Raw genomic sequence first — 119,740 nt, forward strand, 5'->3', positions numbered from 1 at the left:
GATAGAATGGAGCCTATCTAAGTTGGTTTCACCAAGCTCCCCTCCCAAATTGGCGTCATTTAGAGTTCTGTAACCATACAAAAAAAAAACAGAATTAACAGAAAGAAAGAATCAATAAATAGTATGTGAAAAGAGCTTACATGCTTATAATATCAGAGCCATTGCAGAGAATGCCCTGCCAAGATTCACCACATGGGTCTCCAGCAGCAGCAACCCAACGAGAGAGGCCAGGTGAACCAAGCGCAGCGAATAAGCCGTTCACTGCAGCAACTGATTCAAAAATTACAGCAATGCCTGATTAGTTCTCAAGCAATATATACAGATCTCACTTATGGGATTAAAATTGAAATCTACTGAGACCAAAAAAAAAAAAGTAAATCTACCATCATCAGGGTTTGTAGCAGCAAAGGAGATGGAAGGAGACAAAACCAGCAAAGACAAGAGCAGAGGAAGAAGAAGATGAGGATGAAGACAGTAGTGCTTAGATCTCTTCATTGTTCCAAGTCAGAATGAAGTAAACAACAAGCTTTAACCGAACAAGACGATGTCTAGGGATCTGTAAACAAGCAGACATCAAAGAACCATCAAGAAAGCGACAAGATCCATATAACCAATCGAAGGAGAAGTTAATCAATCTCGAGAAAGAGAGAAGAGAAAGTGAAACTTACTGGAAAGGTAGAGGAATCGCCATCAACGAATGGTTGGTTTGTAAAAAAACTAAAAGGGAAAGTTGCCTCTTTTTCATTAATTACTTAAACCCAATCCAGAAAAAAAAAATGCAAACTTTTTTTTTATTACTGAAACTAGGGGTGGGCATTTTATCCGTGAAATTTGATTCGATTCGTTATCCGTTGCTATTCGATCCGAAAATTCCGAATATCCGTAAGCTTTCGAAGCAAAGCAAATACTAAAATTCAATATCCGTTAATATCGAAGCAAATCACAAATATTAAAATTTTGGGAATCGAATATCCGATCCGATCCGTCAATATATAAATACATGTATATTTTGAATATATTTAAAATTTTAAATGTATAAAATTATTATTCTAACATATGATTTGACAGATTCTATTCACATTATTACTTATATAAAAGTATTACATAAAAGGAAAAAAACATTTATGACAATTATAATTTTTTTCTTAAGTTTTTTGTTATTATAATTGTTAATTAAGTTTAAAATTTTACAAAATATGTAGATTCACTATATCTTTTAATTTTTATCTTTTATATCATGCAAAAAAAAAATTCCAAAAAAAATTTTGTATCAAATTTTTAAGATTATTTGTATTAATCAAAACAAATGAGATATCCGTAAGTATCCGCAAATATCCGCAAATATCTATTTATTTTCCGGATATCCGTTTTTCCGAATATCCGTATTTTTCCGAATCAAAGCAAATCGGAAAATTAGATATCCGTAACATTCGAAGCAAATCGCAAATACCTTCAAAAACCCGGATATCCGATCCGTGCCCAGGCCTAACTGAAACAACCAAGAAACTCTGGTCATGGTTTTATATATGAATTAAAATTTGACCCAATGATACCGTTGCTTCAGATCAGTACAACATCCATTTTTAACATTAAAAAAATCAAATGTAAACTCTATTGATTAATCAATGATTTAACGCCATGATGTGTACAACTGTATCAACTTGCGTTCTTTGGTCTTTTTTTGTTTAAGAATGTAAATCCGACCAGAGACTTGTTTTCAAACTTTGTCCAATTTTTAGGACAGTAAAAGAGAATAATTGGTTTTTTTGTCACTCACCGGTATGCTGACTGTCACGCGCTTTGTCAAGGCGCGTGCGGATGGAGAATAGAAGGGAGGGTGGTGAAAAGTGGCAACGGTGTGAAAGACAAAAGTGGCCGCAAGGAAGAAAAGGTTTAGTTGGAATTGGATTCTCTCTCACAACTGTTTTCTTGCTGGCGAGTGTGGCACGTGCCCGTCACTTTCAGATGACGTCACTCATTTACACTACACTTCTTGAGCAGCATCTCGATGTTCATCTGGAAATGTAAATAATAGTAAGACTCAATGTAAATACACTAATACGAGGTTACTACTGTCTAATACTGATCGTTGAGAGTGCCACGTTTCTTACCGATTCGAAGTCGTAGATGAACTTGTTTGTGTTTCTGACAAAATGAGAGTAAACAGCGCAAAAATACGGAAGAAATTTATCAGACTTTCGTGAGAATAAATTACAAGATGCATAAATTTATATAGTGAATGAATCAGTCTAGTTTTTAAATTAATACAGAACTAGATTTTGACCCGCGCTTTTGAAGCGCGGGATATTTTACGATGAAAATTTTTACTAATAATTTAACAAATATTTTGGTAATTTTTAAAGAGTGCGTATTTAAAATATTTTTGTATTTAAATCAGTATTTTTAAATTCAACCCGATTGTGATTATACTGGTTAATCCGAAGATCTGACAATTCAATTTATGTTTTTAAAATATTCATATTAAAAAAATTACTAAAACCCGAGACTAACCGATTGAACTGATGGATGACCGATATGTAATCTAATTGGATTTAAATTGTAATAGTTTCATAATTTGTAATCTTATAATCGAAATTTTAAAGTTCACTATTTTGCAATTTATGAAATTATGACGTTTCTACAAAATTTTAAAGAGAAAATGATAGATATAAAATAACTAAGATTAGTTATTGTATTATTTGGAAATATTGATAGTAGTATAAAAAATATATTGTTTGGAAACATTGATAGTAGTATAAAGAAATAAGTATATTGTTTGGAAACATTGATAGTATTATAAAGAAATAAGTATATTGTTTGGAAACATGGATAGTAGTATAAAGAAAGGAATATTAGTGATTTAATGTTTAACTATAAAGTATAAAGATGTATTTAATTTAAAAACTTACAAAATAAATGTTAGGTCCAACAAAATGTTTCTGTTTTAATAAGATAGATAATATAATACATAAATGTTAATTTCATATTCTTTTTGACCTTTCTAGATTTGTTTTGATCTTCTCGTTATTTCCTTATCTTCATATTTTTCATATTCTTCATAGGTAAATTTCACGATCTCATAAAAGTTTTTAAATAAAATCCTCCTCAAATTGTCACAACTAGAGTCAGAACCGTTGCCAAGGTTGTCATGGCCAGTGGTCATGCAGAGTGGCTTGTACACCTTGGCATCATAGTTCAACCCCCCTCTCTGCTTCCTATAGTGAAGTTTTTCCCTCTACAAAAATTTAAGGACTATCGGACCAGTCCATTGTGACCCAAAAGTTGATAAAAACAAAAAAAAAAGTCACAACCGTTAAGATTTTTGGTGCCATGAACTTCAAAAACCATAATATCTGAAACTATTTAATTGTTATACAGTAAAATATAAAATATGATTAGTTTTGTAGAATAACTTTCTGAAATAAAATTTTCCAAAAATGTTTTGAAATAGTTTTTGTATGTTTATTTTGATAAATAAAACTGCAACATCAAATTATATTTGTAGCATGAAAAAAATACTTATCCTAAATTTTATATCATAACTTTTACTTTGTAAATTTTTATAATAAATAGTGATAGTTTGATAGACTAAAAGAAAATAATTCCAACGATGATTTTGGAACCATAAAAATAACCAGTTTTTATAAGTTATTTGGAATATATTAAGACCTTAAAAGAATTTTTTTTTTCAACTCAGAATGCAAAATATAAAAGAAACAATCGTCTTTTATTGGTCATATAGATGTAGAGTTATCAGTGTGGTTTACAAATTCAGTATGAATTTTTGTATGTTGATGAAAAAAAAGAGTAGTATGTTTTATATTACAATGTTAATTTTATAAAAACAAAAAATAACATACAAAAATTGAATAAAAGAAAGAGAATAATCATTTTTTCTTTTAAATATGGATATTACTGCAATTAACTGATTCTCAACTTTAGATTGGGATTATAGCAAATAAGTTCATCTAAAACAGAAAACTTTTACAGAAAAATAGTTGATAAAGGCGATAAAAACGATTCGGAAGGTGTCGATCTTTAACCTAATGATTCTGCCGTCTCTGACGGTGGAGACAAATGGCGTGATGTTGGGCATATTGGGTGGGAAGGAGGAGTGTGTTTCTGAGTAGGGCGGCGGAAGATCGAGAGATTCAGGGTTCAGAAACTAGAGTTTTGTAGTAATAATTTCAAAATGTTTTTATCAGTAGATCATATAAAATAATATTTTGGAAATATGCCCTTTAGATTAGATATGAAAATATGCCCTAAGCCAATGTTTAAGAAACTTTGGCAGTAGAATGGCTCTGGTCACCACAGAAAAAAAGTTTTCCTCCTGTTACTTTGATCGGAAAATCTTTCTCAAAACTGCTGCTGTCAGTGGCCACCGCAGCGAATAACAGGTTTGTTTTCAATAACCTGAAGTAAAAGTAGCAAATGGTCCTATGGTCTAGTGGTCAGGACATTGGACTCTGAATCCAGTAACCCGAGTTCAAATCTCGGTAGGACCTTTTTTTTAATAAAGAGTCCGCAAACCGGTTTTCATTTGAGCCGATCTGTTTACTTTAATCGAAACCCCAAATTCCGGTTCGATTCAGCCAATATCGTAGTAAAGCCGAGTTTAGTCACCAAAGTCCGCACTTTTGTTCCGACAAAACCAACAAAGAAGAGTTAAACTGGGAAAGACTCTTCCTTTGAGAAAGTGCAAAAAGCCCATGGCATCTCTATTCTGCTCTACCACCACCACCACCATCATCTTCTCCTCCAAGTTTCCTCCACCGATCAGAACGCATACTCAATTCCCCAAACCAAACCGTTTAAAGACTCAGAAACAGAGTATTACAGAGCGAAGAAGCTTGATCGTTGGATCAATCATAGAAGACAGAGAAGCAATCGATGTGAAGAAGAGTGATCCACAACAAGAAGAACCTAAAGAAGTAGATAGAGACTCCGATCGGCTGATGAGTCGAGGGATCAACGCAGCCATAGTTCTCGCCGCCGGCACCGTTGCAGTCACCAAGCTTCTCTCCATCGATCATGACTATTGGCATGTAAGCTTAGTGTCAAAGCTTTCTCCTTTCTGTGATTGTATTATATAACGATCGTTACTGTTCTTGTTTAGGGCTGGACTCTGTACGAGATACTTAGGTACGCACCTGAACACAACTGGGTAGCGTATGAACAAATCCTCAAAACAAATCCTGTTTTAGCGAAGATGGCCATCAGTGGAGTTGTCTATTCTCTAGGAGATTGGATTGCACAAGTAAAATTAAAAATAAATAAAAACTACTCAGTTTTTGAGTTCTGTCTTAACCAATTTTGACTATATACAGTGTTACGAAGGAAAGCCTCTGTTTGAGTTTGATCGAACTCGTGTACTTAGATCAGGTCTTGTTGGTTTCACTCTCCATGGTTCACTCTCTCATTATTACTACCAATTCTGCGAGGTAAAACAATTTAAAAAAAAGAGAGTCTATTCCTTTCCCTGTTATGATCGGTTGTAATCACATGTCTTTTTTTTTGTTTGACAAGGCTCTGTTTCCTTTTCAAGATTGGTGGGTTGTCCCTGCAAAAGTGGCATTTGATCAAACCGTATGGTCAGCTATTTGGAACACTATCTACTATACTGTTTTAGGGTTATTGCGTTTCCAGTCCCCCGATAAGGTTTTCAGCGAGATCAAGACCACTTTTTGGCCAATGATCACTGTAATAATCTCCTACTTTTCTTTTTGTTTTCTTAAATAATCATATAAGAGTTAATGTTTTAGTTGGTCTGTTTGATTTTGTGCAGGCCGGGTGGAAGCTTTGGCCATTGGCTCACTTGGTTACGTATGGTGTGATTCCTGTAGACCAAAGGCTTCTTTGGGTGGATTGTATTGAACTCATTTGGGTCACTATACTGTCCACGTGAGTCTTCCTTCATCTCTTTAATCTTTTCTCCAATCTATTTGAATATAATTGCATGTATTGTCATGAAGAGGAGATCAGTTTTTTTTTTTTTTGCTAATTGTGATTTTGAATTCTTGAAGTTACTCAAATGAAAAAGCAGAGGCGCAAACAACAGGGGAAACAAACTCCACTACTGAGGTTGTAAATGTTTCTTTTTGTTTCAAGAATCTGTCTTCATAATTCAATCTTGAGCATTTTGGACGTTTGTCCTGAGTGTTTTTTTTTCTAAGCTTTTTTTTTGTACTTTTTTTTTGTACTTGACAGGACTAGGACATATCTGCATGGCGGCATCTAGTTTATGAAGAACATCAAGCATATTTTTTTTCTCTTATATATATAGAAATTTAAAACATGTATATATACATTTGATTTGATTCCAAGAGAGAATCGAATCTATTGTGCAATACATCACCAGCCAATAAACACACAGATTGAACGGCACACAGTGCTGAGGCATAAGAACTAGAAGGTACAGTTTTCTCAGAAACAATATTAGACGCTAATCTCAAGTCTTGGAATTTTCTTCAGAGAATAGCTGAAGCTGAACAAGTGAGTTTACGCGTATGTAACATCTTCTAGTCCCAACCAGTTTTGGTATCATCTGCATCGGTTTCTGTATAGTGTATTCACTTTACCGTAGGTCTCATTTTCTTGACCTGATGATGATCTAACTGTGAAATTTCTTTAGAGATGTGGTTCTGATCTTTGGCCATCATCTGATTCCACTGCATTTGTGGCTGAAGGGAAGCCCTGTTCATCGTAATCAGACTTAGACTCTATTTTCCCATCAAGAAACGAAGACACCACTGCACAACAATCATCATCATCTTCCTATGTTTATATGATAGGGATGTCATGTGGTAGTGGTGGGTCACTTTCAACGTTATATCATATAGCCTACAATGTGCCTTAAATCGTATTCTCAAACTATATATTACAGATTGCAACACGAATGTAGCACGCCAAATGATCCACTAAATTCTCATTCTTGAGCTATGTTTTCTAGTTGAGTTTTTTTTTTTTTTAAGTTCCGATTGTGTCAATGCTTTGATCATATGCCGTATCGATTTAGTTTACAAGTGACAGTGATTACTTAATACTTAATTTTCATGTTAACTTTTAGTAGCACTTTATAAACTCGCTAAATTATGCGCCTGTAAAGATGTAATGTAGTTTTTTTAGTGAGACACTATCACTAAACAAGTTTGGTATGTAGTAGAGAAAGTTGTTTCTTGTTTGTACCTTTTATCATCTCAGGTTCTAATATATTGCTCCCCCAAAATGTAAAGTCACATCTTTAAACCGGTCCAAAATAAACCGGTCACTTGGCAATTTATGTATCTCAGTATCTGCATAACATATTAAACTCATCCTGATATGATATCCAATTATCCACAGTCATTGCAATTCAAAAAGAAATACAATGTCGTCCACCGATAGTCCGATACTAATAGTAACAAAAATCCAAAATTCCATCTAACAAAAAATGTGACAAAGTTATCACGAGAGGCTTTGGAAGTCTTATTGGGCCTAAAGCAATTAACTGCCGTAGCTAGGGTGAAAAATAAAATAAAATAAAAATGCTGAATACTTTAAGGCCCAAATATTTCCTCAATAAGCTGAGAATGAGATATTCTTTTGTTTCATCCTCACGCGGTCATTCCTCGAGTATGTGAATTACGCCACGTGGAAGAAATTTCTCGTTACACCATCACTCCCATCACCTTCGTTTTCAGTTCCCAAATCCCGATAATGACTTCAGCCATATCCAGCCGCCGCATTAACCGGCCATCTAGCAATACCAACGTTCCGGTTTTGTTCATAGAAAACCTGGTCAAAAACTTATCAAAATTGCAATTTAATTAGTTAAAAACTCTACCAATTTGCAAGTTCGATTTGAACAAAAAGATTTCGATTTGTAAAAATCAAATTCTTCCATCATAAACTCATATTTTATATTTAAAAATTTTTTTTTTGGTTTGAGCTCTATCTCTCAACCTGAAAAAGAAAACTGCAGTAAATACAGTGTAAAAATAAAAGATTGGGTATGTGGAACAGTTTTCATCTGGGAATGGTAGACGTTCCATCTTCCCTCTACTTCAAGAGAGAGAAAAGGAGAGTCGCGGTGGTTCCCTGACGGTGGTGAGCAGGTTCAGCTTCCGGAACATGGAGGCTTACACAGCTCCTTTGTCGTCGGCCTTGACTCCGGGAGTGAAGGCTTATCGAGCTTCGACTTGCCGGCTTTTGGTTTTCAGTGGTTACGGTTGATGGGTTTTCAGATCGGGAAATGCGGTCTTCGAACTCCAGAGAATCGGTGAGATCTCGGCTGCCGATTGATGCTCACCGAGAATGGAGTTTCGTTAAAGACGATAAAAGGTTTGTGTGATGGCTGGTGTCTCCGCGGATGAGATCTCGAACAGATCGATGAATCTCTCCGATGCAAGGAGAATCAGCGAATGAAAAAGGTGAGGTGTAGCTTCGGTTCAGGTGAGGCTGTGAGTCGGCGGCAGGTTTCCGGTAGTCTTATCCATTTCAATGGCGGTGGAAAACTGAAGCGGTGGGATGATCGCGTTTAGTTCAAGGAGTTTGGGCTTGGCCCATTAGTTCTCCTTTTCTCAATTCGAGTTTTAATGCACTGTCTTGTATGTTTGTTTTTGGACTTTTAGTCCTTTCCAATAAATTCATTTAGATGGGAAAAAAAAAAATTGGGTATGTGATTTAAGTCCTTTTGTGGGCCCACTGACAAGCCCAGAAATCGCACGGATTCTGTAATATACTTGCCATCACTAAAGTTACCACATGGACAAAAACAAAAAAAACACAAATTCCCAGAAAATCTATATATTAAAAGGAAAAAAGAAGATTAGTTACGATTTTTTTTTTTGATCAACTGTTACGATTTTTAATTATATTGTTGTTTTTCTTCTGATTGGGATAGAGTAGAACTCATAACCAAGTTGGTACATTTCCACGTAATTGACATTTTTTACACGTGATGACTACCGTAGTAGTACCGTCCAATAACGTGATACTTTTATTTTTGTTTTATGTTCAATTAGTGATATTCCGTCGCTACGCACCGAGTTCGTATGTTATACTTTTACATAAATATATAAATTATTATATGGTCTTAACAAATAAAATATGTTAAATATGAAAATAAAAATATATTAAAAATGATATTTTCTGATCTTTATTGATAGTGGTGACTTTGTTTGAAGTTGTTTAGTTCAAAGTAGAATATGATAAGTGGTTGTTACTAATCGATTTAATAAAAATAGAATAAAAAGCCGATAGTCATAAACAAAGTTGATGTTTTATATAGAAAATATATTTATATTATTAATTATTAAAATAACTATATATGAACTATAAAACTTTTACTAATATATTTAGTTCAAATAATAGAAAGATGTAATACTGTTCAAATTTTATAAAAAAAATGGGTGAAGTGTTAATTTTTGATAAAATAATTGGTGAATATCTAATATATATTTTTAAAATTACCATGTTGACTTTTAAAATATAGAGTGCGAGTTGTATGTGTTACTTTAGTTTTAAGGTCTCTCAAAAAGATGTATCTTAAAATAAGAAACATAAAATTATTTTCTATATTAGTTTTGTTATAATAGAAGATTTTGTGTGTGTTCATAACGAAATTCTTGTTTGTCCACCCTTATTTAGAAATATCAACTAATCTTAATATGAATCTAAATATGTTTTTAGCTAAAAACTATAAATGGTTTCTAAACTCCTCTATTTAATGGACAACTTCTATTTTAACCGGAATGGAACAATTTCACCAAATCTTCCTAGTAAAAAATCAATTTGTTAATTAGTAAATGAGATGTTAGCATCTATAACGATCATGATAAAGACAATTTCTAACTATTTGTGATATTCGGGCTTGCTGACTTGATGCATTTAGTAATGGTTTTGACAATAAATGGTTAGTGTGGTGCAAGTGATTAATGGTGAGGATGGTGTGTGGTTTACATCAATTTTAAATAACTTTAGCAACCAGGCAACATTTCTAAATTTCTCTCAGATCGGAAGTAATGATTCTTTTTTTGTTTAGTTAAGTTTTAAGAGTATACTAATCATGTTCACGGTTTTTAAAATGTAAACACGGATAGCATGCATCAGGGAAGTTATTAGTTTCCTTGCATAGTGTAACATGGGAAGATACCATAGAGTTTATGTGCCAATACCAATAGACCAAATGTTAGTCTTTTGGACTTGAATCGTCATCAGTTACAAAACATTATTAGAGTGGGATGAGTGGAATTTCTAGATTGATTATATGGCGGTTACGTCGATTTCATTAAAGAAGGGGAATCGTAGAGGCTCTATTTTCCATCGTCAACATCAAATATAAAGAAATCCTATAAAACAATATTTTGACACCCGACCAGGACACTGAATCAGACGATTTACCGGGTCTCTGAATTATTGGATCAACCGTGGGTGAACCGCGGTTTAGTAAATGAATTAGTTTTATTATAAGATAATATATTAGCTATGAAAATAAATATATAAAAAATAAAGTTAATATTTTAAATGTTTTCAAACATAAAGTAATAGTATGGATATGTATCTATTTTATGTTTAATTTTTTTTGAAAATAATTAACTTCAGTTTCCATTTTTGTATTTTTATTTGACATACAAAATATTAAGAAATAGTTTAAAAGTATTTTTAAAAAATATGTAACATAAGAGTTATGAAATCTAAAGAAAATCAAGATACAAAATTCATAATAAATTAAACTTTCAATATAAAATTAAAACATCATTGTAATAAATTGTCAATAACAAAAATAAACTAACACCTAATAACAATTAATACCAAAAACACATTAAATAAAGTTGAGAAAAAAATTTAATTATTAAAAGGAAAATACCACATGACATTTTTCCCCCAAGGAGAAAAAAAACTCAACTTTATTAGTTAAGATAATGTGATATTAACGCATAATTATTTTCCCAACTATTTCCAGACACCTAATTGATTAATTAATTGGCTCACTGAGTTTTTTCTTTCATTTCTTCAAGTGTCAAGTTCGCAACATCTATAGGATGGGAAAACATATATTTACATGGCATTTGATTAACATAACTTTTATCATATAGTCTAATCACATAAAATATAATTTGCAGAATCTTTATCATGTAGTCTAATTATAATAACTTGAATTATAGTATTATATTACAAACACTACAAAAAACGTGATGATAACTACACAATTGATACAACATTTAGAAATTGGTATGTTTGTGGAATACTTATAACAGGTTAACTACCGAATACAGCTGCTGTTAAATAATAAATTAACAATATTCAAATTATATATAATTACAAAAGTATTAAAATCATATACTATAATAAATATGAAAGTTATATTTATAAAACTATATTATTATTTTTTTTAAAGTTACAAAGGCTTTTTTTTCTTTTAAAGTTTATAACATAAATTATAATATAATATATAAACATTTAGTATTTCTATTATTTCAATTTAAATTTTTATTAATTATTTTATTTATACTTTTATCTTCAAAGTTAAAAATTATCCTCCTGCAACTGCAAACGCTGACTGAAACCAACTTTTGATTATAAGAGGTTCAGAACGGTTTAAAGTGATTTATATTGTTTTCCGTGATTATTTCAAACCATGACAACCGCTACCAACCACAAAAATCACGTTTACGGGTGATTGCGGAGAAACTAGTCATGCTCTTAATTTATATAGCTATAATATAATTTAATCTATAAAATTATTTACATAGTTTATATATATATATATATATATATATATATATATATATATATATATATATCTATTTTTTCTACGATGCCACAAGCAATTAGAAAGTTCTTTTTTTGGTCAAACTTTAAAAAACACCCACATATTAAAAATATTTAAGAAAATATATTTATACTTTTTTGCTTGATTAATATTTATTTATAAATAGGTATATATCCTTATTTTTTACCTTTATAATAGAAAATATTATTTCTTGATAACGACATATACATATATATGAATTATCTTATGTTCCAAAAATATGTTTTTATTTTGAAAATTTTATTAGACTAAATTATAATAAATTATCTAACAACATATATAAGAGTTATCTTATTTAAAAAATATGTATTTATATTGAAAATTTTATTATATCAGTCATGTAATGGAACATATAAATCTAATATTATGAACATAAAATTAGTTTTTAATTATATAATAAAATTACAGAACAATAAATTTAATGCTTAACTTTTAGTGTGAGAATTTAAAGACGAAAAATCACTTTACAAATAATAGTATACTAGAGCTTCATCTGCACACCCGTGCGAGGTTAGTTTTGACTTTTTTATAAATTGTTTGATGATATTTTAAAAATATAGGTTATTTAAATATTTTTTGTTTCATAAAATTTTATCCAAACCCGGAAGAATTCAAATCTAACACTATTCAAAAAAATTTAATACCCGAACATAGTTTAATTTTAAAATCCAAAAATCAAATACTCGTAAAAATCAAATTATTATGGTTAATGCGTATAATAAATGTTATCGAATTATTATAGTAAATATAATTAATGAAATAGTTTGGAAGAGTGAAAAAATAAATGTAAAATATGTAATAAACATTTAAATGAAAACAATAAATGAATTAGTTAGAATTAGTCGAAAAAATAATAAGAATCTGTAAAAATACACATTAAAAGGAGGCAAATATTATTTTATACTTTAGATTTAATAGAATAGATATAAACCCATATGTATCTATGGGGGAGAGTATACCTAGTAGATATTTTCTCTGTGTTTTTCCTTAAACGGCATGGTATTATGATAGCAAATCAAAATATATGGCATAAGCAGAAATGTAGAACATAGTATTAGCAAAAAAAAAACAGCGGGTAAAAAGTTAGGCAGCCAATGTACCTTTCTAGTAATCTACTAATCGAACATCAAAGAGTCGATCTGGGAATAAAACAGCAAACCGCGTGAGGATCATTAGATTTGGACGAGGAAAATCGTCAAACTTTGAGATAGTATTTGATTAGCTGTTTACCCTTAATTTCAGAGTCTTCTCTTACTTATTTTATCTTACTAATTCTAAAATCTTTTTATTATTTTTATATTCATTTTCTTAAATTGGAAAAAAAAAGATAAAACCGAGAAGAAAGAATTTTTTGAAGATAATCGAATTCTCTTTCTCACCTTATATATAACCTCGTCTCTGTTTCGTATTCCGACACCCTAACTGTTTTTTTCCCATTGTTTTTCAAGAATTCTTTTGAGAAAGTTTTCAGTTTTCCGGCAAAATTGCTCTCCTCATCAAACACCAAGAAGAAAAAACTTTGTTTGACAAGTTGGGTCATTACATTGTTTTCTGGTTTCGTCTTTTCTTTTTTTGTTCGATCACAGAAACAAACAAACAACGGAAAATCAGTTCTCTCCACAGAAAAAAAATAAAATAAAAATAAAGACTTTTCTTTCTTCTGCAAGTAACTGAGCAGATTTCGTTTTTTTCTTCCATTTCTGTTAAATAAAAAAATAAAAAAAAATTATTGTCCATAACTTCCGTTGCCCTTAAATTCAGCTGTCCTAACGTCAAAGCTCAGACACTCGCTTGCGTGTCTCCCTCTTAAACTCCCCATTCCTCTCTTGTTCTTTTCCTCTGTTTCTCTCTGTTTCTGCCCTGTTTCTCTTCTTTTCTTCTCTGTTTCTGGGACATTTCAAACAAGGATCAAGAAACCCAATCTCCCTCTCTCTCTCTCTAGAAAGGAATCATGGTGTTTGGAAAAGGGTCAATGAAAAAATCGAACCTTGACAAGTTCCTTCATTGCACAACACCTGTAGTGCCACCTCAATCTCTCCCCAAGGTTAGAAACGTTCTTTCTCTCTCTCTCTCTCTTCTCTTTAATGACAGTTTTGTTATGATGCAATTCTTAATTTTTTTTTTCTTTGCAGACCGAGATTAGGAGTTTGAATCGGATTTGGCATCAACCAGAGAGAGAAAACATTGAGTATTTCAGATTGAGTGATCTATGGGATTGCTACAATGAATGGAGTGCTTATGGAGCTGGTGTTCCCATTCGTCTCACTAATGGTGAATCTCTGGTTCAATACTATGTTCCTTATCTCTCTGCTATCCAGATCTTCACATCTCGTTCTTCCTTGATCCGCTTAAGGTACATCTAGATCATGAACCCATTTTCTTGTTGAGATTTGAATTTGATCTAATTAAGTGAGTCCTTTTTTGTTCTTAATTAGGGAAGAGTCTGAAGATGGAGAAAGCTCGTTTAGTGATTCATACAGTGAAGAGAGTGAGAGTGATAAGCTTTCAAGAAGTGCTGCTTCTGATGAAGGGCTTGAGCATGACGCCATTCTACATCCCAATGATCGTTTGGGCTATCTTTATCTGCAATACTTTGAGAGATCAGCTCCTTATGCTCGCGTTCCTCTCATGGATAAGGTAACTTTCAATGATCTTATCATTCAAGACTTGAGTATGACATTAGTTAAATTTTTCTTTCAGATCAATGAACTGGCTCAGAGGTATCCTGGACTAATGTCACTGAGAAGCGTAGATCTTTCACCGGCAAGTTGGATGGCTGTAGCATGGTACCCTATTTATCATATACCAATGGGAAGAACCATCAAAGATTTGTCTACTTGTTTCCTCACTTATCACACTCTTTCATCTTCTTTCCAAGGTACTAACTCATCTTCTCAATAGTCTTTCGATGTGTTATATCCAGCAGAGATGTAACTGTTATGGTCTTGATATACAGATATGGAGCCAGAAGAAAATGGTGGGGAAAAGGAGATGATTCGTAAGGAAGGAGAAGGGGTAACTTTGCTTCCTTTCGGGTTAGCGACTTACAAGATGCAAGGCAATGTTTGGCTCTCGGAAGATGATCAAGGTCAAGATCAAGAGCGAGTTCTATCTCTTCTAAGTGTTGCTGATTCTTGGCTAAAGCAGCTAAGAGTCCAACACCATGACTTCAACTACTTCTCAAGAATGGCTCACCGTGGCTAAACAAATCGGTCACTATACCGATGATTTTCAACCGTAGATGTTTTTTTAATATCTCATTTTGTTTTTCTTGCTTCTCTCAAGTGATTAGGAGGTTACTTTTTTTTTCTCTGGCCGCAAGAATCATGTGTTGTCAAGTGGTTGGAGCAGCAGTGCCAATGGCTGTGGAGAAGAGAGGCTCAAACCGCTCGATGAGCTTAATTCAATTAAAGCGGTTCTTGCGTTTTGGGTGTAAAATATCTTTTGAGTCCTATCTATGGGAAGATTTGGTTTATTATAAAGTGTTGATGTGTTGAAAAGAGTGTTTCTTGTTTCTTGATAACATTGATTCTGAGGATCTTGTTCTTGTACCTCAGTAACAGTAAATATAACGATCTAATCATCTTTGTAATGTCTTCTTCATCCACCATGTGTTTTATTGATCAATAGATGATATAATTTGATGTAACAATATCAACTTTGATATCCATACAAGCAATTAGTATTTTAGGAAACATACCTAATCTACAGATTGACTATTATATACACCATGCCGTACGTTTGTAAGTTCAAGTTGTGTATAATACCAGTTCATCATCTGATATTATAAACAGTTGGACTAGTTTATACATAGCTAAATTCAATTTAACTGAATAGTCTATGTCCAAATACATTTCAGATAAAGTATCATGTTAAGATTGTTTTTAGTTTTAAAATTGTTCTTTTAGTCTTTCAACATAAATATTGGTATAAAAACGTAATTTAACTCCAATATGTCAAAATTTAGAGGTACAATGGAAACTTATCAAACTTTTCTGTGTGGATATGTCAAAACAATGTTTATTTTATTTTAAGACATGGAAATATAGATTGTTGATTTATTAGATAATAGATAATATCAGTTTTAGAAATATCAAATTAAATGTATTTAGAAAATGAAGACATGTTATACTATGGAAAAAGTGAGACCTTTTGGAGACAAAAATGTCAAACATGTGAAAGAAAAATGAAAATTGTGGCCTTTAAGATTGTAAAATTGACTTGATGAAGTGAGTGTTTGGTCCCTCCACCGAATTTTCTAGACCTTGTAACTCTTTTTTTTCCTTCTTTTTATTTAGATGGAACAAATCATTCCTACCAATTGGAAATTGAAATTTGTCGAGTAATTTGGCCCCTTTCTTTCCGGTATTAAATACTTATTAAGCTTTAACCTATATTAGATTTTGATCCGCGTTTTGAAAATGCAGAATTATTTTTGACTCAAAAAGTAATGTAACAATTTATACATTGTATATCATTTCTTGTTAAACTTGTGTACATGATTTATTTAAATTATTTTTATATATGTGCTAATTTTTTGGATTTTGAAAAAGAAATAAATAATAATTTGTATTACACACTAAATTTTTATCCACTATTAAAAACTATATGAGAAATAATCATCATAACTGTTATTTTAGTTTTACTATGTTTTTGATACCCGACCTGGATCCGTGATCAAACCAATAAATCTTGTTCAGAGTTATTTTTTAAATCTATTATAATATGGAAATTTTCAATTCCATATATTGTTATGTTGCATAATTGATTGATTAGTTACATCATTATAGAATTTGTTAATTCGTAAATTAGAAATAGTTAATAATGCGCCAAATTGATTGATACAATTAATTTTTACGTGCCATGTTAATAGGGAAGTAGAATCAAGTTGTGCATCAAACTTGCCATGTTAATAGGAAATATTTGCTTGCTCAATTTAAATAATTTTCAAAATATTTGTTTTAAACATTAAATGGTAATGGCATACTTGTAATATTAAAAAATTAAATAGTAATTCTAAAACGTAATTTAGTTTTAATAATATATATATTAGTAAAAGATAAGTAAGAATAGAAATACTACTAAATTTTGCAAGTTATATACACTAGAATATCACTGTATCTATAAATAATTTTACTCTCAGTTAATGAAGATTTTTCATTTAATTAATACATTTTTATAATTGTAATTTTACCACCAAAAACGGCATCAATGACAAATGATAATAAGAATCGCATGCTATCAGGATTAATAAAAAAAATCATACAATAGTGGTTTACTTTATATTTTAAAATCTCCAACCAACGAGACTAATAGTAAATTCATGCAAATGTGGTTTACTTATTTTTTACCTAAAATTTGAACATATTATTGAAAAAAAATATTCATACATATATATTAATTTGGTTACTATTTATGAAATTTTATCAAATTTTGATTTATCTAATCTTTCTAAACAAACAAAATAAATAAATTATTCTTGTATGCCACAATATATTACAACCAAAAGAATTTATTTGTTTAGTTATTATTTTCCTTAATTCAATTTTACTAGATGTTTAAACAAACAAAATAAATAAATTCAAAATACAAATTATAATATCTTCCAAATTTTATTCATAAGAATATTTAATATCGCTACAAGATATAGGAAACTGAATCATATTATTCATTGACAAAAAAAAATTCTTAACTTACTTATCAATCTACAAATAATTATGAACTAGATTTTGACTCGTGCTTTGGAAAGCACTGAATTCTTTTTTCCAGTTCGGTTCAAGTTCGGTTTTGATTTTTCAGTATCTAGGTTTAAGAGATATAAAATTCGATCGATTGTGTATTGGATTTGAGCTTAAATACTCTGATCTGGTTAGTTTATTTATTTTATATGTTGTGTCGATTATCGGTTCAGTTTCAGTTTAGTTTGGTATGTTATACAAATATATAAGTCGATATAATATATATGTTCATTGTTGTAAGATTTTTTTTTTGTTTTTTATGTTAGTTTGGTTATAGTCGATTAATGTCTTAAAATTCTAAATATAAATAAATACTTTTATATATGTGTTTTTAATTTGGAAAATATAAAAATGATGGATAAAATTATTTTTATTCATAAATAGCCATAAATTTAGTTTATTTAATATTGGTCCCATAACAAATTTGATTATACACTTATATTTTTTATATAGTTCTTGTCGTCGGAGTAGTAATAGGATAATCAATACAATTAAAGTCGATTATAACAAGGAATATTCTAAAGATATACATCATTGGAGATATATGGAGCTACAAAATCTATTGTATTTGTTTTTTTAGATCTATTTTGTTACAACAACAAAATATTTTTGATAATCTTGTTATTATGTCAAAAGAATCTATTGTAGTTTTACATATAAAAGTTTGTTCAAAACATATTATTTCGATAAACCAAATACAAACAAAGTTAAAAAATATACGATAGTTAGTTTATAGTTTTTTTAAAATAATGTATACCGTCGAGTAAAAAAGTAATTTAAATTATATTTAGTGGATATAGAATAAAATGAACATCATATAAATGTCGAAGGGCTTACAGGGAAAAGAAAAAAAAATGTAAATGTTAGCTTAGTTTGTGGTGAAAATAATAAAAAAATTGATTGATCAAGTCGTATATTTGTTTTGTTAAATGTCTGCTAATTGTATTGATAATAAAATTAGTAAATTCGATTTGTTAAACTTCCAGAAATCGTGGAACATAACAAATATTTTCTTAAAAATATTTAATAATTAATAGATAATGACATTCATTTGTAAATATTTTCAAAGTTTAAGGGGAAATCTGAAACAGGCTGCTGTTTTAATTGTATTGATACAATGGAGTTTTACTTTATATTTTTAAATCTCTAACCAACCGAACTAATAAAAAATTCATGCAAAGGAGGTTTTACTTTTTTCTAAACCTAAAACGATAACTAAAATGAAATAAATAGAGTAATAAATAGGACAACATAAGAAACTGATCCTTTGGAGCTACTCAAATATGCAGAAAGTGAATGCCAAGCATGGTTTAATGCAAATGAGATGACAAGCCCCATTTCACAAGAGCGTAGCGTAGATGAATCCTAAGTCATAAGCTAAATATATATATGGTGGATGATTTATGGACCTCTACAGCCCATTTTAATTGTTGCGGTTGGGTTTGGATAAATAACTTGGGAAAGACTCAATTAATGGGGATGCGAAATTTAAGGAGGCGAGAATCTGTTTTACATTCTGAAGTGGAAGTTCTGCAATGGGCATTGGAGATCATGCTTCAACATTCGTCATGTCGAAAATTTGGGACGGACTGTAAATATCTAATCTCGATGATAAATGAGCCTTACGCTTGGCCAAATTTTGCAACAGAACTAGAGACAATAAAGACATTATTGCTTTGTTTTCTAAACTTCAAAATATCTCATTTTCCAAAAGCGCAAAATGGAATAATAGACTCTTTACATAGGACTGCAAGATCTTTTTATAAAAAATTGTGCTACATTGATTATTATGTTCCGATCTGGTTAGCCAAATTACTTCAAATCTGAGTAATAGAATAGTCGTTCGTTGTAAAAAAACAACATAAGAAAATTAAATTTATATGCATACATGTGTGTGCATACGAAAGTTAATGTTCTTTGTTATATACTACAACTTTAAAAATGACAAAATATGTTCTAAAAACGACAAAATATAGAATTAATCACTTTTGTATATAAATTATAGAATTAACTGTTGATAATACATTTTACAGAACACAGAACCAATACCAAATGTCACAAGACCAACCACACCTAGGTTTCATAACTTTCATTTTACCTTTATTATCATAGCTGATTTGAATTGTTGGACCAATTAAAAACCTTATCATGTTTGGCTATTGATCTAAGTTTTAGGCAACACTCACGAGGAGATATGGTTTATTTAAGAAGATAGGTTTACATTACGTCTCACTCTGATCTGATAACATCAACTATAAACCACTAACCATACTACATCAACTGAAAGGAGCCAGAGCCGGTCCTAGAAATATGGAGGTTAGAAGGAAAAAAAAATTATGTGGCTGCCTAGATTCGAACTCATGACCTCATCATGCAAGGAGTAGTGCGTTACCAAGTGTGCTAAAGAGACTTTTAACAAAATTGTGGCCGAATATCTAGTTAATAATTGACGGCCAGAAGCACGTGCTTGACCCGCTTGTGGTCAAGGCCGGCTCTGAAAGGAGTAATAGTCAAACCCCTAAGATATTAAATAAATTTAATAAAAGAGTTCAACAACCAACAAGCCACGAAAATTTGATACTATCAAAGTCAGATACAGTATGCGGTTTCATATATATCCACTAGTTAGTATTTTTTTTCTGTTTATGCCCTCACATTCGTGTTATACATAGACGTTATCTATCAATATTATGAAAACAGAAGTACAAAATATAATAATCTTAATTTTTAAACTTATTTATAATAATATACTACTGAAATTATTAATTAATTTAACTTTTATCATTCTTTGTCTTTTTCTGTTTAATTAATGTATTTCCAAAATCGAATTCTAACTAAAAAATATGACACAATAATTAATAAACCTAACTTATACTAGTATTTATTGTCTTTTCCTATTTTAATATATATGTGTTTAGAAATAACTAATGAACTTAGCTTTAAATAGTTAATGTACAATATTATTTTTAAATTTATGCAATTGTATTTTTATTATTTATTATTAATAACTAAAAATAAGACACATAAACAATCATCATTTATAGGATTCCTAAGGAAGTGAGTGGTGTTTTTTCTTGGATTCTTTGGATGCTGTGGAAGAATAAAAATGCTTTCAAGTTTGAAGGAAAAGAGTTTGAGCCTGTGGAGACGGTTACAAAGTGTAGAGAGGATTCACAACGTTGGTTTGATGTTATCTCAACGTCAAAGGATCAAGCTGCAGTCATAACGAAATGGTCAGGCGGTGGGACCGTGTGGGAAGCACCTGCGATAGGAAGAGTCAAGTGTAATGTCGGTGTAGCTTGGGATCAGAAAACAAAACTGGCGGGTGCAGGTTGGATTGTGAGGGAGAATGATGGCGGTACCATTCTTCATAGCCGTAGAGCGTTTAATGGAGTTTCATCTATCCTGGAGGCAAAAAGATTGAGCATGATTTGGGCTATTGAAAGTATGATCTCTCACAAATTGCACAAGGTTTCTTTTGCAGTGGAGTCTACGGAGTTGGTGGGAGCTGTAAATCGACCGAGAGCTTGGCCTGCTTTTCGAGGTTCTGGTGTGGAGTTGTGTGTTTTGCTGAGTAGAATTACAGAATGGGAAGTAGAGGCAGCTCAGAGAAGCTCAAACAGAGCGGCTTTTTTTATAGCAAGGAGTGTAACAAAGAAGAAGAGGCTTCAATCCTATGTTGCTCAAGGTAGTCCTGAATGGTTGAGAATTTTAATCGTAGAGGAAGCTTCAAGAGTTAGACGAGGCTAGTTGCGTCAGCCTATGAGTGCTGTGGAGTATCTTTTGTGGAGTGGAGCTGGTGGATTTTAGGACGCTGTGTCTCGGGAGAAGAAGGTTGGGGTTTCTTGTGTCTGAAGTCGTTGGGTTTGTAGTTTGAATTTGTTCTGTTTCTGCTATGTTCTTGCTCTGTTTCTGAAACTTTTCTCTATGAGTTAAAAAAAAACAATCATCATTTATAACCGGGGTTTCTAGTTCTGGTGGTAAAAGGCTCACTGTTGTGAGTATCGCCACCTGGGTTCGAATTCCGGGACATTGGAGAATTAACATTTTGGCATCGCCAGAGACAGAGGACCGACACGTGGCAATACGTGACTAGTCTGGACCACTTCTGTGGAAAAAGGATACCCATGTATAATTCAAAAAAATATTTTATATAATATATAATTATATTATGTTACATATATTTTCATATAAATAATACACCAATATAAGTTCATTACGATAAATATTTAAAAATATAAAATATAAAAGTACCATATATATTAAATAATATATACAGAAACTTTACTATACATTATCATAAAATTTTGATCCATAAAAGAAATTAAATACATTTGTGCGGATGTACGGATCATATTCTAAAAAGTATGGATGATAAAGTTGATGATTTACAAAATAAAATAAAATTGCAAAATATAAAATATAAATTATTTTGTTTAGAAATGTCATATTAAACCATTATTTAATCGTATAAATTTTAATATATATTTTCACTTATACAAATAAATACTTATTTCAAATTCAGATCATATTCCTAGTTATTTTTAGCTGATTAAAATATAAAAAATTTTACTTTTTGAAAATCTTGCTAATCAAGTTTAAATACATATCAAGTTTAAATCCATATATTCAGTATCTTCATAATTTTTAGTATAAAAGTAGTATTTAGAAAGTTAACTAAGAAGAAATTAAACTTGATTTATAAAATCGGCCAATGCAGTTACGTACAATCGGCCAATGTAAGTTATGAGCTTTCATAACTTGATTTATAAAATATTTTCACAATACATACACCTTCTCTATTTTGAAAACTATGAATAAAACTATACAAATTGAATATTCTATTAAATGAATTGCTTAATATTTTATTTTCTTACATATGTTATAACTAATGTATCAATTTTTAATATCATACTAACTTATATTTGTCTATTTTCTACTTTTAATTCAGGAAATTTATTTGCTAGATATTTTATACATAAATCTAATTATACAAATGTTGGATTTATTTATATGATGTTCAATAAAAATCGGTTATATAATTGACTGTAAAACACAAAATTTTGATGTAACTAAATACATTGTTATTTCTCAAAATATTATATTAATACATATATTAATTAAAAATCATGTATAATATTTAGTACAAATAAAGATTAAAAAATGAAAAGCGACATCCGCTCATGTTCTAGTTTGTATTATTTCTTCGTATCTTTTTGGAAAATGTAACCGATCATGTTCTCGTCTCATCATCATATAATGATCACAAACCTAATAATGGATTTGTTGTTCAACTTTAATTTTGTTGGTTTTGCTTTTGGTAGCATTTTCTGGGGTCCATCTTGATTCTGGACATGAAGTCGGCATATATTTAAGAGCAAAACTAAAGAAATTAGGATTATAGATCAAAAAGTTGAAATTTTCAGCATATCTCCTTTGTTTCACGTGAAAAATATAAAACATACAACTTGCCAACTTGGCATGAAATGCTCAAATACAGCTGTTAATTATTATTCATGTAAATTTAATATTTCCGGTTTAATTAGCCGAATCATTTTAGGTTTTATATCTCGTTGACAAAAGAAAAATCAATCTGATTTTCAACTAGATTTTACGCATGCTCTTTTGGTTTAAAAATTTGTAACACAAGAAGTATATCTGAACTGAACCAAGATTATAATAATCAGGCGTTTCTTATCGTATAAACATACCATAGTAGCAGTGTTTAGACCAGGCCTGTTCATATATTACCAAGCATCTCCATATTCAAAGCAGACAGGATCAAACTGTCACGTATTTTTGTTCTCTATTTTGCGGTTTATGCCTGGAAATCAATCAACCCCTCGTTAATTCTCACTCATGCCTGAAAGTACTCTATCTAGAACCGATCTATTAAGCTACAAAATCTTATTAAAGACATTATCTATGTATCCGTCTTGATTCTCTTAATATATATTAACTGGATCAGTGAGTGTATTGATAATTCAATTTAAACTTTATCATCATTGACAGAGGTTAAAGACATTCTGATACTTTTAAGAATAAAATAAAAATTATTTAAAGGTATATCCATGACCGATACTGAGGACAGCTTAATGACATATTAGGCTTGATTCCTAAAATATCAATGACCCCTTTCCGCCAATGGGCATAGCAGTCTGCAACATGTTTCGGTAAAGTTCATTTTCCATGAGACGAAGGTTTGGTTTAGATATGCTGAGACTTGTGATGGACTGATGGGCTCAATACAGCCTAGTGGTCCATTTTTAGTACCAAGTGGCCAAGCGGATTTTCTTTGACTTGCCCCTAATTATTAGTAGAGTCCGGTCCCTGTGGCTCTATAGATACGCAAGTCCTCAACCGCCAAAAAGTCAGCTATCTTCTGATGGATTTGATCCTGATTCTGGCAGACATAATGTCCTAAAGCCAATTATGTATACGTAATACGTTTAATCATCTTAGTACGTAAGCCCTATCACAACTATCGACTGGGAACATGTTCATGCATTACTACAACTACTAGGAAGACCAATGCCATTGTGACCTCAGAGGCCTCGGTCGCCCAATTGGACATGTACCGTATTGATAAGTAGATGACTGTAATTTCAATGAAAAAGCAAAGTTGATCTGCGATTTCAGAGACAGTCACTATATGGAACCCGGGTCTTATTCGGTTCAATCTAACCCTGGTTACATCGACACAACACAATTCGACTGTATAAAGAACTTAATACCGCTGATTGGGATCCTCTTCCTGCCTTTCCACGAGTACTATCACCCTAAGAGGATCTCCGGAGAAGACTACAACAGATCCATCCATAAAACATGTCTCTAGCAAAACTGCCAAAACATTGGCACTAACAAAATAGTTCCCGAAGACTAGCTCATACTGTAATTTACTTGCAAGTGAAACATTTGACCTATTTCCCAAAATTTTAAAAATAATTTACATATAAATATGCCTCGAAATTGTAAAAGGATTATTTAATCAATTTTTAATTGTCTATTGCTTCCAAAATCTCAAGACCAGTCATGGTTATGGAAGATTTTTAGAGCACTCTTACCGTGCAATATCTGATGCTGATAAATATTTAAGATATTTTCAAATATTTATTGTATTAGTTATTTAGATAATTATTTTTATTTTTTATATATATAGACATTTAGACTTAATTCTGTATTCAATTTATCATTTGATTAATAAAAGATAAAGAGTCTTTTTTTTTATTTTTTGTTTTCGGCTAAACATAAGTTTTTTTATCGAATCTAAGAAGATTTTGATCTTAGGTATTTTTAAACTAAATGATATCATTTCATTATTGTGGCTTCTGATGCATCAGTTGGTATCAGAGTCATATTTATTGTAGCTCTGATACCAACTGATGTATTGAAATCTATGATAAAACAAAGATTTTATTTTGTTTAAAGATTGAAAGTTATTCATGTCTATTAGTGAGTAGTTACCATTTGGATTCATGGGCTAGGGTGATTAGGGTGATTAAGTGAAGATCTAGGGTGTTTAGTGTTAGATCTATTGTTTCCTTGCTTGTCTACTTCTCTTAATGCTAGATTAAAGTTAACCTCTTTAATCTAGAGCTCTAGACATTTCCCACCCACAAGGTGTTTGATGAAATGTCTGGCCCAAGTAGAACTTGCTTTAAACTTGCCTTACACAAAGACTGTGTTAAGGGAGTTTAGATAGTTAATAGACTCATCCCTAATGATTGCTTAGATCTTTTAGGCTCAAAGACCTTTGATGTCTAGTTGATTAAAGCAAATGAGCATTGTTCTTGACCATAGAGCTTGCTTATTTCAGTGTTCTAAACTTAAGGAAGTCTTTTGATTGAAAGTTTGCCACCCTTAGATTGGATCTTAATCACTTGAAATCAAATGTTAGATTAAAGTTGGCTGTCTAAGATCAATATTTTCTTAAATTCGTTGAAAACACCAATGTTTTAACAAAAAAATAATAATAAAAAGAAAATTCTTAACTTTGATTAATCAAATGATAAATTGAATACGAACTCTAAACGGTTAGATAGAAGAAAATAAAACCCTAAAATAATAAATATATTATCTAAATAACTAATCAAATAAATAATAAATATTTGAAAAAAGCCTAAATATTTTTCTGCCTCAATATCTCAACTATGGGTACTTAAAGATTTTATAATAAGTTTTAGTCTAAATCGATTTTGTAATTAAACTTCAATTTTTGTTTCAACTTCAAATCATTAGATGAGTAACATCTGTATTTAAAGTATCTTAAGAGTTTCTAAGAACATCTTATTAAGATGCATGCTGCTTATTTCTTTTTCTTCAACTTTTTCAGTTATTATTATTATTGAAATTCCGACGGAAGTGCTCTTAAAGCCAGGCTCTTCTGCAGCCTGTATAAGAGCTAGTCTTCATTTTTTTGAGAACATCTTTCCGAAAAAAACAAGTGCGTACGTAAGCCAAAGAAATTGTGAGAGTTTAGCAAGAAACTAGTTGGTTGATTTAAACATGCAAGAGATTTAATATATTTACCTGGGATTTATTGTATCACAATCGTTAACAAACAACTCCAGAAACTCTGTGAGGGGTTATTAGTCGCTTACACTGTCTAAAGAAACTTTGGAGTGGATTTCATGACATATAACCAGGAAGACAAAATCTCCTTCAGAAGGAAAGCTAAGGAATGAAAGAAACAACAAATAATCAGCAATACACGAACAATAATAATTTAAACAGCTGAATAAAAGCACACAGAAACTCACAAAGAAGACTGAAGGGTTCTCGCTACTGAAGAAAAACATAAACTGTTAAAAGTTGAGCCTGCAAAGAGAAAAAAAAAGACAAAAAGAAAAACAAAAGGAACTGTTAGTTGTTACTCTCAAGTAGCTTTCTCTTCCTCGCTCAATGCAACAAGACTTTATTCAAGATGGCCTCTACAGGCTGGTGTGCATTCTCCACGGCTTTAGAGACAGCTTGCCACTTCTCACCATGCTTCGGCTCATAATCTACACATTTAGCAAGGACCTCCTTCTGGCTCTCTTCAGTGCCATGTTGAAGTTCAAATTTGTAATACAACGCCCAGTGATCGCCAATGTCTTGGTTGAGGGTCACAGCCCGTTTTAACCACGCTCTAGCTTTCTCCACCTTCTTGTCTTGCCAGAAGAGCTTGGCGACAGCTACAGTGACATGCGGGTCACGAGCACACTTCTTCAGAGCATCAATACTCTTTTTTTTCCTGCGAGGACGTATCGCCATCTGAATGTCCGCGGCCAAGAGGATACCACTGCCGGGACATTCTTGAAGAGCCTTTGACAACAAGTGCTCTGCTTCTCCCCTGTTGTCATGCCTCAGTTCAGTACGAATAGCTGCTAACCATAGCTCATCCGCATGTGGATTCTTCTTCCTTGAAGTAATGAGAATATCTCGAGCTTTGTTAAGCTCATTCACTCTTTCTTCAAGATTAGCGTATGAGATCCACAACGGTATGCAGTTAGGACAGTGCTTCAAACCATATTCATAAACTTTCCTGGCACGATCCAGATTATTGAACCGTTCCTCGAGCTGCACAAGCATCAACCAAAGCTTGAAGAACGTTGGGAACTGCTTCAACCCTTCATCAAGCAATCTCCTCTCCTCCTCTACGTTGCCAAGCTCTCTCTCAACAATGGCTGACTTCATCCAGACCCTCTCACTCCCTCCTCTTTCCCTTGCTTTTGCAAGAAGCATCCTCGCCCGCTCCAGCTCCTTGTTCTCATACTCCAGCTTGAAAGCAGCAAGCCAGATTTCCTCAGAGTTGGGAATCACACCACAAGCCTCTTGTAGAATAGCACGTGCTGCTGTAACGTCTCCAGCAAGAAACTTCTCTCTAGCACCCATGAGCCACAAAATCTCAGCCTTAGGCACATATGTCACTGCCTTGCGCAACAAGGCATCAAGAGACTCTTTACTCCCATGGCTCTTCTCAAGAAGAGCAGCTTTAAGCCATATACTTTTCTTGGTCAACAAGAAAGTAAGAGAATGTGCATATATAGCTCTTGCTGTTTCAACGCAACCACACTTCTTGCTCATCTCCGCATCAGCAAGCCAAGTTCTCTTCATATCATCCTCATCGACTCCAATACCTATAAAGTTCTTGATAATTGCCTTGCACGTTACGACATACCCGCCTCTCTCACAAGCCCTAGCGGCATTCATCCAATATTCTCTGTCAATAACAACACCTCCTCTCTGAAGAGTCTTTATACACAGATCAATAGTGTTCCACACCATAGCGGTGTGCCCATCAGTTTCCTCGAGCATAGCAAGGGTGATCCAAACAACCGGTTCCTTGGGCGGTGGAAGCGCTCCCTGCTCCCCACCCAAGAGAGGGACGTGGATAATCACAGTGGAGAAAAGACAAACACCAAGATCGGATAATAGGAGCGAGTCGTGGAACACACGGCTAGGGTTTCGCATACGCAGCGAGTAGCAAAGGAGATGTTGAGGAACGTTGGTATGTTGGTGAACAATTTGTTCGAAGGCGGAGATGGTGGTTGTGTTAGGGTTTACATCGATCGAGAGAGTCTTTCCATTGGGGATCGAGAGAAACACCATCGTTAGTTAGTCAAAGTCGATATTAGTCAAGGAAAATAAGAGATACAGATCACAAATTATATAGGGATGAAATAGTCGGTTTAAATTAAAAGCCGGTAGGGTAATGGGCTTGAAAATCGGCTTTTATGGACCTGTTCTTAACAGCTGGCCAAAAAAAAATTGTTTACATAATAGCTTCTCTTGAAAATGGTTTTCATCTGCAAACCATTAGAATATGGAGATAAACATTTGCTGGCCATTGAAGTCTACAAAAACTGTGGGGACTTGAATATACATGCCAAAGTAAGGGGCAAGGAGAGGACAGCAGAGAACACACAACCAAAGACTAGAAATAATTAGAATGATTAACACTTGATGTGTTTCCAGAAGCAAAAGCAATCTGCTCGCTTCTATGTTCTTAGATGTTCGAATGAATCAATCATCTCTTTATGTTTCCAACAAAACATTATGTTGCTAGTTACCCTTCTCATGAAGAATGAATGTATGCATTAATAACAACAATAAAATAATTTTCAAGGTTATTAGTTACTCATCACCAACTTTGGCTGAAGCTCTGAATGCATTGGACTTTAGAACTTAATATTTTATTTTTTTTTGGTTTTTATTTAGCGGTTTAAGTGATAAAACTTGTCAACAATTTTTCGAATTATAAAAAAAACCTTTGAATTAATTTATTTTTATATTTTAAAGCATCAATTTACTAATCGTGAATGTCACTATTAAATCCCTCAATTGAAAGATATCAAAATCGGTTATAAGACAAAAAATTCATATTGAAGGTAAATATCATTGGGTCATAACCTCTCCGTAAATCTTGAAGTCAAACCAAATCCTATTATTGGTAGTTTGTAAATGGTACAAACTACCAATAATAGTTATATGTGAACTTATTTAAATAACAACATCTATTATAGTTTTAAAAATTTTAACTAGGTGCAACGGACCTGTATCAATTCTCAAATCGCTAAATGTACAAATTTTGAATGTACCAAATTGATCATTCTACTAGATATTACTATAATTACTTGATTTCACTCAAGTTAACCTTTTCGCAGCATTTCTCCATCATTGCTTAATAGTCTCAGATATATAAAGTTAAAAAGGGATGATGCTTGGGAGAACCTCTTATAATAGTCTAAATCAGGGATGATAGTTGGGAGAATCTCTTATAATAGTTTGAATCAGGATAGTGACCAATTTCCAAACCAAGGATCACAATGTCAAATGAAACTTTGATGCATCCATCATTGTCAAAATCATCTCCATGGCTTGATCTTGCAAGTACATACTTCTCACCATTCTCATCAACACGTGCAACCACTAGAGAGACTGAATGAAAATAACACAAACGAGAACCAGGGGAAGTAGGTCCACGGTATATATGTTAGGAAAATAAACAAATTAACATTAGATTACATAATACATATTGTTATTAATAAACAATTCATTGGAAGTAGGTCCACAGTATATCTTCACCCACCTTGAAAAAACATTCTTGGACAATATCGATCTCGGAGTCTGGTTTTAGTTCCACCATGAGCTGTATAATATGACAAGGGAGTCCAAGCAGTAAATCACCCACTGCCAATCGAGCATCTTGGTTAACCAAGCTGAGAATTTCTTCAGTGTAGTCTAACATATTTCCTTCTTTTTTCTTTGTTTTAGCCACATACACAAAATAAATCAATCTTGTTAATCAAAACAAAAACCTTAAATACAGACATATTAGCAAGAGAGCTATTTTGATTAATGAAGTAAACCAAGACAATTTCAGTTCCAGTAGGAATAAGGAAGTTGTTTTTGAGTTTGGCATGATGTGATGCAATGTAGAACAGAGAAGGAGACGATTCAAAACATAGGCATATGCAGGGACAAAAATAAAGTGGACCAGGCAGCTAGATGATATTTATAAGAAATGCTATATCACATTATATATGCCAGTGGTTACAGTATTTATAAGAGACTTTTACTTCAATAGAATCTATACATTAGTTAAGTGTGTGTATCCTTAACATGTAGATAACATTAAGCATAAAAAGACTGAAAGAAGTTTATGTGATTAGTAACGACTTGCTACAATAATATATTCATAGTAACTAACTTAACATGAGCCCCCGTATGTATATTAGTTACACATTATCACTTTACATTATTACTAAACTATGAATTTATGCCTGGGTTATTTCACATATTTTATGTGAACTTAAATGTTGATATGGTTTTATTTGAGTTAAAAATGTAAAAGTATTATTTTATTTTTTTGCTTAATTTCTTATCCTTGATCCAAGTTTAAGCTATAAAAATTATGTATGTTCACTGGACCTATGTGACCTTTTACCATAAGTGAATGTTTCATTGCAACATTTGACGCAAATGACAACATGAATACTAAAATTATCTAAACATTTACGTGGGATCAGAGCCGTGCTTACTATGTAACTGAAGAGGCATAGGCCCCCAAATATAGTTATTAACTTTAGAGCTTCAAAATTTCAAATCTGCAGTATATCAGAGTGGTTTCAGCATTAAGGTTTTTTATGTTTAGCCACCCAAGTTCGGTTTTTTATGTTTAGCCACCCAAGTTCGAACATTTGCATTTACTTTTTTAGAAAGACAACTTATATAGAAAGAAAATATAGATTCTAAACAAAAAAAAAGTAAATCAGAAACTGAAAAAGAAGATCTGAATTCCAAATCAAAAAAGAATCTGACATATTTTTGGATCTAAAATTAAACTCTGTGAAATTTTTTCAAAAGACAGAAAACATCTGATTTTCTTTCAATGGCTACACAATGATAAATCTTCTTCTCCTTTGTTATTAACTTATTATACAGTGATACTAGGGGCAGAGCCCCGCGCAAGCGCGGGGATATTAAAAATACTTGAATTGATGTAGTTAAAAATGTTGATGGAGGTGGAGTGCAGGAGAAGAAGAGTGAAACGATGTATAAGAAGAAGAAGAGTGAAGAGATTTCTAAATTATTATCAGTGCATATGTGTAATATCCGAAATTCTTTTAACTGGAAATGGAATTGAAAAATGTGAACACCAAATACTACATGTTTAGTTGTGCTATTGTGTATCATATAAATAGTATGTTTTTCATTTGTCAAACGACTGTCAATATTACATCAACACTTTGAAGCTATTAAAATTTGGAAACTGTTATCCTCAGATGAGGTACATTGCCGAAATGGTTTCTTGAAAAAACCTGGAAAAAGTGGGAATATTACAGTGTCTGAAGTAGTAAATGAAAAAGACAGAAGCAGAGTTGGGTGTTTTGGTTGCTTTCAAACTCTCACTGATATTTCTGCAGACATAATGGCACCGGAAAGGTTCGATATCAAACTCAATAATTATTTGCATGTTTGTTAAACTTATCTTGTATGGCCTGCATATAGCATGATCATTGTAAAACATTGATGAAATGATATGTAAGAACTTGGCAATTTAGGATATGTAAGAATGTTGCTATAAGCGTTCATTTTCATTTTTTAGTTAAATGAACAAAGGAAAGAAATATAAAAGAACAATTGTGTTGTTTCCTAAAACAGAGATGTTTGATATGATTAGAAACATATGCACATAAAATCAATATTTCTAAATTAAATCACAAAAACTTATTTGAAAACAACACAACTGTTTTTTTTTTTGTGATTGCTAATCATATCGACAATGCTAGATTAACCTTGCTGGTTCCATTTTCTGGTAGTTGTTGCAGCACGATCATAAAGCCTGGAAGATCTGAACACCTGGTCTTGAAGGATACTCGAAACTGGTATGAAAAAGTTCAATACTCCTAATACATTTACAGAGCGCTTGCGTCACTTGGGTCAATCTTCAATTCTCTGTTTGTAACCTCGAAGATGGATGCAGCAGCTGCATTGGTAACTTTGCCGGAATCAGGAGACAATGAAATCAACTGAGAAATAGTTATAGGTGCCATGGTGAAGACAAAGAAAACCTGTTTCGAAACAAAACAGATTACACTTTAGAAGGGTTTAAGACATGAATATATATGGAGTGTTTAACAGTGATCCACGGAACAATCAGTGACGTTTGGTAATTTGGTTCTATCAGTGAGATAAGGCATTGCCTGACAAGAATAAAACAAAAACCACACATTCAAGATTCCAAGTCTTAAGAGAGGTCAAAGGAAAGAATAGTATGAGTTTATATACAAGTACCCAAGTGATGATGGATTCACATTCACCACGACCTAGCTTCTCAACAGGTTTTTCCCAAGTAAAATCTCTAATAACACTACTCCAAAAGCAACATCGGTATTTTCTGTCAATTGGCCTATATTCATTTATATAAAATATAAGCATAAAGTTACGGTAATGAGGAAGACATGCATATGCTTTATCTTAAGAACATCACAAAGTTAATATTTTACCGTCGAGAAGATACTTTGGTGCAACATAGCCAACTGTTCCCGAGAGTTTAAGGTTCTTCTTCTTTGGTCCATTCACAACAGCAAGCCCAAAGTCTGAAATCTACATTTTTCATAAAGATGCAGAGCTTTAAGATCAATAACAAAAGGAAAATGATACGTTAAAAGATGGATTTGTTTACCTTAGCGTTGAAATTACAATCCAATAATATGTTGGACGATTTCAAGTCTGTGAATGATTGCTAGATGACAATGTTTATGTAAGTATTCTAGTCCCTAGTTGGATACACACAGAAACAACACAGAATACTTGTTTAGTAATCAAGAACTGTTGTGTAAACACACAAGAAAGCATAGCCTGCTCTCACCTCGCTATATCAAGAGCAATCTTCATCCTCATAGGCCATGTCATTGTCAACGCTGAACCCCGAGAAGATCCTGAGACGAAGTATACATGAACATAAAATCTAAACTCTTCAGCTCATAAGAATATGTTAATATGTTTTTCCTACCGTGCAAGTGAGATTCCAGAGAGACATTTGGCATCAGCTCATAGAAGGTGAACCTTGCCGTATCATTCCTGTTATAACCCAATAAGGAGATTATATTCGGGTGCTGAATCTTGCTCAATATCTCAAACTCACACTGCAATTTCTCCAAGCACAAAAACAAACTTAAGCATAGCAAAATCAACTACTACTACGGCAGAGTTTTCAAGAAAAGAAAGATTGTAGTATTGCACCTTAAACTCTTTCGCTGCTTCATCATTGCCACAGTCTAGCTTCTTAACGGCAGATTGAACGTTGTTCTCTAGATCTCAAGCGAAGGTTCATCCAACTCTCCACCATGTCCTATTTATAGATCTCATGCGAAGTAAACGGAGAAGGCGAAAGCGTTACTGAGTGAATAACAATTAAGACAGAATTCAAAGAATACATTGCACGACAGGGGAGGTAAAGAGATGAGAGGAGAAACAATAGATTTGCAGATTAAGAAAAAAGGTGACGGCGAGTTTGATCGAAGGATAGCAATGAAGCCCTAATTAAATACGCAGAGTTTCACTTATTTAAAAACCAAGACTTTAATTTCTTTACTGATCTATCGAACCAGAGACAGAGAATCAGACCAAACTCCGATTCAATAGACCAAACGAAAACCAACAATAAATGGGTCCCACATGCATTTAAAAGAATCCAACGTGTACACTCTGAAAAGAGAAAAAAGTGAGGCATTATATATACTAGAGTCGGCCCGCCCTACGGGCGGGATGTATATTTAATAATAATTGAAACAGTTATAGTATATATTATATATGCTTTTGCTTTATATAAAATATACATATTAATTTGATTTATATATGTTATTGTAACAGCAGACAAAATAAGTCATGCTTTATGAACATTAGGCTTGTATTTTTTTTTGTATTGAAAATGGACAGTTATATATATATATATAATATTCCGATTTGCTTATAATTATGTAGTAATAGAGTATTATAGAGTCAACTGTAGGAAGAAAATGTTATGGGTTTGCAACCAAGTTTTGTATTTTTCGTCCGGGAGTTTGTTCAAATTTTTAATCTAATTGTCTTTGCATTTTATTTGAATATATATATATATATATATGTATATATATAAATATATGTATATATATAAATGATTATAAAAATAAGGTAGTATAGAAATTTGAAACCATTTTGTTACCTTTTTAAAAATTTGAAATGTTAGAATTTATAATCTGTTGCGGATTTTATTATTTGAACTATTTTTTCAACTTAAGATTTGAAAGTAGGACTATAATTACTGCGGTGTTTTTATGTATGTTAAGATGTAGATGGTTTATTATTTTATAGATCATGTACGTTATATAGGGGTGGTTGTATAGTGTTTTAAGAGTTCATAACATATAGAATACTATATATATAGTTTTGGTGAGGTTTCCGTGGGTTTATTGGTTGAATGTTATTGGTTATGCGTATAGATATTGGTTGGTTAAATTAGGATATTTTGATTTTTAGTTTCAATCTAATAATTTTATTTTTTGTTCAGTTTATAATAATATTAGCTTCCACTATTTATATTTTGTTAATTTTATCAGAATTCATATGATTCATCTTACCATTTTAAAAGATTGTCATGAATATGTAATTGTTTTACCTTTAAAAAAAAGTTGATTCTGCCTTTATTATGATAATAAGCAGAATGAAATTTCTATAATACACAAATTATGAATTAATTTTTGTTCTTAAACTTTTGTTTCTTAAATTCACTGGTATTTTCTTCTTCTGTCTGGCATATGCTGACTCCTCTTCCCCTTCGATGCGTGCCTGCTAAAGATTTAATATAGATAGTTACTATTTACAAATAGTGTATTTGAAATAATTTTTAGTAAGATAAAATGTCTATATTTTCTCCTAACAGAAGTTTTAACTGTTTACACAAATTGGATAGCTAAAGTTAAAATTTTAAATTTTAAATTTTATTTTAAAAATTATATTATTAAAAATAGTCTAACTAATGAATTTTTCGAGATTCGTGAAGATTCTAAAGTATTTTGGTACAACTTTTTATTAAAAATACAAATTTAAAATCAGATGATCTTGTTTTAATATTTTCACTAAATCAATACTTTTCTAATTCATTCAAATCATCTACAAACTCACTAACATCACATATTCAGAAAGACTATAGTGAATACACTCTTCTCTTGATCAAAACTAAAAGACAAATAAGTTATGTTTGCCCATCCAAAATGGTTAAATACAAATCATGAGAAAAAGTAAATTTACTGAAAATTGACCAAAAGAACAAAGTGCTATTGTCCACCACACCAATCTGTGGGAAAACATGTACAGATAAAAATAAGACAAAAACCAAACTAAATGACAAACTTTTAAGATAAACTACCACAGGAAAATTTACATCTAAAACATATTAATCAAGACATGGCTGTAAATTTAAAACACGACCTCTTGTCGGAGACTGGACTTTCCTTTTAAGCTTCTTTGCCAGAGAATAAAATTCCTCACTGATGCTTACACTATTCTTCTGGTGAAATCCGAAAAGACAGCAGCTATAAATTCAACACATTCGTGACTTTCTCATCTTTTCTCGTTTTTAGTTTTTCTTCATCTGCCATATACATCTATTTTTCTCACATCGGACCTGTTTTATCAATACTCAATCAACCTTTTTGCATTCTAAATATAAAAATACGCATATATATGGCGTAACCAGAATGCGTATGTGAAAATCATATTATATACAATAGTTGAAGATGTCCCATGAAACAAAAAGAGCTAGCCCATGATAAGAGAAAAAGATCATACCCAATGATCTTACATATAAACACCATATTTGAAAGTTTAGCATAAGAGATCAGAGAAACGATATAATTATAATCTAGAAAGCTACACCTAACCAATAACCAATTGGTATGAAATAATAACTACTAAAAGATAAACATGTTAGTTAGAATGTGCCTCAAATCTTTTTACTTTTTATCTCAACTTCTCTACTTGATCATAAAGGATGTAGTGCAGATAGTTGCAAAGCAAGAGATTCAGAAGTATTTCCTGCACTCATAAAATGACACATTGAATAACCAAAACAAAAGCTGAGTCAAGAATTTCAAGACGTATCTGACCGAACGCATCATGACGTTGTTGCAGAATGGCGCAAGGACGGATTGAGTACTGCAAATAGAAGTAAAATCGATCAATTAATTAACTGTTGAGTTGATATAATAGACTGAAACAAATCATCAATGAGTTACTCACCCACGAATCTCATCAAGATAACCATGCTTCTCATAACTCAAAGAATAGTAAAAATACAAACTTGAAGCGATCACATCAAGGGTTCTCTTGTTTAAGCTGTTGAGGCGACCAATTGCTAGCGGCCTACAGGAGAAAAAGCAAAACACTTTAGAACTAAGGACATCAAGATTAATAAACAAAGTACGTCAACGAAACCCCACTGAAATAAAGAAGTTACCTCTTACTACTTCTGATCAGTCCGGAAAGGAAAGACAATGAAGTAGTAATAAATCTCGATCTCAGTAGGCAAGTGCTTTAAAGAACAACGGCAAGCCAGCCTCAGCGAGGAGAATCGATGAGTTTGCCATTCTACTGGAAAAAAAAATTCAAGTGCTATTAGGATTTGTGATAATTGAAGCTATTAGAATCGATGATGTTCAAGGCTTATCTTTTTATAACTGAAGCTCCACCGCCTTGAAGAGAGGTAAATGCATTTAATGAGTGATCATGGTTGGAGTGGGGCTAAGGAATAAAGAAGGTCGTCAATGACGTTAAATCAATGAATCTCTTAATGGTCGTAAGGAGAAGAATCTGAGACACAACGACACGAACAAAGCTCACTAAAGAGATTCCTCACGAAATCCGGAAACTCCATGGTCAGTCCACCTAAATACAGAAAGAAAAAGAGGATGAAATGAACCCTAGAAATCTGAAGATCACCATGGTTGAAGAAAGAGCTCGACAATCGTGATTAGCTTTAGTCAATTCAGAAACCCAAAATAGAACATGAAGGCCCAGTTATGAAGAATAAGTAGAGATAAACGTCAAAGCCCAATGGAAAATAAGTAAAAAGCAAACAAAAGATTAAATGATACGACGCGTTTTCAACGCGTGACACGTGTCGTTTTCTCAGAACCGAATTTCTTAGGTGGATGCTGATGTGTCAGCAGGAGAGATCCAACCTTTCTTTATATATATAGATGATTTGGTCGACAAAAAGAACATATTATACAGTGATTCTTCTTCTTCTCCTTCGTTAGTATAGTCTTTGTAGATCATGGTTTTATTTTCATTACTTTACCTCTTTCAGAACTATACAAACTACACTAAAGGGCTCCATTTTTAAAATATGCCTCAGGCCCTCAGGTCTCTATATGCACGGAACTGCATGGATAAAACCCATATTTTCTTTCACTATATCCTCAGATTGTCATTCTGCATCAACTAAGAGGACGTATTATTGTGCATATATTGCATTTTTTTTTGAATGAATATTAAATTTATTCCATTCAAAAGCGTTTTTACAATGAGATGCAGCTTGAGATCAACTGTCTAGTTGGCTAAACACTAAGATTACATGTGAGTTTTATCATCCTGTTTGACAAGCAAACCATAACGTCATTGCCGTCTCGTAACCCCTTCCTCTCCATAGCTTGAATCGATGAGATCCTATCACGTATCAGCTTGTCAATCATATGTTGAAGTCGGCTAGCAGGTTTGTGAGTTTCCCCGTGCTTTCTGCCATTTCTCTCTCGCCAAACCGAGTAAGCCACAGCTTGGAAAAGATACCTAATAATGAACAGAGTTGTAACGACCCGGTTTTCTTAACCGGTTGGTTTGATCTTCTTTTTAATTAATTTGGTCTCAACCAAACCATTTGTTTAAAAAGAAACCAAGCCATCGATTTTCCTTTTAACCCTAACCGTGTGTATGTGTATACATATATAATTGTTTCCCCAAAGCTCAGCCTCCATTTCCTTTTAGATCGTGGAAGAGAATAAGCTTCACCACCATGTCCATCTTCTCTACTTCTTCATGATCAATCCCCATCTCTTCGTCCTTCTTGTATCCGTGTGTTGACTACGGAGGAAACGAGACGCACCGTTCACCACAATCACCACCTCCACTTCGTCATCTTATTGCTACACCCTCTGCTTTATTCTCCAAGCTAGCGCATCATCTCACCATAAGCCACCGGTAGTCAGCTTTTGTTCATGGCCGTATCACCTCCGATGGTCACCAGCACTTGCGCTTGTGAACTAACGGCTCAACGTCTTCAGTCATCTCAGTCCACCGGAGAGACATGCCGTGATCATTAACGTTATCATCACATGCACCATCTCTTGTTAGAGATCGTACCGGAGAAGCCACCATTGTTGGGATCGTCTTTGTTGTGAAACGTCACCAAAACGAGAAGAGAAAGTGAAACCGGAGCCACCACGTATCACCACCACCACACTGCCATGAGCCTAGAGTTACCGGAGTTTGATCTAGTCACCATCATCACCCGTGATCCATGTCGTGCCGTACATGATTGCCATGATCGCAAGTCACCGGAGAGCCTCGTACTTGCTGCCGTAGTCATCACAAATCACCGGCATCGTCTTCTCGCCACTCACCTCCGGTCACCAGCTCTATTTTGTCTCCCACCAGCCATGCTTCCCCCATTATGTTTTCTATGTCAGCACGTCATATTATCATCACCACCGGTTATGGAGTTAAGTTGTGAGCCACCCGAGTCTAAGATCCATCATTTCTACTCAAGCCGTGAAGGTTAAAGTGTCTTCATCATCTGTTTCTTGTATTGCAAGCAACCATTATGAATAAACCATAACGTGACATGCCATGCACAGGAATTTAGGTGTGAATTATTTGGTAAATAATTCAGCTAAAGCCTAGACTGAGAGACATATTCGTTTGGGTATTTCCGGATCAATAGTCGATATTGGCTAAGGTGAGGGTTATTCTCGTAATTTCTCGTACACGGCATATGATTTCGAATAAACATAATTTAGTTCTAATATGTATTCGTCTTTGTGAATTGAGTCAATCTGATGTCTGATTGGAGTCTGCTTGATAGTTTAGGTTCTTTGTTTAAACCGGATATAAAGGTCTAGATGGTTCAACTTTGATTGTTTCATTTTAGAACTGATATATTATAAAATTATTAATATAATATTTATTTATTATGATTGTGTATGGGATTTTTCCGGGTACAGAGAGTTCTATCTGTAGGCCGGGTTTTGTGTTGGTTACGGTCAGCTTTAGTCGACCGGTTGATCATAGCTGTTGGTCGATAAATCGTCTCCGGGCGTGTGTTGCCGAGCATATATTCGGTGGGTTTGGGCCTGTTAGTGGGCCGGTCGCTAGGGCCATTGTTTGATCTTTGGGTACTTTAGGTGCCGTGTTTGTTATGTATTAGTTTTAAATTATATTTATTCGGAGTGCTATGTCCAAGTCAATGAACTTCGGGTTTAGCATCCCATACCTCACTGAGTGACTCTCCTGTTGCTCACCCCTCTTTCTTCCCCATTTCAGGTGAGACAGACGAGTATATGATATTTGGACGGATTGGTGCTACTGGGATTTTATTTCGGATTTTATTTTGGGCTTTGGGTGAGTGCAATTGGGTATATGGGCTTTTATTATATGAAATATTGTTATTGGCACTGTTCTCCCGATAGGAGGTGACGGGTGTTACAATTTGGTATCAGAGCCAGTTTCTGTCCCGGTTCTGTCCCGGGATGGCGATTAGGGGATTCAGTTTTCAATGTTTTCAAAAAATATATATAATAAATAGTAATTATAAAAAGAGTTTTTTTTTAGAAATTTTTTTAGCACCATTCTGTCTAGTGATTACTAATTCAATTGTCTCATTTTATGCCGATGAGTAAAATCATCGTCATTCACCCTTCGGATAGAAGAGTTCTAGCCAGATGTTCAGCAGATGAATGATGTCAGTTTGTCAGTTTGCTCAGAGGTTTAGCGGTTTCTTCAATCATTATTTCGAGGTTTTTCGAGAGTGGATATGTGACGTTTCAGCCACCACCTATTTTCATGCCATCGCTCCACGAGTTTCTGATGTAGTGTGTTATGTGATTTGAGGTATGAGCCATTGGTTGGCATGTGGTTTTTGTGTACGAGTATGTTGGTTTATTTTTTTTGGATGTACACTTTGTTTGAAACTCGTGGTGATCGCTTTTGGACTGGGGGTGCGCCGGTTGCGTTGTGTTGATATTGGAGTTACACTTGGCATGTTTGCCAATTTTTGGTTGTGTGATCATTTCAGAGATGTGTCAGTTTAGACAGTTGGCATAGGACGTTCGGAGCTATTTATATGCATTGAGTTTTACTTGTTGTGCTTGGAGATATCGAGTTATTCAGAGAGGCGTCAGAGATGTAGTTTGAGCTTTTATGATGTCATTCTTGAGATGGACTGGTTGTCGAGATATCAAGTAGTGTGGATTTTATGGCCGTCATACTACATGTGGAGGAGTTATTGGACAGAGGAGCAGATGAATTTTGGCGACCATTTCGATGGCTAATAATGCTGGACAACATGAGTTGCAGGATCTTCTTGTTATTGCAGAGTATGAAAATGTATTTGAGGCTTTTAGAAGGGCCACCAACAGCCGGAGGAGACGCTCTTAAGAATGAGCTGGAACTAGGGACAACACCAAATTCACGAGCTGCATACCGTCTAGCACCAGAAAATATTGTTGAGTTAAAAAAAAAGAACAGTTAGAAGAACTATCAGATAAGGGGTTCGCCATACGTATTACTTCACAAAAAGAAGCACCAGTATTATTTTGCCGAAGAAAGATGAGAGTTTCACGGCTTGTATCGTCTACTGAGATTTGAAGAAGGTAACCATCAAAATAAGTACACTTCCGCAAATCGAAGAGTTGTTGGGATAGTTGCAGCTTTATGGGTTTTCTAAGATTGACTTGGTATCAGGTTGATATAGCTGAGGAGCATGTACGGAGGCGGTTTTTCATACATATTATGGATATTATGAATTCGTGGTGATTTCAATTGGATTCCCGAATGCACTGTTAGAATTCATGAATCTTATGAATGATATCTTTTTGACCACTTGGATAAGCGCGCGATTGTATTCATCGACTACATCCTGATTTATTCTTAGAACAGAGAGGAGCATGCAGAGCATTTATGGATTTTGTTAGAAAAACTTGGAGAGAATTAGTTGGTTGCTAGTAGTTTCTGGCAAAAAAAAAATTGGATTTTTTGGGTCATGTGTTTCAGAAGTTGGAGTTTCGGTATATTCAGAAAAGATTACTACAAGTTCATAGTGGCTGACACCTAAGAGGTACTGAGATCTGAAGTGTTATCATCAATGGCAAAAAGAAGGATAGATCTACATTTTGTTGCCATGTCATATAAAAACAGAACATCAAATATTTATGGAATTATATCACCCAATTTACTTCTTCCATAATGGAAATGGGATAATGTTACGTGGGTTTCCTTATAGGACTATGGAAGGAAAGTTTCATGAAGAATAATGTATGAGCGATCATGGACCGTTTTACTAAGTTAAACTCGAGAGGCATCTTCAGGACTTGTGCTTAGCTTGTAAAAAAAAAAAAAAAAAAAAAAACAAAACCAAAATATATGAGACCATATCTTATTTTGGAACGGATTGACGCAGTGCTTATTGTTTGGGCTTATCAATAGAGTTGTAAGACTTCTATGACATGCTCCATGTATCATTTTTTAAAAAAAAAGTCATGCAGAGCCAAAGCTCATTTTGCAGCAGCAGCCAATGGACTTTGGCAAAAATTTTGTCTGCACACAGTCAACCATTGGAAACTATGGATCAGCAAATTAAAAAGGTTCAAAGAATGATGACCATGTCGGTCAAAATTTGTTGGTCAAGGAAGATTAAGAGTTCTTTTAGTATGGTAATGGACAGTCGACTCAGCATTTGAATTCGGGGACGAATTCCTTGTTAGTGGGGAAAAATTGTAACGACCCGGTTTTCTTAACCGGTTGGTTTGATCTTCTTTTTAATTAATTTGGTCTCAACCAAACCATTTGTTTAAAAAGAAACCAAGCCATCGATTTTCCTTTTAACCCTAACCGTGTGTATGTGTATACATATATAATTGTTTCCCCAAAGCTCAGCCTCCATTTCCTTTTAGATCGTGGAAGAGAATAAGCTTCACCACCATGTCCATCTTCTCTACTTCTTCATGATCAATCCCCATCTCTTCGTCCTTCTTGTATCCGTGTGTTGACTACGGAGGAAACGAGACGCACCGTTCACCACAATCACCACCTCCACTTCGTCATCTTATTGCTACACCCTCTGCTTTATTCTCCAAGCTAGCGCATCATCTCACCATAAGCCACCGGTAGTCAGCTTTTGTTCATGGCCGTATCACCTCCGATGGTCACCAGCACTTGCGCTTGTGAACTAACGGCTCAACGTCTTCAGTCATCTCAGTCCACCGGAGAGACATGCCGTGATCATTAACGTTATCATCACATGCACCATCTCTTGTTAGAGATCGTACCCGAGAAGCCACCATTGTTGGGATCGTCTTTGTTGTGAAACGTCACCAAAACGAGAAGAGAAAGTGAAACCGGAGCCACCACGTATCACCACCACCACACTGCCATGAGCCTAGAGTCACCGGAGTTTGATCTAGTCACCATCATCACCCGTGATCCATGCCGTGCCGTACATGATTGCCATGATCGCAAGTCACCGGAGAGCCTCGTACTTGCTGCCGTAGTCATCACAAATCACCGGCATCGTCTTCTCGCCACTCACCTCCGGTCACCAGCTCTATTTTGTCTCCCACCAGCCATGCTTCCCCCATTATGTTTTCTATGTCAGCACGTCATATTATCATCACCACCGGTTATGGAGTTAAGTTGTGAGCCACCCGAGTCTAAGATCCATCATTTCTACTCAAGCCGTGAAGGTTAAAGTGTCTTCATCATCTGTTTCTTGTATTGCAAGCAACCATTATGAATAAACCATAACGTGACATGTCATGCACAGGAATTTAGGTGCTGAATTATTTGGTAAATAATTCAGCTAAAGCCTAGACTGAGAGACATATTCGTTTGGGTATTTCCGGATCAATAGTCGAAATTGGCTAAGGTGAGGGTTATTCTCGTAATTTCTCGTACACGGCATATGATTTCGAATAAACATAATTTAGTTCTAATATGTATTCGTCTTTGTGAATTGAGTCAATCTGATGTCTGATTGGAATCTGCTTGATAATTTAGGTTCTTTGTTTAAATCGGATATAAAGGTCTAGATGGTTCAACTTTGATTGTTTCATTTTAGAACTGATATATTATAAAATTATTAATATAATATTTATTTATTATGATTGTGTATGGGATTTTTCCGGGTACAGAGAGTTCTATCTGTAGGCCGGGTTTTGTGTTGGTTACGGTCAGCTTTAGTCGACCGGTTGATCATAGCTGTTGGTCGATAAATCGTCTCCGGGCGTGTGTTGCCGAGCATATATTCGGTGGGTTTGGGCCTGTTAGTGGGCCGGTCGCTAGGACCATTGTTTGATCTTTGGGTACTTTAGGTGCAGTGTTTGTTATGTATTAGTTTTAAATTATATTTATTCAGAGTGCTATTTCCAAGTCAATGAACTTCGGGTTTAGCATCCCATACCTCACTGAGTGACTCCCCTGTTGCTCACCCCTCTTTCTTCCCCATTTCAGGTGAGACAGACGAGTATATGATATTTGGACGGATTGGTGCTACTGGGATTTTATTTCGGATTTTATTTTGGGCTTTGGGTGAGTGCAATTGGGTATATGGGCTTTTATTATATGAAATATTGTTATTGGCACGCTGTTCTCCCGATAGGAGGTGACGGGTGTTACAAGAGTGGTCTTGTCCCAACTTCCATCAACTAGAAGAGAAATCAGAAGATTCCAGTCACTGGTATATCTCGTACCCATAATATTTTTTGCGAGTCCTTTCCAAATTTCTTCAGAGTAGGGACACTCAAAAAATAAGTGGTTTCGAGTTTCCATTGGGTGATTGCATAGAATACACGATGTGTCTACCTGAGCATACCATTGCATTTAGTGTTGAACAGAAATTTAAATATCGAGTTTGATATGAAATAAAAAATATCGAACACAGATATTGATACACGGCAAAAAATCTGATCAATTATATATTATTTGAGAGCATTATAACATTTGAGTTATGATATATGTCATCATTAGAATGATTTTTAGAATCTTTAGAGAAATAAAATTTGTTTTAAAGACCACAAGTTAAATAGCACTTTTCAAAAATACACTCAATCAAAAATATACTAACATTTTGGTTTAGGATGGCTTTATTGATTATTATTTAGGGTTTGGTATTAATAGGTTGCAATTAGGTTCATAATTGTTTTATAAATATTTATAAAAATTAGCTTAGTGTTATTTTATCACAAATTTAAGAAATTTATGAAAATACTCATCATTAATGGTAAATCTAAAAAAGATGTATCAAACTTGTTGTAGAATTGAAAATTTCCCTTAGAGAAATGGGTTGGTAGTGAATCACTAATGATCTGTAGTTTATTTTTTTGTTATAAGAAAATAAAAATAATTATGAAACCATATGAATTAGAAAGTCTTATTTAATAGATATTCAGATTAATATATATATATATATATATATATATATATATATATATATCAAACAATTACAAATTACAATAACTATTAAAAACCTACATTGAAAATTATTTTATTAATGATTTAAAATTTGTTAAGACATATACTATCTTTTTATTAAACTATATAAGTATAAAATTAAGTATAAAATTAATTATTAATATTCTTCATTCTTTTCTTATAATTAAAGCTAGGTATTACCTAATATGATTAAAATATATATGACAATTAATGATTTTGGATAATAAAGATTTAATAATAATTTATATATTATTTATTTTTTAATTTTATATTATTAAAATAAATTAAACAATCACGTTAACCATAGAATAAAATTTAGATTTTTATGTAGATGTTATATTTTGAACTTGTAAAACGACTATAAATAACTAATACCATTAAAATTCCTACATAGAAAATTTTATGATCAATATTTTAATTTTTAAAAATAAAAATACAAATAACTACAAAACTATATAAATTGAGACTCATTTAATAGATATTCAGATTAATATATATATATATATATATTTATTAAAACAATTATAAATTACTATAACTATTAAACTTCCTACATTGAAAATTATGTTATCAATTATTTCAAATTTGTTTATAAAACATACATATAATCATGAGAAATTGTTTAAAATACAACAAGTTAAATACCACTTTTGAAAAATACTATTTTTCAAAAAATATACTAACGTTTGGGTTTAAACTTTAGTGATTACTATTTAGGGTTTAGTATTAAGGCGTTGGAGTTAGGTTTATATATGTTTTATAAATATACAAAAAAATAGCTTAATGTTATTTTATCAAAAAATTTAAGGTATTTATGAAAATAGTTATTCATTAATGGTAAATATGAAAAATGGTATCAAATTTGTGGTAGAATTAAATTTTTTTATCTATAATCATAAGATAGCCAAACTAAAAATATAGTATATTTATATAAATTTAAAATATATAAATTGATTGTTTAGACTTATTTATCATAAAATGACTGTAATAAACTAGAGTGACTATTTGATTTGTGTTTGCGCTAATTATATATGTAATAATTACTAATTTCTCAACTATTCAGTATATATTTATTGTTTTAAATATATAGAAATGCAAAAATAATATTACATAAAATAATTTGTATATATAATATTCATCCCGCGGATCAGATCTTAATTTGTCACTTTAATATTTCACATGTATTATGAAAATAATTAAAATTTATTAATAGTCTTATTAATTACACCTATTCAACTAATAATATTTGAGATAAGTAAAATTATTTATAAAATTAATGGTGTTTGTAACTGATATTAAGATAAATGTTACATTGAAATTTTAAAATGACAAGAAAAAATGTTAAAATGATACTATTTAGAAATATTGTAATGTTTCTCAACCAGAAACGGCCAGTACATCGGTACGATTAATATAATATCGGTTTCAAAAAACCAAACAAGTCTACACTAAACCGGAATAAACGAACAACACTAACTAATCCGGTTACTGGATATTAAATAAAATCCAGACCGTGAAAAAGTTACCGTTTTATTTAATAGAATAACAGATAAATGAAGGATGTTACAAAAAAAGATAAACAGATAAATGAGGGAGGGCCAATCAATCCACATCCGTTTCTAAGTTGCATATTCGTCGGTTAGGAGTTGAACCGCTCGGTTTAGTCTCTATTCAGAATAGCTTGTCAGGTAGCTCCGGAGAAGATAAAACCGCCACGGATTTAAACTGTAGTAAAAATAAATGTGTAAAGTAACAAAAATCTACAAGTACCAACTTGATTTTATTTTGAACGTTTACCTTCTCTTGCTTGTACTTCACACGTATAGAGGTTAAGGAGCACCCTTTGGTGTTAAGCTGCAGATCTTGCAAGGCGTGAACAGATGCTTTGAGGTCTGAGGCTTTGAACGTTGTGTAATGCTCAAGAGTTGGATTCTGGACAAAAAAAATGAAAGAAAAAAAACTGTGAGGTTCAAGATTCAAGATTTGTCATAACAAAAACAAAGAGAGAACAGACCCAAGGATGGCTTGATTGGTTCAGTGTCCACTTAGCAAGAAAAACAGCAGAAGCAGCGATGACCGAAGGAAGGAACTTCAAGAACTCATAGTCTAATAAAGTCAGTTCCATGAGATAGTTCGCCAGAAACTCCATCTCGACACTTGGTTTCTGCAGATCAGAAGCAAGAGCTGCTCGCAGAAACCTCCTGCAAAAAAAAAAAATGGAAATTAGAATCACCAAAAAGACTAATAAAACATCTGAAGTGTTTTCACAGTTACCTGAGGAATGTTTTTGAAGTGGGTGTGTAAATCTGGAAGCTAAAGTGCTTTAGTACTTGGCTCTCCATCTCCAAGACCTGATCCTTTGTGTAAGTGCTATCAGTTATGAAGCAGAACTCCTCAATGCCTGGCGCAAAGATCTCCTCGTATTTTCTTTAAAACATTTCAAGAAACAACACCAAACTCTCTTTTAGATGTTGCCTACGTGACCAGCATTTTTTTTTTTTTTGAAGGGGGAAGAGATTATAAACTTACGAAGCAATTAACATACAAGTGACGCCGAGCAGTTGAAGCCTCTCTTTTTCAATGTAGTTCCCATGGAGAAACCAATCTATGAGATACACTGTGAGGTAGAGAGTGTCCGGTACAAGTTTGTATTCCTCAGAGACCTGAAATTTTTTCGGAACAAAACTTTAAAACTTAGCAACAAGTTTACCAGAAAATTTTTACCAAAATAAATAAATAAAAAAAAGTTTAAAAGAAAAGATCTAAAAAGACTAACCTCTACAAGCCAATCAACTAGTATTCCTCTCATTGTCTGAGTCACATCTCTTTGTGTCCTTTTCATATAATCAGGAAATGGTCTGCGTTGAAGCTGCTAGGCGTAGACAAAAGTCTTTAAGAATCAGATGCCTCAAAATGCAACTTTTGTAAGATATTTTTGTTTACCTCTGCAACACGCATGTTGTGGTAGATTTCAGGTGCGTAAAGACTACAGAGTAGAGGATCTTCGTGATCTGAATCAATGTCAATGACTTTCAGAGTACTTGCCACAGTGGATACAGCAGAACATGTCACCTTCTCTATCTGCTTGATGTTCTCTAACTAAATGGACAGTAACATAATATTGTCATCATTATTTGATATAAAATATGATTAAAGAAGCAAGCAGTATTGTGTGTGTTTAACCTTTGGTGGATTCTCGTTTGTGATATCCTTAAGAACAGCTCGCTTCTTAGGTGCATTGGCGTTCTTCTCATCCAAGGCTGCTCTCTTTGTGTTTGCTCTAACGACATGTCCTAGACTCTGTGTTGTAGCAGCCACTTCTGAGGATGTTATCAGCTTAGTGTAAGCACGAGTGAGAGGGCGATCATGGAGCGGTATGGTGTTGCCAGAAACATCATTCTCCTTGCTCATGATTGAAACGCTTTGAGACGATCCAGTTCCAACCTCCTTCTCAGTACCACATCATCATCATCATCACTGGAACTGTTAGATTTAAAGTCAATGTCAATGGTACGATGGTAAAAAAAAAACTTACCGTGTAAGGCAGAACTTAGAGATCAATGTTTAGCTTAAGCACATACAAACTAGTATTTATGCAGATGAGAAGAGGTTTATAACCAGCTTAAATACAGACGTGTCTATATAGAGATTTAAGCATGGACAGGATTTTTTTTATAGAAAGAGCAAATGTTTTTATTTAAGTACTTCCAATTAATCTCGTTGATTAATTTGATGATTCCATGAAATAAGGGAGAGAGAATGATCTTACAAAAATAGATTACAGTTTAAGACAGAACTTAGAGATCAATGTCCAACTAAACCACATTCAAAATAGTATCTACGCACACACGAAAAGAGATTTATATACAGCTTAAACATGGACAGTCTTTGTTTTTAGAAAGACAGTGTTTCTACTTATGTACTTCCAATCAAACTCGTTGACTAGTTTGATGATTCCATGAAATATGGGAGAAAGAATGATCTAACAAACATATTCCATAAGTTATTTCTATTTACAAATTAAGAATACATTGAATTTCTGACTTCTTCAAAACAGATAGCATAAATTACCTAGTCAAAGAATTCAATAGTTTCACAAAAAAAAAATTCAAAGATTTCAATCAATAATTATTTTTTTTGAAAAATAAAATTGATGATAAACATAAAATCAATAAGTTTTACATTATAAACTAAAATCATCATCTAACTGAAACCAAAAAAAATAACTTATAAAACATTGTTTAGTAAAAACAGTGGAAATATAGTTTAGTTTATAAAAATTCAATTCAGAGAAACTGTAGTCCCAGAAAAAAAGAAGTTAATATAATTATTCTTTTTAAATAAAGTTTTATCTAATTATGAGACACTGATAATTTATTGTTAATAGACCTTTTCTTCACTGCAAGTATTGCTCCAGAGAAATTGGATCTCCAAACCAAAGAGGTTACATTTAAGTTTCAAACTTTTTCATTTAGATTCAAAGGTCAAATTTACAACTTAATTTGTTTCTTTTGAACCTTAAGTTATTTTGATTTTCTTTTTGAAAAAAGTAATAAACTATTTCTTCTAAGAAACAAATAGATCTATGATTTAGAGCTTCAAGATCTCCAAAACTAAACATTCAAAGGAAACCGTATGGATCCATTCATAAAAGAGAAGACCACTCACAACCAATGCAAATGTTTATCAAAAAGCTATAAGAACTAGAGAATTTTTCAAGAACACAATCTGTACAGACCGAACAACAAACAATGCAGCTAGCTTAGCGTATCAATAACAACACATCTCAGAAAAAGAAAAAAAAAACTAAACCGGTGAAGATGGAGACAAGAGTACGCAGAGAACTTACTACGCTCCAGACAATTCTTCAAAGAAAAAAAAACCTTTCAAAAATGAGCTTTTGGGAGAGGAGCAAAAAGGTAGCCTAAGACAGATCGAGAGAGTAAATGTATAGTCAATTCGCTTCTGTGCAAAGGGACTGTCTGTGGAAGAGAGCGGGATAGAGAAAGAGTTTAAAGATAATACTATTTCTTTCTTCTTTTTTATTATAATTAAATATTCATTTGTAATAGAAACTTTGTTTTAGAGGGAAGAAGAAAAATGTTTGTTTATGTGCTTCGAACGAAACTCGTTTGACTAGTTTGACTCCACGTTATATGGGAGAAAGAAACAACAGATCTAAACATATTGTTTTTAAAATGAAATTTCGATCAAGTGACTAGTGATGTTATACATTTCAGGTTCAATTTTCATTTATCCATTAACCTATTATAACTAATGAGGAATTACTTTTGTAATGTTTTCTTATAAATTTTTTGTAGTAAAATTTTATCTAAATCCCCCACTAAAGTAGAATATAGACCACTCTAATATGTTTGACAAAAAAGAAGAAGTAAAAAGATCGATAGTGGAATAGCTTACGTTTTCCAATGAATGCGCTGTTACTCATTTTTAAACTAAGGTGTCACTGTTAGACAGCGTGGCTATTCATCCAGAGGTAGGTAAAAGTGACTAGAATACATCATTTTATCTTAAAAGTGAAAAGATAAGTGATTAAAATAGTCCACTTGGAGTGTTGAATCTTCTAACAATGATGGTTTATTGTTGACAGTTTTCAATAAGAAGTTAATAACTAATAAGCAATGGTTCATATTAATTTACTATCACTAATTTAATTAACAAAACCGTTTTATATACTTTTATTGTTAGTTATTTCCAAAAAATACTGCATGTTCAAAATTTGAAGAGAGATTCAACCACTTACATATTAAATAGTAAAGTTTAAGCTTTTGAAAATTTGTAGGCTTGTGAAATATAAAAAACCAAACTAGTTTGGATATTTTATTTGTTAATTTTGATTCGATTCGTTATTTGTTTTGATTGGATTCAAACAAAATCCGGATATTCGTAGTCTCTAAAGCAAAAGAAATACTAAAAATCAATATCTATTAAAACCGAAGCAAATCATAAATACTAAAAAATTAGAGATGGATATCCGATCGGCTTCAACTTTTATACAATAGATGTATATCTATGATTAAATATAGAGTTTTAAATTTATAATATTATATAATTATTATTTAATAGTTTACTAAAATCTATTTTAAAAGTTACTTATAAAATATTAAATTAAAAAAAGAATATAAAATCTTTATAAGAAACTAAAATTTTCTAAAAAAAAATTTACAAGAAAAATTAGTAATTTTTAAAATTTATAAAACATATAGTTTCTTTAATTTTACTTTATATTTTTATTATATTAAAAGATATTTCTAAAATATAATTTGGTATTATTAATTCTAGATTTATTTGTATTGAACAAAGTGGATGAAGTATCTGTAAATATTCGTGTATTGAACAAAGTGGATGAAGTATCCGTAATATTAAAAAAAAATCGGATGCAAATCTGAATAACCGAATATCCATGTTTTTACGAACCAAATCAGATATCTGTGAAGTAAGAAGTAAATTACAAATACTAAAAAAATATGCTACTATTCCCAAACCTAGAACTAGTGATATAAACTAATCTGTTTACGTTTATAATTAACTAGTTTTTTACGTTTCTACGTTTTTTTATTATCCTTGGAAGCTTAAACTCATTTGGACACCATGCATATGCTAGTTGATTGGTAGGGATTAAAGAATCTGTTTTGTACTTCTAATTCTATTGGATTTGCTTCCTTTTAAAAGCGTATTTCGAGTTTGTCGTGGTCTATGTATCGGGACACTCTACGTACTACTGCTCAAAAGATAAACATTATGTGATCAATATTTTTGTTTCTCATGATGTAATACAGAACTACTTATAGCTAACATTGTCAACGGTTACTTTGACAAATGTACATGAGAAACTTGAAATTTGCTTGTTATGGGAGAGATTTCTCCAAACGTTCTACAAAAGGAAATTTCCTACCCATGGGTTTAACTATTCACATGCAAATCATGTCTATTAACTTTGCATTTCATCTGAGAAAAGATAGTCCTCCAAACGAGATAAATCCCAACAAATAAAAATTACATTTCTTTGACTATCCTTACACTCAAGAAGTGAATAGTAAGACAAACATGTGGCAACTGATGAGAATATTAAAAAATAGAAGACACCACACTAGATCAAGAACTTCATGTTCCTCCAAAGTACCAAACATCCATCACTATATCAAGAGTAGTACATGATAAATTGTTCGACCCCGGGTTAGGAGGATGGTCAAAGGGGCTTGGGCTCTAGGAACCAATTTTTTTTGTATAAATAATACTGAAAAGGCTCAACTTTTGTAAAAAAAGTTAAAGATAATGGTCCAACATTTTTAGGTTACCATAGATATATGCCATGTTCGGTAATACGCTACGCGTTACGCGTGCGGTCGGTGTTCGCCTAGCGAATTGAAAAAAAATCAGAAATTAATCGGAGATTAGTCGGGAATTTATTTTAGAATCAATTTGCTGGAAACCAAAAAAAAGTTATGAAATTAGCTAAGTGCACATGATGTGACAATTTTACTGTAGCAATGGAAGCACCATTATGTGGGATTTGAGGCATTTACTTAATTATGGATAAAGCTATGTGTACCGGATGCAAATTCCCTTTGATTTAACCTGTTTTACTATATATTATTATTTGTGCTAAAAACATTATTATGTGTCGTAGTCCAGCGGGTAGGTGCACTTGGGTAGGCTATAGATCACAAGTTCGATTTTTGGTGTACACGTTTTGGCTATTTTTTTCCCTTTTTCATTAATGAGCGCGGAAAGATATTAATGTCCTAATCTTCTTCCATTGTTCCTGTCGAACACAAACCCTACAATTTCGAGTCTGACATTTTTCGCAATTCTTGACCGTTTTAACTCGTTTCTCTTAGTTTAACTCATTTATAATAGATTTCGAACTTAATACATGATTTTAAACTTGTAAATCAGGAAAAAAATGATGTTGGTTTGAAATCCAATTTTTATCGATTTTGTACTAAACGCTACGGTTGCTTGCCGATTAGCATTTAAACGCAGTCGTTCAAATCGGCCGCATTTTAGAACCTGGGATATATGTAAAAAAAAATATTTTAACCATTTTGCCAAGGACCCAAAATTTTCTTGAGCCGGCCCTGGCTCGACCACAACAACCCTAAGATCAGAGTAGTAAACCTTGGTGTGGGATATTGATATGTACATTTGATATGGTTATTAGTTCTTATATCATACTTTATAGTCAAAATGACATTCTTCATCATGGTCAAATTAGTGTTTCTGTGGAAAAAATGTGATTGTAATACGTATGAATTTTATTTTCATGCATGCTTATACTTAGGGGATGTAAAAAAGTAATGAGTTGGGGGCACATAGTACTTTTCATCATGTTTAATTTCTGAGGAACATCTATTTGAAAGTGCCGTGTACTAGAACTATCAATGTCAACTTCTATACTTAAACCTATGAGTAAATATTGATGTGTAGATAATTTAAAAAGTAATGTTATTACTGGAACTTAGACATACCTTCATAAAGATGTAGTGATTCAGGTCGGGCAAAATCCAGGAAGTTGAGCCACTATAGTTTTGTATGAACATGGTTTTGTCCAGTAAGGCAAGGAGTAGCTCTATGCCGCCACATTGTGGTGGCTAGATGTAGATGCCTATTCCCATCCACATCTTGCTCGTTAGCAATATACAGTAGCGAAGCCAGGGCTTAGGGTATGGGGCACATGCACACACAATTATATCCAAAATTTTACATGGTTAAATATCAAAGTTACATTAGCACTGATAGTAATAAGAAGTTTTTTTTTTTTTGGTCAAAGATAGTAATAAGAAGTTTATGTACCCTTTATTTCTCAGGTTTCGTCCCTTACCTAAAGCATTTTTATCTTTTTACAATCAATAGTGCACATATTACTTCAATGGTCTAGATTCGCCCCTGACAATATAGTTTGTTTATTTATTATGTCGGAAGTACTTTTATATTTCAATTTTAATGTGAAGAATGTTTTTACCTTTTTTTGTTAATGCGCATGTGCTTTTTAATCAATCCGAGATTGAAATAGTGATCATGGAAATGGGTAAAAATCAAAGCAAACATGTATTGTGGTCTTCAGATGGCTGTGCTTGCAAGATATTTTCTTGCTTTCGACTGATAATCTCAGTTTGACACTCCCCCTTTAGGGCTGTATCATTTTTAAGCATATCATTCACAAAGGCTACATGGATTGGGAGCTAATCGACTTTGGATCAAATAAAAGACAGTGCTCCTAACTAGTTCAATAGTACTCCATGTAGCAGCAAGATGAAGAATAAAATATCCTCTGGTGGCGTTCTTCTCAATCTATGGATTCATACAAATATATACACCGATGTAGAGAAGATCCGTGAATCTAGGATTGGTGAAGAATGATATATATGGTGTTCTGACATCTTGTATATATATTTTCCAATTGATTTTCAATTCTTTATCGAGTCTTTCTTATTTTTTCGAATCATTTCAGATCTGGATTAGATTGTGGAGCTTCGGAAGGGTGCATGAAGAAAAATGTATGAAAATTACAATTTTCCTGTGGAGAAACCGAACGGAGCAGCATGATGGGTGATTCTGAACGGAGCAGCCGCTCAACTGCTCGCGATATTTAAGGAAACCACAATATTATTTCGAGATTGCCCTAGTTTCCCTATATTTTTTTTTCTCACAGCCTCTAGTGACCTTCATATATCTTCTTTTTCTCTTTCTCTTTATTTTCTGAGCTGGTTTTCAAAGAGAAAAGAAGACTTTAGAGCTTTTCATTTGTTGCAATGTCATACCTTGTATAGAGAGAAGCATCTCTTTCTCGCCTTAGAGAAGAACGCCATGAACCATATTTCTATTTCTTTTATAATTGTAGTGATGTTTTTGCTTCATAACTGAGTAGCCAGCTTACTTAGTCTAAGGTGTTAGGGTGTTAGATCCGTGAAATAGACATAAATAAGTTATAAATCAATTGTTTTCAATAATCATAATTTTTAATGTTTATTCTAAACTGATCACTTAGTATATAAATTTAGGCTTAATCTATTCATCAAAAGTGTTATATTTTTTTGAATGAATGAACATTGCATCTATAACCAACGTAAGTAGATATTTTGTGAACAAATCGGACTTTATCTTAATGTTTTTCATCGCGTCTCAGTCCAAACGACAATTTAGGTACTAAAATCGATTGACAAAAAGTGAAGTTCCACGACCGTGGGCTATTCTATCCATGTGTACCAAGTTCTAGACTCACTTAAATAATTATTTGACTTACATCTGTTTGACACCCGATTAAATTAAATCACTCTAGGCTAGCATTCTTAATCATCTAAAACCCCCCAAACCATACTTGTTACTTGATTTTTACATTTTTTAGTTTTTAATCATTGATTGTTTTATCTTGATATCGATCTCGTATAAATAAAGTGTAAATCGGTTCTTTGGAATTGAATATAAAATATTACAATAGCCAATATTAACTTGACAGTAGATTAAGATCCAAATTTAATGTATCAAAGAACTCCATCACACCTCCAACTTGAAAGGAAACTTGTGAACAGAGTGAGCGTGATGAACTCAATAATGCAAAGAAGTAGAACAATCCAAGAAACATTGTCGAGAACTATGGATCAGTCCAAGAACATTCAATTCTTTCGCCTTTCATTCATTTTGTCCTAATTACATCCTTTTCCATAAATTGGTTACACACAAAAATTTTAAAAATATTTTGAAAGGATATATCTTTTGCCGGATTTTTTTTTCCAGCTTTTTAAATTATCTGCCTAAGAACATATTCAACCAATCTGTAGTCTCTTTGCGTACAAAAAGCGGTCGTAGAATGCAATCATTAATACGACGAGTTTTAGAATCTGTGTCAAAAGCTTAGCGTGTGTTCCAGATTGATCTGCGATGTCTTTAACCGACAGTAAAATAACATAAAAACATGACATCATATTATTTATCCATGTCTAGATGTTCAGTGATGAAGAAAAGATACAATGGAAGAAGCAAATAGCTACAAATTACAGAGAGAATGAGTACACAGAGGGGGGGGGGGGGGGGGGGCAAGACACAGATCTCACATACTCACAGTGTAGTCTCATTGCAAGAACTTGTCAATGCTAGATGTGAGTGTGGATCTAGGCACTGCACCAATGATAGCATCTTTCTTCTCGCCATTGACAAAGATCATGATCGTTGGGATGCTTCTGACATTGTACTTGCTTGGGGTTGAAGGAGAGTCGTCCGTGTTCAGTTTGTAGAACTTGACCTTCCCGGTGTACTCTCTTGCTAGCTCGTTCACGAGTGGGTCAATCATTTTGCAAGGTCCACACCATGGAGCCCAAAAGTCAACCAATACAGGCCCGTCCGCCTTGAGAACTAGAGAGTCCCATGTGGTGTCGTTGACTATTGTAACTACTATTGTTGATCATCAATAAACAAAAAACAAGATTGAGTATCGTTAATCTGACTAAACCGATTTTTTTTAATATTCATCCCGGACCTGCGATCTAACCGGTAAACCCGTTACCGGTTTATAAATCAAGTTCGAATTAAGTGAGTAAACAGATAGATAAAAACCAAATCGAACAAGAAGAGTAGAGAGTGAGGACATACTATCTGTAGTAGTTTCTTGAGCTTCACAGACGACACCTCTTCTTCGTGGTCGAGGAACCTTAGAGGTCAACGAAGCTGGAGACTGGGAAAGACGGATTCTCAATCCTGCTGAGTCGGGTGACACGGTGAAGATTCGCCGAGCAGAGAGTGAAGCGGATGGTGAGGATGCGATTCTTGCCTCCGAACGGAGGGAGACGGGAGGACGAGAGGTACAAGTGAAAGCAGCCATGGCTATGAGTGAGAGATGGAGAGAGAAGCGACGAGAGATCTTCCTAATCCCTAGCGTAAAATAATATCTAGACTAGATAACGAAACTGTGGAAGAGAAAGTGTGGTAGCAGAAACTGAAACTGATTTTATTTTTATTTGTTTTTAACAAATAAATGCTTTTTTGCTTTCTTTAGGTGAAATATAATTTAATTAAAAAATATTGTAGGCAAATAAAATATGCTTTTATTTTTTTGATTCGTTGAGATTGAGCAGTAGATGGATTAATAACAATATGTAAGCCCATAAAGCTGTGAAAAGTTAAGCCCATGTTTCTAAAAAACTTATTTAGAGCTTAGTAAAAGAGAAAATATATTGAAGAATATATTTAAGCCCATAAAGACAATATATATTAGAAATAATTAGAAATAATAACTCTGGAAGAGACCTGCTAAGGAACCACCTAGGGAAAGTTATAGGCAATGGGGAGTCCACTAAGATCTGGAATGATTCCTGGATATCAACTAGAGAGGACCTACGACCGTATGGACCTATCAAGGAAGATGCCAGCGACCTTCGAGTATCAGACTTGCTAACGTCAGAGCTTAAATGGAACAAAGAAAGAATCATGTCCCTCTTACCTGAGCTTACTGATCAGATCCAATGCATAAAGCCGAGCTTGCTGGGAGCAGATGACTCTTTCATCTGGCGCTCATCACCCAATGGAGAATACAAACAAAAAGCGGCTACAACTCTGCCTTCATCCCAACGCCTACACACATCAGTACACAAGCTAACGATGAGTTCAAATGGTTTAAAGATGTATGGTCTGGGCATTTCTCCTCTAAGGTAAAGATGTTTATGTGGTCAAGTATCTGAAACGCACTACCTATAGGAGAGAATCTACAAAGAAGAGGAGTCACAGCAGACGTCGCCTTCCCTCACTGCAATGGTCAAGAGACGATTACCCACATTTTCTTCTCATGCCCTTTTGCTTTGGAGGTTTGGGAACGGATTCCAAATCAACATCAGTTCACATAGCTGAATTGGAATCTGTAACGCTGGCCCTAACCCGCTTCAGAAACATCGTCTGCCTCCCACCGACAGGAATCACAGGTCCCATACTCCCATGGATATGCTGGACGCTTTGTTGGCCCGTAACCAACTCATCTTTGAGAATCGAAGAACACCACCTGCAGAAATTGCCACAAAAGGGTTGGTCTTGTCGAGAGAATGGAACATAGCTCAAGCTAAGGTAATCAAACCACAGATTACCTCCGCCAGGCCTGTCGGTCACCAGAGCAAGAACAATCAACGCCTCCGCCCTAATGGTTCGACGATCTGCTTCACGGACGCCTCTTGGGATCAAAGAACTCTGCGCACAGGACTTGCATGGATCTTCAAGGACAATCAGGGTATCATATACTACAAGGAATCACAGACACATGATTTTGTCTCCTCCCCTCTGATGGCAGAAGCACTAGCCATCAGATCGGCTCTTCAATCGACAGCAACACTTGGGATCTCTTCTATCGAAGTGCGCTCCGACAGTCTAACGTTTATCCAAGCTATCAACAACAAACAGCTCCAGAAGGAAATCTATGGCATCCTTGCGGATATCGATCATCTCCTTTCTTTGTTTGTATCGTCGTTTCTTTGTTTCATCCCTCGATCACAAAACGAGGAAGCTGATGGGTTGGCCAAGGCCTCCATCAGAAACTACTCCTTTGTTTAAAAGCCCACGAACTGCTTTGGGCCGGGCTTCCTCTCTTTTATTAATGAAAGTATGTGTGTTCAAAAAAAAAAATAATAATAACTCTATATATTATACGTGCCGTTCGAAAAAAAAGCTTTATACGTAAGCAAAAAAATGAAAAAATAAAGGAAAGAAGAATTTGGATTGTCAAATGATATGTAATTTGCCGTTAATATTAAGTTCGATCAACTAATTAGTAATTAATAAATTGAAGATTATAGTATTTTTTAGGGCTAGGTATTCGTATCTTCAAGTCAGGTTTTGAATCAATTTCTTTCGTATCTGGATCTCCCATGTTCTAAACATTTAGATCCAATTAGATATTTAAAAATTTAGATTCAAGTTCAAATCAGTTTTTTGGTTCAGATCGGTTCATGTCTATAATTAAAATAGCTATTATGAATCTGGATCGGTTAGATATTTTAAGATAAAAGAATTTAAAGGATCTGAATTCCATCAAATTTATCTGAAATTCATCATATGTATCAATAAATTTAGTAAAATAACCAAAAAACTATTAGTACCTGAAATTAAACATTTCAAACTCTAAATTTGATATTTAAATTTGTATATTACTTGAAAATTTTACAAAATAATAATAAATATTGAAAAAGAAAAATTACAATTTAATCATAAACTAAAATATATAAAATTGAACATATTGAGTCGTAGTCTTGGATATTTATGTTTTTAGGTTGGTGGTATGAATCCGTTCTTTTCGGGCATAAGTATGTATGTGTGTATTCATTTCGATTATGGTTCTTGTGGATAGGGGACCTTTGAATCCAACTATATATATTAGTAAATATTTGGTTCGGTTTCGGATAAACTATTTTCAGACCGGTTTCGGTTTGGAATTTCGTGTCCTGGTAGAATGTCTTGACTCTTGCCTAGTATCCTTCATTAGTAACATTACCCAAATTGATTAACTAGTTAGTCAATTTGTGGTAAACTACCACTTTACTTTTAAGTGGAGAGTAGTGGTGTTACAACTTTAAGTGACGATTTAATTGATTGATGGTATCATTTGAGACAAGACTAGTGTACTTTTTAGAGGAACAATAGATATGAATTGTTGGGTATAAACGTAGAGGACCAATATCTGATTATAAATATTAAATAGGTTGATATAAGTTTCACATATAGCCAGAAACTTTACTCAACAACTATTTAAGAGATAGTTTGTTTTGCATTGTCTTTATATATTTTTCTTCTCATGTGTCGACCTTTTCATATGATTGTTCTTTTTTTTTGGTAAAATGTTAAATTTATATGATTGTTTTCATATGATTGTTTTGTTAAAAAAAAAAAGATTTTCCTGTTTTTTTTTCAATAGAATTCTTTTTTTTTTCAATGGAATGTTTTTTTCCCAATGGAATGCTACGATATCATCTTATGAGTTATATTCATTGTGTGGTTTATCCAACCTATTTTCACTAATAACGCTAACCGGCCTGTACACTACTATGCACATTTATATTCATTTTGTAATGCTTGGTGAAACACATGGGACCATTTGTTGTGTCAGAACAAAAGGAAGATTCCATCTCATGGATCATAATTCCACATGCCGATTATTTTTACCATATAATAATTTACTTGTATTTCCAATAGAGGATCAAGATAAGGTAAAACTCTTTTCTACACAACATCTGTATGTTCTGTTTGTTCCTTTCCTCTCATCTCATTGAGAGCTTTAGAGCATTTTACTTCAGGTATAGTGTCTCACTTGCAGAGGTTTATTTATGTCACACTTTTTCGTCTTTTTCTTGGTTGGCCTGAAACAAGACTAGAGACCAGTTTTTCTCTTTTTTTGATTATTGTGGAAGTTGTTGATCGTCTATAGTATTTTGACATGCCTGAAGTCCGAAAACAAGAGAAACAAACCCATTGCATCCTACACTTTGGTCACCATTTTTCAGATGCTTATCCATGTCAACTCTTTTTTTTTAATTGTTTGTCATCAGATCTGATCCAAAATTCATAGCTGTTTCTGCATCAATAAATTAAATGAATATTTATTTTGACCACAACACCACTCTGCCTGTTTTGACCATTCTACTTGGATCCCCTTGGCTCCTTTATAGGAAAAAAAACAGTGTGAACTGATAGAGAAGAAAACGAATCAAACGCTCAGGTACTCATGCCCGAAAAAAAAAGAGTTGAGATACTCCTGCCCGAAACTGCCCGGATTTAGAAATTCATTTATCTTTATTTTTACACGAAAATTTATAAAAAGACAACGAAACCAAGAGAAACTTCTATAATTACAACTCTACCTAGGACTATCCAAACCCGGGCCCAGAACCGACCCAAACAAATTGGATATCCACTTCCAGAAATTGAATTCCCTAATACGTTTCCCCTCTCTCCCCATATTGGTTGAATTGATTGAAAAGACACCGTCTCTCACTAAAAGTAACTCAATTCGACTTATCTGAAAACCCTACTCAATTCGAATCCTCAATCGACAATCAAAAACACAAATCATGATGAATCCAGACGTTACGAAGGCAAAAGAAGACGGCTCGAGTAGTGTAGTAGGAGATGAAGCAAACCCAAGGATTATCGAGAAACCTGTCGGCCCAGTAACCGACCAAAGTCCCAGAGATGCAAATGAAAGCGAAGACAATGCCAGTGGAAATGGAAAAGGGGAAGAGGAAGAATCAAGTAAGAAAAATGAAGGGGAGGAATCAAGAGAAGTAGACGAAGGAGAAAAAGAGAAGGAAGTCGGAGACGAAGGAGAAAAAGAGAAGGAAGCCGGGGACGAAGGAGATGAAGAGAAGGAAGTCGGAGACGAAGGAGAAAAAGAGAAGGAACCCGGAGACGAAATAGAGCCCCGAAGAAACGACGAAGAAGCTGATGAAAGGGAGATAATTCTATTTGGACGACATCATGAAACTGAGTCGCATGCAGATGATTCGGTAAGTATTGAAATTGAAAACTTTTACATAGATGATTTGAAAGATTAGATAAGTGTGGAAAACTAAGTGGAATTTAGAGTTAGTGATTGATGAACTAAGTCGAAGTTTGTGAAACTATATGTTGATGGTTGTAAGATGTCATACGTGATCCGGTTCTCACTTGAGTGCAGGTTGTAGATGACGAAGAAAAGGGCATGCTACCGAAACTACACTTTCCTTCAAGCCAATATCAAAAGTCTTTAAAGCTTTCAGGAAAATGTTACATTGACTCGGCGATAAGAACTATTCAAACGATCCTGAAAGCGAAGGAGGTGGAATGGTTCATAGAGCACCCACAATTCCAGCATTTCTTCCATATTAAAAACCGAAAGCAGAAGTGGATGGGAATGTGGGTTCTCGTTTTGCGATCAGCTTGTGTTGCGAAGAAGCATGAGTTATGGTTTGTCGTTAATGGCGTCGCAATCCGATATTCTCTTAGAGAATTAGGACTCATTTCTGGACTATACTGCCATGAGTATCCCCCCAACCATGAGAGGTTGGGTGGTACAACATTCATGAACAAGTATTTTGGAGGGAAAAGGGTAACATACGCTGACCTGGAGAAGCAGATGTTGGCGATGAAATCAAAGCCATCTGAGGATCGTAAGAAGATGGCCGTTCTGTTCTTCTTAGCCAGCATCCTTGTCGGAGGCCGAAAGAGTGGTGAGGGAGCATCACCTGTGGACAGTTTCTTCCTGAGTGTTGTTGATGACCTAGATGCGTGTGTAACGTTCCCTTGGGGGCGGTATGCATTCGAACATAACTTGAAGGATGTCTCTACCTTTTTGGAAAAATGCGACGGGCTTGCGCCGACGAGTTGGGTTTTTACAAGCTTTCCTATCCCTCTGGAGGTATTCTCAAGCTCTCTTCAACATAGTTGTTTAATTGATGTTAATGTCTTTTTGTTGTGTGTTGGTAGTTGTTGGCCTTTGAGGCAATTCCAAGCTTGAGGAACCATTTCCGAGAAGATGTGAATGGTGCAAATAGTAGTTGTCCGCGGATGTGCAAGATGCAGTACAAACGGAAAAGTGGAACCAAGGAATTCAGTCTGAAAGCTGTGAACGATAAACTTGGTAATAATACAAAGGTAATTGATGTTTTATGTGGAGTCGAATTGAGGAGAAGGGACTTATGAGACTTATGAAAACTTGGTGAAACTAAGGTAATTAGTATTTTTGTGTTTTTACCACAGGATATTGAGAGTATCTTGGTAGCAACAGCAGCTGAGGAGGAACTTCTGGAAACCATAGGAATTGACAAGGAGAGTTGTTGGGCCGATGACGCCGATGATGAAGCAGTTGATGGTTGGACGAAGATAATACGGAAAGGGAAGAAACAAGTTTTCTTTGAAGAACAGTTCCGCATGGATTTAGAGTCTCGCACAGGTCAGATTGAAGGTCCCACCAATCCTATCGGAGGACCATCGAATAATGCACAATCTGGTCAGGCTAATGCTGATTCGGTGGAGGTTAGTGGAACTACTCCTGGAGCTGAGGCTTTAAAAGCTATGGAAGGTCGGCTTATGAATGCAGTCAGAGATGCAGTTCGAGATGCTATGAAGGGAGTGAATGAAAAGTCACTTTATTGTCTACGCAGCTAGGTCTGCTAGAAGAGGAAGTGAAAAGTCTTAGGTTGAGTGTTCCCGGAAGTGACAATCCGGCGGTCCAAGATAATGGTGATGGTGAGTCGGAAGAAGAGGATGGTAGTGACAATAACGAGCCGGAGGAAGAGGATGGTGGTGACAATAACGAGCCGGAGGAAGAGGACAATAATGTTGAAGATGTCATTCTCGAAATTTCAAAGGATGTACAGAGGGAATATGGTGATGCTGACTTGGATGATGATGATGCGGAGATGTATGCACATGCTGCGGAGGTCGAAAAAAAATTAATGTCTGTAAACACGAAAAAAAAGAGGTCGAGAAAAGATGATGGGAAAGAAACAGTTCCTGTGAAAAAGGTTAAGTTGGTTGGTGAAACTGTGAGGAGTCCCATTCAGCTAAGAAGCAAGGCAGCAGCGAAGGAGGCAGAAGCTGAGAAGGAGGCAGCAGCTAAGAAGAAGGCAGCAGCTAAGGCAGCAGGTAAGAAGAAGGCAGCAGGTAAGAAGAAGGCGGCGGCTAAGAAGAAGCCGAAGACAAAAAAAAAGTAGGTAAGAAGACGGAGTGAATTCCCAGTATGTGGTTGTTTTAATGTGGATGAACTCGAATTATTCGGTCTGTATGACTTTAAATTCCCGTGACTTTCTTGTTTGATGTTGAAGACTGGTATTTAAGACTTATGTTATATATTGGGAGAATAGGGAAACTTTAGTAAGTTTCACTTACAACTTAGTGTAACTTCGTGAATTTATGATATTTCGTAGATCGTGAAGGAGGGAGAATATGGAAACTTTAGTAAGTTTCACTTGCAACTTAGTGTAACTTCGTGAATTTATGATATTTCGTAGATCGTGAAGGAGGGAGAATAGGGAAACTTTAGTAAGTTTCACTTGCAACTTAGTGTAACTTCGTGAATTTATGATATTTCGTAGATCGTGAAGGAAGGAGGGAGAATAGGGAAACTTTAGTAAGTTTCACTTGCAACTTAGTGTAACTTAAGTAAATCCGAAGAGTCTTGGTAAATCAGACAACAACAAGGGAACATAATCTCAAGCAAACAACAACAAGGGAACATAATCTCAAGCAAACAACAACAACAGATAGTAGACTAATGTCATGGACCGGACGCATCTCATGGAGTGGTGGGATTCTGACGGGTTAGATTATACTTCAGTTCAGCAATCTCTGCAGCCATCGCATCCACGCGCTTCCTTAACATTTCAACCTCTTCCTGGACTCCGAAGACCCATGGTTGACGGAAATGGAAGCCATCATTCTAGACGTAAAACGGGAATGTATCAGAATCCGAAAGTATCAATAAAAAATCTGGGCGTTATCTATAAATCTGGGCGTTTTCTATAAATTACCTCATAATTTTTGCAAGTGAAGTATTTTCTCCCCGGTAAAGTATCAACATCGGTTTTATACTTCAGGTTCCGAGCCACCTCGTTGATGATTGTCCCCCCACAAGGGCATCTGGTCGGAATCCCACACCCGGCATCCGCCACGCAGCCAAGCATGTTGATGTCTCTCTTCAAAGCCTTCATCTGGCTATACTCCTCGTCTGGATGAGTCATGATTTTGAGTAACCTAGATCTAGAAATAAGAGCGACCGATTGTAGAGAGAGATCTAGAGAGAGATTGAATAGTAGAGAGAGAGATTGGCTGAGGTAAATGGTGAAAACATTAAAAATAATGGGTTTAATACACCTCTACGTCGCCTCCGCATCGATTTTGTGGAAAGTCAAAATTCGAAAAAATGGGCGGGAATTTTTTCGTGTAGGATTTTCGTGCTTATAGTTTCACTTAGTTTGTAGTTATACAAAAACCTTTAAAGTTTTACTTTTCTGATTTTTCCGATTTTGTTGGTTTTACTGTACTTAGATGATTGATTTTATGGTTACACCTGATATATTCTATTTTCTATCAACGTTTTAGATGTGCTCATGCATGATAAAATTTGATTTTGTGACATATGTATCTTTTCTAATCCCACGAGGTAGTGTTTACAAAAAACATAGCTAACAATGATGTATTCTCTTCCCATTCGACAGAACATTGTTAACATTTCGTAAAGTATCAAAATCGTGACATTGTTAGCTAACATAGCTAAAAACATAGCTAACATTGATGTATTCGGATTTCTCAACATAGCTAAAAACATAGCTAAAAACATAATCATCAACTAACGAAGAGCCGAAAGGTTACATAACGAAAGTTTCACCAAGTTTTACAATCATAAAGCGAAATCACTTTAATCAGGTTTCACTAAGGTTCACATTCATATAACACTTCAGTTCCTTCTGTTCCTTCAGTTCCCTCAGGTCCCTCAGTTCCTTCAGCTCCTTCAGCTCCTTCAGCTCCTTCAGCTCCTTCAGCTCCTTCATTTCCTTCAGCTCCTTCAGTTCCTTCAGGACCCTGCGAGCAGTTGAAATAGCTAGCCAGACCCCTATTCGGGATATACTTATTAGGACGGGGACGGGGCCGACTTTCTCCCGCCGAAGGATGCCTTTTTCCTGATGTCTTCCTTTTTTTTTCTTGTAGTCTGGAGGTAGAGAACACTTCGCCGCCGCGACTTCTTTTGGAACCAGCCAATGAGTTATATGAGGGACTGGATATATAGTCCTTCGATACGCTTTCGCCCATGTTGTAATGAAGTAATAATTCGAGATGAAATCGTACATGTCACTCAACTGTAATGGTTTATCATGCTGCAAACACTTAATGATAGCTCTTATTGCATGTCTACATGGGTATTTATCTATATCAAACTTCCTGCAACTGCACGTCTTCTGTTGCAAATCCACAGAATAAGTCTTCCCATCTTCTCCAATAACACTGTATTCAAGCTGAAATACACGGAATTGGTATTGAACAGTTTTCAGCTTGAATACAGTGTTATTGGAGAAGATGGGAAGACTTATTCTGTGGATTTGCAACAGAAGACGTGCAGTTGCAGGAAGTTTGATATAGATAAATACCCATGTAGACATGCAATAAGATGCCAGATACAATACCCATGTTTAGACATCAGATACACTTCACCAACAGCTTTTATCAGACTTGGATTTCTGTCTGAAACAAACACCAATTCCGTCGAATCCGGTATAACAGTTTTCAGCAGCGTAAAAAACCACTTCCAGCTTTCGTTTTTCTCCCCATCAACCACAGCAAAAGCTATTGGATAATGGTGAAGGTTTGGATCCTGAGCCGTGGCAATAATTAAACAACCACCTTCAACAGTCTTCAGGAAAGTTGCATCCACAGTGATGACTTTCCTCATGTATTCAAACCCTTCAATGGAGGCTCCCAACGCAACAAATAGGTATCTGAACCGGTTGTTTTTATCCACTACCAAACTTGTTTTTGTATCCGGGTTCGCCTTCTCTAACATATACAAATAAGCAGGCAATATTATATATCCCTTCTCCGGATCACCACGAATATCCGCAACAGCTTGTTTTTTTCCTCTCAAACATGTCGTATACGACACTTCCACACCCAGTTTCCTTTGCACCAGACCGACCAGGATTTTCGCTGTTGGTGTCTCATATAGTCCCAGATAATCCTTGTGCACTATAGCTGCAACACATCTTGGTGTAACTTTCCTTTTCTTTCCAGTACTTGAAGTTACGCGAGAGCATGAATGCATATTCCTGTATGTTCTAATCGAGAACGCTTCAGATTTATCTATCTTTGTTGCTCTCACACTCCATTTACAACCTTCATCTGCTCCCCGACATTTTACCACATATCGACCCCTGTCCGAGTTGCAAATACTGATTCCGAAACAGTTCTCTTGTGATGCTTTATCAATAATATCTTTCACAGCTTCTTTACTCTCAAATTCTTGAAACAACTGAAGACCCAAACCATCTTCCCACTCTTTAACCACTGGTTTTTCTTTTGCAACACGTGGGAGCTCAACATAGTACGAACTAGGACGAACACCCATAGAGTTATCCACGTCGCCCTCACTGTCCACGCCCCCTTCCCCGGCTTCTCCATTAACAACATTAATGCCCCTTTCCTCGGCTTCTCCATTAACAACATTAATGCCCCTTTCCTCGGCTTCTCCATTAACAACATTAATGTCCCTTTCCTCGGCTTTTCCATTTATAACAACATTCTCCACCCGTTCAGCCCCCGGCAGATATAGTTCTGCTTCTTCAATGCGAGGAAATAGAGTGAGTGCACCCGGATTACCTTCAACTTCGGGTAATCCACTCGCAAGCTCACTATAGTTCCCACCATATGAGCTTTCTTTCTCAACTACTGATTGTTGCTCCATTTCTTCGATGACCTCTACATGCAAAATAATTCTTCTTCCCTCTTTATCCACTGATGTCAGATACACATACACATCTTCATCATCCAAAATATATGATTGCCTCTTAGGTTCTACTACCAGTGGAATGTAACTCAGATTCATCCTCTTTAAACACGGATCTATCCTCTTCTTCTTGCATATCCTCTTCTTCAAACAGGAATAAGTGATCTCATCCAATGATGATGTCTTAAAGGATATACCATACAAACGACCATCGCTTGGAATCCATTCATAATCATCTCCTGATTTCGCATATTGTCCATCATAGTCAAAGTGTATGTTTGTAGAAGAATAACCCATTATCTGTTGTACCAAATAAAAAATATACAATTGAAGTTAATCTTATTTATACAGTTTTGCTATTATAGTCCTACTAATTTATACTTGTTTACACTTTTTCTCAACAGTAAAGTTTCACCTATTTACACTTTTATAGTCTACTAGTTTCACCCTTTTCATTCCGGATTTCAGTTTTGATTCGCAACATTTCTTGTTCATCATCCAATTCCATAACAAACACACCATACAGCTCTCAATTGACAACACAAAGACCCATATATTCGAAATCTACTGTCTAAAAATCCCAACCTAACGACCCGCATTGACTTCATTCATTCGATACGGAGAAAGACAATGCTTTATCTGAACTTTATCTGACCTGGGTTGGGTGTCAATTTCAGCACCCAAGCGAGCCGCAATCTCCTTTACAATCGAAACTCACTCAATGATCGCTCTAGCTTTCATTCGCTTTCTTCATCAATCGTCCGTCGAGAGAGAGACTCGAATTAGGGAGGAGAGAGAAAAATTAAAACTAATTAAGAAAATGAGAAAATCCACCTGGACAGGAGAGAGAGAGATAAACCGTGCTTTTTTTTATTGGTCAAGTAAAGGAGCGTTTTTATTGGTCAAGTAGAGAGGGTTTTCATTGGTCAAGTAGAGAGGGGCACTTTCGATTTTAACCATCGGGTTGAAGAGTATGAAAACAAATAAGAGTATGGCAGATTACATGAGAGTATGGTAGATCACTTTTTGCCTCATTAAGAGTACCTGAGCACTCGACTCGAAGAAAACAGACAAATTACAAATGGAAAAAGTTTTATAGCAGTTAAAGCCACGTGTCAGGAAGTCGTCAAGGACCCAACGTGTTTGTCTTGTCTGCAAGATCTATCAATCATTTTGCGACTGATCTAACTGGTAAGTTTCCGTAAGTTTTTATTTAATAAAAAAATTCAACACTTCTGGGCCATCACTGTCATCTTTCTCAACTCTTTTGATCTTATCATTATATTAAATCCGTAGTCAATTCTCAATAACAACTCAGAGAAATGTACTAGGTCCTTGGCCTCTGCTTCGATTTCGATCAAGAAAGAAAATGGAAGATCCTTTGATTGGTAGAGAGACTCGTGGTGGTAGTACGGATCGGATCGTCCGTCGTTCAGAAGCTATCACCCATGGTTCCACGTTTCAGATAGCTGCTGCTCTCGTCGACCTGGTTTCTCTTCTATCTCTTTAAACCCTAGTTCTGTTCTGGTTTCTTCTCGAATAAGTTTCTATATATGCATCTTTCTCCGACCGTGACATCATGCGGTTATACTTTGTAACATGTTTCTTTGTCCTTTTGTGAGACTTTTTTTACTTTTGTGTCAAAAGTAGATTTTTGGATCGAACGTGGTATATGTATATGGTTGTTTTGTAGGCTGAAGATGGTATTGGTCTTCCTGAGCAAATACTTGACCAGTCTAGCTTCGGAGAGGCTGCAAAGTACTACTTCGTTTTCACACGATTGGATCTCATCTGGTCACTCAACTATTTCGCTCTCATTTTGCTCAACTTCTTTGAGGTCAGCAGTTAGTTATTACAGCTATGTCTTGAGCTGTACACCAACCTTGTAAAAGGGGTAAAAGAAATTGTTACACTCTTGTCTTTTGCAGCAACCATTGTGGTGTGAGAATAAGCCTACGCCTTCTTGCAAAGACAGAGATTACTATTACCTAGGCGAGTTACCCTACTTGACCAATGCAGAATCCATTATCTTTGAGGCAAGTACTGAACTCATCTCTTCTTGGCCTTTCATTTCCACTATAGATGGTACATATTAATCCACTTGAAAGTTCAAGACTTGTAATGTATTACTTACATTATATAAAAACTAGTTTATCCTCTAGTTGTTTGTATTAACTTACTTGTCAAAATAGGTACTTATACTCTGATTATCTTGCATGGTGTCTATTGTTGGGAGTGGCAAGGGTCCTTTCTAATGTGTCGAAAATCTAATATTTTGCCTTGTCAAAGTAGGTACTTACTCTGCTTATACTACTCGTGCATACGTTTTTCCCAATCTCCTATGAAGGGTCTCGAATCTTTTGGACAAGTCGCTTGAACCTAGTCAAGGTACCCATTCCCCTACAAGCCTTTTAACTGTCCCTTGCTTGTATATATTTGTTGAAAATTGGACATGACCTAAGATATTGATTTCCTTATTTTTTTAACACAGCAATTGTCTTCTTATTGATTCCAGGTTGCTTGCGTGGTAGTTTTGATTGTTGATGTGCTGGTTGACTTTCTATACCTGTCTCCACTGGCTTTTGATTTTCTTCCTTTTAGAGTCGCCCCATATGTGAGAATTATTATATTCATCCTCAGCATAAGGTATTAATAGATTTATGCTTCTTCTCTATCAAATGTTTTCAATGCAAATGCATGGATTATGTCTTTACATCTATAGACAGAGACTTGAGTAGATCATGCCATGCATGGTGAAAGTACACGTGTGTTTGTTTCAACTGTATCTATGTTTCTTTAAATTTATGTACAGGGGACTTCGTGACAGCCTCATCATTCTGTCTGGAATGCTTGGCACATATTTGAATATCTTGGTCAGTTGCCTTCACATTAAAGTTTGACTTTTAGATTGTATTGACTGTCACTCTAATACTCTATGCTTAATTTCTTGAATATTTCCACAGGCTCTATGGATGTTGTTCCTTTTATTTGCTAGTTGGATTGCTTTTGTTATGTTTGAGGACACGAAGCAAGGTCTCACGGTCTTCACTTCTTATGGTGCAACTCTTTACCAGATGTTTATTTTGTTCACAACATCCAACAATCCTGATGTCTGGATTCGTGCTTACAAGTAAGTATATGGTGGCAGTCCATTTATCCTCTCAGTTCTCTTGTATTGAGTTGCATCCAGTGATTTGGGCGACTAATTTGTTGTGTTTTTGTAAGGTCTTCACGCTGGTCTTCGTTGTTCTTCGTGCTCTACGTGCTAATTGGCGTCTACTTCGTCACGAACTTGATTCTTGCCGTTGTTTATGACAGTTTCAAAGAACAGGTATATTGAAACTTGGTGTTTTCATGGTTCTTATTTCAAAATTAGAAATGAAAGCACTAACATGTTTTAAATTTTCTGTTGGCAGCTTGCAAAGCAAGTAATTGGAATGGATCAGATGAAAAGAAGAATGCTGGAGAAAGCCTTTGGTCTTATAGACACAGATGTAAGTTCATTCACGCACAATGATTAAATCTCTCCTACTTCCCCTATTAGTTTACGACATAGCTGAGCATACGTGTGTTTCTGGCGTTCTCCATTTCTTGTTTTTAACAGAGAACCGGGGAGATTAATAAGGAGCAATGCATTAAACTCTTTGAACAGTTGACTAATTACAGGCATGTTTCTATGATTTTCACTATTATTCAACGTATTAAAATAACTGTATGCAGTATTTATCTGCTTGTTCATGGATCCATAGTCTCTTGTGAGACCTGATATGCGTACCATGTTTGTATATTAGGACGTTACCAAAGATATCAAAAGAGGAATTCGGATTAATATTTGATGAGCTTGATGATACTCGTGACTTTAAGGTATAAATCAGACCAGAAACTTTTTGGTGGCACAAATGATCAAGACATGGGGTATTTCAACATGAATCTCCCATCAAATATATTAGTATTAAATACAGAATTTTTCAAAATCTTGAGAGATCTTTACATGAGTCTCTCAAGCTTTTGACAAATTCTCTATTTAAATATTATTATATTTGGTGAGATATTCATCTTAGATACTCACTCTCCAATGCAGCTGGCCTTAACTTCAAATATTAATTTTGCTTTTCCATTTTGTTTCCTATTGAGTAGATAAACAAGGATGAGTTTGCTGACCTCTGCCAAGCTATTGCTCTAAGATTCCAAAAGGAGGAAGTCGTAAGTCTACCTAACTTCATTTGACTCTTCTTGTGCAAATTTACTTACCTTCACCATGTGTTTACACTTTACATTAACCATCTTTTGTGTATTTTACTGCAGCCATCTCTCTTCGAAAATTTCCCACAAATTTACCATTCAGCCTTATCACAACAACTGAGAGCTTTTGTCCGAAGCCCAAACTTTGGCTACGCTATTTCTTTCATCCTTGTTCTGAACTTCATTGCTGTCATTGTTGAAACAACGGTATCTCCTGTCCCCATAAATTGTATCTCCTTGACATGAAATTTCTAAGTTTTTCCCACAAGCATATATAGTTTTTTCGTATGTAGCTTGATATTGAAGAAAGCTCTGCACAGAAGCCCTGGCAGGTTGCAGAGTTTGTCTTTGGTAAGAACATAAGTATTACCTTTTCTCCACTTACATTTTTGATATTTTTTTTTCTAATATTTGATGCTTTAGGAAGTTTACAATCTATGGTTCTGTTACTCATAAATGTCATTAGTTAATTATTTTTTTGAATGTTTTCTCAGGTTGGATATATGTGATGGAGATGGCTCTGAAGATATATTCATATGGATTTGAGAATTATTGGAGGGATGGTCAAAACCGGTTTGATTTTCTAGTCACATGGGTCATAGGTAAACCTTTTGAAGCAGCAACTTCATCATTTCTTGTTTTTTTTTGCTGATTAAATGATTGATGGCAATGCTATATATGATCGATAATCTTTGCATCTGTAGTTATAGGAGAAACTGCAACTTTCATAACTCCAGATGAGAACACTTTCTTCTCAAACGGAGAATGGTGAGGCATAACACTATGACATGTTTGTTACAATGGTTTTTTTTTATATCTGTACAAAATCTTAACTCTCTTTTCTTCTGTCACTTATAGGATCCGATACCTTCTCCTTGCAAGAATGTTAAGACTGATAAGGCTTCTTATGCATGTCCAACAATACAGAGCATTTATCGCAACGTTCATAACTCTCATTCCAAGTTTGATGCCATACTTAGGCACCATTTTCTGTGTGCTGTGTATCTACTGCTCCATTGGTGTACAGGTAAATCACACTACCTTTTTATTTTATGAAAAATTATAGTTCCTCTAACTGTTTTAGGCTCCTGTTATGTTCCCTTCACAATAAATAAAACGTTATTCGTTTCACACATTTTATAGGTATTTGGCGGGCTTGTGAATGCTGGGAACAAAAAACTATTCGAAACCGAGTTGGCTGAGAACGAGTATCCTTTTTTTGGCTTTATGAAACTTTTTTACGTTGTTTCAGAAAAAAAAAGAAACTTTTTACGTACTAAACTCCAGTATTTAGTTGGTACATCTGTTATGTTTCTGTGGTGGCTAGTAATTGTTAGGAGAGAACCGTTCCAGTAAATGAACGTTTTCTTGACTAGAGAAATTCAGCTATCTACTGTTCAACTTCAATGACTATCCCAATGGAATGGTCACACTCTTCAACCTGCTAGTGATGGGGAACTGGCAAGCCTGGATGGAGGTACGTAATATCACTCTCTTAGTCCCAATTTTTCAGATTCATAATAGATGTGATTATAAACAGCTTCCTTCTTATAGCAAATAACTATGTTGCAACTCTTTAATCTACTCTTGATGATGTTTTCTTCAGAGCTACAAAGATTTGACAGGGACGTGGTGGAGCATTACTTATTTCGTCAGTTTCTACATTATCACTGTTTTACTATTATTGAATTTGGTGAGATTCACTAACACTAAACTAGTGGTGATTGTTGTAATAAAACCGAACTTGTCTTGACAAATTATGCATGGTTCTTTGTTTCAGATCGTTGCCTTTGTCTTGGAGGCGTTCTTTACTGAGCTAGATCTTGAAGAAGAAGAAAAATGCCAAGGACAGGTTAGTTATTACTCTAGTATTCTTCGAATTGCCATAAAGTTACTTCACGTCACGGACATGAACATATGACATGGAGATTACGAATGTGTAATAACATAATGGATGTCAATTATTGTTGCAGGATTCTCAAGAAAGAAGAAACAGACGTCCATATGCAGGGTATGTAGAGAGATATCAAATCTTGACTATTCTTTTTGTTTTACAGCAGACACTTAGAAAAATCTAAAGCTTTTTATTCTTGTTTGTTGTTTGTGAAAATGGTTAAAAGGTCGAAGTCTCGGAGTCAAAGAGTTGATACACTTCTTCATCACATGTTGGGTGATGAACTCAGCAAACCAGTGTGTTCTAGTACTACTGATACGTAATATGGACTGTTAAAAGGTCAAAATCTTGGAACCATTCTTGACTCTATGATACTGATACTGATACTGTTTGTTTGTTGAGGATTTGAGGAAAAAATAACGATTGTGTTTATACCGTTTTGTGCCTTTTCGTGTACTCTCTCGTGTCTGTAACAATGACAATATGGTGACTATCGATTTTTTTACCCCTCTGTAAAATTTATTGAATATTTTTTCTAACATTGAAACTATTAGCAAACATCCAAAAGAGCTATAAACTGGAAACATAGAACATGAAGTATTTTAGGCCTATGAAAAGATTTAGTCTAATCTTTCAAGAAAAATTTACAGCTTACGGATATATTTTCTCTTCGGGTATTCAAATGAAACTCAAAACATAATCTCATATTTGCTGGCTATACGTGGTTAGTGTCGTGGAGTCGGCATATATCTATATCTATATTATTATTTGCGGAGTGATTTTTCGCAACACAAATCTCACGTTAAAAGTTATACTGGTTAATATCGATACTATCTTTAATGAGTAATTTATCTATATCTATACTCTTATTTGTGAATTTATTATATATTATATTAATAATATTAATTATTTTTAAAATAAGATAATTCTTATATATTGTGTTGTTATCTTAAAATAATTATTTCTATTATAAAAGTTAAAAAAACTAAGATATAAGCTATTTTTACAAATTATTTAATTATTTTTAGTGGAGGTACATATATAGTTTATAGAAGAAATAAGATATAAGCTATGTTTTTATATCTGATCCGGATCCGCGATCAAACAGATAAACCCAATGACCATATATAATTAGCATTGGCCTATGTTATTCATGTAGCATTCTATCATAGATTCTACTAACTGATATGTTTATAAAAATTTTGATTTAATAAAAACCTATTAACTAAAAATCCGATAAAACCAAAAAATCTGCTATTAACCCGTAAAAATATATTGCTGGATCCGGTAAAAACGCAGAAAGTATTATAATATTTTTTACTAAATTAATTAAATTTCTCATATACTTTATAGTACATAAACTGGAAAAAATATATTTGATTTGTCATATAAAGTGAATGCATTGTTTTTATGTTATGCATTTCAAAGATAAGTTTTGTAATGATAAATATTATTACAATTTTAATTTAGATAAGTTATATCTTTTTCTAGAAGTATATGATGTTTTAGACCTATTAATAAAATTAAATTTATGATTTCTCAAAATGAGTTTTTTAATGGGTCATAGATACAATGAATTAAATTAATGGATGAATATAGTTTTAAGCGTAAAAACTAAAAGACAAAGTTGACATCAGTGGAAATTATTTTTTCTTTATAAATGTAAGTTATTGTAAAAAAGATGACATTTTCATTTTTTGAAAAAAAAAAGAGAAATGTTTTTTTTTGAACTTGAAACAGAAATGTTTTTGTTTTAATAATATATATGTTGTTAGAAAATGGTAACTATTAGTGTTTCAATATATTAAAATTTAGGTGTAAAATTGTTAGAAAATGTTTTCTTTAATGAAAAATATATATTAATGAAAAATACAATATATCTTTATATTTTAAATAAATCTTTATATTTTAAATAAAAAGATGAAAAAAATTATTTGACATAATCCCAAGAGAATAGGGGAATATTGATTTTTTAGAATAGTCAAAATAATTTAAATATGTATACAAAAAATCATCTAAGTAATTTTCTAAAAGGTAGTTCAATTTAAATATGTTGTAACTTCTATTTTAATAGAATATATATTCATCCAAACATGTCTTTTATGGCAAAATCTGTCTTTTCTTGTTTTTACTTTGTTGGAAATTATAGTAAATAACATTTCTTCAAATAAAAGTATTTAATAACCAATGATTTAGGCGTATATGGGATGCATCGAAACAAATTATAAATTAAAATAAAATAACATCCCCTATATATTAAAAGGGAATCATTTAAAAAGATGTAACCTCAATTTTGTATTAATTAAAAAGAGACCCCATCCTATGTGGCACTCAATTAAGTACTCAATTAATCCTATGTGGCAGCATAATATTCAATTGGAAAACTGGTTGGTCCACATTCGATTTATATTTTTTGCTAGAAAACATTAACTATAAACTATAGTGTATTAATTAAATCAAGGTATTGAATCGTACTATGGAACGTTTCGTCTCTCTAATATTAGAAAAACGCAATCTACCAATTGATGATACAAAATGAAACATTAACAAAAACGAAACTTAAAAAACTAAACACTATGAATATATGTTCACCGTTAATATGAGGTTTGCTTTTGTAATAAAACCATTGCTGGAAAAATTCAGTCAATCAAACATTTAAACAAGTTTAATATCTCCTAATTACTTGATGATTTCAAACACAAAGGGGTATCTATCTTATTAAAACTCAAGTACAAAATCATTTTGTTTGGTTACTTGGATAAGAGTATTAAAAAAATTTGGTGTGTTTGGAAACATGGATTGTAGTCTTTTTAAAAAAAAAAAATTTTGTTTGGAAACAAAGATAGTAATATTAAACAGAAAAAATAATGGGCTTAAGTTATTAAGTCCATTATAAAAGAATGTTGTCAATATATATATAAGAAAAATACAATACAAAGCCCAATTTGAAATACCAACTCAAATTATGGTAATTATATTTCATATTAAGTTTTTAAAATATAATATATGTAATTATTTATATGATGATACATATTAAATACTATTAATTATATGATTACACTACAAGAAAACACGGGCTTAGCGACGAAAGTTAGCGACGAAATAATTTCCTCGTAAAATTACGAGGCCTTTACGAGGAAGTTACGTGAAAAGACAATAAACACGTTATTTCGTCGTTAATTAACGACGAAAGAGTTTCGTCGTAAACCAAACGTAAAGGAACGTCGTTTTTACGAGGAAACAGCATTTCGTCGTAATAAACACGTAATAATTAACGTGTAATTAACGAGGAAAATATTTACGTGGTTTTTGCGAGTGTTACCTAATTTTAGGTGACACACGTTTTTTATCTTGTCTAACTACCCATATTTCGTCGTTAATTCGTAGTAAAATCTCACCTACCAATTTCGAATTTTCCTATAAATATGTCATTTGAGGAACATTTGAAACACACCACATGCAAAAGAAAAAAAAATCTAAAAACGTGAAAAAAAAAATGTCTGGTGATGGAAATTATTTAGAGTTGCGGAGATGGATGTACACGCATAGAGATGCTAACGGGAGAGTGACGAAAGAGTATCTGGAAGGACTAGAGACATTTATGCATCAAGCAGATTCTACACCGCTCGCCCAAGAAAGCGGTAAGATGTTTTGTCCTTGTCGAAAATGCAACAATTCAAAACTGGCAACTCGTGAAAATGTTTGGAAGCATTTAATAAATAGAGGTTTCATGCCAAATTACTATATCTGGTTTCAACATGGAGAAGGTTATAATTATGAGAATGAAGCTAGTAGTAGTAATAGCAATTTTCAGAATGAACCGGTTGATCATTTGCATAATCAACATAGATACCATCAGGAGGAGCAGATGGTAGATAATTATGATAGGGTTCATGATATGGTAGCTGATGCATTTGTTGCTCATGATGATGATGAAGTTGAAGAACCTAACATAGATGCAAAAAAGTTTTATGAAATGTTAGATGCTGCGAATCAGCCACTTTACAGTGGTTGTAGAGAAGGTCTCTCTAAATTGTCGTTGGCTGCTAGAATGATGAGTATTAAAACTGATCATAATCTACCTGAAAGTTGCATGAATGCATGGACAGACTTGTTTAAAGAGTATTTGCCGGAAGACAATGTCTCTGCTGATTCTTATTATGAGATTCAGAAACTAGTTTATAGTCTGGGGTTGCCTTCTGAGATGATAGACGTTTGCATCGACAACTGCATGCTCTACTGGGGAGATGATGAGAAGTTAGAAGAGTGTCGATTCTGCAAGAAGCCACGATTCAAACCGCAAGGACGAGGACGTAATAGGGTACCGTACCAAAGGATGTGGTACCTACCAATTACCGACAGATTGAAAAGATTGTACCAATCTGAGGAGACTGCTGGAAAAATGAGATGGCATGCCGAGCATACTCAGACGGATGGTGAGATGACTCATCCATCAGATGCAAGAGCTTGGAAACATTTTAACAAAATATATCCACAATTCGCTAGCAATAGCCGAAATGTGTATATGGGATTATGCACGGACGGATTTAGTCCCTTCGGTATGTCAGGGAGACAATATTCATTGTGGCCAGTCTTTATGACGCCATACAACCTGCCTCCAGATATGTGCATGCAACGGGAGTTTCTGTTCTTGACCATATTAATACCTGGTCCGAACCATCCAAAAAGGTCTCTGGATGTCTTTCTACAGCCACTGATAAAAGAGTTGAAAGATTTGTGGGCAACAGGGGTGAGGACGTACGACTGCTCAACGAAGACAAATTTTACGATGCGAGCGATGCTTTTGTGGACCATAAGTGACTTTCCTGCTTATGGGATGTTGTCTGGGTGGACTACACATGGGAGATTATCTTGTCCATATTGTAATGGAACGACAGATGCATTTCAGCTGAAGAACGGTAGGAAGACAAGTTGGTTCGATTGTCACCGGCGATTTCTTCCCATTAATCATCCTTATCGAAGAAACAGGAAATTGTTTAGGCAGAAAAGGGTTGTGAGAGACACTCCTCCTCCGTATTTAACTGGAGAACAAATTGAACAGCAAATCGATTACTACGGAGCTCAAGAAACAGTTCGTTGTGGTGGTAATTGGCATGTTCCCGGTAATATGCCTGATTATTATGGAGTTCAGCACAACTGGCACAAGAAGAGTATATTTTGGGAGTTGCCGTATTGGAAAGATCTTCTTTTGCGCCACAACCTAGATGTGATGCATATTGAGAAGAATTTTTTTGAGAACATCATGAATACAATATTGAATGTTCCAGGGAAGACAAAAGACAATCAAAAATCGAGGTTGGACTTGCCTGATATTTGCTCAAGACCCGAGTTACATATAAAAAGCAATGGACAAGTTCCTGTACCGGTATTCAGATTGTCTTCAGAACAAAAGTCGGTCTTGTTCAACTGGGTTGCATCAGCAGTGAAGTTTCCTGATGGGTATGTTTCAAACCTCTCTAGATGTGTTGAAAAGGGCCAAAAGTTCTCCGGGATGAAGAGTCATGATTGTCATGTCTTTATGCAAAGACTACTTCCCTTTGCATTTGCGGAGCTACTTCCCACAAAAGTACATGAAGCACTTGCAGGTAATATATTATTACTCACACTAATTAATTTCTTAATTTATTTTTCAAAAATATGCACTAATAATTTGCTTAATTGTTTTTGGAATATACAAAGCCATTGGAGCATTTTTCAGGGACTTGAGCACTCGCACTCTTAAAGAGGATGTCGTAGAACAACTTCACGAGAACATTCCGATCTTATTGTGCAACTTGGAGATGATATTTCCTCCCTCATTATTTGACGTCATGGAGCATTTAGCTGTCCACCTCCCGTATGAGGCATTGCTTCGAGGACCAGTACATTATGGATGGATGTATCAGTATGAGCGGGCCATGAAATATTTGAAGGGAAAGGCAAAAAACCTCGCAAAGGTTGAAGGTTCTATAATTGCTGGAAGTTTGACGGAAGAAACATCTCACTTCACATCGTACTACTTTGCACCTAATGTACGGACCCGACAAAGAGCTCCAAGAAGATATGATGATGGTGGTGTTGCCCCAACATATGCAGTTGCTGGTGTTCCGGATATCTTTAGCCAGATTGGGCGAATGGGTGGGAAAACGAAAGAGGTTTGGTGGTCGAGTGATGAAGACGCCCATAGTGCACACACTTACATTCTACTTAATTGTGAGGATCCATTTATGCGCTATTTTGAAAGGTAACATATATGGAAAGTTCTAAACTAATTGTAATTAAAATATATTTTTCAAATGATGATATAACTAATAAAATATGTGCATTTTACAGCCTATTTGTTAGTCAAGTCCAAGAAGCTATCCCAGGCATATCCACAAGTGAGGTAGATAAAAGGAAAGATCGACACTTTATTAAATGGTTGAAGAGTCAGGTATTTACTCCAATCCGATATTTGTTTCGTCCACGGGGTGTAACGAAAGACGTTTGTTTCAATGTTCTCTTTAATTTAATTTTGCAGGTTGAATATGAGGATCCAGATTATCCCATATGGTTTCACGAATTAGTTCAGGGTCCACTTGCAAAGGTCACCACATCACCAATGTATTTCTCACGAGGCTTTACTTTTCATACGTACGAGTATGGTAAACACCGGGCGACCAGCAATTATGGAATTTGTGTGAAAGGCGAAACCGATTTCTACGGGATCTTGCAGGAGATTATTGAAGTGGAATTCCCTGGGTTATTGAAGCTGAAATGCGTCATATTCAAATGTGACTGGTTCGACCCCGTGGTCAACAGAGGTGTTCGATTTAACAAATTCGGTGTAGTTGCTGTCAATGGTGGAAGGAGGTACAACAAATTCGAGCCTTTCATATTAGCTTCGCAAGCAGACCAAGTTAGCTTCCTACCATACCCGAGGTTGCGAGAATCTGGAATAAGTTGGTTAGCTGTTATCAAAGTTACACCCCGTGGACGAATAATCGGTGGAGAAGAACCACCTTTGCAAGAAGAACACATCAATGAAGTCGAAGAACCTGAACAACAAATGGAAGACATCCTACTCATTGATCCGCATAATCATGAGTATGAAGATCTTCCCGACGATACCACTGACGATGCTGTTGAGGACGAGTTTAATGAAAGTGATGATGTTTCTAGTGTTGAAGAGAATGATGATGTATCTGAATGATGATGTAATTTTTAAAAAATATTATTTATTTTCAGACTTGATTAATGCATTTGGGGTTTAAAGTATGGGGTTTGGTGTTTGAGATTGAGTTATAAGTTAAAGGATGTTTGAGGTTTGGTGTTTGTGGTTTACATTTTTAGGGATTTTAAGGTTATCGACGTTAATTCCTCGTAAAGAAAAACACGGGCCTTGCAAAATCCACGTAAGCTGATTTCGTCGTAAAGCACACGTTAAAAATAAACAAGGGCCTTGCAAATTCCACGTAAGCGTGCGTGGAGTTTACGACGAAATCAGCTTACGTGGAAATAACAAGGCTTTTAGCTGTTTCGTCGTAAAGACCTCGTTAATTTACGTTGATTTAACGAGTTTCGTGTTTAAATCCCTAAAACTCTAAACCCCAAACCCCAAACCTAAATCTATATATGTTTTCACTTAGCAGACACAATAAACCTGTATAATTAACATTGTATGATTAAAAAAATTAAGAATTTAAAACATCAAACCCAAAATTAACCAAAACTTCCTTAACTTATAAGTGAATCATATATAAGGTTTACATTGCTAAACTCAATTCACTCAAGAAGACTTAATAAACATGCATATTTAAAATTTCTTGATTAAATTAACTTAACACATATAGATGTTACTAGTAATGGAATAGGGGTTTAGGGATTTAGGGATTTAGGGTAAAGGGTTAGGGGTTTAGGGATTTACAAAATAACCTCGTTAAAAACTCGTAATCAACGTGTCCTTTACGACGAAAAAAGAAATTATCCTTGCTAATTCCACGTAAGCAAGCGAGGTCTTTACGACGAAACTTGCTTACGTGGAATTAGCAAGGATTGTTTCTTTTTTCGTCGTAATAACCACGCCTATTTACGAAGAATTAACATGTTTTTATGAAATCCCTATACCCTAAACCCCAAACCTCAATATATATATATACGGTTTCGATTCACTTAAAAAATAAATTAAACCTATATAATTAAAATTTCATGATTAAAAAAATAATAAAAATTAGGAATTTGGGGTTTAGGGTTTAGGGAATGTAAAAAACAAATGCTAAATCCACGGTTTCGTCGTAATATCCACGTGACCAAAAAACACGGGCCTTGCAATTTCGTCGTAAAGTTAAAAAGACGGGCCTTGCAAAATCGTCGTAAATAATTACACGGGCCTTGCTGTTTCGTCGTAAATTTACGAGGACTTTACGTCCCTATGTAATCTTATATATACCCGCGAGAACCAGCCACTTCATTTCGTCCCAATTTCCTCTCCTACACCTCCCAAGGTTCTCTCTAATCTCTCTCTAGAATTAGGTGGTTTAGTTTAGTGAATTTAGATAGGTTTATAGTTGATTAGGTGGTTAGTGTAGAGAATTTTGATTAGTTTGATTTCTTCTACTTGTTTTTTCTAACAATCTGAATTTTTTTCAGATGGTTAGAAAGAACAAGCAGAAGAAAACCCCCCACTACAGTCAGATGTTCTGTGGTGATCCTGCTGCTGGATCATCATCTTCCGCTCCCGGTTCCTCCAACCCGGAGATTGTCCCGGAGTCTCAGTCACAGCCACCACCGGTTCCTCCATCTGGTGCACCACCCCCACCTGCTGCACCTCAGGCGGTTCCAGATCCGGTTGCACCCGGATACATTCATCCGGAGTTGCGGGTGCCGCCGACCGCTCCTTTTGCTCGGTACACGGTTGAGGATCTTCTCGCTCAACCAGGCCGAGCCGGTTTACCGGTTTTAGACCCCGACCGACCAGAGGGGACTCTGTGGTACGTAATTTTTTTTATTTAAATATTTTTAAAATTATTAATATTTTTTTTAATACTTTAACTTTGTTTTTTTCAGGTTTGGGGTCGACAATTCTGTCGCTACGAGCGTATCCGATATCATCAAAGGATACTTCTCAGAGGCTCACCCAAACTGGAAAAAGACGCCGCACCACGTTAGAAACACGTGGTTCAAGATGTTTGCTGTAAGTTTTTTAAAATAATTATTTTATGTTTAATTTTTATTATTAACTTTTATTTCATTAATATTTTTTAACTAATTATTAATTTTTTTGGGTTTAAAAATGCAGCAAAGATACCAGTGGTCCATCGGGGTTCACGAGGACGTGAAACGGGAGTTCACCGCAAAGGCGAAGAAGCGGTTGTTGGACACCGTAGGCAACTGGAAGGAGGACTGGATCTACAAGGGTTACAAGGACGGGCAACCCGCTGAGCTGACCAAGGATGTCTACGATGGTCTCATCCGTTACTGGGAGCTGCCATCATCCATTGCGATCTCCAACGCCTGCTCTGCCTCTCGTAACACCAAAGACGAGCACGGCAACGGCCCGATGCTTCACTGTACGGGTCAAAAACCCCATGCCCGTGTCCGCTTGGAAATGGTAATTAATTTCTAATTTTTTTTCATATTAAATATTTTAATAATTAATATGTACTTATATATGTATATTGATTCTAACATTTTAAATTTTAAATATTTTCAGGCCAAAGAGACGGGACAACTCCCGTCTCTTAAAGAGCTTTACGAGAGGACCCACAAGACCAAGGCGGGGGTATTTGTGGATCCGAGGTCCGAGCAAATCTACAACGATGTCGTTGCTCGGATTGAAGACCGCCAAACCCAGCTGACCCAGCAATCTTCCGATGGAATACCGGTCGTATTATCCACTCAAGAAGTGGATCAGATTTACGAGGAGGTAAAAATTTTACCTTTTAATCTACTTTTAATCTATTTTTTTAAATTATTAACATTAAACTTTATTTTTTCTTTGTAGGTCGTCCCTAAGAAAAAGGGACGTACGTTGGGAATCGGTTCCGTCAACGATGTCCCAAGAGCGACATCGTCTTATGGTCAGAGACGAGCCGACGAAGTCACTGAGCTGCGTTCGGAGTTACACTCGACGCGGACTCAGTTGGCGTCGACGCAGACGGAGTTGGAGTCTACGCGCCAATCATTCCAAGCTCGTATGGGTGGAGTGGAGGGGTTTCTGGAAGTTATATCTTCTGGAAATCCCCAATGGGAGGAGTTGTTGGCGGATATGCGACGACGGAACCCGGTTCCCGAGCCTTCTCGTACTCAGCAGCAAGAGGAGGAACTACAGAGGAGGAGTGAAGACCTCTACCGGGAAACGATCCACCGCCCCGGCCCGACTTAGTTTTTTTTTTTCTGTGTAATATTAAAATTCTAAACTTTTATTTATATAATATTTTCGGTTTTAATTTATTCCAAATTTTTAATATTTTCGCATTAGTTATTATTTATATTTCTAATATTTTTGAAATAATTATTTTCTATAATATAAAATTTTAAATTTTAAAAATAAATTAGTTTTAGAAATCGAAGCAAATTCCTCGTTAACTCACGAGGAATTGACGAGTAAATCGACGTGTAAAGAACGACGAAACGTTACGACGAATCTACGTGTCAAGTTGTACGTTTCCCTTACGACGAAAGTTTACGTCTACATTACGTGTATTATTTACGTTTACTTTACGAGTATAAATTACGTTTTTCTTACGAGGATAGTTTACGTGTATGTTACGAGGAAAATTACGTGTCTTTTACGTGGAACTATAGCGTCTACTTTACGTGGAAATCTACGTGTTCTTTACGACGAAATTTTAACCTTCCTTTTACGACGAAATGGGTCCCTCGTACTTTTACGACGAAATGGCGATTAAATATCCGTTACGACCAAACTTTAACGACGATATGCCTTTCCTCGCTAAATCGTCGTAAAGACGTATTTACGACGATTTAGCGAGGAAAATGGTCGTCGTTAAAATCGTGTTTTCTTGTAGTGTTACTTATATGATGGTACATATAAAATACGATTAATTATATGATGAAATTATACGATATATAAACTAAGGATGGATTTTCAGACATCCATACGGGTTTGGTTCTGATCGGTTTGTGTTTCGGGTTTTCGAGGTCAAAAATTTCAGTCATATTAGGATGTTTCTAAATTTTTGTTTGAGTTTGATTCGGATCTTTGCGGGTTTGAGTTTGGATAACCTATTTAAATTATTTTTAAAGTTTTAAATCACTATATATTTTAAATTTCTCAAAATCTATAAATAAAGTAATATATTACCTATAAATTTAAATAACATATGTCAGAATACCTAAGCTTAACATATCAATTGGTTTGATTTAAAATTTTGGATACGAAATCAATAATTATTTTAAGTATTTTTGGTGATTTGAGTATACTTTAACTATTTTAGATATTTGTTTTTGACTATCTATATACATTTTCAGGTATTTTAAACCAATTTAAAAGTATCATTCTTGATGTTTTATATACGTTAAATATAAAAATAATTAATATATAAGTATATAAATCTATTTTTAGATAATTTCAGGTACACGAATACTTCGGTTCGGATCCGATTCGGTTCTCTAACTAACAAAATTTTGAATAATTCGAATATTTAATCAAGTTATGTTCAGGTTTGGTACTATATTTACGGATTGGTATCAGTTATGTTCCTTGGATTCATTTTGCCAAACCCTAATAATTACATGAAAACAAATATCATCATATTTTTTAAAATATACATCCGAGGAGGTGCAGAGATCTAAGTCTATAATCATTTATTTTAACAACAAGCCAAATAAATATGTTGATTGAAAAGCGAATAAAATAAAACTAGAGAAATACATAGTTTACCAGAGATACTCTATGTGTAGAATTTATTATAAAGAAAATTTTATTAAAATAAATAAATTCAATAATTACAAACAAATAATATATTTCATAAAAGTGAAAAAGCGCGGGTCAAAATCTAGTTAAATATATTAATGGAACAATGAAAGGAGTAAAGTTCAAAGGCCCACTGCCCACATATACACTAACAAAATACAGTACACTAGTAACATATACAACCCATATATTGGTCTTAATATATTGGGCTGAGGGAAAATCTAGGGTTCCTGTCTCTATCAATCATGGCTTCCGCATCAAGCAAGACAGAGGCCGAGACGGCTGATACCGCTCCCACAACAGATCTCATAGAGACAGTCACTGAATCTTCATTGTGGAGAAGAATCCTAATTAACATTTCCATGCCTCTCTCGACAAAAAGACTTGTCATTACATGAGCAAATGACAAGTCTATCTTACACAAACTGGGTCTATCAGAACCAAAAGGAAAAGGGTAAAGCACACTTGAACACTATACATACACTAACCAGTGCAACCTGATCCATTTCCTCCATCTTTAATCTCCAACGAAGCCAAAGATAATCCTAAGAAGTAAAATATCCAACACACGACAATGAGCACTGAGCAGAACACATGAAGAATAGCTTACATAGTTGTTAATATGAATCAAAGAGGAATGAATGTAAAAGAAAATTTATCTTATGCAGGACATAGGCAGTGTAAACATCATAATGAGCAGATATTCAGAACGTGTGTTTTAAGTACCTCCATATTCAGAATCAGAATACAGGTGCCATCTCTTCAGGTCTTCTTTTGATCTGAACTTGAATATACACTTCTCCGCAGCCGGTACCATTTCCTCGAGCTCCCACGTTAGAGCTGAAGTATGTCCATCGTCAAAACAAGTTTTAAAAAAAAAAAGACGCAAAACCTTCATCCCTAGTCTTCAAACATAATCTTTCTTTCCAGGCAAAGACATTTGATTATAAGGCCAAAACAAGAATATACTATACAGTATTCGTTACTTTTTAGTGCAACCCAACTTAAAACAAGATAAGGAAATCAATAGCAACAAAAATTCAACAAGTTACAAGAAGTGTTAAAACATGTTAATTTGACTAGTCTCAGCAGAAAGAACAAAATAAAAATACCTTTCTTTGTTGCATTCACCGAGGCTTGCCACAATGATCTGAACCGTGACATTCTTCTAAACCTCCTGACTGCGTCAACTGCTTTCCCAAATGGCAATAGAGAAAAACCCTGTACAATAATAGACTAGTAAGAACTTGAGCCGTGGTTGCAACTTTTAACCTTTATCATGAAGTAATGAACTCACAACCTAGAGACCCTATTAAAAAAAACCATAATCAATAAGTAATGTCTTTTATCCATCTAAGAAGAGATAGCAAGTAAACTGACTTTAGCTAATCAAGAGCCTAAGCTATGATCAAATCTTAAAACCATTTTGAATTCATCCCTTAGAAAAATATACTTGCAAAGGAGACTATTTGCCCACTGAGGCATTTCATCAAACACTTGGAAGACATAATATTAAAAAATAAACAACATCGACCCATCGAGAGAAAACAAATAAAAACAACGAACGACCTTAGATTTTTCTTTATGTACAGACAAGACACACACTCCCCTAATTAAACCGTCACCGACGTTTCACAATTACTGACAACGTCGGCCACCGATACCTGAGTCCCGTTTCCTTGACGGGTGTTTATTCCTTTCATTGTATTATTTTGGCCCGTGAGGCCCACTAAGGCCCAAGACTGTGGCTTGGCTTTTATGTTTGTTTAAACATTCTTTTTTTTGTGTGTTTATCTCTGTTTTCTTGAGTACTTACAGTTCGAAATTTCTAATCCAAACTATTATTAGATTCAGTGACTGTCTCTAACGAGGAACAATCAGATTCTGATCTGGAGGAGGATGATTCCTTAGACCACAATGAAGATTCTGACGTAAGCGACGGAGAAGAAGAAGAAGAAGAAGAAGAAGAAGATAGCGAAAGCCACGGAGACAATCAAGAAGATGACGACAGAGATAGCATTGTGGACGACGGAGACTCAACAGACAGTCAACCTGAATGGGGAGTGGATAGCCACGATGAAAAAGAATATTGCTCACCTGATGAAGACGGTTGGTCCGACGAAGAAGATGAACGAAAAGCCCGTCTTTATCGACGGAATCTCCACTTGAGCCACGTTCGTATATTCACATTCTCGATCAAAAACTCAGTTTTTAATAATAATAATAATAATAAAACGAGTTAAATATGATATTATTATATTTGTGTTGAAATTGATTTAGGGTTTTCTGGTGGAAAAAGGGATTCGCCCACGTCAAGTATGGAGTGGCTCAATCCTACTTAAATCTTTGAACAGTGAACGTTCTCCAGTCAGAGGAAGGACTCAGCTTCAATACTCACAAGACATGACCAAACTCGCTCTTCGCAAATACAATGCCTTAAACGTAAATTTTACATTATTTTTTAATTGTTCGATCACCATTTACAGTATTATCAATTTGTTTTTGTTTTTTTTTGTTGGTATATTTTTCCTCAGGAAACGAATGTGAAAATGGATCATGTTGTGAGAGTGACCGAGGCATTTTTTGGTAGATGGATTTCGTACATCACTTTCATGGCAAGAGAGTCTGAGGAAAGGAGCTACTCTTGTGGAGTATCAAGCCAAGATTGTCAAGCAGTTAGAACGCAAGTCTTATCCCATCTTCTGCAGGCCAAGTCCCAAGCAAGATCAAGATATGTAGTTAAAAATGTTATTTTTCTTTACTCGAGGCTAATTTGAATTGATGGTTGGTTATATGGTCTTTCTACTTCTTGCTTTCAATCTTTTGAAATGGATCTTGGTCCAAGTTTCTTGATAATGCTTTGTGATGTGCAGTACATCAACCTAGTATTGTTATAAGTACAAATCTCATTCCAAAATCATAATTTTGTTAGTCTATGTATAGTTGTCCTTTAGCCATAAATTAAGAGGAGCATTTTTATGTAGAGATGCAAACACAAGATGAATTTTTTTTTTGTCAACGGTATAAACACAAGATGAATTATATCAGCAAATGTAGAGACTTGCTTGGGATATTGATAACAGAATAAAAATAACTGGAAATTTAGTCTGATCCATTATCGCAGGCTTATATATAAAGTTTTCTTTTAACAAAAATATATAGGTTTGTTTTTTATTTTGATGTTTATGAATTGTTTAAGCAGAAATTTCTTCCAATTAATCTTTTCATTCAAATATTCTTTTGTTCTTCTGTATTTTTTCTTTTTTGAGAAAGAGCTTTTTTTCAGTATTTTATCAGTTTTCTTTTCTTATTGAATATCAAAATGGATGAAATTCTTGGTAATATTGTTGTGGCCTTTTCTGTGTAAGTAATGAAACAAAGAGACTGACACTACAAAACCTGGATATTTTTCTTATCTACAACTAACAAAGATTAAGTGATTTTGGTCATGTTATTGGTTGAAAAAACTGTCACACTTTTAATCAGTTCATGATTTTGTAAAAAGAGTGCATGATAAATTTTTTTAAGAATTATACTTCAACATGTTGTTCAAAAAAAAAAAAGAACTACTTCAACATTAATATAGTAATTTATAGTTACAAACTTGGGGTTTTAGCGAAAATGTATCATTAGGGGTCTCATAAAATAATTTTTTTGCAAGCAGTAGATCATTAAAATTCAGATGATATGCCTTTTTTGCCAAGTCCCAGGTTTAGACAACAGAAAAGTTAGAGACACAACAAGTCTTCTTCCCCTTTTCACATGGAGCTATTAACTTTAGTGGTAAATTCTTTTTTCTTTTAAGAGTAGAGGTGCCAGGTTCGAATCTCGGTAGCTGCAGAAAAAAATATTTAACAATCAGCTTTTGTCTTTGTCCCAAGAAAATTAATCCAAAATTTCTTGAATTGTATACAAATGTGCCACCATATCATGCACACACACTTTCTAAGCCAAAAAGCATTGATAGGATGATATAAATATCTAAGGGGGTGTATTGAACTTCAAATTTTAGGAGATTTTGGATTTTTATTAAAATCTCTTGTTATTCAACTAATGATTTTTTAAATATCTTTTCAAATCATGTGTGTGACAACCTGTCCTGCGGAACCACCCGTCCGTAGACCCAAGCTCACAGCGCTGCAGCGCACCGACCCCAACCCCTCTATTATGAGTTCTCACTAACTCCATAATTAGGTTGTTGGTGAGGTTCGAACCCCCGACTTCACCCTTTAACAGCATTCCCACAGGACAAGCTGTCACCAATTGAACTGCAGGTCAATTGGTGACAGCTTGTCCTGTGGGAATGCTGTTAAAGGGTGAAGTCGGGGGTTCGAACCTCACCAACAACCTAATTATGGAGTTAGTGAGAACTCATAATAGAGGGGTTGGGGTCGGTGCGCTGCAGCGCTGTGAGCTTGGGTCTACGGACGGGTGGTTCCGCAGGACAGGTTGTCACAATAAAAGTCGACTTTTATTGTGACAACCCGTCCCGTGGAACACCTGCCCATGGACCCCAGGCTCACAGCTAATGGGTCACCCACGCCCGCTCTCTCGGCCCGTGGGCCCCATCCCATCCGACGGTCGGTCGTTAATTTTTCCAAGGCTCGAAATCATTGTTTACTGGCCCTGCAATCACCACCCGACCTTTCCCCGTGTTTTGGCCTCACTTACACGGTATCGCGAATCACTTCCCGATAGGTCACCCATCCTTTCACTACTCCAGCCCAAGCACGCTTAACTCTGGAGTTCTAAACGGATGTGTGACGGAAAAGGTAAGTCAACTTTGGTGACATAGGTAGCCAAATCAATTCTCTTAAGCCTTTTCACATATCACAACTCGGGATGTTACAATTCACCCCCTCTCAAAGAACGCAACATCCTCGTTGCGCCCCACGACTGGTCTCAAGACGCCTTTCAGGTCAGAATTGAGACGACTAACCAGCTCTGATACCACTTGTAACGCCCCGACCCGCCCACGGCTAATGGACCACCCACGCCCGCTCTCTCGGCCCGTGGGCACCATCCCATCTGACGGTCGGTCGTTAATTTTCCAAGGCTCGAAATCATCGTTTACTGACCCTGCAACACCACATGACCTTTCCCTGTGCTTTGGCCTCACTCACACGGTATCGCGAATCACTTCCCGATAGGTCACCCATCCTTTCACTACTCCAGCCCAAGCACGCTTAACTCTGGAGTTCTAAACGGATGTGTGACGGAAAAGGTAAGTCAACTTTGGTGACATAGGTAGCCAAATCAATTCTCTTAAGCCTTTTCACATATCACAACTCGGGATGTTACAATGTGTTATTGAACATAAGATTTATGTAGAGTTGTTAAAAATCATCTCAAATATATTGTTATTCAATCAATAATTCATAAAAGTCCTAGCAAATCAAGTGTTATTGAAATCAAAACAATGTGTTCCAAGGAAAAGTTATGAAGAGGATTTTGGGAGACTTTAGAAAGATCTGCAGTTGAAAACAGTGCCGATGAAATTCCATCTTTAGATTAGTTATTCGGAGAGATTTCAAAACAAATAAATTGTTGTCTTCTGTAACACACGTATTTCAGCATATCTTTTTTGTTCTTTGATTTTTTTGTTCAATTAATTCTCTGTAATCAATCGTTTACATTTCGTGTTCTCTTTCGCTGTCACTTTTCAAAAATACATTTAATCAACTTTGAGTTTATTGTTTAGTAATTATTTTTGAGGGTTTAATAATTAAATGGTAGAGTTGAGTTTATAAACTATTATAAGTGATTACTAGATATTTATAAATGGTTTAAAATAATTAATTTAGTTTTTATCACAATGTAAGGTATTTATGAAAAATGTTATCATTTAAAAGTAAATTTGAAAGTAGTATCAGTTTTGCGGTAAAATTAAAATTCTCCCTTGTAGCTAGTGCTTTTTAAGTTTCTTGAAGGAATTGTTTTTGATGTGTTTTATTTATCTAAAATTAGTTTTATTTTTAATTTTAAATTATATTAAATATATACACTTTTTGTATTTCATTATCTATAGAGTATGCAGATAAAAAAAATACTAACTTACTAATTTTATTTCGTTTGTGTTAAGATGATATGTATGATTCAAAAATATAAATGTTTAAAAGATGTAAAATATTTGAATGATTTAAAAAAAATGTTTTACATTAGTTTTTTTATTATTGGATGTATTTGGTATAATAAATTTGTTATAAATTTTGGGATATGTTTTATTCATAATATTGTATGAATTGTTTGGCGACCGATTTAATTTGGTTTATATTTTTATAATCAAATTAATTAAAAAAATAAAATAATTATTGACTAATCAAATTATAATAATTAATCCAAAATTTATTTATGAATGACTGGTGTAAAAATAACTTATATTATTTTCAATCTCTATAATATTATCTGAGTCAGTTTCCTATGTATCGCATTCACGTTAATTTTCACAAATGGTTGTTTACATTGATATCCTTAATGAATTAAAAATATTACATTTAAATACTATTATTTTTTTAGTTTCCTTTTTAAAATTTTCCATATAACATATATATTAAAAAGAAAATTTTATAAAATTTTAAAATAAACGAAATATATATATATATATATATAATATATGATTTCATTAAAGGGAAATTTCACAAGATAGTAATATTATATTTTAAAAATATTTTTAAAGTAACATAAAACATACTTTTGAAGTAATAAATACTTACTTTATATCTATTGTTTCTTAGATGAAAAATATATATTTGTAAATAATGTGATTTCATAAAAACAAATTTCAGAAAGATAATCTTAATATTAGAAAAAGAAATATGATTTATTTTAAAATATAATTTTAAACAATACAAAATATATTTTTTCAAATTAATATCTATAATATTATTTTAGAAGTCAATTTCTTATGTGTCGCGCTCACGTTAACTCTCACGATGGTTAATTACATTGATACCCTTAATAAATTAAAAAATATTAAATTTAAATACTATTTTTTTTATTTAGCTTCTTTTAATATTTTTAAATAACATAAAATATACTTTTGAAGTAATAAAATACTTACTTTATATCTATTTTTCTTAGATGAAAATATATATATATTTGTATATAATGTGATTTCATAAAAATAAATTTCAGAAAGATAATCTTGATATTGGAAAAAGAAATATTATTTATTTTAAAACATAATTTTAAACAATACAAAATATATATTTTCAAAGTAATAGAAATATTTTGATGTATCTATCTAACTTCTTAGATGATTACATAAAATAATTAAGTAACATAAACTAATCAACCTTATATCTAAAATAATAGATTATATTAAAAATAAGGAAGACAACAACCAACTTAAATGCAAATAAGAAAATTTATTAAAATTTTAATATATTTAGAGTAAAAAATATTATAGTTGAATTCAAAAAATAAGTGCAATCCAATATACATGAATGATAACTAAATCGACTAGATACAACATATCTAAAATCATATGTCTAACTAAAGTAATGTAATATTATTAATACAAATTATCCATAAAAATTATAAATTAATTTAAAATTAAAGTATGTAACAATCAACTATTATAATATATTTATTTTATAAATATTTATATTCGTGCATTAGCACGGAAAATCACACATATATATATATATATATATATATATATATATATCTATAATATTATTTGAGAAGTCAGTTTCATATGTGTCGCGCTTACATTGATTCTCAGAGTGGTTGATTACACGAATACCCTTAATGAATTAATTTTAGTTATACATAATTATCTTTACTAAAAAATTGTTTAGTTTCCTTTTTGTTAATAAAGCTTTAGTTTTCTTTATTTATTATAGTTTATTTATTTCATAAACCCATATATAATGAAAAGGAAATATCTATAAAATATATAGATTTTGTATATACAAAAAAACGGATTTATTTTTTCTTACTTTATATTTTCCCTAAAAACACAAATAAAAAGTGAATATTGAATAATTTTCAAAATATATAGGTTTAAGAAAACATATTTTATAATAATTATATTTTTGATTAAATGATTTAAAGAAAATTAATTTCAAACAACATAAAGTGATCATTTAATATCATTAAGAAAAATTATAAATTAAAATTAAAATTTTACCTGATTTTCATTGATAAAATTATAAAATGTATTCACAATTCTAAAGAAGTGATGATTTACCAATTATTAGGATTTAGTTGTTTTATAAATATTCAGATATGTACATGAATTTTAAAATATTATAAATTATGTTCATGAATGCAACTACAGTGTGTTTCTATCTTTTTAAAAATAAACTTACCAAATTTTATAATATTTATAAAATATATTTCGAAATATAAAAGGATGAACTGAACTAAGTTAAGCTAAAAGTAGTAATCCAATTTTAATATTATTAAATAAAAAAAATAGTTGTTCAATTTGAAATAATAGATGGGAAAACATACCTAACAATAAACACTTGAACTGTCTAAAATGTTATGTCTGAAATAAGATACCTAATTAAGATGAAAACATACATATAAATACAACCTTTTGAATTTATGGATGTAACTACCTTATGAATTCGAAAGTAATCAATGAAGTTTTGAAATATTTCTGAATTGGTTTACTTATTCAATTATCAATCTCCTAGCACATTAATTTATTTTATATAATTTTATCCAAAATAAGATATATTAAATTTTTAAAATATTAGAAGTATTTATTAATGCAATTCCAGCTTTATATTTCTTTTTCTCTGAAAACATATATAAAATTATAAAAACTTGGATAAATATATTTACAAATCTAATAAAATGAACCAAACTAAATGAAATTAAAATAACAATTTAAATTTAAACTAATGAAAACTTGTTGTTTATTTTGAAACCAAATATGGAGCTCAATAATACCATACATGAATTGATCCAAATTACTGTATATGGAATCACATATCTCATTAAGATGAAAACATAATGATACTTAATATTATTTTCATGATATAAATTAAGATAACTTAAAAGTTATGAACAAATGTATAGATATTTATATTCATATAATGTTATATGATACTTAATACAATTCCTTTTTTCATCATATATATAAGTTATAAAATTACTTGAAAGTTATAAAAACATATGTAAATGTTTAACAATTATTATGTTTTGATTATTTTATAAGTATTTGTTCCCGTGCATGAGCACGGGAGAATCACCTAGTATATAGATAAATTATAGAGCAGATAAATTATCATATCAAGCAAGAATTGCCAATGCACCTTATATTGTATCGTGGTTGTAATAAAACTATGTATATTTTGTAAACTTTTATTAATCTAATAAAACAAAAAGTTAATTTAGTATTAGTGTCAAAAAAGGTATGAGAAAATATCCATTAGTATTAGTGTTAATTTATGACTAAATTATTTATGGTAATAAGAAATAAGAAACTACACTACTGATTATGAATATGATCCCACAATTCACATGGGCGGCGGCTACTTATACTGTTAGTTTAGTCTAATAAAAAAAACATAAAAAAGAAAAGACAAACAAACATGATAAACAACCATGATCGATCACAAATTCTCAACTAATATAATAAACAAACATGAGCGATCACAAATTCTCAACTAATACAATAAACAAACATGCAGCCGTTGGCTTTTAAAGTCATCTTTTTGCTAGACTGAACGTAATTGGAAGATCAAAGTCTCGAGCATGGAGAAGAATGAACGTGATGATGATCGAACGGCACTTATCTTTCTCGGAACAGGCTGCTCCGCCGCAATTCCCCATTTTCGATGCTTACTCCAGCCGTCAGATCCTCCTTGCCATGTCTGTTCTCAGTCCCTCACTTTACTGCCTCACCTCAACCCTAATTACAGGTATATTTTGTCTCATTCCAACATCAGTTTCTGAATGGGTTATTTGGTCTTTTATCTGTCTGGATAGTGAAACGTTGAATCTTGTTCTTGTACTAAACTATTAAATCTTCTTGTCCCGTAAAGACTCTGCTGATCTTCTTTGGTCCGTTCTTGAATCTTGATAATCTGACTTTGGCAGATGCAATACATCTCTCTTGATCGATTATTGCTGCGAGGAGGAAGATGGTAGACATTATTACATGATTATTGATGTTGGGAAGAGTTTTAGAGAGCAAGTCCTTCGTTGGTTTACCTTCTATAAGATTCCTCGAATTGATTCCGTTAAGCCCTTTTTATATGCTATCTTCTTGAGTTCTTACTTGTTTTTTGTCTGATATGGAATCTAAACTTTTACTGCTAATGATATTGTGTAGATCATTCTAACTCATGAACACGCAGACGCAATTCATGGCCTAGATGATATTCGATCTCTTCAACCTCGTGGTTCAGCCATTGACACCAATCCACTTCCCGTCTTTCTATCTCAATTTACAATGGATAGGTAAAACTTTTGGCCTTCTTTACCGTCATTAGTAAGTGTGCTCTAATGAGGCTTTAAAAGGCATCTGTGTACAGCATTTCTACGAGGTTTCCTTATTTGGTTGAAAAGAAGGTTAAAGAAGTACCTAGACGGGTTTCACAGCTTGACTGGAGAATCATCGAAGAGAATTGTGACAAACCATTCACTACCTCTGGCTTATCTTTCACGCCTCTTCCAGTTAAACTTTTTCTATCTTCTGAGTAAATAAAAACAGTGATTTTTTCATTAGCACTTTTTGAGGGATATAAAACAATTTAATCCAGCTGTTATTGAAAAATAACACAATTTAATCCATTTTTTTTAATAAGAAATTTAACTAAAAGAATACAATTTGAGTCTGTATTTATGTAGATTGTCTTTTAAATTTTGGGGATTATAGTTCACTTTCCTATGTCCATCAGTCCATGACCGGCTAAACTTCTTCCAATCTTTTGAGTAAATAAAAAGAGTGATTCTTCCATGAGAACTTAATCCCTTGGACTCTATGTTTTGCTTTAGGTGATGCATGGAGAGGATTACGTTGCTTTAGGTTTCCTCTTCGGCAACAAAAGTAAAGTGGCTTATATATCAGATGTATCACGCATCCCACCGAGTACTGAGCATGGTAAGATGTAATAATGTTCTATAAATCATTTGAAATCACAAGTTAACATTGTATATGTTTGATGATCTTTTAAATCTTTAAATACGTAGCTCTTTCTAAAGCTGGGACTGGACAGCTAGATCTTCTTATCCTGGATGCAAATGTACCATCTATGGATATGGTATAATTAATAACTTTTATTTCCACCTTTTGTTCATGAAAACTCTTTGTTGCTGACTATCTCTTTGATATTTATTAATAGAGAGGACGACAACCTACACATCTCTGTTTGCCTGAGGTTTGTTTCAATGTCTTTCTTCATTTATCGAATAATGTTCTCACTTTTCTGAGCCTCATCTTGTTTAGACTCTTGAGATCATAAAGAGGCTCTGTCCAAAGAGAGCGCTTTTAACGGGTATGCAACACTATTTTGATCACCATGGATACAATGAGATACTCGCGGAATGGTCTCTAAGGTACGCATTGAATACAGTGTTGTATCATCTTGGTAAATCCACTTTGCTGAAAACTAATGGACTATGTTCAATATTCTAGGGAAGGAATCCATGTACAGCTTGCTCACGACGGTCTAAGGCTACCAATAAACCTCTGAGAAGATTGCCTAATCCAAAGTTAAGAAAGTGAGACTAGTATCAGGATCCTTGTTACCATTTCTAGTGACAAATTGTTGTATGATTTTAGATTTGAAGTTTGACATAGAAATAAAATCTCTGTTTTTATCTTTACTTTTTCTTGGAATGGTTGAAATTCATTAGACAAAGCCCTTGAAACAACTTCTCTAAATCTGAAATCTCATTATCAAGATTAACTTCATCTTCTCATGCAGATCAGTTAGTCTCTGCGACCCAACATTCACTTTTTCTACAGAATCTCTAAGCTTGTCTCATCGACCCATTTCCTTCTTGAACATCTTTGTATCTCTTCTTCAGAGAATGGTATCAATAAATAGACTTCTAAGATTCTCCACTCCGTTCAACTCATGAGCTTTCCTCGAAAGCTCAATAGCCATTATCTCTTTTCTCCTTGCCTAAACTTGAATACATCATTTAAAGACTCTTCCTTGCAGGCTTGCAGCCATGCTAGCGCTTAGCTCTTTTCTCAGCTTATGAACATCATCTGAATCGTTCTTGTTCGGATCATGACACGGTTTCAGCTCTGTGTTGCATCTTTTAATCTAAGCTCTTTTACACCTGATGATGATGATTGTTGTTGAGATTTTTGGATTCGAGTCTTTAAATCGTCGAGAATTGTCATCATCGTGATAACTCTTTGTGTCTTCCATTCATCGCGGGGCTTTTAGGTTGCTTCATTGTGATCTTGAACGAGCTTTAGCAGCAGCTTCACGTTCGTAGAGATTCCTAGCAAGAACACGTTTAATATTTTTTTATTTTTTTTGTAACTTAACACGTTTAATATTTCTTGCAAAGCAATTCAAAAGTTTGTTTTCTTGACCTACACGGGAAAGGAAAAACGAACGATTGATTTACCTGCGCTAAACCAGAATCTTGATGAGATTAATGTTTGTTTTTGGTGATGGAATAGATCCAGAACCAGACGTAAGTCACGTAACTAGTTCCGCGCGACGAGAATTTCGAAGCCGGCTCAATGTTTTCTGTTAAGAAACGCCGACGTACTGGACATAATCAATGAGACAAGATTTGATAAACAAGGTAAATGTTGAACAGGAAGTTTTGACAATAACAACAGATTATTGTTGTTTGTCTGTATGGCGTAATTAGTGGACTATCATTTTGTCTTTTTCAACTAAACTTATTTATTTTAGTCTGTTGGGCTAAGTTTGAAGTAGCTTAGAGAGCAAGCTATTTATTTCCTATAGAATAGGAAATTATCTATTTGTGTGATTCCTAATGAGTTTAGGAAATTGTGAGTGAGTTATATATAATGAGATGCATATGATGTTGCATAGTTTATGAGTTTGAGAGATTGTGTGAGAGATTATGAATTGTGAGATTGAGAGTGCTTTTGAGTTATTTTTCTCAAGAGAGATTAATAAGAGAGTTATTCTTATTAAGTTTGATTGTGATTTATATATTGTGATTCTATATTTGGTATCAGAGCTACAGATTCAATACTGGATTTTATTAGATTTTCTTGTTCAAAAATCTAAATTTGAACTTGAGAAAATATCACGGCGAATTGTAGTGGTTATGACGGTGAATGTATTCAAGTTCGACTCACCCGAGCCTTAAAGGGATAAAGAGATGATGACGAGAAGTCAGGTTGCGTTTCAAAGAAGAAGAAGAAGAAGAAGAAGAAGAAGAAGAAGAAAAGACGTATGTTTGTGGTGATGGCGATTAAACACGGTGTACAGTTAACTGCGCTTGAGAGAATGGCTGAAGAATTCAAGAAACTGACAGGAGGGATACTGCTCCCTAGGAACAGAGATTACTTGGTTCTCTACCGAGGAAATAAATTTTTGTCACGAGAAGTGTTAGAACCGAGTTCGGTCGAAACTAGTAAAGAGAAGACGAAGAACTCGTCTGTGGGTTTAACAAAGACGTTTTATAGATGAGGATAACAGGACCAGGTTACAGTGGGAGTGTAAAGAGAAAGACAAGACGGAGCGCGAAGAGCTACCTGGGAAACAGTACAAGATAACGGATAGAGATGAGAGAAAACCCTAGATCTAGCCGTCTTGTGAGTGTGTAAAAGTGTCCATCCCCTCTTCGTCCTCCTTCTCTCCCCTTTTATAGGACTCTGTAGTTCGCCCTACTAAGAGCGTCGTTCGTGGGCTTTAGTCGGTCGTCTGGGCCCCTTTGTCGTTGGGCCTAAGAGGTCGTCCGATCGCTTCTACTCGTCCAAGTCGACGACCAGGAGCACTTAACGGACTGGTGTTCATTTACTCGCTGAGCTTCTTACGTCGTAATGGGCCGGATCCTGCTATTTGGTGGGCCTTGTAGGAAGGTACAAATCCGTCCCCCTACAGTAAGTCCCCCCCGGTCCATTGACAAGCAGGATCTCTTTGTCAATGGATTGCAAGTATATCAGGTTCGGTAAATAGAGGATCCGTACCGCGGAAGTTCCCTGTTTGTTGGATGAGGTTCGGTTCGCGGTATGTTGTTGATCTCGTTGACTCGCACCTTCGTTCTTTGTGCCGAGTGGCGAGATCTACGCGATTTTTTGAGAGGAGCTCCTTGAGAACGATTCTGCTCGCCAAAGGCAGGAGGCGTCTCCCGAGAGCGATTCTGCTCGCCAAAGGTAGGAGGCGTCTCCCGAGAGCGATTCTGCTCGCCAAAGGCAGGAAGCGTCTCCCGAGAGTGATTCTGCTCGCCAAAGACAGGAAGCGTCTCTGGGAGCGTTTCTGCTCGCCAAAGCGGACTTTCTTCGGAGGCGTTTTTGGTCGCCAAAGCGGACTTTCTTTCAGGAGTTGCGGGCTCACTCGCTGAAGGAGGAATGGTCGAAGCGCGCTTACCTTTAACGACCGGGTCTTCGAAAGATGCGTTAGAGCTCGCCAAACTGGCGAACCAGCGTTCGATGTTCTTCGAAGGCTTTCAATCAAAGCGGCTTTGATCAGCTGCGGCGGCGTGATCCGTTGGGTTTAGTGACAGGTTCTTCCGGAGTCGTTGTTGCTCGCCAAAGTAGGATAGAAGAGCAGATCGTTGGTCGTCTGGCTTCCCCCAAAGGTACGGTTTGATTGACTGATTCCGGTTTGGCTTGATTGATCCGGTTCTGTTTAACTGAACCGGTTTTGTTTAATTGAACCGGTTTGTGCCTGTCCGGTTCCCGATCGGTTTGGCGAGAAGTGGGAAAGGCGCGGCTGAAGTCTCTGGGCTTCTAGGCCCACCTAGGCGTCTCTAGGCCTCTTTAGGTGTAATTATTACTCTTCGAGAAGCGTGACCTTGTTTTTGCTATAAATAGGTATATTCCTGCTGTGGCCTCCATCTTCTCTGCATTCCTCAGGTAGCTTTTCTCTCCCTTCTCTCTAGATTTACTTTCTCTCTCTAAGTCCGCCGTAGGGTATTTCTCTTTTGATTCTTCATCGAGAATCATGCCTCCCAAGGGCCGACTATCTCGTGAGGAGAAAGGGAAAGCCGTCGCGTCTGGCGGCAGTCCCGATGGTGGTGTGACGGCGAGCGGTAGCCCTTTGGACGAGTTCAGCTTGCTTCATCGCGACGCGATGAGGGACACCGACAATATGACTTTAGCTCAAAGGTTCCTGGTCGCCGACGCGCATCGATTGTTTCGCGAAGAGGGAAGCCATCCCGTCGTCATTCGGGAAAATGCGAACCCAGATCGAGAAGAAGCGAGCGTAGATCGGGAAGGTCCCGTCGATGAGGGGCCGAGTGAACCGCGTCCTCGGAAGAGGAAGAGGCTTGTCCAGTCGCGGCTCGTTCGGAATTGGCGTCCCGAGTTGCAAGATTGTAGGCCGTGGTGTTACCACGATGGGGGGTTGGTTGAGGAGCTTCCTGCGCTGCCTCCTGAAGCGCTTCGCGATCCGTATGCCAAGGGGCAAGACTGGGATAAGATAGTCGGGACGTGCTCTACTCACAGCAGCGTCAGGAAAGTGCTGCAAGAAAGCGGGGGAGCTGGAGTGACTTACATTATCCCTTCGAGCCAGCAGAGACCATGGTCTCCTCCTGTCGGTTATCACTGCCTCTTCGAATCGTACTTTCAAGAAGACACGAAGTTGTGGTTCCCGGTCCCGCGGCTGGTGACTTCCTATGCGTTTCGTCGCGACATTGCTATGTGCCAACTTGTGAATGGATCATACCGGATCGCCGTTGCACTGATGGTGATCGCTGCTGAGGTTAATCTCTCGCTTAGTGTGCGGGCGTTTGAAGAATTGACCACAGTGAGAGTTCTGCGACCTGGGTTGTTCTCTTTGAGGATGCGTCCTAGTTACAATATCCTGACGGGTCATCCAAACAAGACGAAGCGTTGGCGACGCTCTTACTTTTATGTTCAATCGGATGAATTCGCTTTTGCAGAGCCACCGAAGGAGGATTTTCGTGTGCTCTGGAATCGTAGACTTGGTAGATAGCGATCTGCCTCGCTGAGGTCTTTGATTTACTCGCCTTTCTGATCTTGTGTTTCCCTTTTTTTTTGTTTTGCAGTCAGTCATCCCAACACTATCGCGTACCCTGAGAACTTTTTCGAGGACGCACAGGTTCTTGCAACGCTGAGTCACCGACGTTGGCCTGATCTTAGTCGTGATTGGGTTCGTCGCTTCCAAGATCGAGTATTAAGAGGTAGTTTCTCCTTTCCCAGCTAGCCTAAGTTAAATACAATTTTAATGCTCTTCTCTTTTCCTGTAGAGGCTCGTTGGTTGTCTGACCTGGTTCCGATCGTCGTTCCAAAGAAAAGACGTCTTTCGTTATTCACAAGGAAGCAACAAGGACTTCTCAACAAAGCCAGGAAGATGAACGGTGTGGCGGATTTGAGCGCTCTCCTGAAAGGCAAGCTGGAGCTCTTGGCGGCGGGACAGAACGTCGCGTCTGGAGAAATCCCTTCGGATGCGCAGCCAACTGATCCTCCCGAAGGGACCTCCGATCCTGTGGTGGCGACGGAGCCTTCGAAGAAGAAGAAAGGGAAGAAATCGGGGAAGAAGAGATCCCGTAGCGAAGTCTCTGGGAATGAGGCTGGCAAGTCGGCCGAGTCCTTGAACAGAGCCTCCGATGTTCCTTCTGACTGCATGGTCCGTGAGGAATCTCTGAGAAAAAAGAAGAAGGAGGCGAGACCTAACGCCGAAAGTCCTCCTCGCGATGTTGAAGGGACTGATACGACCTTGATTAACACCGCAGCGTCTCCTCCGATCGATCGTCAGGAGGAGGCGGGGGAGAAGTCTGTAGAGGACAATGCTGTTGCCGAGGTTCCGGAGTCGTCGAAAGAGACTTCCTCGAAGAAAAAGAAGAAGACTATCGCTGGAAAACAACCTGGAGTCTCGATGAGCGCCCCGTCTGCAGGCGATTCGGGGAGGGACCCTTCATTCAGGAGGGTTACGCCGGATTTCCGTGATCGAGTAAGTTTTTCGTATGACGAGAAGACTCCTCTCATCTTTAATCCTCCAAAGTGTGCTGAGCTGACGAGTCAGATCAAGGGGCCCCCATCCAGTTTCCCGCCGGTTGATGAGCTCGCATTTAAGGAGCTCTACGCTGAGGCTGCGTGCGCCACCAAGAGGGTAATGAGGCTTTTCCTCCCTTTTCGTTAGTTTGCTATCGCCTTAATTTTTTTTTTATCGCGTTGTTTTAAGTATGGATTCATTCGTTGGTGCAGAGCGAGGCGAGCATGAACGTGCTTGTTGGGGCGTATGAGTTCGAGCTGAGACGCACAGTTGTTCAACTGGCTGCGGCCGAGAAGCTTGCCAGGATGCGCGACCTTGCGGTAGATCGCGTGAGGGGGGAACTCAAAGAGGCCAAAGACAAAGCCCTTGAAGAGAAGGAAATCCTTCGCGGGCAATTTGAGAAGCTGGAGGAAATGCTGAAGTCCTCTCAGTCCGCGAGGAAGAAGTTGAGAGAGGAGAACAAGGCCTTGAAAGAGAGAGTGGCTTTTCTGGAGGAGGAAAGCACTGCGGAGGGTAAGAGGCTCCGAGACTCCAGAGTTTATGAGGTGACTCAGGAGAGGATCAGGGTCTTGAACGCTATGATAGCCAAAGCCAACACTCGCTTCAATAACATACGAGACCGCGAGTCCCGCCGCGTTGAGTTCGACACTGCGCGGAACCTCTATGGGCAGGCGATGGGGACAAAGAACTGCATCGAGATGATTTTGAACAGCGGCGCACAACTCACGCAGGCGCACGTCGATATGTTCGCCGAGCAGGAGAAGCTGTATTCTGATGCAGTTACTCGACTCGCAGTGGGACCCATTCCGGAGGCGGATCTCTCGCTTTCTCCTTTGGTCCTTCCATCTCAGTACGTTGATGAAGGTGCTCTAGCGTCGCTGGATTTGTTTGGATCGAATATGAGTGTGATTGACGCGGAAACTGCAGCTTGCCTCCAACGCTCTGATCATGAGGCTGTCCTCCCAGTGGCGACCACTGAGCCGTCGACCAAGGTCTCCGATGGTGCTGGCTTGGAGGGTGACCCTCCACTCGAGATTTCTGACGGGTCGTCAAGCGAGGAGGAAGGCGAGATAGGCGATTCACCTTCTCCACTCCTTGTCAATCAAGGGGAGAAGTTCGGAGAAACGACGAAGGTTACAGAGGTTGCTGAGAGTGAGGTCGTCACTTGTCCTGAATCTTCCAAGGCAAAGGAGACGACTACTGTGGATGCACGTTCCGAGGACCGCGAACCTTAGTTTCCCTTGTGTGTTGTATTTCTATTTACTTTTCCCATTTAGGGACTTTGTTGTTGTAACGTATCTTGAACCCTCTTGACTCGGATGTTGTTTGCTTGTTTTTCTTCGGAACTAATCGCGGAGCTTTGGCTGCCGTTTTCCCGGTTTGAAACTTAGACTTCTTTTCTTGAGTAAGGGTAATTTAGAGACTATTCGATTCCAGTCCTTGTTTCTTTAGTCAAGAAGTGATTGTGCTCGCCAAAGGCAGGAAGCGTCTTCTCTGGAAACGATCCTGCTCGCCAAAGGCAAGAGACTTCTGTGGACGCGTTTCTGTTCGCTGAAGGAAGAGAGCTCCTCTGGAGATGATTCTGCTCGCTAAAGGAAGGGAGCTTCTAGGGGCGATTTTGCTCGCTAAAGGAAGGGACCTTCTCTGGGAGTATTTCTGCTCGCCAAAGCAGACCTTCTCCTGGGGCTAATCTACTCGCCAAAGGCAAGAAACTTCTCCGGACGCGTTTTTGTTCGCTGAAGGAAGAGAGCTTCTCTGGAGACGATTCTGCTCGCTAAATGAAGGGAGCTTCTAGGGGCGATTCTGCTCGCCAAAGACAGGAAGCTTCTCTGGGAGCATTTCTGCTCGCCAAAGCAGACCTTCTCCTGGGGCTAATCTGCTCGCCAAAGGCGGGAAACTTCTCCGAGAGTGATTTTTTTTTTGTTATAGCTGAACCGGTAAAGGTTGCCTACGTACCTCCGAGGAGGATCAAGCCATTCGTAGTTCGTAGGAGTCGAGTAAGAGTGACGCGGAGGGTGCACTTACTCGACTCTCTTTTTTTTTTTTTTTTTTTTTTTTTTTTTTTTTTTTTTTACATAGTCGTGTAAGAGTGGCCCGGAAGGCGCACTTACTTAACTATGTGGTTGTTGAAGTGTGAAATTATGGAGAGTATCGCTTTAGATGCATGGAATTCCAGGCTCGCGGAACTGCTTCACCGGTTGACGTTTCCAGGCGATAGACTCCAGGTTTGATCACTTGTGTGATTTTGTATGGCCCCTCCCAGTTAGTTCCAAGCTTGCCAGCCTTCCACTCCTTAGTGTTCTCGAAGACCTTGCGAAGAACGAGATCGCCTTGTTCAAGAGGGCGCGACTTGACCTTCTTGTTATAGTAGCTCTCGATTTGATGTTGGTAATTCTGGATTCGGAGCAGGGCTTGATCGCGGTGTTCTTCGATTGCGTCAAGCGCGTCGAGGAGCATACTTTGATTGAGCGCAAGGTGCTGAGGCATTCGTGATCTTCGGAGACTGGTTACATTAACTTCGGCGGGAGCCATCGCTTCAACGCCGTAGGCCATGGAGAATGGGGTGCACTTAGTCGCGGAGCGAGGCGTGGTGCGGTGAGACCAAAGGACACCGTCTAGCTCGTCGGCCCAGCAGCCTTTTTTCAAGTCTAGTCGTTTCTTTAAGCCGTCGATGATCGTACGGTTGGACGACTCTGCCTGGCCGTTACTTTGTGGGTATCGCGGCGTTGCAGTGTTCAAACGGATTCTCCATTTGTCGCAGAAATCGCGAAACTGATGCGAGATAAACTGTGATCCGTTATCTGTCACGATCTCGTAAGGAAGACCGTGACGACAAATGATATTGCGCCAGACGAACTTCTGAACTTCCTTGTCGGTGATGTTGGCGAAGGCTTCCGCTTCGATCCATTTGGTGAAGTAATCAGTCAGGACAAGGACGAAACGCTTTCCTCGTGAATTCGGCATGGGCCCGATGATGTCCATTGCCCAACGCATGAACGGATATGGTGCCGTAAGAGTGCGCAACTGCTCGGTGGGGCAGTGGATCGTGGGCGCGTGTCTTTGGCATTTATCACAGCGTTTGGCGTAGGATTCGCAGTCTGTGTTTAGCGTAGGCCAGTAGAAGCCTTGACTTCGGACTTTAAGTGCTAGGGCTCGTCCTCCTCTTGCTGGGGAAACGCCTTCTGTAAGGGGTTTGAGACGGTGTTGACGTGCGAGGTTTGTCGCTGAAGTTTTATGGCTGCGATTAGCAGATCTCTAGCAGCTTGCTGATCGCCCCGTAGCGTTCGGATTTTGCCGTCTGGTCCCGGGAACTTGACGCATTGATGGTAAGTCGATGGGATTGCTCGCATTGAATGCAACCAAGGGGTGCCTAGGATCGCGTTATAGGGGGCTTTAGAGTCGACGACCGAGAACTTCACGGTCCGTGTCGTGCCACATGCGTACACTGGAAGACGGATTGTGCCGATCATGGCTTCAGAGGAACCGTTGAAGCCTGTAAGGGAGCGGGATGACGGTTTCATACTTCCCGTATCGACGCCCATCTTGTCGAGTGTGTCTCGAAAGATCAGATCGACAGAGCTGCCGGTGTCGATGAGGATTTTGGTGACCTGACAGTCGCCGATTCCGAGTTCAACGAGGAGGGGGTCGTTGTGTGGCATGTGGATGCCAAGGGCGTCGTCAGGCGAGAAAGTGATTTGATGGTCGTTCTCGGGGTTTGTCGGCCACTTACGCGAGGAAGTTGCCTGACGACGGTAGTCTTTAATGGACCTGACGGAATCGCCGCAGGGCGGGGATCCTCCCATAATAACGTTGATGACGGTGTTTTTGTCTTGGTTGGGATGCCGAGTTCTAGAGACGTCGAGCTTTTGTCGAAGATCGGAGTAGAGGGGGCGATCGAGCTGGCCTCGCAAATCTGGTTTCCTGGAATTGAGCTTTTCTCGCAGATCCACGGGGCGGGGCTTCATGGGACTTGGGTTATTCAACCGGCGAGTCTTAGAGGAGTTGATCTTCTCGCGGAGATCGGGGACATGACTGACCGCATCTGCCGCTGGTTTCTCCTTCCGCTTGAGGATGTTCCGTAGGTCGCCAAGTGATGGGCGGCTCAGCTGAGCGCGCAGGTCTGGAGGAGAAACTTGTTCAGGTTGGTCGCTTGGGGGTTCCAGTTGCGTCAGGACGACGTTGATGCGTCTTCTCGTTTTCGGAAGTTCATGATCGCCGGTGCCCTTGGCGGGCCTTGTGAAGACAGTCTCGACGCGTCGCCGATTTCTCGGCGATTCCTCGTCGCTAGACGAGTTACCCTTTTCCGGGGATGCTGGGGCTGCTTCTTCGGGCGTTGCTCGTCTCTCTTGCTGAGGGGCTTTGCCTTGCGACTTGCTGGTTTTCCTGTCTTTGTTCTTACTCCAGCTCGTCGGTCCTCGGGTCCTAGGTTTCGGGGGCTCGATTTCGAGTTTTCCGTTCTCGACAGAGGAGAGAAATTGCTCGAAGAGCGTCTTACATTCCCTGGTGTTATGCGACTTAGCGTTGTGATAATCGCACCATTTCTCGGCTCCCGGGGGCCGAGAACTCACTGCTGCGGAGGAATCAGGCGGTTTTCCGTCGGTTTCGCGGTTGTAAACGTTCCATCCTTTCTCGCGCACAACAGTCGTCGACGCCGGGGAGCTCTCTTCATCAACAGCGTACACGAAATTCTTCTTTTGGGCTGCTCGGTCGCTTGATGAATGTTGTCGCGGCTCATGTCGACTATCCGCGTTCTTCGCGCCGGTTTTGTCGGCTGTTGCAGCTTTAGACGCGTTTAGCTTGCCTATCAGGGCCTTTGTATCCTCTTCCATGCGTATAAAGTTATGGGAACGCGCGATGGCATCAGAAAGAGACGTCGTGGGGTTCCTGTAGAGGTCATCACGGAAAACTGAGTGGACGTACAACGTGTTTTTAAGCGCGGCGACCGCGACGCTGTCGGGTAAGACGACCTTTGAGACTATGGCTTTGAACTTCTCCATGAAGCTGCGCAGGCTCTGATCTTTCCCTTGAGCAAGGTTGAAAAGATCAGATATTGTCGCGTCTTCCTGAGTGAACATGATGTAATTCTTGAGGAAGGCGGACGACAGGTCATGGAAGTCTTTAATAGAGTTCTCAGCGAGGCCCGTGAACCATGTAAGAGCTGGTCCTTTCAAGCTCTCGACGAAGAGTTGACAGTAGCCGGCGTCGCGTTCTTCGTCGGAGAGGTTTGCACGGCGTACGGCAATGTTGAAAGACGTGATGTGGGTCGTCGGGTCAGTAAGGCCTTCGTACGTCGGCAGCCGGAGCTTCTCGATGTGTCGTAGTCTGACGCTGGTTATCGCTGGAGAGAACGGTGTTCGGAGGGTGTTCGCCAAAACGCGCTCTATCTGTGGTGCAGAGGTGGTAACGCAGTGGATCTTGGAGTTTATGTCCAGAAGCGACTGTTTGAGTGCTGCGACTTCGCGAACCATTTGCAGATCTGGGTTTGCAGGAGTGAACGGGGCAGCATCTGGGTTGAGAGTGCTGGGAGGAGCGCCTTGGTTCGCCGGGCCGGCGGTTGTGTCGCTAGCGAACAGTTGTCTGCGAATGGTATCAGTGGCTGCGTCGGGAGCGCCGGCGAGAGGAGCGAGTAGCGCGGCGATTGCGGCGATTTGCTCGGTAGCTGCTTTTTGGGCAGCGTCTTGTCGGGCAAAACGTTCCATGATGGTATCAACAAAAGCGGGGGCTATCGGGATAGCCGTGACTGGGGTCGGACCCGGCGCGTCGTGTTCGTCGCCGGAAGTGGAACCGTCGGGGTTCTGACTCATCTTTGCTAACGTTACTTTGCTAGCCCCACGGTGGGCGCCAACTGTTAGAACCGAGTTCGGTCGAAACTAGTAAAGAGAAGACGAAGAACTCGTCTGTGGGTTTAACAAAGACGTTTTATAGATGAGGATAACAGGACCAGGTTACAGTGGGAGTGTAAAGAGAAAGACAAGACGGAGCGCGAAGAGCTAGCTGGGAAACAGTACAAGATAACGGATAGAGATGAGAGAAAACCCTAGATCTAGCCGTCTTGTGAGTGTGTAAAAGTGTCCATCCCCTCTTCGTCCTTCTTCTCTCCCCTTTTATAGGACTCTGTAGTTCGCCCTACTAAGAGCGTCGTTCGTGGGCTTTAGTCGGTCGTCTGGGCCCCTTTGTCGTTGGGCCTAAGAGGTCGTCCGATCGCTTCTACTCGTCCAAGTCGACGACCAGGAGCACTTAACGGACTGGTGTTCATTTACTCGCTGAGCTTCTTACGTCGTAATGGGCCGGATCCTGCTATTTGGTGGGCCTTGTAGGAAGGTACAAATCCGTCCCCCTACAAGAAGTACGCTGAGGCATTGGTGGAGGAAGAAAAATTTGTAAGAAGTTTTAGAGAAGGATCATCAGCCCTGATTGTCCCGAGTACTGAACTTATTTATGAACTCGTTTCTGCTGGTATCCTTGGTGAAACACTTGACACGACTGGTAAGTGGGGAAAGAATCTGGATGATGGTCATCATGCAGAAGAAGTGAAACACGAGGTTAAGAATCTGAGGCATGAGAATCTTGTCAGGAAGCTGGAAAGGAAACCTGTTTTTTTTCTGAGAAAAAGCTATTGAAAGTTCAACTTGGTTTGGCTAAGGTGGAAACGTGTTTACAGCCAGCAGAGCAGAGAGAAGACTCTGAGAGCATAACTGATGAAGAGATGTTTATGTTCCACAAGCTTTGTTTGAACATGAAAGCTTTCTTACGTCTAGGTAAGCGAGGAGTGTTTTATGGCAGGGTAGAGAACATGCACTTGCACTGGATTAAAGGAGAACTGGTCAAAATAATCATGAAAGCTAAAACTTGTGTACGGTATAAGCAAACTGATGATCCAGAGGTTGAAGAAGACAACAAGAGCTCTAGTGAGGATGCAGAGAAGAAAGTAACTGAGGCTAAAAAGGAAACGACTTGAACTCTCTGGATATTGCAAAGAAGAAAAGTGAGAAAAGGAAGAAGAAGAAGAAGAAGCAAAAGGATAGTAAGAGTGATGAAGTTGTGACCACCTCATCAAGAAAAAGCACTATAAAGGTTAACTTTTGTAGTCAAGTTGAAGTTCTTCCTGCCTGAGTCTGAAGAAAGTGATGAAGAAATAGGAGAAAAAGTTGACCTGGGAACGGGTAAGAGTTTTACTGAGCAAGAAGACGAGTTGATAAAGAAATCTGTATTGGAATACATTGATAACCATGCTTTAGGAGACTTAGTTATGAACTGCAAGTCACACAAACAAACCAGAAACTGTTTGAAAGAAATAACAGCTGCTAAGTATCAAGAGAAACACGGCAACGAGTGGAGAAATTTTTCGGATGCAATGGGCAAACACATGAACCATGTGAAAGACGCTTGGAGGAGGATAGGATTGACGTCTAAGAAGAAAGGCCTTTGGACGATGGAGGAGTACCAAATCCTATTTGATCTTGTTAACAAACACCTGAGAATGAAAGGGTTCAAAGAGAAGAACTCAAAACATGGAATGATCCTAGATAAACATCCTTTGGATGGCGATAAGTTACCAACTTGGAACAAGGGACCATGTCGTCTGCCACACTAAATGGTATGATCAGTTGGAAGAGATTTTGAGCCACAAAAGAAGTGATGATGAAGATCTCTTAACGTGAAAGAAGATGATGAGCTTAAGGAGAATGCTGATGAGTATTTCAGTAAAGAGTCTGAACTTGGTGAAGGCGACAAGCTCTTGAGAGATTACTTGCTTAAAGAGATGAAGAAAGAAACCCATCTTGTGATCTCTGAAAAGAAAGATAAAGACTTCGCAAATTGGTATACTCAGGCTTGCAGATTCTGTGAAATAGTAACCTTCTCTGACACAAGAGAACGTTACATTCTAGAGCCATCAGCAACAAAGGTCTGGAACATTCTAAGAGCTTACATAGATGCAGCCCTCGAGGAGTTGGGTGACGTGGAGATTAAGAAATTATTTTTGTTAATAAAACATTATTGTCTTGAGAAGGAGAAGGGCCACAATGAAGGGGTTTAAGCCTGATCCTGGTCAACATGATCTTCTAACTCCATTCACCCTATGTTCAACTAGTGAGACCATCATCTATCCTTACTTCAGACACAAGATTAAGACGCACCGTAATCTCCCGATGAAGGTTAGTTCGTGGGTTAAAATTATTAGATGGGAAGTTAGCGACAATAACCCATTGACAAGATGTCATGAGTTCGATTGGCTGGATGGTCACAGTACCTTTGCCACCAAGGAAGAATTTTATGATGAGGTTCTTGAGTTTTTGAGCTTTTACTCTTGTGTCTATGAAAAGATTCTTGCGGTTCCTGTTATCAAAGGAGTAAAGAGCGGGAAGGAGAAGTTTTCTGGTGCAGATTACACCACAAACATTGAGGAATTTATAGTGCCAAATGAGTGTGGTGTACGAGGGGCTGGAGTCCGTGCTATAGTAGATGAACGAGACAACTATACTTGCAGATGGAAGTATGCAGACTGGGAGATGAAAGGTGTTTTTTTGAAAATCGGGAATGGTCCAAGCAAGTTGGAAAAGAATCGGGTGAGAATAGTAAGGCATGACACTGGAGTAAAGATGGACGTTCTTACAGTGGACTTGGTTAAAAGAGTAAAATATTTTATGGTAGAAATACATAGAGAACTTTTCTTTGTGGCTAAGAGAAAGCTTGAAGAAATCATTCAAAAGGTTGAAACTTCGGATGAGTTTCAGGGATCTCTGAGACAGAAGAAGCTGTCTTTAGCTCCATGCTGTGAAGAAGGTGAGGTTGAAAATATTGTGTAAAAGAAGTCTTGTGCTACATTGGTCGGTATATGTTCGGTTATAGATCAGAGAACGACGAGTCTTTCCCAAATTATGGACTCTGTTTTGTTGAATGGATCTAAAGCTGAGGGAAAGTTTGATATTGAAGAGGTTTCAAAGGCTCCAAGAATTCGTGGGAAGTTCAGAGATGTGGTGAGCAATGTGCATTTGGATGATGAAGAACATGGCAAGATTAAGAGAAAGAGAAGAACGTTGTTTTTACAAAAGAAAGAACCAGTGGTGTTGTGTTCTTGTGAAGCTGACAAGGTGGTAGGGACTGAAGCCGTGAAACAGGTCTTATATCACCTCATACGAGAATATGATTGGATCGAGGTACAGCGTATATTTGAGAATGAACAGATAGTCAACATCTTGTCAAAAACACTTGGGAAGCACTTGATGTTCAGGGAGATGAGAAGACTGATTGGAGTACATGAAGTGTGTGAAGATGAGTTCAAACTTAAGGGGGAGATTGTTGGGCTAAGCTTGAAGGAGCTTGGAGAGCAAGCTATTTATTTCCTATAGAATAGGAAATTATCTATTTGTGTGATTCCTAATGAGTTTAGGAAATTGTGAGTTATATATAATGAGATGCATATGATGTTGCATAGTTTATGAGTTTGAGAGATTGTGTGAGAGATTATGAATTGTGAGATTGAGAGTGCTTGAGGTTTTGAGTTATTTTCCTCACGAGAGATTAATAAGAGAGTTATTCTTATTAAGTTTGATTGTGATTTATATATTGTCATTCTATATAGTCAATGTTTTTAAACCCCACCAGAACATTGGACCAAACAATTTTTTAGGTTATTGGCGAGTTAGTAAATTAACTATTTTAATATATAATTATATAATACTATTGGAAATACAAGAGAAATTTTTCGTTTCTTAAAAACATATATATAAGTATTTAATTTGGTCTCTTTATTTTTATTTTCATTTCACAAATAATAAAATTTTGTAAGAAGTTAGGAGGTATATAAAAAATTAAATTTAAATTCTAAATAAACCAGAGTAAACATCAAGATTGTGATTAATTTTCAATAAGAAAAATAAATTATTACCCAAACTCATTGACTAATTTTATTTTTTCTACCGTCGCTGTTGGGCCCAAATATGGCCCGATAGCTGATTGCTGAACGGTGAAGGATGGAAACAGGCCGCGACTGGCCCATTACGAATTCGGTACCTAAGAAGAGCTAAGTTGAAGCCGAAGGCTGAGAGCTAAGGTGATCGTTAAGGAGGTCACGACGAAGAGGAAGCTCACGTCACAACCAGAAGAGGCGCAGGACCCGGTCAAGGGGAAGCTGTTGCGGATTCCACCTCAAGTGGAGAGGATCTCGGAGATCAGTTGCAGATAACCTAAAGGAGCCCAAGGCTATAAAAGAGGAAGGTCGAAGATCAAGAAAAGGATCCGATCCGACTCATATTTTTACTCAACATTCATTGAAACATTCTTATTTGTAATTCTCTTGTGATCTTTATATTCATCAAAGATCATCTTTTGTAACCATCTTATTTCTATTAAATCAATACAAATCAAAGTTCATTCATCAAGTTCTTACGGGATTCAGCCCGCGATAATCTTTCCCTAACCTCTTCTAAACATAAACCTGATCTAAAATCTAGGTGTGAGTTTTACCCCTCACAATTGGCGCCGTCTGTGGGGAAGAAACAATCGAATCCCTTACTCTAACTCGAGGATGAACCCTACCGATCAGACAACAACCCCGTCTGACCTTAACCTCCCGATTCAGAGCGATAGCTCACCGAATGACGGAGGCTCTAGTCTCGTAATCACAGAGCCTCAACATGGCGACCACCGATCTGGGCAACAGCTTCCGGTTGATGCTCGAACGAGCCAAACTACAACCGGAGTTATTAACCCGAGATCATCGGAGAATCCTCAGCAGCAAGCCATTCCGAATCAAACGGAGGCTCAGCTCTCTGAGATCCGCCAAATGATGATACAATTAGTGGACAAAGCTCAGGAAAGTGAGCGCACGATACATCAGTTGACTATACGTCAACAACGATTCGAAGAGATAACTAGATCTCTAAACGCAACAACCCAACCACCGCAACGTCAAGCTCCGGGGGTCACCTTCCATGATCGATTAACCGATCCCTCTTTTCCCCGAGCACGTTTAAACTTTTCCCCTGATAGCACTGTCCCTGAAGGACGCGGATCTGCTTTCCAGACACCTCATACTGGAACAGTTCCCGTGTTCAATCCACCTAATGCCAGTGCTATGGGAAGTAACGTAGCGACAACCAGCTCCACACCCGGTCAGGTCACTGACAGAAGTAATCGTTTACCTCCTCCGCCACCTGATCCTAGGTCCGGAGCAGGAATATCCTTCCCATCTGGAGGCAGAGCGTCAGCTTCGGTTTATCAAACTAGAAGCTCGGTCCCGAATGAGGACGGTTATCAAAGGATAAACTCCGATAACCCAAGAAATGTCGAGCGACTTAGCCCACTAACCGCATGGGAAGATGAGCCAACTCGATTCCGTCAGGAACCTACTCATCGGGTACCTGCGAACGATCCAAATATCCTTCCGCTTGAAGGACCTGAAGCTATCCGTAGATATATGGAGAGAACTCACGCGGCTCTCCAGAAATTGGGAGCTCAAGTCCATAAAGCTACGAGTTCAGCTCCCGAAATCGATAGCTTAATCGAAGAAACCCGTGGAACTCCATTCACGGACAGAATTGCCAGCTCTCACATAAGAGATACCCGAAAAATCAGAATTCCTGAGTATGATGGGACCTCCGACCCGAAGGCCTATTTGAGAGCTTTCCGATTGGCAATTGTTAAAGCCCATTTCACTCAGGAAGAATGTGAAGCAGGTTACTGTAGAACATTCGCCGAAAATTTGGTCGGAACAGCCCTTGAGTGGTTCTCCGGCCTCGAGCCAGCCTCGATAGACAACTTTGATCAATTAACCAACGCCTTTATGAAGCAATACTCAACCCATATCCGGAAGCAAGCCTCCGAGGCCGACCTTTGGAAGGTCAGTCAAGGAATGGGAGATTCATTACGAGTCTACATTGAGAAATTCAGGGCAATAAGAACTAAGCTCTCGAATCCTAACGACCTAGTCGCCATCGAGGCCCTTAGGAGAGGTCTGTTCTATAGATCGAAATTTTGGTCAGAGTTAACACTCAACGCTCCTCCAACTATCGATGACGCTCTTCATAGAGCCACCAAATATATTACTTTGGAAGAGGAGACAGCTGCACTGGATAAACTCCATAAGAAACCACAGAATCATTCGAAAGGTGACTCCTCCGAGACTAAGGGACCTCATAAAAAGGGTAACCCTCGAAATAATCAAACTCAGGGAGAACATTCCTACGCAATCGAGGAAGACAAGGAAGAGAAACCTGTTGCAGCAGCAAACAAAACTCCCTGGTCAAAAGGCTTCGATAAAGGCAAACATTGCTCTTATCACGATCGCGAAGGACACTCAACCGAAGAGTGTTGGGACCTCCAACGCCAGCTGGCAGCTAAATTCGCAGCCGGAGAAATAAAGGGCGTGGACCTTAAAAAGCCGCCACCTTATCAGAAAAGAGGTTCCAGGGACATTTCCCCGAAACGCGAGAGGTCACCTGAGAAGGAAACCGATTCGCCACCTCCAGGTCCCAAAAAAAGAGTCGACATGATTCTTGGGAAATTCCCCCAAGGAAAAAGTTTACAAGTCGAAGCTCTCTTGAGCAAACCCTCCCATCAATCGAACCCCGACTCGAGGGTGGACTGTATCCTTGGAGGATCAGACATATGTCAAGACTCCGGCAATTCCATTAAGAATCACGTGCGGAAGGCTGTGTCTAACACTGGACCTAAGCCTCCTAATCCTGAATCCAACACTAAGATTTCTTTCTGGGAGAGCGAGACCTCAAACCTTGACAGACCTCACGATGATGCGTTGATCGTCACCCTGAACATCGCAGGATACGAGGTTCCTAAGCTCATGATAGACACAGTAAGCTCTGTCGACCTCATTTTCTATAACACCCTAAAAGGGATGGAAATAGACGACTACGAAATTATCGGCCAAAAAGCTAATCTCGTAGGCTTCTCCGGAGAAACAGCTACCTCATTGGGAACAATCAAGCTCCCAGTCATAGCTGGCGGAATAATGAAAATGACCAACTTAGTAGTCATCGATAGACCTTCCCCATTCCACGCGATTTTGGGAAGACCTTGGATCCACAAAATGAAGGCAGTAGCCTCAACGTACCATCAGTGCGTAAAATTTCCAACACCCGAAGGGATAGCTACCATACACGGTAGCCAGAAGATATCCAGGATCTGCTATTTGGGAGGATTCGAAATCCTCAAAAAATCCCCCCAATAGCAATTACAGATCCAGGAAGGTCGCGAAATGCAACAAAATATTCGAGGTCCCCCCAGGAACCTAACCGAAAAAGTTTGCATCGACGACTCAAATCCTGAAAGACAGGTGAGCATCGGGTCCGAGCTACCTCTTGAGACAAAAAAGGAGCTCATCGATTTTTTGAAAAGCAATGTCAAAACCTTTGCGTGGTCCACCAACGACATGAAAGGAATAGATCCGAATGTCACCACCCATAAGCTAAAAGTTGACCCTACTTTCAAACCGATCAAACAGAAGCGTCGTAAGCTAGGTCTCGAAAAGGCTCAAGCTGTTAACGACGAAGTTGACCGACTTACGAAAGCTGGGTCCATTCGAGAGGTACATTACCCCGACTGGTTAGCTAACCCAGTAGTGGTAAAGAAGAAAAACGGGAAGTGGAGAATCTGTGTAGATTTCACAGACCTAAACAAAGCTTGCCCTAAAGACAGCTTCCCGTTACCTCACATCGACCGCCTAGTTGAAGCAACAGCTGGCCATCGACTCCTATCCTTCATGGATGCCTTCTCAGGATATAACCAAATCATGATGGATCCTGAGGACCAGGAGAAAACTGCATTCATAACCGAACGAGGAACCTATTGTTATAAGGTTATGCCATTCGGATTAAAGAACGCAGGAGCTACCTATCAAAGGCTAGTAAATAAGATGTTTGCTGGACAACTTGGAAAAACCATGGAGGTCTATATCGACGACATGCTAGTCAAATCCTCAGCTGGGGAAGATCATATCTCCCATTTAAGGGAATGCTTCGATATCCTGAACAAGTACGATATGAAGCTCAATCCCACTAAATGTACTTTCGGAGTACCCTCAGGCGAGTTCCTAGGCTATCTCGTAACCGAAAGAGGCATTGAAGCCAACCCGCAGCAGATAGCAACCTTCCTAGAAATGCCGTCACCTAAGACGACCAGGGAGGTGCAGAGACTGACTGGACGAATCGCGGCATTGAATCGATTTATATCCAAGTCCACCGATAAATGCCTCCCATTTTACAAACTTCTAAGAAATAATAAGAAGTTCTTATGGGACGAGAAATGTGAGGAAGCCTTCAAACAATTGAAAGCTTACCTCTCCGAACCTCCGATCCTATCTAAACCAGTAATAGGAGAGCCATTGTACCTATATCTCGCTGTATCAACTGCTGCAGTCAGCGGCGTTCTAGTACGAGAGGAACAAAACGAACAAAGACCTGTCTATTACACCAGTAAAAGTTTGATAGACGCCGAAACCAGGTACCCTGCGATGGAAAAACTAGCTCTAGCAGTCGTAACAGCTGCCAGAAAATTGCGACCTTACTTCCAATCGCATTCGATCGTTGTAATGACCTCACAACCATTACGAATGATCTTGCACAGCCCCAGCCAGTCAGGGCGATTGGCTAAATGGGCCATAGAACTCAGCGAATATGATATTGAGTATAGACCTCGAGCAGCAGCGAAAGCTCAGGTCCTCGCTGACTTTATCATCGAATTGACATCCGAGCAGTTAGACTCCGAAATGGAATCTCCGAAGTGGAGCCTATACGTCGACGGAGCCTCATCAAAACAGGGCTCCGGTATCGGTCTAAGGCTAACTTCTTCAGCAGGAGAAACCATCGAGCAGTCATATAGGCTCGGATTCAGCGCCTCAAACAACGAAGCTGAATATGAAGCACTAATCGCAGGGTTGAAGCTCGCCCTAAGCCTCGGAATCCGAGAGCTAAACGCTTATAGTGATTCACAGCTAGTATCTAGCCAGTTTCACGGAGAATATGAAACGAGGGACGAAAGAATGGGGGCATATCTCGAAGTCGTCCAGAACCTCACTAGGCAGTTCGACAAATTCGAGCTAACGAGAATCCCACGAGGTGAGAACTCCTCAGCAGATGCATTGGCTGCTTTAGCTTCCACATCAGACCCCCTCGTAAAACGAATCATACCCGTAGAAGGAATCGAGAAACCAAGCATCGACATAGCTACTAAAGCTGAAAAAGAGAGCAAACCAAAAGCGCAACCCGAAGGTACCTGCCCTGAAGCGGTAGCTACCCAGGTTTTCACAACATTTTGGTTTCCAAAAACCAGAATGTGCAGCGCAAAAAAGCATACCTCCGGGAACATAATCCAAGTCACGGAAGATATTCCTCGAAATTCAGACTCCATAGAGCCTGATCTCGAGAATACCCCCGGGGGCACCAACTCAGACCCAGTCATCTGCAGAGTTAGAACCAGAAGCCTTACAGCTCTCCAAAATTCATCTGGAGGTATTCCTCGGAATTCAGACTCCCTGGAGCCCAATCCTACCAATACCTCCGGGGGCACCACGACACCAGGTCCCGAACAGGAACCTCCCTCGTCTCTTCATAACAAAGTTGTAGGAAGAGAGGATTGGAGAATTCCAATCACGCAATACATCCTGGAGGGAAAGACTCCACCCAATAAATGGGAGGCTCGAAAGCTCAAAGCATTAAGCGCGAGATATTGCGTAACTGAATCCGTCCTCCTCAAACGAAGCATTTCCGGACCTTACCTAAAATGCGTCCATGGCCTCGTTGCTATGAGACTCATGAAGGAAATGCACGACGGCTCCTGCGGGAACCACTCTGGAGGAAGAGCTTTAGCCATCAGAATCAAAAGACAAGGATATTTCTGGCCTACCATTATTGCAGATTGTGAGGCCTATTCCTCTTCATGCGACAAATGCCAGAGGCATGCACCGATTATACACCAACCTGCGGAGAAGCTGTCTAACATATCCGCCCCTTACCCATTTATGAGATGGTCCATGGATATCGTGGGACCACTAGTACCATCAGGAAGTGGAAAGAAGAAGCTACGCTTCCTCTTAGTCTTAACAGACTACTTCACAAAATGGATAGAGGCTGAAGCTTTCCAGCAGGTAACCAGGGTCGAGGTCGAGCAATTTGTATGGAAAGATATTGTGTGTAGACACGGCGTCCCATACGAAATCGTAACTGACAATGGAGGACAATTCATATCCCACGATTTCAAAATATTTTGTGACAAGTGGAATATTCGCCTGACCTTCTCATCACCTCGCCGACCTCAAGGTAACGGACAGGCGGAGGCTGCTAATAAATCAGTATTAGCAAACCTCAAGAAACGCCTCGGAACCGAGAAGGAACTCTGGTCAGAGAAGTTACTTGAAGTACTTTGGGCATGTCGAACCACCCCACGAAAAGCTACAGAAGAAACTCCCTTCTCCTTAGCATATGGGATGGAAGCCGTCGTTCCAGCTGAAACCATTGCTGGTAGCCTCCGCCGGGAACTCTGTACATCCAATCCCGCAGCTAATGATCAGCTCCTAACTGACAACCTCGATCTGATCGAGGAAAGACGGGACCGAGCTTTGATTCGCATTCAGAACTATCAGCAAGCAATGGCACGACAGTACAATTCCAAAGTCAGGCTCCGGCAGTTTGCTGTGGGTGACCTAGTACTTAGGAAAGTTTTCGAAGGAACCAAAGAGCCAAATGCTGGGAAGTTAGGAACTAACTGGGAAGGTCCCTATCAGATCATCCATGTAGTACGACCTGGCGTTTACAAGCTCCGAAAGGTGCGAACCGGGGTACCTGAAATCAGATCGTGGAACGCCACGAATCTTAAGAGATATTATCATTAGGTACCTAAAATTCCTGAACTACGTTAGGCTTGATCCCTTGACTGGGTACGTAGGCAACTCCGTCATGAGTGCAGCCCCAACCTCATTTCAACACTTCATTCACTACAATCAAAGGGGGCATATGTCTGAATAAAGTCACATAGCCCACACAGCAAGTGTATGATTACTATGATACCATGTATCCAACTATCAATAAAGAAATCATTTTCGATATCTCAATTCTTTAACAAAACAGGTCCCTGCAAACCTGAACCTAAGGTCTTAAAATCCTTAACAATCCTAAAGGTCTTAAAATCCTTCAGACAATATCAGGTCTCGACGAACCTGGACCTAAGGTCTTAAAATCCTTACTAAATCTCCAAGGTCTTAAAAATCCTTGTCAATTCTCCAAGGTCTTAAAATCCTTCAAAACAATGTCAGGTATCGACGAACCTGAACCTGAGGTCTTAAAATCCTTCAGACAATATCAGGTCTCGACGAACCTGGACCTAAGGTCTTAAAATCCTTACCAAATCTCCAAGGTCTTAAAATC

At 36.4% G+C, this 119,740-nt stretch overlaps 16 protein-coding genes, 2 long non-coding RNA genes, 1 other non-coding gene and 2 pseudogenes across 23 annotated transcripts in view; 11 read left to right on the forward strand and 10 right to left on the reverse strand.

Moving 5' to 3' along the window:
• LOC108832084 (protein SYM1) overlaps positions 1-6,449 on the forward strand; it is a 36,679-nt gene extending 30,230 nt beyond the window's left edge. Inside the window, exon 8 of the mRNA XM_057006100.1 lies at positions 6,264-6,449. The gene's annotated coding sequence lies outside the window, so the exon portion shown is untranslated. The remainder of the gene's footprint in view (positions 1-6,263) is intronic.
• Positions 4,437-4,508, forward strand: TRNAQ-CUG (transfer RNA glutamine (anticodon CUG)). The gene has a single exon. It is a non-coding gene; the product is annotated as a tRNA-Gln (tRNA).
• On the forward strand, positions 4,626-6,387 carry LOC108846117 (protein SYM1). Its single transcript, XM_018619328.2, has 7 exons — positions 4,626-5,048; positions 5,120-5,260; positions 5,331-5,444; positions 5,530-5,703; positions 5,789-5,904; positions 6,027-6,084; positions 6,211-6,387. The coding sequence occupies exons 1-7, from the start codon at positions 4,713-4,715 to the stop codon at positions 6,214-6,216; spliced, it is 945 nt and encodes a 314-aa protein (XP_018474830.1). The 5' UTR covers positions 4,626-4,712; the 3' UTR covers positions 6,217-6,387.
• A 779-nt stretch (positions 6,450-7,228) lies between the features above and the next one.
• LOC130509845 (uncharacterized) lies at positions 7,229-13,307 on the reverse strand. The gene is made up of 2 exons (XR_008943785.1): positions 13,174-13,307; positions 7,229-7,787 (listed from the first exon to the last, which is right to left on the reverse strand). It is a non-coding gene; the product is annotated as an uncharacterized LOC130509845 (long non-coding RNA).
• Positions 13,190-15,386, forward strand: LOC108847915 (uncharacterized). 2 transcript variants are annotated; one of them, XM_018621285.2, is made up of 5 exons: positions 13,193-13,838; positions 13,927-14,147; positions 14,230-14,431; positions 14,495-14,672; positions 14,751-15,386. In XM_018621285.2, the coding sequence occupies exons 1-5, from the start codon at positions 13,746-13,748 to the stop codon at positions 14,996-14,998; spliced, it is 942 nt and encodes a 313-aa protein (XP_018476787.1). In that variant the 5' UTR covers positions 13,193-13,745; the 3' UTR covers positions 14,999-15,386. The 2 variants fall into 2 exon arrangements, with proteins under 2 accessions (XP_018476786.1, XP_018476787.1); XM_018621284.2 differs by having other exon boundaries at positions 13,190-13,838; positions 14,230-14,672.
• A 10,841-nt stretch (positions 15,387-26,227) lies between these two features.
• Positions 26,228-28,131, reverse strand: LOC108835257 (protein STABILIZED1-like). Its single transcript, XM_057005054.1, has one exon. It carries the CDS (start codon positions 28,120-28,122, stop codon positions 26,431-26,433), a length of 1,692 nt encoding a protein of 563 aa, XP_056861034.1. The 5' UTR covers positions 28,123-28,131; the 3' UTR covers positions 26,228-26,430.
• Positions 28,132-31,931: 3,800 nt separating this feature from the next.
• On the reverse strand, positions 31,932-33,698 carry LOC130509795 (probable receptor-like protein kinase At1g80640; annotated as a pseudogene).
• Positions 33,699-35,288: 1,590 nt separating this feature from the next.
• LOC108834393 (uncharacterized) lies at positions 35,289-37,049 on the reverse strand. Of its 4 annotated transcripts, XR_008943665.1 has the most exons (5): positions 36,515-37,046; positions 36,298-36,420; positions 36,165-36,213; positions 36,016-36,093; positions 35,289-35,683 (listed from the first exon to the last, which is right to left on the reverse strand). It is a non-coding gene; the product is annotated as an uncharacterized LOC108834393 (long non-coding RNA). The 4 variants fall into 4 exon arrangements; XR_008943664.1 differs by having other exon boundaries at positions 36,016-36,213; positions 36,515-37,049; XR_008943663.1 differs by having other exon boundaries at positions 35,289-36,093; positions 36,515-37,043.
• A 9,097-nt stretch (positions 37,050-46,146) lies between these two features.
• On the reverse strand, positions 46,147-49,752 carry LOC108846049 (cyclin-A2-4). The gene is made up of 9 exons (XM_018619256.2): positions 49,607-49,752; positions 47,941-48,240; positions 47,701-47,856; positions 47,534-47,626; positions 47,287-47,420; positions 47,032-47,184; positions 46,772-46,958; positions 46,555-46,689; positions 46,147-46,482 (listed from the first exon to the last, which is right to left on the reverse strand). The coding sequence occupies exons 2-9, from the start codon at positions 48,166-48,168 to the stop codon at positions 46,429-46,431; spliced, it is 1,140 nt and encodes a 379-aa protein (XP_018474758.2). The 5' UTR covers positions 48,169-48,240; positions 49,607-49,752; the 3' UTR covers positions 46,147-46,428.
• Positions 49,753-55,681: 5,929 nt separating this feature from the next.
• LOC108844243 (thioredoxin M2, chloroplastic) lies at positions 55,682-56,711 on the reverse strand. The gene is made up of 2 exons (XM_018617463.2): positions 56,368-56,711; positions 55,682-56,169 (listed from the first exon to the last, which is right to left on the reverse strand). The coding sequence occupies exons 1-2, from the start codon at positions 56,594-56,596 to the stop codon at positions 55,850-55,852; spliced, it is 549 nt and encodes a 182-aa protein (XP_018472965.1). The 5' UTR covers positions 56,597-56,711; the 3' UTR covers positions 55,682-55,849.
• Positions 56,712-57,702: 991 nt separating this feature from the next.
• Positions 57,703-58,308, forward strand: LOC108844851 (uncharacterized). Its single transcript, XM_018618140.1, has one exon. It carries the CDS (start codon positions 57,703-57,705, stop codon positions 58,306-58,308), a length of 606 nt encoding a protein of 201 aa, XP_018473642.1.
• A 2,513-nt stretch (positions 58,309-60,821) lies between these two features.
• LOC130509796 (uncharacterized protein At3g43530-like) lies at positions 60,822-63,440 on the forward strand. Its single transcript, XM_057005990.1, has 5 exons — positions 60,822-61,058; positions 61,424-62,143; positions 62,212-62,379; positions 62,485-62,835; positions 62,889-63,440. The coding sequence occupies exons 1-5, from the start codon at positions 60,822-60,824 to the stop codon at positions 63,438-63,440; spliced, it is 2,028 nt and encodes a 675-aa protein (XP_056861970.1).
• Positions 63,441-65,809: 2,369 nt separating this feature from the next.
• Positions 65,810-67,519, reverse strand: LOC130509797 (uncharacterized). Its single transcript, XM_057005991.1, has 2 exons — positions 67,096-67,519; positions 65,810-66,888 (listed from the first exon to the last, which is right to left on the reverse strand). Exons 1-2 carry the CDS (start codon positions 67,517-67,519, stop codon positions 65,810-65,812), a joined length of 1,503 nt encoding a protein of 500 aa, XP_056861971.1.
• A 972-nt stretch (positions 67,520-68,491) lies between these two features.
• LOC108844725 (two pore calcium channel protein 1) lies at positions 68,492-73,897 on the forward strand. The gene is made up of 23 exons (XM_018618018.2): positions 68,492-68,711; positions 68,916-69,059; positions 69,151-69,258; positions 69,515-69,610; positions 69,738-69,868; positions 70,035-70,095; positions 70,186-70,352; positions 70,448-70,553; positions 70,639-70,716; positions 70,827-70,888; positions 71,014-71,086; positions 71,360-71,425; positions 71,528-71,671; positions 71,758-71,815; positions 71,959-72,066; positions 72,169-72,232; positions 72,323-72,491; positions 72,608-72,672; positions 72,851-72,941; positions 73,071-73,157; positions 73,245-73,316; positions 73,438-73,475; positions 73,585-73,897. The coding sequence occupies exons 1-23, from the start codon at positions 68,592-68,594 to the stop codon at positions 73,679-73,681; spliced, it is 2,205 nt and encodes a 734-aa protein (XP_018473520.1). The 5' UTR covers positions 68,492-68,591; the 3' UTR covers positions 73,682-73,897.
• A 2,523-nt stretch (positions 73,898-76,420) lies between these two features.
• On the forward strand, positions 76,421-80,599 carry LOC130509592 (uncharacterized). The gene is made up of 4 exons (XM_057005739.1): positions 76,421-78,964; positions 79,059-79,602; positions 79,692-79,791; positions 79,879-80,599. Exons 1-4 carry the CDS (start codon positions 76,816-76,818, stop codon positions 80,548-80,550), a joined length of 3,465 nt encoding a protein of 1,154 aa, XP_056861719.1. The 5' UTR covers positions 76,421-76,815; the 3' UTR covers positions 80,551-80,599.
• An 838-nt stretch (positions 80,600-81,437) lies between these two features.
• On the forward strand, positions 81,438-83,950 carry LOC130509204 (uncharacterized). The gene is made up of 6 exons (XM_057004941.1): positions 81,438-81,841; positions 81,987-82,327; positions 82,404-82,530; positions 82,636-82,947; positions 83,050-83,262; positions 83,341-83,950. Exons 2-6 carry the CDS (start codon positions 81,987-81,989, stop codon positions 83,719-83,721), a joined length of 1,374 nt encoding a protein of 457 aa, XP_056860921.1. The 5' UTR covers positions 81,438-81,841; the 3' UTR covers positions 83,722-83,950.
• A 1,359-nt stretch (positions 83,951-85,309) lies between these two features.
• On the reverse strand, positions 85,310-86,988 carry LOC108838384 (probable complex I intermediate-associated protein 30). The gene is made up of 4 exons (XM_018611331.2): positions 86,940-86,988; positions 86,388-86,496; positions 86,002-86,115; positions 85,310-85,820 (listed from the first exon to the last, which is right to left on the reverse strand). The coding sequence occupies exons 1-4, from the start codon at positions 86,976-86,978 to the stop codon at positions 85,759-85,761; spliced, it is 324 nt and encodes a 107-aa protein (XP_018466833.2). The 5' UTR covers positions 86,979-86,988; the 3' UTR covers positions 85,310-85,758.
• A 131-nt stretch (positions 86,989-87,119) lies between these two features.
• Positions 87,120-88,184, forward strand: LOC130509798 (uncharacterized; the record flags this gene model as incomplete). Its single annotated transcript, XM_057005992.1, is given in 4 exon segments — positions 87,120-87,449; positions 87,556-87,717; positions 87,810-87,914; positions 87,916-88,184. Coding segments are annotated over 4 exon segments (696 nt in total), but the record flags the coding sequence as incomplete, so codon positions are not given.
• Positions 88,185-94,835: 6,651 nt separating this feature from the next.
• LOC108847041 (putative hydrolase C777.06c) lies at positions 94,836-97,061 on the forward strand. Its single transcript, XM_018620209.2, has 9 exons — positions 94,836-95,156; positions 95,335-95,476; positions 95,570-95,697; positions 95,772-95,913; positions 96,235-96,340; positions 96,430-96,500; positions 96,582-96,617; positions 96,686-96,795; positions 96,875-97,061. Exons 1-9 carry the CDS (start codon positions 94,990-94,992, stop codon positions 96,930-96,932), a joined length of 960 nt encoding a protein of 319 aa, XP_018475711.1. The 5' UTR covers positions 94,836-94,989; the 3' UTR covers positions 96,933-97,061.
• Position 97,062: 1 nt separating this feature from the next.
• LOC130509799 (uncharacterized) lies at positions 97,063-97,851 on the reverse strand (annotated as a pseudogene).
• Positions 97,852-105,508: 7,657 nt separating this feature from the next.
• On the reverse strand, positions 105,509-108,166 carry LOC130509800 (uncharacterized). Its single transcript, XM_057005993.1, has one exon. The coding sequence runs from the start codon at positions 108,164-108,166 to the stop codon at positions 105,509-105,511; it is 2,658 nt and encodes an 885-aa protein (XP_056861973.1).
• Between the last annotated feature and the right edge of the window lie 11,574 nt (positions 108,167-119,740).

The sequence above is a fragment of the Raphanus sativus genome, chromosome 3 (genome assembly GCF_000801105.2).
Source record: "Raphanus sativus cultivar WK10039 chromosome 3, ASM80110v3, whole genome shotgun sequence".
NCBI classification, from domain to species: Eukaryota; Viridiplantae; Streptophyta; class Magnoliopsida; order Brassicales; family Brassicaceae; genus Raphanus; species Raphanus sativus.

Bases quoted from the DNA above. Each gene is read 5' to 3' on its own strand.
- LOC108846117 (XM_018619328.2), top strand. From the start codon at position 4,713: ATGGCATCTCTATTCTGCTCTACCACCACCACCACCATCATCTTCTCC. The intron at 5,704-5,788 runs GTAATAATCTCC...GATTTTGTGCAG, and splicing joins CTTTTTGGCCAATGATCACT to GCCGGGTGGAAGCTTTGGCC. The intron at 5,905-6,026 runs GTGAGTCTTCCT...GAATTCTTGAAG, and splicing joins TGGGTCACTATACTGTCCAC to TTACTCAAATGAAAAAGCAG.
- LOC108847915 (XM_018621284.2), top strand. From the start codon at position 13,746: ATGGTGTTTGGAAAAGGGTCAATGAAAAAATCGAACCTTGACAAGTTC. The intron at 13,839-13,926 runs GTTAGAAACGTT...TTTTCTTTGCAG, and splicing joins CACCTCAATCTCTCCCCAAG to ACCGAGATTAGGAGTTTGAA. The intron at 14,673-14,750 runs GTACTAACTCAT...CTTGATATACAG, and splicing joins TCTTTCATCTTCTTTCCAAG to ATATGGAGCCAGAAGAAAAT.
- LOC108835257 (XM_057005054.1), bottom strand. From the start codon at position 28,122: ATGGTGTTTCTCTCGATCCCCAATGGAAAGACTCTCTCGATCGATGTA.
- LOC108846049 (XM_018619256.2), bottom strand. From the start codon at position 48,168: ATGAGCAAGGAGAATGATGTTTCTGGCAACACCATACCGCTCCATGAT. The intron at 47,627-47,700 runs GTAAACAAAAAT...TACGCCTAGCAG, and splicing joins ACAACATGCGTGTTGCAGAG to CTTCAACGCAGACCATTTCC. The intron at 47,185-47,286 runs GTAAGTTTATAA...AATGTTTTAAAG, and splicing joins ACTTGTATGTTAATTGCTTC to AAAATACGAGGAGATCTTTG.
- LOC108844243 (XM_018617463.2), bottom strand. From the start codon at position 56,596: ATGGCTGCTTTCACTTGTACCTCTCGTCCTCCCGTCTCCCTCCGTTCG. The intron at 56,170-56,367 runs GTATGTCCTCAC...GATCAACAATAG, and splicing joins TCAAGAAACTACTACAGATA to TAGTTACAATAGTCAACGAC.
- LOC108844851 (XM_018618140.1), top strand. From the start codon at position 57,703: ATGGATATGCTGGACGCTTTGTTGGCCCGTAACCAACTCATCTTTGAG.
- LOC130509796 (XM_057005990.1), top strand. From the start codon at position 60,822: ATGAATCCAGACGTTACGAAGGCAAAAGAAGACGGCTCGAGTAGTGTA. The intron at 61,059-61,423 runs GTCGGAGACGAA...ACTTGAGTGCAG, and splicing joins AAGGAGAAAAAGAGAAGGAA to GTTGTAGATGACGAAGAAAA. The intron at 62,380-62,484 runs GTAATTGATGTT...TTTTTACCACAG, and splicing joins AACTTGGTAATAATACAAAG to GATATTGAGAGTATCTTGGT.
- LOC130509797 (XM_057005991.1), bottom strand. From the start codon at position 67,519: ATGGGTTATTCTTCTACAAACATACACTTTGACTATGATGGACAATAT. The intron at 66,889-67,095 runs GTAATCCGGGTG...TTAATGGAGAAG, and splicing joins TGGATTACCCGAAGTTGAAG to CCGGGGAAGGGGGCGTGGAC.
- LOC108844725 (XM_018618018.2), top strand. From the start codon at position 68,592: ATGGAAGATCCTTTGATTGGTAGAGAGACTCGTGGTGGTAGTACGGAT. The intron at 69,869-70,034 runs GTATTAATAGAT...ATTTATGTACAG, and splicing joins ATATTCATCCTCAGCATAAG to GGGACTTCGTGACAGCCTCA. The intron at 70,889-71,013 runs GCATGTTTCTAT...TTTGTATATTAG, and splicing joins GAACAGTTGACTAATTACAG to GACGTTACCAAAGATATCAA.
- LOC130509592 (XM_057005739.1), top strand. From the start codon at position 76,816: ATGCAAAAGAAAAAAAAATCTAAAAACGTGAAAAAAAAAATGTCTGGT. The intron at 79,603-79,691 runs GTAACATATATG...TGCATTTTACAG, and splicing joins TTTATGCGCTATTTTGAAAG to CCTATTTGTTAGTCAAGTCC. The intron at 79,792-79,878 runs GTATTTACTCCA...TTAATTTTGCAG, and splicing joins TTAAATGGTTGAAGAGTCAG to GTTGAATATGAGGATCCAGA.
- LOC130509204 (XM_057004941.1), top strand. From the start codon at position 81,987: ATGGTTAGAAAGAACAAGCAGAAGAAAACCCCCCACTACAGTCAGATG. The intron at 82,531-82,635 runs GTAAGTTTTTTA...TTAAAAATGCAG, and splicing joins CGTGGTTCAAGATGTTTGCT to CAAAGATACCAGTGGTCCAT. The intron at 83,263-83,340 runs GTAAAAATTTTA...TTTTCTTTGTAG, and splicing joins TGGATCAGATTTACGAGGAG to GTCGTCCCTAAGAAAAAGGG.
- LOC108838384 (XM_018611331.2), bottom strand. From the start codon at position 86,978: ATGAAAGGAATAAACACCCGTCAAGGAAACGGGACTCAG. The intron at 86,497-86,939 runs GTATCGGTGGCC...ATTATTGTACAG, and splicing joins GTCAAGGAAACGGGACTCAG to GGTTTTTCTCTATTGCCATT. The intron at 85,821-86,001 runs GTACTTAAAACA...TTTACTTCTTAG, and splicing joins TTCTGATTCTGAATATGGAG to GATTATCTTTGGCTTCGTTG.
- LOC108847041 (XM_018620209.2), top strand. From the start codon at position 94,990: ATGGAGAAGAATGAACGTGATGATGATCGAACGGCACTTATCTTTCTC. The intron at 96,501-96,581 runs GTATAATTAATA...ATTTATTAATAG, and splicing joins ATGTACCATCTATGGATATG to AGAGGACGACAACCTACACA. The intron at 96,618-96,685 runs GTTTGTTTCAAT...CATCTTGTTTAG, and splicing joins CACATCTCTGTTTGCCTGAG to ACTCTTGAGATCATAAAGAG.
- LOC130509800 (XM_057005993.1), bottom strand. From the start codon at position 108,166: ATGAGTCAGAACCCCGACGGTTCCACTTCCGGCGACGAACACGACGCG.